Source organism: Marmota monax, unplaced genomic scaffold (assembly GCF_021218885.2).
Source record: "Marmota monax isolate L192 unplaced genomic scaffold, Marmota_monax_Labrador192_F-V1.1 WCK01_AAM20220418_F8-fsc00078, whole genome shotgun sequence".
Classification (NCBI taxonomy): Eukaryota; Metazoa; Chordata; class Mammalia; order Rodentia; family Sciuridae; genus Marmota; species Marmota monax.
Window position 1 is genome coordinate 2080221 of NW_026694865.1, and position 144179 is coordinate 2224399.

Sequence of the window (144179 nt, forward strand, 5' to 3'; positions counted from 1 at the left end):
GTCTGCTCACCCTGCGGGCACGGGTGGCGGTTCCGCTCCACCCCCACTCCAATTGGGGTCACGTGACCACCACACCGGCAGGGCCTGATCCGGGCGTGGGATAAGGATCTGCTCTGCCCCTACTCGAGTTGGGGTGACGTGTGTACCACACTGGCAGGCCACTGGGCCTGACCCGCCAGGCTGTCACAGATCTGTTTACCTTGCAAGCGCGAAGGGCGGCTCTGCCCTGCCCCTCCTACCACGGACTGGGCACTATTTTAAGACTTAAGAAAATTGACTTTAAAATATAGCCCAGCCTTTTATGGTGACCAGAGTTTTTAGAGGAATGGGCCTGTGCATTGCCAGTGGCACAGGGTGTGGCCCACAGTTCTGGGAGAAGAGGAGCCCAGGGCAGCATGGTTCAGGACATCTGAGAGGGGAGACATTGCACCAAGGGCTGAGGGACTGGGGGAGACTTCAAAAGAAAGCAGAGCCAAAACATTTTTATAGTCTGTAATGCTTTATGAACACAAAGTAGGTTTTCAACCCTCCAGGGGTCAAGCTATTCTCTCTACCTAGAAATCTCTACCTCCCTGTGCACTTACTGTCCCCTTACTCTTCTCAGTGCACCTCACTAGATTCCCTTCCTTGTTCCTGACAAAAGTGAGCAAATATGTGTATAACTGTATGTGTGTATGAAATGTGTGTGCATGTGTGTGTGTGATTATTGCCATGTGGTTTATAGTATTGAGATAGTGGAAATAGGCTCAAATGTCCAGTAGTAGAATACTAGTTAGATAAATATTATATAGTCATCAGTGAAACATCACTCAGCCATCAAAGATCGAAGACGCTAATGATGATTGGCTTAATTAGATAAAAAGACATTGATCATGTATATGATCCTATTTTTTTTTTTATAAAAATGTTTTTTACAAGAAGGATTCTGGGAAGATGGCAGAGTAGGAAGCACTAGGCATCTATCTCCCCACCTAACCAGCAATTGCACTGTGGGGGTCTGTTTCATATAAGTATTTAGGAATTCTGGAGCCTATTGAAGGTTTGCAGCTTGAAGGGGAAGACTTAAAGGTTAATGTTGGTCAGTTTCAGCTCTTAGTTTGGTAGCAATTACCCAGCTTCATGTCAGGTAGTGGTATACGTGTTCCTGGAGCAGATGGAAGGCAACTTGTGGGAATCAGTGTGAACAAAACTTACCTTGTCTTTGAAACATGGGGATCCATGCTCCTATCACTGATTACGGCTTCTGATCTTGGAGGTATAGACACAGAAGCAGGCACCAGTCATGGTGGCACATCTTCCCTCTTATTGCAAACCCCTCCAACTCAGGCCCAAGTCACTTCCAAGAAATTTAAAGGGCCTGGTACTTTTTTTCCCTTTACCCCTCCCCATCTTTGGGGAAACATACTTTAAAGATGAAGACATTCAAAAGCAACTATGTTTATGGGAGACAGTATAAAGACATTGCACATATATAGAGAAAGAAAAAGGCTCAGAAAAGACCTGAGAAGACCTTAGGTTTGTGCCCCAGGCTGTTACTTACCAAGGCAACAGCCCTTAACAATAATAAAAATTTTAAAAAATATATCAAAACCTGGGGAGAATGTGATTTCCAAAGTTAACACACTATTGGATTCAAATGTCCAGTTTTTGACCAATAAAGTCACAGGGCATAAAAGGAAATACAAAAATAAGGCTCATTCAGGGAAAAATAAACCTTAGAAACTGTTACTGGAAAGACATACTAGATAAAGACTTTAAAAAAACTGTCTTAAAAATGTCCAAAGAGCCAAAAGAGGATGTGACTAAAACAATGTATGAACAAAGCAGAAATATCAGTAAAGAGTTAGAAAACATCAAAAGAAGCCAAAAGGAAATTCCAGAACTGAAAATACAAAAATCAAAAAGAAAAATTCATTACAAGGATACAAAAGCACATTTGAGCAGGCCGAAGAAAGAACCAGTGAGTTTTAAGACAGAACCACTGAAAGTATTCAGTCTGGTGAAGAGAAGAAAAAGACTGAAGAATAGTTACCAGAGCCTAAATTGTAGGACATAACCCAGTGGAGTAACATACACAAGGAGGGAGCACCACGAAGGGAAAAGAGGGGAAGCGGATAAGGGGTTATCTGAGGAGAAAATGGCTAAAGTTTGGTGAAGTTTGGTGAAGTCATGAATGCAAACTTTCAAGAAGTTTAGCAACTACTAAAAAGATGAATTGAAAGACCCAGGCTGAGACATTTTAATCAAATTTTCAAAAGGTAAGTGTGAAAAGAAACTCTTGAAAGCATCAAGAGAGAAGTGACTTTCATACATAAGGGATCTCCAATAAGACTGTCATCAGATTTCTTATCAGAAACTAATGAGGCCAGAAGTCAGTGGGCTGACATATTCAACATGTTAAAAAAAAAAAAAAAACAAACTATTATCCAAGGGTTCTCTATCTAGCAAAACGTCCTTCAAAATGAGGGAAGCATTAAGGTATTTCCAATTAAACAAAAACTGAGGGATTTGTTACTATTAAAACTGCCCTGCTAAAGGTAGTTCTGCAGGTTGAAATGAAGACAGTAGACAGTAACTCAAAGTGTGTGAGAAATTGGGGCTGGGGATGTGGCTCAAGTGGTAGCGCTCTCGCCTGGCATGCATGCGGCCCGGGTTCGATCCTCAGCACCGCATACAAACAAAGATGTTGTGTCCAGCCAATAACTAAAAAATAAATATTAAAATTCTCTCTCTCTCTGTCTTTAAAAAAAAGAGTATATGAGAAATAAAGATCCCAATAAAGCTACATACATGGGTAATTAGATGAGCTAGTGCCATTGTAACAACAATTTGTAAATCCTTTTTTTTGTTTGTTTTGTTTTCTGTGTGATTTAAGAGACTAATACATTTCTTAAAAGTATTTACTAAGAGCAAGTATTACTGTAATATTAGTTTATTATTTCATATTTTGTCTTCCATATAACTTAAGAGACGAATGCATGAAAAGCAACTATTAGCTTGTGTTTTGGGAGAGTCAATGTGTAAAGATATAATTCTGTGATATCAATACGGAAATGGTGGAGACAAAGCTGTCCAGGAGCAGAGATTTTAAATTTTATTAAAGTCAAATTGCTATGCGTTCAAATTAGAATGTTATAAGTTTGTGAGGTTCAATATAATCCCTATTATAATCATAAAGAAAAGAGGTATAGGATACACAAAAAATATGAGAAAGAATTAAAATATTTCAATACAAAAATAAACTGAACACAAAATAAGTTCAGAATGCAAGAAATGAGGGATGAAATACAGAAAATAAAATAAACAGCCAAATGACTGAAGTTTCTTCCATCTTCAGTGATTACTTTAAATGTAAATAGATTAAACTCAACAATGAAAATGCAGAAATTAGCAGAGGAATCAAAATAAGTCCTGATCCAAAGTAACCTTAGTTCTACAGACGCAAATAGATTGAAAGTAAAGGGATGGAAAGGAAGACTCTATTCTGTAAATAGAAACCAATGCAAACTTGAGAGGCAGGAAAAGATGTTATATATTAATATAAGGTTCAATACAAAGAAGATATAACAATTATAAACATTTAAGCACCTAATAACTAAATATATAAAGCCAAAATTGACAGAATTGAAGAGTGTAATAGTTCAACAATAGTAACTGGAGATTTCAATACTCAACCCTCAATCATGGATAGAACAGTTAGAGAAAAGATAAGGAAGGAAATAGAGGACTGAAACAACACAATAAACCAATTATATGTGCCAGACATATGCAGAACTCTCTAACAATAAACTGTATATTCTTCCTAAGGGTACTAGGGATATTTTCCAGGATAGACCCTTTGTTAGGCTACAAACTAAATGTCAATAGACTTTAACAGAGGGTTCTAGTACCAAGGACCATCTCTAATCACAATGAGAAGAAGTTAGAAATCAATAACAGAAGAGAAATTGGAAAATCTACAAATCTGTGCAAAGTACATAACATTCTCTTAAACAACCAGTAGATCACAAAATAAAATAGAAAATATTTAAAGAAAAAAAACCCACAGCATATCAAAGTTTCTGAGGCACAGTGAGGGCAGTGTTAAACGAACATCCACAGCTGTTAAGTGTTTACATTAAAAAACATGAAAGACCTCAACTCAACAACCTAACTTTGCATAAAGTGCTAGATAAAGAAGGACAAAATAAACCCAAAGTGAGAAGAAGGAAGAAAATAACAAAGATCAGAGCAGAGGTAAGTGAAATAGAGAATACTAAAAAAAAAAAAAAAATCAGGGAAACCAAAAGCTAATTCTTAAAAAAGATCAACAAAATTGGCAAAACTTTATGTAGATTGACTAACAAAGGAAGACACAAATTACTAAAATCAGAAATGAAAGCAGGCACATCATTACCAATTCTACAGAAATAAAAAGGATTGTGAGAGTACCATGAACAACTATACTGAACAAATCTGATGGTCTAGATGAAACACACAAGTTCCTGGAAACACAAATGTACCGAGACCAGAACAGGAGGAAACAGAAACTCTAAATAAACCTCTTAACTTTGTAAAGATATTGAATCAGTAATGACAATTCTCAGAGAACTCAACAAAATAAAACCCTTGGCCCTGATGTCTTCACTGGTGAACTCTATTAAATGTTTAAAGAACTAACCCCAACCTTTCTCATAACTTTCCTAAAACATGGAAAGGAAGGAACACTTCCCAATTTAGTCTGTGAGGCCCAAACCAGAAAAATGCACAAGAAAATTACAGACCTATATTCCTTTTGAAAATTGATACAAAAACTCTCAACAAAATACTATCAAACCAAATTTAGCAGCATATTAAGAGGGCTACATATCCTGACCATGTAGGATTTATTCTTGTACTGCAAGAATGGCTCACATATGAATATTAATCAGCGAAATATACTACATAGACATAATGAAGGAGGGAAATCACATGATCATATTCATTGATGGGGAAAAAGCATTTCAACATTTGTGTTTTTTAATGTTAAACCCTTTGTATTAAACACCTTGTGCTAAACACTTAACAAAATATAAATAGAAGTAAGCTACCTCAACATAAAAATGCCAGCCATATATGAAAAATCCATAAGAAACATTAAACTCAATGGAGAAAGACTGAAAGCTTTTTCTCTAAGATCAGGAATAAGGCAAGGATGCCCACTTTTATCACTTCTAATCAAAATAGTACTAGAAGTCCTAGCTGGAGCAATTAGGCATAAGAAAGAAATAAAGGATACATAAATTGGAAAGGAAAATGTAAAATTATCTCTACTTGCAGATCTTATATGTAGAAATTCCTAAATATTGTGCATGCACACACACACACACACACACAACTTAAAACTAATAAATGAGTTTAGAAAAGTAGCCAGATACAAAAGCAACACACATAAGTTGCATTTCTGTATACTAATAATGAGCTATCTGAAAAGGAAATAAAGAAATTATGTAATTTTAGGGGCTGGGACTATAGCTCAGTGGCAGAGCACTTGCCTTACATATGTGAGGCAATGGGTTTGATCTTCAGCACCACATAAAAATAAACACAAAATAAAGGCATGCTGTCCATTAAAAAAAAGGAAGAAAGAAAGAAAGGAAGGAAGGAAGAAATTATGTAATTTTAATAGTATTTAAAAAAGAATAAAATACTTAGGAATCAACTTGACCAAGGAAGTCAAAGACTCGTTCAATGAAAACTACAAAGCATTACTGAAAGAAATTGAAGAAAATACAAGTAAATAGAAAGACATCCCATGTTCATGGATTAGATGATAATATTTTAAGTTGGCAATACTATCAAAGTGATTTACAGATTTCAGTGCGATCTCCATTTGCTATGGTATGAATGCTTGTAACCCCCCCCCCCCCAATTTGCTTGCTGAAACATAATTTCCAATGTGATAGTATTATCATTACTTGGAGGTGATTAGAAAAAAGAAATAATAGATAACTTGGGGTTTATGAAAATTAAAAACATTTATGCGTCAAAAGTCACACAGAATGAAAAGACAACAACTGACAGAATAAGAAAAATATTTCCAAATTATGTGTCTGATAAGAAGTTAATATCTAGAATTTATAAAGTACTGCTAAAGCTCAACCACACCAAAAAATAAAAAACGAGAGAGAGAGAAACAAAAACAACTCAATTCAAATATAAACAAAGGACTTGAATTAATATTTCTCCAAAGAAGAGGGTTTACCTGCCAAAGGCATATTCTCTTGGGAAGGAAAAACACCTTAAGACCCATGGATCACAGTCTGGGCAAGTAAGCTGCTAAGTGGCTCTGATCCTTACTCTGGAGAAACCCAGCAGGTGAGAGTCCTGGTAGCTGGGCTGATTGACAGAAAAAGTACAGGAGCAGAAGTAAAACTCCGTCAATGCCATGATTTGATCAGGCACCAGGTCTACCCAGGACACTTGCCTCTTGGAAAATCACAAAATTCCATTCTGTCAGCCCATATCGGGCAACTCCATCATTGGGCAATTGAAACAGGCTCACAGACTCCGGAGATCCCACTGCTCTCAAGTGCACAATCAAAACGACACCCTGGTGTCTGATTCCCAACCTAGGGTTTTGCTTTTTTTCCTGAATATATCTAGAATTCTAAGAGCCTTGGACAGCAGAAAAACCTACAGATAATCTAATTCAGGTTCTCATCCGATGGGTATGCACTAGATTTCAGCCAGTTCTGTTTAGTTCAGGTAACAGGCCTGGTGCTTGACCATCCATCCCTGGAGAACACACCTACTATGAGATTTGCATACAAGTGACAGAGATTAAAACCAGGGGTTTTTTTTAGGATCTACAATAGGCAAAAAAGTTAATAGAAAGAATTTTATTTTGTAAACTATTTCTTGAAGGCAATTAGTGTTACCCCACTTTATGGTGAAGACACTGAGGATCAGAAAGAGCCATTTATTCAAAGTCACAGAGATAGTAAATTAAGAACATGGGTTTGTGTTTTTTTTAATTGGTTCATTATAATTATACATAACAGTGGAATTCATAGTTACATATTTGTACATGCAAATTATATATTTGGGCATGTAAATTATATAACAATATAATTTGGTTGCTTTTGATTCCCAGCTCCACCCCCTCCCTCCCACCCTTCCCCTGCCCCCTTTCTCCACTCTAATGGCCTCCCTTCTATTTCCTTCTTCTTCTCTAGCTTTCACATATGAGAGAAAAACATATGGCCCCTGAACCTGGCTTATTTCACTTAACATTATGCTCCCAAGTTCCATTCATTTTCCTACAAATGACATAATTTCCAAGAATGTAGGATTTGAATACAGGTCTCTGAGATGCAATAAAACCATGATTATTTCGTTAGCTCATCGTGGTGTGTATGGGGAGAGAAGAGTGGGAAAAGAAAGAGAGAAAGAGAGACTGCAAGAAAAAAAAAAGGGGGGGGGAATCCTATCTTTTCTCATCCCCAGTCCAGGTGGGGCTGGCGATGGTGCAGTTGCCAGCTGTACCATCTTTTAGCATGACTCTTTGCTTTCATTGACCACTTCCCAGAGCAGGCTGGGTTCTCCTAATGCACTCCCTCAGAGTGCCCTGCATTTTCCTTCCCAGCTTTTGTCACAGTAGAAATTCAGTTACCTGTTGCCTGTGTGATTATTGGTTTCATACTTCTCTCCTTACCTTCTCTCAAGCCCCAAGAAGGTAGGGACAGGGTCTGTCTAGTCATATCTCTCTCTCTCTCTCTCTCTCTCTCTCTCTCTCTCTCTCTCTCTCTCTCTCTCACCTAGCATGGGGTCTGCCAAAGTATGAGCTTCTAGGATGTGTTGAAGAGGTAGGTGAATGGTTGGACCAGTGGGTGGGTGATAGACAAATGTGTGGGTGACGCAAGGAGGCTCGAGTAGACAGACTATTGAATCTTGGCTCATCGATGACATGAGAACCACAGTGACCCTGAGGCTCAGGTCTGGACTCTAGGCTGAAAGCAGCAGCCCGGGACTATATTTCTGTTCCCAAACCCTGCCTGTGGGGCGAGTCACTGAATCTCTAAAAACCACATGCTTCTTTCCACATCCAGGCTACCCAGATGGGCCCCCACGCCTCAGAGGGTGTCAGGAAAACTCTAGTCACATGCATAGTTACTGCCAGGCTCTTATCATTGCTATTTCTTTGATGTGCTCTTTGTGAGTCAGAGCTGCTGCCGCCTCAATGCTGTTCCTGTTTCAGCAGCATTTTGAAATTTTTAAAAGAAAAAAGTCGGAAGTGGCAGACTCTGTCTTTGGGCTAAGACTGCAGACAACTCTTTGATTCAATTACTCCTTGATTCAGTCATGAATGGACTTGTGGTTGAAGGGACAAGGATGTCAAAGAGAAAATGGTAAGACTCTCACCCACTGGAAAGTGGACAGAAACCATCCAGCCCTTTGGCAGAGACCACCCCAACTCTTCCTTTTCTGCAGCAGATCCCCTGTAGGTACCCCAAGCCCCACAGACTGGGGCTGGGCTATTTCTTAAAACTCCTTGAACTTTCCCACTTCCTTTCTTACCTATGCATTTCCTCTTGCCGGGAATGCCGCCTTTCTCCCGACGTCCACCCCTCACATATCTAAACACCTTCCAGACTTGACTCACTCCTCTCCACTAAGCCCCAGCTGAGCTGTGGTCAGCAGTCCTTGACCTGCCTGCCCTCTGAGGTCCGAAAGCACCAAGCTCCCTCGGGGCAGCCTCTCCTCACTCTCTGATGATCATGCTTGTGTGTGGCAATGTTTGTTGCAAAGAAAGTTGTGGTGACTTGGGGACAATAGCTAGGGTCCAACTTAGCTACATTTTTCTTATCTCAGAGAAGTTATTGCCCTCAATTTAGTCTTCAGCAAGATCAAATCTTTCTTTTTTAAAAAATTGGTTTAAACATCAAATAAAATAACTGCCCCAGCAGGCTTTGTAAGCCATACAATGGCATGCACGTGTGAAGAACAATCAGCACCATCTCTGGTTACTGTCACCATCACCATCCTCACCATCAGCACATGGCTACTTCACTTCCTGTGCATATGTGTGTCGTCTACCAGACTGGACCATGAGCTTCTCAGTTAGGCACCATTGACTTATTTTGAACCCCCTCTTCCTTCACATAGCACATGGCTAGGTACACAGTTGGTATCTAATGGTTGTTTCTTAAGTGATGGATAAACACAGAAGAAAAGAAATCAAAATCATTTGCCAAGAATGCCTTCCAGAGACTGTTTTCTTTCTTCCTCTGTCCTAATAGAAGACAAGAAGAACAGGGACATTATAAAAGCCAGCAGCCCCCACCTGACAAGGGTGGTCAAGGACGTTTTTGCCACGTCTCTAAACAGCACCAGGGCACTTCTCACTCTGAAGACTCTTTCAGCCTTCCAGAGAATCTTGAGAAAGGGGGCAGGGAACCCCACACACATTTTCATCCCCTTCCACAGTTAACAAAGTGAGGCCAAAGTCTCAATCAGTCCAAGAAGGGGCACTGAGTCACCGATAAAACCCGGCTCATGAAGCAGGACTCCTGGCTCTTGGCCCTCAGATGTTCTGAGGGGGATACTCATTCCACTGAAAGAAAACTTCCTAACCTTAATCATATAAATGTTACATCATTTATTCCTCATGGGGTCCTTGCAAAAGACCCACCATCGTTACCACTTATCCATGAAGAAACTGAGGCTCTGAGAGATGAAGGTCCCAGGCTGAGGTCACAGAGGGGAGGTGGGGCCAGGTTCTCACTTCCCAATACCCACTGAGCACACTCTAGGCATGCAGGCTGAGCCTGCTCCTGGGTTATGAGTCCCTCCCCCAGTTCTCTGGTTCCCCCATTCACAGGAAGTTCAGGTCAACCACATCCTGCCACGTCCTTGCAGACGAGATCACGATCCCCACCACCACCATTCTCTGTCCCACCACAGCCCAGCCAGCCCAGTGGAGGCAAAGGAGCTTCCTTTATTCTTCTGACAACCACTGCATATCAGGGATAGAAGAGCCTAATTCTGAGCTTCCTCCTTCAGAGCCATCTGGGTTGCTCGTTAACAGTTCAGAGCCCCAGGTTGTCTCTAGAGTTTAAGATAATGTAGGGGCCCAGGAAGCTGTATTCTAAACAAGCACCCTGAATGATTCAATGAGAGTTCACATTTGGGAAACCACTACCCAACCCTCCTGTTTTAATAGAGACAAACTGAAGCCCAGACAGGAAAAGCAACTTTGCCCTTCATTGTATAGACGGTTGGTCTTTGGCAAGCCTGTTGCACTTACAGGGGCCACCGAGGGCTGCCGAGCCCACGCTCTGCCATTAGGGAAGCAGGCTGGGAAGGCCGGTCAAGCCCGCTGGAGGCTAACACATCCAGCTTCACTTGAGCAAGAGGAGGGTGAGAAGGGCACCGGGAAGAACCCTGAGGAAGCACTTAAGGCAGAGTTCACAGGTGGAGAATTTGAAAGTGGCCTCCCTGCAGTGATCCAAAACTGGCCCTCGGACCAAAATTATTGGCCTTTAGCACAGAAGTAGGCAAATGACTGCTTTCAGACCAAATCCAGACTGCTACCCGTTTTGATGAAGTTTTGTTCAAACACTGCCATGTGCATTTGTCTGTGTATTGCCTATGGCTGTTTTTGCATGACAATGGCAGAATAAAGCTGGAAAATATTCACTCTCTGGCCCTTTACAGGAAAAAAAAAAATCTGTCAACCTCTGCTTTAATGCATCAGTCAACCAGCAAAGCTTCATCCCTGTGGCTGTACCAGAAGGTCCCTGGTTTTCCTAGGCATGTACCCGTAGTACCATAGCAGCGTAGTGCTTGGACACATTGTAGATATCATAAAAAAATTTTTTTAAAAAGATTGTTGAATGGAGGTAACATCACAGTGATCTATTTTAACTCCCATTATACAAATGAGCAAAATGCAGCTTTTAGAAAAGCTAATTATGTAGTCTAAGGTCTGAGGTTAAAAATGCTAGAAATAGAATTTGTCTGATCCAAGGTATGGTATTTTCTCCCATAAATCTGAAGCAAGGATCATGTAGAATCTTGCCAGGAATCTGCAGAAATGGGGCTGGTGTAGGTCTTTGGGAAGGGGCTGAACCACAGAGTTGGGACAGGTAGGAAGGCCCTGGGGATGAAGCAAGAATTGCCTGAAAGGATAAGCGGACCCTGTCCCGAGACTCCAGTAAGCTCATTCACAGCACAGGGTTGACTTCTTTCCTGCACCCGGATCTGCACTAATGGAGAATACTGGAGCTGTTCACCTGAAGGCGAAGGAAGACACTTCGAAGGGTGAAGAGTGAGGAAAGGGGAGGAGAGAGTGAGTCAAACATTTTACCAGAATACAACTCAAAATGAGCCAGGGTCTGTCCTCAGGGGTGTTGAGTCACTGGGGGCACCCAGAGACAGCCAGGCCACTGCTAGGCATGGGACTATGGGGAGGCACCCACCCCAGGGAGCCTGGGCCCAGTGGCCACAAAGCCTTCCTGGCCTTGAGGTTGTGAGCTCTCTAATAGAGGAGGGGGTTCCTGAGAAGCATTAGAGGTCCCGGACAAGCCCTCTGGAATCTGATGGGATCCAGTCTTGTCCGGGTGGTTGTTTGGAAATCTTGATTTTAAACAAAAATTATAGGAGAACATTGTTTCAGACTAAACTCCTGCAGTGGGCCTCAGCAGACCAGAGTCTTCAAAACGTTATACTAGAGTTCCTCATCGCCAAATCTAAACTAAGTTGTTATCTCTGACCTTCTGAGAAACGAGGAGAGATACCAGCCAAATTTCCTAAGCAGGCTGGTTTCCATTGGGTTGATTGTGACCATCCCTCTGCCTTACTCCTTACAACAGAAAGTACCCTGAAATGACCTGATGTTAACCACTTATTTTCCTCCATCCTTGTCCCTGCCTTACTAAGTAAGCAACTTTGAAATCATCAATTCTATTTTTGTTGGTTTTGCTTTCTTCAGTCTACCTCTACCTATAAAACCAAACTCTGCTTGACCCAGCAGAACACATATATTATTGTTTGGTATGAAATATTTCTCAATTCTAGAATTGAAAATAAAGCCAACTGAGATCTTTAAGCTAAATCTGTTTTAATTTTGCCTTTTGATAGTTCCTTTCCCAAATAAATGACACCCACAAAATATTAACAGCCTTTTTTTTTTGGGGGGGGGGGACTGGGGATTGAACCCAGGGGTGCTTTACAAAGTGAGCTACATCCCCAGCCCTTTTAATGTTTTCTTTTGAGGCAGAGTCTCATAAGTTGCTAAGGCCAACCTCGAACTTGCAAAAATCTTCCTGCCCCAGCTTCCCAAGCGGCTGGGATACAAGACACTTCTAACCTTTACACTTGTCTCACTCTTCATTCATCAGAAAGTCCTTTAGTTATCATATATATGTTTTGTCTTGAAAGCACTCAGCTTGTAAAGAGACTACTCTGTTCCGCACTCGTATTTCATTGTGTTAGGGAATGATTTATTGCTCTACTTAATCGGATTAATAGGTACAGGTGGAAAAAGCACAATTAACACTTGGTAGGCAACTGATGGTAACAGACATGCCTGGAAAAATTACAGAGTAGCTCTGATTGGAGCTACAAGCTTCAGGAGCTCAGCATATGTGGAATGGGCACAGGGCTCGCTGATGGCCATGGAGGGTTTCCACTTATCTAGCAAGTTGATTGATGGGAGACCTCCTAGAAGGACTTCTATTGAATTGCATATGTCACAGCCCTCTATCATGGAACAGAGCGTAGTCCTGTGCAATCCCTGTGACCCTCTGAGGCAGGCAGAGCAGATTTTCATACAGGAAAAATGGGGATCAGGCATTAAGTGGTGGTTTTCTCCAGGACAAATGCACAGTAATTGTCTCCTTTGTGTCTGTATTACAGGAGCCCAGCACTAAGGGGACATATGAACAAAGAAAAAGGTTCACTATTTATGAAACAAAACTTGGGGGATTCGTTTTGAGATCCTGTGATCTTTTAACTCATTTACAGAGCATCTGTGAAATGCACACGACAGGTCAGGCCCTATGGCTGGCTCAGCTTACAAAAGAGGAACCCAGCACTCCTCACCTGCTCAGGACCACATGCTTCTAATTCTTATTCCTTTCCCCACCTTTCCCCTGGGGGTCGGGGAAGCTGAGCATTTTTTCTGTCTGCTTTGACTTTCTGTTAAATTGTTCCGCAAAGGGGCCTAGGAAGAAGTGATTGAGTGCCTGAGGATGAGGCCAAAGCTCTCCAGAGAGGACTTGCTGAGTGCCCCCACCTGCCTCCTCTTTACTCCCTACCCCGCCTCCCCTTCCAACTCCAAGACTTCCCACACTTATGCAAAACATTCTGGCTGAGGCTCACTGAGAGCACAAGGGAAAACCCTAAACCTCAGAGTGAAATTAAGGGGCGGATTTGCCCCTGGGGAAACGAGACACAAACAAGCCTGGGGTGAACCACCAGGCCCGGAACTGTTTCTCCAGATTAGTCACAGGGTTGCCAGCTCAGGACCGCTCCTCCTCACCCCCCTTCAGCCCCTGTTAATCTGGAAGACTGGCCTGGTTACATGGCCAGATTAACAGGGGGCACAGAACGAGGGAGGAGGGAAGATCACTCACCAAAGAAACCACAGCAAGCTTCCGCTGGGGTGGGGCCCCTCTTTTCTTCTTTTAACCTCTTGCAAAACTGCTCATCAGCACCTCGTTTCCTGCCAGCACTTTGAGGAGATCTTTATGTATTTAGTAGCAGTGTCCCCAATCCAATCTGCTCTCTCAGGGAAGGCAGCAATTCTTATGGTTTATTTCACAACAAACAGATAATAAAGTTCACTTTCCACCAGGTATGCATTAGGCACTAGGGAAACAGTGGTGAGCAAAGAATCACACAGGATTCCTGTCCTTGTGTTGTTGATTAGCAAGAAAAGACATCAGATAACTGCTAGCATGTACCCTTGCCGAGAGCAGGGGCTTCCATTTGGTTGTATGCCCAAGTACCCTCTAAGTGTATGCTGAATGAATAATAAATAATTAACCAGGCACAGTGGTGCACACCTGTAATCCCAGGGGTTTGGGAGGCTGAGGTAGGAGGATCAAGAGTTCAAAGCCAGCCTCAGCAACTCAGCAAGACCCTGTTTCTAAATAAAATTCAAAAAGGGCTAAGGATGTGGCTCAGTGGTGCAGCACTCCTGGGTTCAATTCCCAGTACTAAATAAATGAAGGAATAAATAATGCAAAAATTGAAGATGTCTTGCTGAATGAAATACTTAACTATATTAGAATATATGTGGCTATGAGAACATATCACAAGAGTTCTAATCTCCTCCAGGTCCAGAAAAGTCTTCTGTGTAGCTAAGGGTGAGTAGGAAATAGTTAAGGAGGGAGGAGACGTGGCAATCAGAGGAACCCAGCAGAAGGATCAGCAGGGATGAATGTGCAGGGGTAGGAGGAAGCCCTGTTCACGGAGAGGCTGAAGAGGGTCTTCCGAGCTGGGGAGGGTTGGTTTGAGGTGAGTCTGGAGAGGATGCCAAAGTGCATCCTAGTGCACTGAGAAGAGAACCCTGGCTTCTTCCTCAGAGCAATGTGGGGTTGCTAGAGTGTTTGTAGCAGCACTTGGTGTGGTCAGACCTGTATTAGCATCACAAGTTGAAGTACCTCTGGAAAGCATGTCTGTGAGTGTCTAGCTAAACATGACCATCAGGAGTTGATGGATTTGCCTCAGCTGTGGCTACAAGGTAAAGTGATGTATTTCCAACCTACTATAAGTTCACCTTCGCCTCACTCTGGAAAGTGTTTTATTTAGCAAACACCAATATCGTATGTGCCAGATGCTAAGTGCTTTGCAAACATTAACTCCTTTAATCCTCCCTCTGGCCCCCATGATGTTGGTGGTATTGTTATCTCATTTAAAAGATGAAGCAACTAGGGTGAGCCACTCAAGTAGAGACAACCAAAGACAGTGATCAATTCTTCAATTCCTTTGGGGGAACTCCACTTCTGGGCACTTCAGAAGTCCCTGTGTGCCCATAGAAGGAAGAAGAAGAGGCTGGTGTGGAAGCTGCAGTGGGTGAGACAGCTGAGGAGGACAGACGGGACTAGAACAAGAGTCAGTCACTGTTGGGGAGTCTAGGGCACCAGCCATCACAAGACTGGGCATGTCTGCAAGAAGAGGCAGTGCTCTGTGCCGGGCCTGGCTGGAAATCTGGCAACTGGCCAGATGGACACTTGATCATAGGATCAGTTTCTCCTCCATGGGACCATCTGCTTTGTGGGTGTCGTGTCTTCCCCATTCTTGGTTGACTCTCTCATTTTAGTGGAGCATGTTTTCCTGAAGAATCCTGAGAATAGGAGAATGGCAGGCAGTTTGGGAGGATTTGCCTTTTTAAAATGTCTCTACTACAGGATTATTGTTGGGTGTAAATTCTGCATCACAAATCTTTTTTTTTTTCTCTCTCTCTCCTTTAGAAGTTTGAAGACGTTGCTTCTTTGTGATTCTAGTTTTCAATGTCCCTCCCAGGAAGCCCACAGTTGATTAATAGTTTGGCTGGGTATAGAATTCTACTGTCTAAATCAGCTTGCCAAACTGCTGTTGAGAAATTCAGTGCCGGCCTATATCCTGATCATTTGTACATGGTTTTGTTTTTGTTTGCTTTTCCATTTTTCCTTTCTGAAAGCTTTCAATATCTTCTCTGTACCCGTGATGTTCTGAAGTTTCCTAATAGTTTGCCTTGATGTGGGTCTTTTTGTCATTTACTGTGCTGAGCATGTGTTGGATTCAGAGAAGTAAACTCATGATTTCAGTTCTGGGAATTTTATTGTTGTATTATTTCCGTGAAGATCACCCTCCCTGTGTTTTCTCTATTTTTCTCTTTTTCAAACTCTTGCCATTTGAATGCAAGCTATCCTAGGTGGGTCTTCTTACCTTTCTCTCTTATTTCAATATGTCTATCTTTTTATTTTCTGACAATTCTATTCATGTTCCACACATTGTGTTATTTTTTTTAAAAGATTTTTTAATAGTTTTTTTTTTGGTCTATTTATTTTCATTTTCAAATCTTTTGTTGTATTCTCATGTTGTTCTCTTTCTTTTATATTCTACTTTTGTTTTGGGATGCGCTACCTTCTCATCTTTCTGATGATGTTTACTTATAATTTTTTGTTTTTATAATTTTATAAAATTTTACTTATAATTTTCTTTTTTAAAATTTTACTGATTCATAGGTCAGTAAAGTTCTGATGGGAACCTTGAAGATCTCCACGAGGCTGGAAGGATTGTCAATGGGTGGAATTCACCGCAAGGTGGTGACATAGAGAAGTAACTATTTTATTGAGTGACCCACAGCCATCAGGAACATCTCCACTTCTCAGTCACTGAGAAAATAATTGACTTGCCCACGTTCCCACAGCTGGTAATTGATGTCGCTGAGATTCAGGCCAAGAACATCTCACCCCAGAAGCAGTGTTTGAAACCATTGAGCGGTACTACCTCTCAGAGGAGCTGCAGCTGACATATAGTAAGTGCTTTCTGTGTACCAGACACTGTTCTAAGCATCAAAAACTATAACATTAGTTTAATCTTCATAATAACCCTTTGAAGGGGGTATTCACACTGGCCCCATTATTGACCAGCAATCTGAAGCAGAGAGAAGCTAAATAACTTGCCCAAGATCAGAGAACTGGTAAGTGTTCGAGCCAGGGTATAATCCTAGGCAATTTAGTCTCAAGGATTTCTCTGCTTAGTCTCTAAGAGTCTCAGTTTCCCTACCTGGGTAACAGTAATGTGATCCCTAACTCAGAGAGCTATTTTGAGAGTGAAATAAGAGAACATATGTAAGAAATCTGCACATTTTTTACTGGAAAAAAAAAATTCCCTCTTTTGCCTTCAATTTCTTTAACTTTAAGTAAGAAGAAAAAGTTTGAAGCTCCTTCAGGTCTCTTCTGGCCGTGAACTTCCATGGTTCTAAGAGCAGAGCTGCCAAGTTAGGGTGGACTGAGACCAGAGGGGCAAGGTGAGGCAGAAGTGGGGGTGAGGGTGGGTAGTGCCCAGGCCTCAAGAATAGAAGTTAGAAAAGGAGGCAGGAGGACATGTGACATGTTCTAGATGGTCCCTTTCCCAGCTTGGGCCCAGAGCATCACTTTTCTGTTCCCAAATAGCTGTGAAGTTCAAATAACAGACCCCAACTGACACATAAAAAGGAACACATGTAACCACTTACAGGCCAATTAATATCGGGGCGGGGAGAAGCCACAGGGGGAGGAGGCCACGGGGTTGAAATGAGCAAAGAATGATGGCCGTGCTTCCGGTCCTACGGCTGAAGTGGGCTATTATGTGTCATCAGGAAACTTAAGAAGGGGGGAAAAACAACCCCTGATCAAAGTCCCTTTTGTCAAGTTGTAACAGATTAATAGATGACAGATTTTGCACTTAGCGCTGTGCTGCTAGGTCAAGGGCAGTGAGGCAGGGCTTGTTGGGACTTTTTTCTTCTTCCCTTCAGCTGTTGGCTGCAGAACTCATCACTCTGACAGCCTGGCTGCCCGAAATCACCCTAAGAAGGTCTGCCTTCCCCGGGGATTTTGGGGGGCAGAGCCAGGACTCCTCCTCCACACACATAAGCCAGGCCTACCCAGCCCATAGCCGCTGCCCCAGTGGCCCTGCCAGGACTTATGGTGGCCTTGCACGGACCTCAGAAGGAGGAACCTCTAATGCTGGTTTCCGCATCCCTGGATGAGCTGGCCTCGCCCGGTCACCCAGGGCTCTCCGTCAGTCACACAGGACTACTGTGGCTCCCCAGATGCACCTTGCTCTTTTGTCTCCCTGTCATGGCCTTCTCTGCCACCTTTTTGTCTCCCTGTCCACTTTCGTTTCTCCCATCAAGCTTGTGCCCATGTCATCTCCCAGGGGAAACCCACTCTGACCACCTCCTCTTCTTGTTCTTCCAGGCCAAGGAAGAGTCACATATGCCATCTGACCCTAGCTCCTTCAGACACGCAGCCTTCTGCACCCACCTTCCTGCAGCCCACTCTCCGTCCACAGGTTCATCAGCCCCACAGGGCTCTGTGTGCACAGCCACGGGCCCCCGGCATCGTGTAGGGCCTTCCTCTACGTGGCGTGGCTGTGCGGTGGGCGAGTCTCCACAGTGTGAGGAATGGTGCAGAAAGAATAATACTAATAATATTTTATAATTATTATTATCCTAACCATTCTGGCACAACCTGCGACTTGCTTCTGGTCTATAAAAGAGAAAAAATTGAAGGGATGCCGCTCTTGTGATCAGATATGACAGGGGTGGTAGGACGTCAATCTCATGAGTCTGTGACTTTATATAAAACTCCATGTTGTGTCTGGAATGAGAGATTTTCCTTGCTCACTGGAGGAAGTAGGCAGTCAGAACACAAGCCTGATTGCAACCTAGTGAGGGCTGAGCGTTGCCTAGCCTCCCTACCGGGGGACCCAGACACTTTAAACACCTACTTTATTCAAAGTTGCTACTTTTGTGGTGATGATTTGTTACAACTAACAAACTGATAAATAAATCGTTATTAAAGATGCATTCTTGATCTGGATCGAAAGGCCCAAAGAGTCCTGGGAAATCCAGTTCTACTCTTATTCATTGATCCACTGGCAAGACATTTTTGCAGGACACCTCACAGCCAGAGTCCACAAGGTCGGGGAAGTGAAAGTGGAGCTCAGCCTGGGGAGAGCCTCCGGAAGAATAGAGGCAACAGAAGGCCTTGGGACAGGAACAGCTCCATGTCAGAGCTCCAGGTTCCAGACCCTGCAGGGGATTTGCTGTCCAGCTTGGGCAAGGCAGCAGCTCAGAGCTGCATCTTGCACTCAAGCACTGGGGGCAGGCTGGTCTCCAACATTCCTTCTGGCTCTCACATTCTGCATCAGTGATTGTTTGAGGAACCTCTCTGAACAGCAGATCTTAGAGTTGACTCAGACTTTTCCTTCTCTATTCATTCATTCAGAATAGGCTACTCCTTGCTTTAATAACTTTCAGGTTTGCTTCCTATGAAAGACACGTATATTTAATACCATACATTTTTTTCAAAAAAAAATGTATGGTATGGGGGAGGATGACAGACAGACAGACCAGAATTTCAGGCTCAGGAGGGTAATCATCTATTTGCACAGCTCCCCTTCTCCCTCCCATTTTCTATAAATATATATATATATATATTCCATGTACTTAGGGCACAGCTAACCTTGCCCTCTTCCCACCTGGGTCGTGTGGCCCAGGATTGGCTCATCAGAGCACCCCAGTCTCTGGTTTGAAGATGAGCATGGATGTCCACAAGAGCACTCAGGTCCCTCCAGGAGGACTGCACTGACAGAGCTGATGTAAAAGATCTTCCTGTTGCATTGCTGAACTGATAGGATGTGAGTTTGGGGCAGTCTGGGGAAAGAGTGACTGGCTTGTAGGGAAAGTATGTTCTGACCTCTAGAAAGGGAAGCCTCTTAATATTGAATCAAGCCATCTCTGAAGCCATCTGCACTTCCTTGACCTGATAGATCATCTTTTTTATTTAAAATAGTTTCTGTCATTTGTAACTCAAAAAAAATCTTAACAGATAATTACTTCATCTCAGCATAGAATTTGGGATCGAGTCTCCTAGAAGTCAAAGCAAAGAGGGAAAGCTGCATTGCCTCATCGTGCTCTCATTCTCCAGTATCCCAAAGCCGAAGGGCCAAAACAGAGAGAGCTTTTTCTCAAGGGCTTGGGCCCTTTTCTCATGATCTTTTGCACTGGCAGCCCAGGGCAATGTCTTCCACAGCTGTTTCAGAAATGACGCAGAAACATTCTTCATGTGGCTGGCTGCCTTTTGGACGGGACATCAACAAAAGGCAGACAGACATCAGAAACGGAGCTTCGGTCCGGGCTCCCGATGAAGACCTCCTAGCTCTTCAGCCAGAGAGGTAAACAGGCCAGGAGGCTTCGCCTGGCACTGAGCTCCCCTTGGCCCCAGTGTTCCTGGGCCTCCCAGGAGTATCTCGTCCGCACACTGCCCTGAGGTTTGACTCACATTCGTCTTTTCTTTGGTTGGAAGGTTGGTGTTTCCTTGCAAGGGACCACAAAGCCATATTACACTCAATGTTAAATAAACAAACGTTTGAATCTGTGTTTTATTGGTTCCATACCATCTGCCATCTGGTTTGGGGGAGCAAGGAAAACTGTGGTTTTGTTGGGTTTGTGTATGTGTGTGTGTGTGTGTGTGTGTGTGTTGTGTGTGTATGTGTGTCACTGTTGTTGCTGGGTTTCTTGTTGTTGTTGTTGTTTTCCTCTATGAAAATTCTCTAAGGTTGAGCGCTGGCAGCAGTCAGGGCTGGTGCACAGCCACCTAGTTTCCCACGTCTTAACACTCAGCTAAACGTTGGAGGCTGGTCTGGGTCCCCATCTGCCAAGCAGCCTGTCGTGCGAAAATTGGGTCTCTACATATGCAAGCTCCGCAGCCCAGCTTCCAAGAGCTAAGGAATTGTTATGAGGAAACCACAAGAGGTGGCTATTTAATGTTGACAAGCTGCACCCAGTGAGCGCAAAGGCGGGTGGGGGCACATGGAAAGGGAACAGAGAAAAGCCGCCTGAGCTCTGCACCAGTGGGCTGGCGCTGTCAGGGGAGGCGGGCCCTGCCTTCAAAACCCAGGGCTGCAGAGTCGGGGAGCTTGTAATGACTTGAAGGAGAAAATATGACCCAGACACTGGGTGGAAAATAAGCCCCAGCCTGCCTGGAATCTTTAATCTGGGAAAATGCCTTGCTTGTGGGGAGGGGGGCAGGCATGCATTCCCTGGTGGTGGTGGGGTGACCTCCAATAGCTCAGCCTCTCCTGTGGGCCCAGCTGTTTGGGGGCCCAGAGCTTGTTGAAAAGGAAAAAGAGGGCTCTCGGAGCTTTGTTTTTCATAACTTTTAAGCTGGTCTTCAACTTCCTTCTCTGTGATATAAAGACAGACTTGGGCATGTGTCACAAATACAAAAGCCACAGGGCCAGGCGAGCCATGCTGATGAGTGAGGCTGGCTGGGCGGGGGACCCTGGCCAACACACCCTTGGCTAAAGAGCAGTGAGCACTCTGCTGGCTCTGGGGACAGTGGCTGTGCAGGCACCCAGCCCACTGTTCCCAAGTTTTCAAGAAAGGCCAGGTTTGTGGGTTGCTTTTTTTTTTTTTTTTTAACATGTGAAAATGCCTCATGTTTCAACACGGGCAGCTACTGAAAGTATTGAAAAATATTTTGGTCAAATAAAACCTGTGTGCAGGCCACAGAAGGCTCCTGGGTCTCCAGTTAGTGTCCTCCATGGAAGAACTCAGTGAGACAGTCTTTGGGAAAAATCCAAGGGCCAAGACCACACGTCTTCCCTTGATGAAGGGTGGGAAGGCCCAGTCCAGACAGTAAGTTGGACCTGCCTCGGCCTGTGTGGGTGCCAGGTGACAAAGAGCAGTGTTCCAGGCTCTGGCACCTTTAGGCTTAGTCTACAGGGCTGGGAAGGGCCCTTCCTAAGATGCCTTCCCTCAAGATAGCTGAGTCAGCCTGCCTCCTCTCAGCCAGAGGCCCTTGAACTTAGCAGTGCTGTGCTGCTCTGGGTACAGGCGACACCAGGGCTGGGCACACACGCTACGTGCGTGCGTACCTGTGAGACATGTGCGTACGTGGTGTCGTGTGTGCACTTGACGCACACCTGTGATGTGCCCTCCAGGTCCTGGCAGTGCGCATAAGTCAGCAAATTGGTGTCACCCTTTCATAAGTCAGCAAATTGGTGACCTGTACAACGAGAACCGACAGCCCCTTCTCCAGCCACTGTCCACCCACCTTGGCATGGCGCTGAGCGGTCCTTGTATCATCCATCAGATAACTTCATCAACTATTCTCTGGGTCTTGTTTTGCTGTTTTCTTTCCAATCGAGGTGTGCAACGGTCCTCAGTGCATTCCCAGCTGCAGTGAAGAAACACCACAGAGATTTTTCTTTCCAATAATAAAACCTGCATGTTTGTAGATCAAATAATGTAGTCCAAATGATACCCATTCCTCCTTTTTTCCCTTTTATGGCTGAGTCATTTATTTGTTATGAAATCATTATACTATATGTTCCAATTAAAAATAAATGTACATAAACTCTTGGAAAGACTTTTAAAAAAAATAGGCAAGAGACCTGGGCTTGCATGGTGCCACCTTGCTATTGATCTTGGGGACAATTCAGACCACCCTCTGAGCCTCTCTGGACTCAGTTGCCTCCTGGATGGGGTGAATGGAGGCCCCTCCCATTCTCACTCCCACAGACTGAGCACGTGGGGGTGGGGCACTGGGAGGCCGGGGGAGGGAAGCCTGGGAAGAACTCCTTACTCAAAGTCACAGGGGAGCAGACTGTGCCCAGAAAACCAAGTGGGCATAGAAGGCCCACAGAATCCAAGTCTGCTTCCAGAAACAAGAACAGGCTGTGGGCTCCTGGGGGCAGAGTTAGGTACTGTTTATCTCTGAGTCACCAAGCCCAGCACAACATTGATACAGAGGCTGTCCACTGTCACTGTGGAGTTCACTCATGCAAACACCAACCAGAAGAGACTGGGCCAGCTTTCACAGAGCTCTTCCACTGCCCGATGTCCCCTCATGCCTTGAACCAACTCTGTGAGGAAGGATTGCTCCCCTGGAAGGGTGAGGGCCACAGCTTGACCCCCGGGTTCCCACCTCCTGAAGAATAGCCTGACTTGGAAGCAGGGGTTCAGTGATTCACAAAACTTCCTGTGGCAGACAGGCTGGCGGGAAGGTTGTCTTTGAGAAGACCTAGAGATACTTAAAGAAAATAACTAGTTGACGGGCTGCTCCATCAGATATGGACCTATCACAGATTCCAAAATAGAGGTAGCATCAGACATCAAAGATTTCAGAAAATCGGTGGGAGAAAAACTTTCAATGAAGAGAATCCTAATTATGTGTGTTGTTTTATTATCTGTGCTTGCATCATTATCTGGTGTTCCAGGAGCAATACCCTCTTCCCACTCCCACCCTAGGAGAGCGGTGTGCCCTTGGCACCCACTGTTTTCCGCCCAAGTGTCTTGCTATCTCTTTGGGGCATGTTGAGCAGGTCTGAGAGAGAGTTCTGAGCTCATCATAGTGGACATGAACCTCAGGGCCAGTGAAAGGCAGGTAACACATGCACACACGCGCGCGCGCACACACACACACACACACACACAGGAAACCACATCCAGTCTGGGCTGGCCCCAGGCTGAGGAAGAAACTGTGAAGGGTGACTACCCCACTCAGTAAATCAAGATGTGGGGCTCAAACCACTTCCTTCCCCAGCTTTATTTAGGAACATCATATTCCTGCTCTCAGCAAGTACTGATAACCTCTTGAGGGAGGACTCACTGTCTCCATGGCACAGATGCAGAAACCCACTCAGAGATAGTAAGCGAAGTGTCCCTGAACGCGGCTAGGAGGAGGCAGCCATGAAGGCAGATCTCTACTGGAAGAGACCGGCTGGACCCCTCTCCAAGGTTCAGGGATGCCGTTTCCTGAGGTCTGTAGCCCTTGGTCTGTGGAGATGTCCGGGCTGCTGCCCAGAATTGAGCCACTGGCCATTTCCTGTACTTTTATCTGCACCATCAATTCCAGCTGAGCGTCTGGGACAATCCCCACCCATTTCCTAGACTCAGTTCCCCAGTGAAGGTTCCGTAACAACCTCTAAGTGCAGAGGCCTTTCATCTAGTTGGACACCTCCTGGGGGTGCTCGGGGGAAAGCAAGAAACCTAGACCTGCGTTTCACAGAAACGGGGGTTGATGGCCAATAACGAGACCTTTTTGAGCAGAAGGTTTTTCCCTCATTGAAAGTCACTCCCTGCCTCCCCGCTCCCCTTTTCTCCAAGACGGGAAGCAGGAGTCTTAGCCCCTGAGGTCATGGCTCTTTGGGTTGGCACCAGTGCCATCAATCCCCTTCAATCGGATCCATGCTCTGCAGCCCTTGGGGGCTTCTGCAGCCTCTGCTGGTCATTCTCCTGCCACGGGGAGCTCACTACCACTCCAGGAAATCTTCCACGATTCTGAAAGCACCGAGCATAAGGATGTGCCTCCTCACAGGAGCTGGCATCAGCCTGCCTGTTTCATGGAGAGCTACTGTTCTCACTCTTCCACTTGCAGACACACAGGAAAAGACAAATGGCCCCTCAAACTGCAGCCACACCCCACAGCAAAGCCTGCCATTTCCAGCCTTCGATATGACTCTAATCTCAGTGCAAGTTTGGGTTTGCTGCTTGACCTCCCAGGATCTTGATTTCTCCCTCTGCTAAACGACAGACATTGGAACAATCTCTAAGCTTCAGAAGTCAGAGAATCAAGAGAAAACATGAGGTGGTGCACGCCTGTAATCCCAGTAGCTTGGGAGGCTGAGTCAGGAGGATCGTGAGTTCAAAGCCAGCCTCAGCAACTTAGTGAGGCCCTGGGCAACTCAGTGAGACCCTGTCTCTAAATAAAATTTTAAAAAGTACTGGGGATGTGGCTCAGTGGTAAAGCACCCCTGGGCTCAATCCCTGGTACCAAAAAGAAAAAAGATGACTGGACCCGTAAAGTAGCTTGGAGTTTGATCCGTTTTAGAAAAGCTGTCCGCGAGGCTGGGAGGCAGAGAGCACTGAGTAGACACGGACGGAGCACTACGAAGGGAAGACTGCAGGTGAGTCATTGCCATAACCTGGTGCCTGGTCCGAAGGAGCCCTCCTACCCCGAGGACAGGAGGGCAAAAGGCCAGTGGGGCCGGAACAAAGGCTAGACTTTTGTAAACTCCTGAGTCTGGTTGAGGCTCCACCACAGCCGCCCGAGGGCCTTAGGCACGTGGTGAGTTTCAGCAAGGCTTCCTCATCTTAAAATAAGGACTGTTCCACCAGCGACTGCAAAGAGTTGCTGTGAGGCGTTAAGGGATTAAGTGTCCGGCGCATAGTAGGGGCTCAGCTGCAGGCAGCAGAGATAAAAACTGACCACGTGTGCGTTTGTGTGGAAGAAATGAGCCTGAGTGAAAGCCCAGGTCTTCTTGAATTATTCAGCAGACTTCTAAAGATCTTGATCTTGCAACTGGCTCAGAAATACCTCTCTCTATTTACACACAGGCGCGCGCACACACACACACACACACACACACACAGACCCCAAAGGAAAGGGAAAACCCCAGTCAGCCTGGGGTGTCCTCAGGCATAGGAAAAGCACACGTGGTGTTCAGGCGGTCACTCCAACCCTGGGATCCAGGCCAGAACCCCACCCCTGCTCCAGTGGGGTCCAGCCGGGCCATGCTCCATTCCTGAAGCCAGTGATGCCCAGAAGTTCTGGCTTCTCCTTGGGTCACTCCTGAGGTGGCTGTCCCCTTTTCAGGAGCTCAAGAGTGGCCAGAGAAGAAGGGATGAGGACTGCGTGCTGCTGCCCCTTGGGATGTTCAGCTTAGCCAGGCCAGGGACATGGCTATAAAACCCGGCTGAGGCAAACGGTCAGATCTCCCAGTGTTGCTGTTGGGGGTGCAGAAAGACATGGAGAGGAGCCACAAGAGCCCCCAGATTGGGGTTGGAGCCTCAGACTCCAGATAGGCCCAGCCCCTAATAGCTGGGTGACACCAAGCAAGTAAGTTACCCTCTCTGGACCTGGGTTTTAGGATAGAAAGCAAGGGGCTTGGAATACGGGGGATGCTCTCAGAGGCTGTTCAGCATGGGATGTTGCTGAATTTCTCTGATATGGCTTAGCTGGTCTGCTTCTCCTTGGGCCTCGACTCTTCAGAATGCAGTTCCTGGAGGCTAACTTCATGCCAGGCATTGGCACCAAGTACTAGTTGCACCAAGAAGAAAAGGCACAGTCTCTGCTTCTTGGCTGCTCAGGAACCCCCGATCTCATGGGGATGTATAGATAAACAAACAGATAATACAAGACAACAAGAAGCACCATAGTATTGATTCATCTTCCAGGGGGACTGGGGAAGAGTCCACAGAGGAAGGGAAAAAGAGAAAGAGTTTGAGACATGATCAAGAACTTTCCAAAACACTGAGGGTAGAGAGTAAGCAGAAACGAAGTCAAAGGGAACCAAATATATGATCATTTGTCTATGTGATGGTACAGAGAGGTGCAGAGAACATGAACCCAGAAAGACCATATGGGGACATGGAGGAAGACCTTGAAAGACAGCCAAGTGGTTCATATTTTATCCTGGGCATAATGAGGAACCACCAAAGGCTTCCTGGCAGGGGAGTGGCAAGAGCAGATTTGCATTTAGACAGTTCATTTTGGCAGCAGTGTAGATTCCAGATCACCAAACCATGGCCCAGGGATCAAATCCAGCCTATGATGGCTTTCATACCACCTGTGAATTAAAAATAATTTTTATCTTTTTAGAAACAACTACAGCTTTATTGAGATACAATTCACATATAACTCAGCCATTAAAAAGTATACGATTCAATGGCTTTTACAGTACTCAGGGGGTTGTGCAATCACCACCATGGGTTAATTTTAGAACATCCTCATTCCTTCAAAAAGAAGCCCTATACCTTGTAGCCATCATCCACCTATGTTGTCATCCCTCCCCAGCCCTAAGCGACCACTATGGATGTATTTATTCTGAGCACTTCATATAAATGGAATTGTTAATAATTGGCCACTTGTGTCTGACTATTTTACTTGGCATAATATTTTCAAGGTCCTTTTATGTTGTACCTGTATAAGGACCTCACTGATTTTCATGACTAAGTAATATTCCATTGAATGGACATACCACAGTTTGTTTATCCATTCACCAGCTGAGGGACAATTGGGTTGTTTCCACCAAAGAATAATATGCAAAAGTTGTTTGTGCCTCAAAAATCTAAATATCTGTAGTGGGCTCTCAATGGACCCCTGTCACAGAGGCCATGAGAAGCAAGGGACTCTGACAGTTTCAAGGTGAGATAGGCTGGTGGCCTCTACTAAAAGGAAGGAAACACACTAGGTATGTGAAATCAGTGGGCCTTGGTGACTGGTTAGATGTTTGAATGGAGGAGTTACTGAGGAGAATTCACTTCCTATAAAGCAACTGGGATTCAGAGAGATGAAGTGTGGCCCACGGTGACCACAAGACTAAGGATCTCATTCTCTTGGTGCAACGTGTGGACTTGTGAGGTTTCTGGTCATTATCAAGGGGGAGGCAGGCTGAGGCCCGAGACGAGTGCCTGAGATGAGGGGCTTCCTCGTCCCCAGTCTCCTCTGAGGCAGCACCTCCTCTAGGAACTGCCTTCCAACCAGCCTCTCTGGCCTTTAAAAGAACCCAAATTCCAGCTTGCAAAGAGGGCGCCTCCCCACCCTGCCTCTGCAGCCGCACGGGTCTGTAGCAGCTTGTTCCCAGACTCACCAGGCTCATTCCTAACTCTGAGTGTTCCATGTGCCCTTTCTTCTCTTAGCATCAGCCTCCCCAGCTCTCTCCTTTACCCAGAAAACTCCTATTGATCCTCCAAAACCCCTTTGGACATTGTGCCTCTCAGAAGCCTGGGCTCCCTTAGCTGTTATCCATAATGTCCGTCACACCGCAGGGTGCCATTTCTGTCCTTGTGTCTTTCTCCTTCGCTATCCTGAGCTTTGATCTCTCTCCTAGGAGTTTGGAGGACAGCCTGGAACCTGGTCTGTGCCTCCAAAGATCTGCTGAATGAGTGAGCGAGCGAGTGAGCTGGCGAATCCGCTTTCCCCTTATCTTTCAGTTTCAAGGGACATTTCATTGCTGAAGCCCTCTGGGTCCTTCAGAGGAAGCGGGCTCCCAGCCTCGCTGCTTTCCCTCTATTGATTGTGGGATTTATGGCACTATTGTTTCCTTTTATTAGCCTGTAATGGCCTCTGTTAAAATGTGTTACATGGAAATAGGCTAATTATGGGCGTCCAATAAGTCACCCTTCCCCAGAGTGGCCAGCCCTCCCCGCACAGTGGCAGCTCTTTGCATGGGAGGCAGGAAGCAGGGACATCTTGTTACACAGACCAGCAGAGGACCCTGCAGGTGTCAAAGGCTTCACCTCATCGCTCCCAAGTGTCTCCTGCAGTCCGTGAGATGCCACCCGTCCGAGAGAGGCTCTGACAGGCACCCATCCCAGGGAATTTGCCTCCTATTCCCCAGAGAGTCCCCAGGTTCTCGGGAAAATGGGGGCACGCTCACCTCTCCATCCCAGGAGAAATTCTGTAAGTGCGTTTGAGAGGCTCAGACTTCAGTGGGAGACCTGTCGCACCCACTTCTTTTGGGGGGAGATGGGTGTACCAGGAATTGAACCCAGGGGCATTTGACCACTGAGCCACATCCCCAGCCCTTTTTTATATGTTATTTAGAGACAGGTTCTCACTAAATTGCTGAGGCTGGCTTTGAACTTGTGATCCTCCTTCCTCAGCCTCCCTGGCCTCTGGGATTGCCCGGCGCCCAGCTGCACCCACTTCTTCTTTCTGATGGGACACAGGAGCCCTTCTGTGACTGAGGGGTTCTGAAGAGACCCTGGGATCAGTGAAGACTGGACCCCAGCAGAGCCGTGTCTGCTCTTCCAGACGGCACAATTCGTTTTGAGTTCTTTGCTACAGAGGAAAGAGTGCGAAACTCATGAGAAGGAGTCCCCTCCACCCACAAGGACGCATGCAGTTGCTCTCTGGCATTGCTGACCCCGCCCCAATCTGCTTCCTCAAACTCACTCCTCAGGGCCCTTGGTTCCTCGCCCTCTCCTCCCCCAACTTCTGAGGCTGCAGTTCTCAAAACGTTCATGGCACACCATGGAGTCGGACCCTGGGCTCCAAGAAGCTTCGGGAACTGTGTTAAACAGGCAGGTTGAGGCCCTGCAGGGCTTCTCAGAGCTCCCTATGTGTTATGTGCATTACGACTCCTCCAGAAAAGTGTGACAGGTTGGTTATTGTTCCTGACTGACTTTTTACTGCCCTTCCCCCACGTTAGAAGCATATATCTCTGTCCTTTGTGATGTGACCTTGCAGGGCCTCTCGCTGGGGTAGGCTGTGTCTAAATCTAGTTCCCATTTGTGCTGGGTTGTCCTGGGACTCACCTTGGCAAATGGAAGGTAGGCAGAGGGGGGTGGCCAGCACAGGCACAGCAAGGGTCTTCTGGAGTTCCCGCAGCAGAGCACACCTCTAGCAGTTGCTGTCCTAGAATGCAACAGGAGGGGGAAACTGTACCCAACTCATAGTTGGAAGCAGATTCCTGGGCCAGAAATGAGAAAACAGCATGGAGAGTTTTATTTATCAATAACTGAATGTATGAGTTTCCCGTGGCTGCTGTAACAAACCATCACAAACTGAGTGGCTTAACACAGCACCACTTGTTTTCTTATAGTTCAGGGCAGAGGCATAAAATTAGCTCCCCCTGGGCTCAAGTTAAGCTGTTGGCAGGGCTGGGGCCTTCTGGCGTCTACAGAAAAGAGTCTGATGCCTTGCTTTCTGAGCTCCCAGTGGCCCCCTGTATTCCATCTTCAAAGCTCCTCACTCTAATCTGTCCTTCTGATACATCACCTGCTCCTTGATTTGCCCTTCTGCCTTCCTTTCAAAGTGGGCCCCCGAGTGATCCAGGATAATCTCTCCATCTCATGATGCTTCACTCAGTCACACCTGCAGAGCCATATAAAGTAACAGTTACAGGTTTCAGGCACTCAAACATGGATATATTCAAGGACCATGCTTCAAGCTACCCACTAACATGAAAAAGGATTAAAATACTAAATTATTTGGGGTTTATTTTGTTTTGTTTTTGGATTTTGTTTGTTTCACAGAGCATCTCAGAATACCCCCTTCCTCCTGTGGATAATCCTTTTGGAAGTCGGGCCCTACACCTGTTACTTGGCATTTCTATACTAGTTCTGTTGTTATTAGTAAACAGATACCCCATTGCCTGTGGCAGGATCCCACATTCCTCCAGAATCACTCCCATTTGCCAAACCTGTCAAGCAGAGAAAGCGTCTCCCTGCCAGGGTTGAGCTGATGATTGATTTACCTGTGATATCTCTGTTCCACACTGGACCAGCCTCAACTTCTTGATAAAAGGCCTTCCTTGCCTGCTGGCCTTTGCCTGAATGGGGAGAAGATAAGTCTTATGCACAGCTGGCTGCCGAGGTGGACAGGGAACACTCTTTGGCTGATGGAGGCAGGGCCTCCCTGAAACCCACCACCATGCTTCCCCTCCCCTCCCCTCCCCTCCCCTTCCTTGAGCTAAGCATGTGGCAGACACCGCCCCATACTGAGTTGCCCTGTCCTCCCTGGCTCTCTACAGGTCCCTGGGGCAGGCAGGCAGGACCAGTGTTGCATAAATAAGCAAGCCTGATTCACCACCCGAAAGCTACAAAGCTACGTGGCTGTGGGAATGCTCCCCGTTTTCTTGGGGTTTTGGTTTCCCCACACACTAACACGCTGCTACCTTGGGAGCTCCGGGCCTGCCCCTAGCAGACCCTATACCCTTGAGTGTGTGACTCTCCATTTTCTCACCATTTTACTCAAGTAGCTCAGGCTTTTGGATCCCATGATACTGAATCAACATTTGATGATTGCTGGGAGCCATTAGCCAAGTAGGTATGACAATTTCCTTGCCAGCGTACCCCATGTTGCTGACATGTTGCAGTGACATTGAATGTAGGTGACCTTGCTCAAGGACCAAGGCAGATTAGGGTGTTCCGGGTTTTAAGATAATCGTGTTTAGGGCGTTCCCAGTTTAGGTTCCAGGTTTAAGGTTTAAGATTATTCCTGCTGGGAATAGGGCGAATCCTGCTGCCCTTCAACCAAAGGCCTTTTTTTTTTAACTCCATTGAGAAGCTTTTTCTCAATCTGCCATGTACAAATACCTTTTTCTTCTTTATTCCTTTCTCAAGCTTTTAAAGTAAGTCTAGTTTCCTCAAAATCTTTTTAAATGGCATTTTACAACTTTTTACTTTACCACACAGAGATTATCTCATCTAGAAACATTTATTTTTCCTTTAACCTTTTATATTAAAATATATTTCCAAATGCCGCAGTCTGGCTGGGCACACAATCACGAGCCACCACACAGCTTGTAGATTCAAACAGCAACTCTTTATTCCCGAACTCACACCAGCCGTCTACAATCACGTTCTGGGGAAATCCACATTCTCTGCCCAAATCCACCTCCACTGGGCTTCTATCTCCAAAATATACTGTCTGAATCCCGTGAGAACTCAAGGGGAACTCAGGCAGCAGGATTCGCCCTATTCCCAGCAGGAATAATCTTAAACCTTAAACCTGGAACCTAAACTGGGAACGCCCTAAACACGATTATCTTAAAACCCGGAACACCCTAATCTGCCTTGGTCCTTGAGCAAGGTCACCTACATTCAATGTCACTGCAACATGTCAGCAACATGGGGTACGCTGGCAAGGAAATTGTCATACCTACTTGGCTAATGGCTCCCAGCATCTCCCCCCTTCTGATTAATTAAACAACAAGCAATGTGGCTTAAGGACCGTGCCTGGTAGGTTGTCCAATTCAACATATGGTTCTTACCCGTCATCGGAAAACTGACCTTTAGGCGTCAGCCTCCTGTCTTAGGTTGATACCACTGCAATTGGATCATACCCGTCACTGACTACCGGTCCAGCATAAGCCATTGGCCCCCAAATTTTAGACCATCACTAGCAGAAGGGAGGAGGATACAGAAATGCCACGACACCAAGCCAATTGACGGCTCCTTGAGAAAAATTGCATCACTGGTGACACCATCAGCAAAGATATGTCAGCACTACCACAATTAACATGGGGTGCGCTGGCAAGGAAAAATTGCATCACTAGTGACACCATCAGCAAAGATATGCCAGCATTACCACAATTCGCTGCACCAAACGATAGTTACATAGTCCAGGCAAGTTCTGCAAGCAGTTCAAAGCAGAGGAATCTATCAATATGTCCATTTCCTCCCAAAATCCGTTTCCTCCCAAAGTAAGTTAACTCTTTGATTGAGCATTACTTGTTGAGTTCTTCACCGGCACTGAGATGGAGATAGGAATTCTGGCAATGATGCTAAAGAGACATTATCCTGAAAAGAATTATTAAATATAATGAAAAGGAAAGGTGAAAGTAAACAAACAGATCTGTTAACCTACTTTAAAAACAATCCTTAACAGCCTTTTACCTAATTTAAACTAGTAAACAAACAGATCTGTTAACCACCTTTAAAAACAATCCTTAACAGCTGTTTACCTAATTTAAATTAAACCATTTAAATCACGTGAATAAAAAAAATAATAATTCGGATCCATTTTTTCATGAGCGCTCCTCATATAAGAAATATGGACATACGCACATACAGACATACAACACAAAACACAAGAGTGTACACAAACGTACAACACATAAGAAAATAGTAAAGGCCTTGTAGCTTTACCTGGGTGAAATCTCCATTGCAATGTTTAAAAACTCCACAGTCAAAAAATAAAACTGATCAGAAAAACATTAACCTAGGTTTGTATGAGCTCAAAAAATAAAAATAGAACCTTATGATGTGGAAAAATGCAATAATAAAATAGCTATTGAAAAAAGCATCCTGGTTAATCACTGTCGCAGATGTAAGAATGGCCAAGCTGGAGTTCTGGATATCAGCTGTTATGGATTTGAGTCAAATCATCTTCTTTTCGATCTGTAGAAACTGTTTTAGTTAATCTCTCTGGAATCCAAATCGGCTGTTCTCCCTGTGGAAACACACAAACAAAACCCCGACTCCAGACAATCACTGGGTCAGAACCTTTCCATTGTCCTGTTAGAATATCTTTCCAAAGTACCTTAGGCTTATGTACATTTTTTGGATACATGTGTCTTTCCGCAGCACTAAGTCCTGATGAATCCAAATTTTAAAAGTTTAGAGTAAAAAGCGTTATTTTAAGTTTATCTTTGGGGGATATATACCCCTTTCCAATTCCCTCTTTTTGCTTTAATAAGTATGTCTGTATCTAATAGTTGTCTTAGCTTTTTGCATTTTCTATCTGTGTAATACCTTACTTGACATTTTCAACCATTTTCTATCTTATTTCTATCTTCTAGTTTTTTTTTTTCCTAAGGTTTGTATTTTTACCCTTAGTTGCTTATTTTCCTCCTAGTTTTTTTTTTTTTCCTATTTTGTGGGTTTAAAATTCTTGTCTTCCTACATCTTTTTTATCTTTCTACATCTTCTTTATCTTTTTTCTTTTTAACTTTCTATACTTCTGTCTTTAAAGTTTTTCACTTTAAATTTTTAATCTTCTTTATCTAAATATCTTTTCTTATTATCTTCCCATTTTTTTAAAGTAATGCCTTTAAGATTAACTAGGCTTCGAATGATGCAATAAAGCAATCTTTTTTCCGCCATGAAGGTATCTCGACCACCTTCAATTTAACCTTTTAAAGCCTTTTAATTATCATCTATACTGTACTTTTAAATGTACTTTTTCACCACCTACAACTTCACTCTTTTAAACGAGGCTTAGATTCTGTTTAAATCGCTTTAATGTTAGTTTACATGGCTGCCCTTCAACCAAAGGCTTTTTTTTTTTAACTCCATTGAGAAGCTTTGTCTCAATCTGCCATGTACAAATACCTTTTTCTTCTTTCTTCCTTTCTCAAGCTTTTAAAGTAAGTCTAGTTTCCTCAAAATCTTTTTAAATGGCATTTTACAACTTTTTACTTTACCACACAGAGATTATCTCATCTAGAAACATTTCTTTTTCCTTTAACCTTTTATATTAAAATATATTTCCACATCTTGAATCTTTTTCTATCTCTTTTTTAACCGTTAACCCTTTTTATAAATTCACATTTTGAAACAACTCTTATAAAATTTCTGATTTAGACAAATTACTCCACTTTAATAAGATGAAAGACTTTCATGTTTTTTATGATACTATAATACTATAATTGAAACCCAACTGAAATTTTTTTACTCTTTGTATATAAATTACACATGATAGAATCTTAACACTTAGTAACCTTGTTTTAGCAAAGACACAGACACAAAGCAATATTAAACCTTTTTCCATTTACCAATTTATGAAAACACACATAATGTTTAAATATATTACCTTATGGAACTTAATAAGTAAGAGTACTTGATTTTATATTTAGTGGTTGATATTTTAACACTTTAGCTTTGTAAATTAATCAGATGTCTGTAAAAACCAAGATCTTAGACAAATGTAGTAAACAGAACTAGCCATCTCTTTCTTGTTGAAGAAAAATCCTTCTACAGGATACCATGATGGTCTCATTAATATACTTAATAACTCATCTTTAAAAAGCCATTTGCTACATTTTTGTATTTTATCAACATATGCCTTAACTGTTCTTGGTCTTACTGGGGTGCCTCCTTTCTCTAACAATTTCTCTTCCTCGGAAGCGAACAACTTCAAACCTTGAGTCAACCATTTTCCCCAGTTTGCCTGAGAAAGTTCTAGGAACAGGCAACTTGAAATAAAAATAAAATAAATCAAAACAATAACACATTGTTTTTTGAAATGTTCACCCATTCTTTCTCTCTTCCTCAAGGGTGAGAAATTTCACTTACCTCTAAGATTCAGAAGTTCCCCGCACGGGACGCCAAAATGCCGCAGTCTGGCTGGGCACACAATCACGAGCCACCACACAGCTTGTAGATTCAAACAGCAACTCTTTATTCCCGAACTCACACCAGCCGTCTACAATCACGTTCTGGGGAAATCCACATTCTCTGCCCAAATCCACCTCCACTGGGCTTCTATCTCCAAAATATACTGTCTGAATCCCGTGAGAACTCAAGGGGAACTCAGGCAGCAGGATTCGCCCTATTCCCAGCAGGAATAATCTTAAACCTTAAACCTGGAACCTAAACTGGGAACGCCCTAAACACGATTATCTTAAAACCCGGAACACCCTAATCTGCCTTGGTCCTTGAGCAAGGTCACCTACATTCAATGTCACTGCAACATGTCAGCAACATGGGGTACGCTGGCAAGGAAATTGTCATACCTACTTGGCTAATGGCTCCCAGCAGATGATGAGGACATGGACACGCTTTTTGTGTCATCATTTCAATTTTGCATTTTAATGAGCTTTTCAAACCAAAATCCCCTTTGAAAACCAAAAGAAAAATTGGTAAATTACCCGGATTCCACAACAGACATATGCATGATTATTAGGCCTTTCCAGGGATCTCAAATCCCCTAGGCAAAGTGGATGTTGTAGAAATAAAACGTCACCAGTGAGTCCTCTGTCACCAGAGCATCCCAGTGTGCAAGCACCCAGAGAGCTTCCATCCTGAAACCTACAAAGCCCAAGGACACGCATGGAGATTTTCCTGGATAAAAGAAATGCAAATTTTGCAAGAGGAGGAAGACCAAAAAAGGGTTAAGCCCTGAAAGGTTAGTTTCCTCTACTCTGCGGGCTCTAGAATCTGGGATAATTCCTGCCATTAATATTTTAAGCAACTAATTTGACATTTTTCCATTTAATTAACTCGCATACATATGAGAACAGGGTTTTGAGAGTACCATGACATTTAAACAAAGGCATTTAAGTTTTCCCTTTCCTGGTGGCGTGCTTCTTTTTTTCTTTGCCTTTTTTCTTTTTGCTCCATTTCGGTTTCGCATTCCTGACTCTGAAGCAGCCTTATTAGCTCTGAGAAATGACCAAATTTCTCAAAGCAAATGTCCCACAGCCCCAACCTAGGTGACTGTGGGTGGGCCCAGAGCTCTGGACTGTGGCTCTTTTCAACTTGAGCCTGCTCCTTTCCGTGCCTTTTCACAAATGGCGTTTCCATCAGCAGGCCCACGTCACTGTCACTGGCTAATGTTTTCCCGTTGCCACCCCAACCCGGGGTGGGAGTGGGGGAAGGGCGGCAGGAATGCAAAACATTTATCAAATGCAACCATTGCCACCGAAGAGCTGGGGTTTCGAGAGGGAAACAATAGCTCCGTGACAATTTTCTCTTCCAAATGACAAATAATTGCTGTCATATCATCAAATGATTAAGAAATAAAGGAAAATAGACAAATGGAGTGTATCCATTGAGGGATGGCTTGGGGTGGAGGCTGGGGAGAAGCTTGCTCAATGTTCCATAATTGAAAAATTGCACCCTAATTAAGCTCCCACCCCAGAGAATTCATGAGTTCTGTGTGCCATCCAATCCAAAGCCCACCAAGTCGCAGAACTTGCAGCCATTAAAGTTTACTGCTGGTTTCAGAAGGGACTGTGCCGTCTCCAAATGCATTTGCAGAGTGAGGCTCCTCATTTTGCCCAACCCTCAGAAAAGACTCATTGCTTCCTACTTTTCATCTGCCATAATTAATCACAGATTATCTCTGCCTATCAACAGCTCCGGCTGCTCTCCCCAAATGAACCTAGGCACTCCCATCTCCAACTTATCCATGGTGGCCAGACCAGCCAGGCTCACACATGAAACCGGAGCTGCATGCCCAAGATGCAAAATGGCATCCGTGAGTCCTAGGCATGAGGAGGAGAACGGGTCCTGCATTTAAAACAAAATTCCATTGCAAACCACGCTCACAGGACCCTGGAGAAATTCCATGCCTTCAATTCTCCCACAGTCAGGATAGTCTTTGGGGATTTCTAATGAGGCTGTCAGACTGCAGGAAGAATAGCACCATAAAAGAGTTGGGTCTGTATTCTCTTCCAGTCCCAGGTCCATGACCTCATTAGCTATGCGATCTTGGGAAAGGGACTTGGTTTGTCGGAATCTAAGTTTTTCCTTTTGAAAAATGGAGATATAAGACCTACCTTTCAGGAATATGATGGTGTTACTGGGTGGAGGTTTCCTTGGTTCTTTTCTGCCTGAAAGAGAGAGTTAGAAAAGGCTTAAGGGGTCAGACACGGTGGGACTCAACCATAATCATAGGAACTCGAGGGCCTGAGAAGGAAGATTGCAAGTTCAAGGCCTGCCTGGACAATTTAGCAAGATACTGTCTCATAATAAAAATAAAAAAGGCATGGGGATATAACTTAGTGATAGAGCCCCCCTGGGTTCAATTCCCAGTACCAAAAAGAGAAAAGAAAAGAAAGAAAAGTATAAAGGATTAATTTAGTGAAATGGAAGTACATCCTGACATTAAGGGGACTGTCTCCAAGAGAGGAAATGACCTGGGTTTCCAGGTCGAGGAACCTCTCTCTTCGTATAGTTGGGGCAGTTCTTGCAGCTTGGGGCAGTTACATGGCTTAGTGTGCCTGCTCAAATTTCACTGTTTTGAAAATTTCCCAGTATAGATCTTGTCCATTTTTTTCAGATTGACAGGGAGCTGTCTGACTGCAGGAAGACAGTTCCTGGGCAGAGTCTTGGCCTACTGGGTATGGCCCAAGGCAGTACTGGATTTCCTTCCCCACCTCCCTCACGTCTGTCTAAGCACACTTCTCTAACAATGGCCATCAGACGATGCCATATGGGAAGGGTCTCTGCTATGATTGCTGACCGTGCCTCTTGATTCTTGTATTTAAGTGAGAATAATAATCATACCTTCCTCGCTGGGGTCGTAACGAGAATTGAATACAAAATGCATTCGTTGTGTGCAAGTGCCCTCTGCAAAGTTGATGCCCAGTAAATGTCTGAATTGAATTAAACTGAATCATACATAATTGGTTCATTCGTTCATTGAACCCATCAGTTAATGGTGGTTGAATGACTACTTTTTGTCAGAGACTTCATTTGGCAAAGGATTCAGAAAGGTGAACTAGAAGGACTTGACTCATGCCTGTGGGAGCTTAGATTCTAGGAGGAAACACAATGGAAAACACATGTGAATCTCAACATGAACATAAATATAGGCCAATAGTTGTGTTCACCACTAACTGAGGGAAGCACCTTCAGGGGAAAATTCCTGAAATTAAGAACTTTCAGAGTTGTCTTTCCTTTTGTTTCAGCTAAGACTCTGGAAAAACTTATGGAGAACCAGCCAAGATCACAGAGCTACTCTGACTAGACTCATTCTTTTAGGCAACCTACCTAGAGTAAACTTGGCCCATACCGTGGAGCTGAGCATGCCCAGAAGTGTTTGTGTCCACCATCTTTCCTTTTTGAACACAATCTCTATGATCTCGAAACAAACATGCCCAGGATTGTGTCCACCATCTTTCTTTCTTGAACCATGACCTTAAACTGAGCATGCCCAGCCATCTTCCCACCACCTAATGTGCATTCCTATATTAATATGTGTAATCTCCCCAAATAAAATCCCACGCATAATGTGGCTTAGTGATTGAGCTCCCTGGGTTCAATTCCAGGTACAAAAAAAAAAAAAATGTCATGCTTCTTTTCTTCAGTGTGAACCCTGAAGTAACTCCAGTGCTCTCCTTACCCATAGCAGGTAATAACTCTTTCTCCACTCTTACCTCCTGGGTGTGCTTTTTGGCCTTACACTCACCAAGATGTGAAGCCATTCTGTTCTATTACATTTCCATTACATGACTGGGTGATGACCTAAGTAAAGACCTGGAGGTTAAGATGGAGACTAGCATGTGAGGACCAACAGGGAAAAGCATTCATAGGAGAAGCAGGATCAATCTTGACATATTCCAGAAATTGAGCATAGGTCATTAGTCAAGGTGGGTAATGCTGTCTGCTAGGGCACACAACCCCAAATCTCAGTGATTTAAGACAATAAATGTTTAGGTGTCTGGTGGATGGTTCTTACTTAGTGATCCAAAACCCAAGCTCTTTCTAATCAGCCACTCTGTCATCCCCTAGGACCCTCTGTGTGCAGCCAAGAGCAATGTGAAAAGGCTCTTGGGATATTAGGGGGTCAAGTCTGCAGATGACCTACGTCACTTCTACTCATAGTCAATTGGCTAGAACTCAAGTATGTGGTCCTGCCTTGCTACAGAGGGTCTGTGAAACAGAGTTTAGCTAATGCCAAAGAAGAAAATGAAACAAGTTAGAACATACAGCAATTTTTTTTTCTGCCTCACAAGGCAAGTAGGGATAGGCAACATGGCCACAAAATGAGAAGTAGATGTCCAGCTTATGAAGGTCTTTGTCACCAGAGTAAGAATTATAGGTTTCATCCTCAGAGAATGAGAAGGCATACCATGGTACTCCTTATATGGCAAGAATTTATTCTATGAGATCAGGAAGTCAGTCAAAAGCAATACATGATCTAATCTATGTCATCAAAGGACTCTCTGGCTTTTGTGAGAAGAATGTGTCCATAGGGGACAGTAATGGAAGCAAGGAGACCAGTTGGGAGGGTTCTGCAATAGTCCAGGCTGGATGAGAAATAGACAGCAGGTGTAGAGAAGGTGACAGGTGCAAGAGATTTCCGTCTGTGGTTGGGTTCCCTGGTTAACCAACTGGGATATCAAGCAAGGCCCCAAAGATTAGAGGAAACACAAAAGTATGTGGCAGAAGACCATGGGCAGAGTAGAATGATTCCAGAAAAGACCTCCTAGACCAAAACCCGAGGGTCTGTTTCCTTGCATGATTTTTGGCCCCCCTGGCCTGATACAAAGCAGACCCTCTCCAAGTCCTGCTTTCCTTGGATGAGAGACAGTAACATTCAGTTGGGCTGGCTCTCAGTGGTCCCAGTGCAGGTGGCTGGAGGGCCGTAGGGACGGGTGGGCAAAGTGCATTGAACATGCCACTCCCAGAGCACAATCTCTAAGTTGTCTACAAAATCCTCCTGACTGGGCTGGGAGTTGGGATTACTATGGTCCCTTTATATAGACAAAAAGATTCAGGGAGCTCCCATGATTGGCCCAGGGTTACCATGTTAGTAAGGAAGGTCTTCCCTTTGTTCTGGTGCAACACCGCGGAGCATTCCACTGGCAGGATACATCTGGGCTCACCTGAAGGCTGAAAGGTGAGTGAGGATGTGCCTGTGCTTCCTGCCAACATGCCAGTGGCCTCCCTGGACTAGACCTTCCCTACTTCCATGGATACCATGTCCCACTGAGCAATGCCTTTGGGCAGGTCACCAGCTTACAAACCTGGTTGACCTTCAGGATTACCTGGCAGCCTTTAAACCTAGATCATCCTGAGCTACCCCAGATGTACTGAAGCAGAATCTGTGTGGAAGTGAGGAGACCCAGCATCTGCACATTTTAAATCTCCCCACGCTTGGGAGTCTCTGCATTCAGTGAAATGATGCTCCGTTAGAAGGACTCTGATACTTGCCAGTATATATATAGGTGAGTTATGTGTCACTCGGGGAGGAATTGTAATGAATCAGTGACAGAATGTGGGAGTTGAGTCTTCTGACTTTCTTGTCTTCCCTCCCCCCCTCTTCGGACTGCTGATGCCCCACAAGAAGTTTGGGAAGGCTGGGAATGTATCCCAGTGAGAGAACACTTGCCTAGTATGTGCAAGGCCACGGGTTCAATCCCTAGTTTTACACACACGCACATGCACACAAAAGGGGGTAATCCATTCATACTGACCACCTGGACATGTCAGCTGGGCAAGAGCTCAGATGTTATCTTTCTAACCCAGTTCCCCACTGCCCATTAGACCAGCTATGCCCAAGTTATGTGAGATGCTTGCTGTAGCAAGCGTATCTGTCCTCACCCTATGACTCCTGGAGCAGCATTTAGAAGATGTGACTTTGGAGTCTATTTTAAATAGTGTTTCTGGAGATTCTGATATCAGCCAGGTGTAGAATCACAGCAGCAGCTCTCTCTCCTTTTTGTAGCCAGTAAATCCACAGCCCAGAGAGCAGTGATTTGCCTAAGATCCCCTAACCTCGTAGCCAAGTTTCCTGACAGTCTAGAGCTCTTTCCACTAACTCTAACTCCTCTCAAGGCTTAGCCGCACAGAGAGAGAGAGAGAGAGAGAGAGAGAGAGAGAGAGAGAGAGAGAGAGAGAGAGCAGGGGAGGCTGTGGTCAACCAACAGCCACAAGATGAACCATTATGTTCAAAGAGCTGGCTCAGCGAGGCGTCTGATTAGCTGACCGGAGCTCCCTCCCCTCCCCTGGTTATTGATGTCTCCTCTTCCTTCTCTTCCTGGTGCTGCCCCTTGCTCATCCTAATGTGATCAATTACTCACAGGAATAAATTATGCACACAGCCTTCAGCCTATTAGGTAATCTGTGCTGTGCTGGCTGAAGGAGCCAGCCGGCAAGACAGGCTGTCTGGAGCAGAGGCCAGCAGAAGCAATGGTGTGGGCACAGTGGGTGGAAAAGCCTCAACCCTCCAAGCCTTGGTGGAAACTTCCTGGGCCCCCAGGGCTTGGACTTTCAGGTCAAACCTGAAAACAACTTGAGGAACAATTGCTGCTGTGCTCCAACTTCAGGACCTCAGATTGGCCACCTTCCTACTTCCCCAGCCTCTACATCCCCAACCCATCCAGGAGGCCTCTCCCTGATCCAATAGGAATCAGACCTTGATCTGCATACACAACACAAGGAGATCCCGTTAAAATGAAAGTTCTGATTCAGAAGGTCTGGGAGCCTGAGACTCTGCATTTTTGATAAGTTCCCAGGGGATTGAGCAATGCCTTTGGGAGGACAAGGGTCTAGAGATCAGCATAGGCCGGGTGGGTGGGCAACCAGCTTTGTTTCCTTGTAGGTCCTTTTCTGGTGCAGCTCTTTAAATGCCTTTCCTCCTGGAATCTACTTAGGAAAATCCTGATGTCATTCGGGTTCTGGCTTGGGCAATGCCTGACCACCTACATCTTCCCTGACTCCTCTGCCCCACAGGTAGACTGGGGAAGATGGTATTTTCCCTGTGTCCTTTTCACATTCCATTATAACAATACCTTTCCTCCTTTGTAACAGTAATTTGTCCATATGTCCCTCTGTGGCCTGGAAGCTCTGGGCTCTACAAACTGCACTGATCCTTTCATCTAACACAGCCTTGGAGGCTTCTCTTATCCTCTAAGTACTACAGGGTCTGAGAACTTTTCAGAGATCTCTGGAAAAAAAAATGAGACACACACACACACACACACACACACACCAGAAAACCAAATCATTGGCTCCAAAACATGAAGGGAAAACTTTGTGATAGAATTGAATAAAATTTTAATAAAACGTCTACAAAACAAAATATTACATCAACCTCATTAATGGTTTCATTTAGTATTCATAAAAATTTCATTATGTTTGAAAACGACGGGCAGGTTAGATTTTCTCACTTTGCAAGAATTCCTGAGTACCCCTGATAATTGCAGAGAAATCAAAGCCAACCATCCATCAAATGAATTACTTGTAGCCAAAGAATTTCAAAAGCAAAGTTATAAAAATAATTCCTATAATTTTTCACAGGAAAAAAAAATAACTATATTCAATCTGTTTGATGTGCATGACGTGGAGCCTCCAAAGCAAGTGTGTCCGGATCTGAGTCTGAAAACAATCTTGATGTCTGGCCTAGGGGAAGCACGTGCTGGATTCCTCCTAAATGAAGGGGGTGAGTACATGACAATCCATAGGGATGCTGGAAAGTGTAAAGGTGGGAGGAAGGGAAGAAAAACAGGCAAGAGAAGCACATAGAAAATAAACCAAAGTTTTAAGGCAGCAACAAAGAAAGGCCTTGGAGCAAGCGATCCACCTCGGATCACTGACAGCAACGGGCGATATCGCCCCCTACTGGCTGGAGGAGTCGCGTGTCACCGCATAACTGGCCTTTATTGGTCTGTCATTGTTGCTGCTCCAACACCAAGAACGTCAAAGCTCCTTGGAATTGCCTCAAAGAGAGAAATCAGTGATCCCTGAGGATCAAGACCCTGCCTCTCCTCTAGGAAGGGGGCTAGAGGGGAGCTTCAAAACGTCTCTGTGTCAGACATGCTGACACCGATCCAACCCCATCTTGAACCTATTTCTACCTTCCTCCTGAACCACTTCTTGGCTAACATGTTCCACATGTTTCTTTCTCCGATGGAAAATAGGCTTTACTTTTATTTCAAAGGACATTGTTGAAAAGTCTGAGGAACAGGACTTTGTTCTAAGACAAGCAATTTGGGGGGAGTTCTAAGGAAGTCATCAGAGATAAACAGAAAGATTTATATACAAGATGTTCACTGTGGCATTATTTATAACAGTGAAAAATTGGAAACAGCCTCAACAAAAATTGAGTAAATGCTCAACAAGGGATTGGTTAGATAAATTATGACCTACCCACACAATAGAAATTTATACAGTCATTAATGTTCATATTTTTGAAGATTCTTTTATAGAAATTGCCAAGCTTCACTGAGCCCTTCCCAGGCAGTATTGTCAGAGCTTTGCAAGTACTGACTCATTTCACTCTCACGATAACCTTATGAAGAAAGTGCTATTTGTATTTTCTGCATTTGATAGGGAAACTGAGACAGAGAAAAGCCAGGATCCCTTAGCTCAGTGTGTGTGTGTTGAACTGGCACCCAGAACTGCATTTCCATGCTTCACATGACCTTGCCTCTCTCTCACACAGAAGTTCATTGAAACGCTGAGCCTTGGGTGTGGGGGGAGCTCCTTCTGGGGTTCAGTGCAAAGCTATGGTGAAGGAGGAGCGATCTGAGCATCACCCTAAGGGATGCTGAGGTCTTGGTCCATTGGTGCTCACAAAGAGTGTTTATAGAAGAGAAAAGAGCCCACGTGAAATCCCAGAGGGGGAGTTCAAAGAACACAGGGGAGGCAGGGTAGCTAGCACATCAGATGCATTATAATTGGCCACTGAAAACCAACAAATAAACCACAAGAAACTGGGGCGGAGGCCTTGCAGTGTGTGCCAAAGCAGAGACAGCAATAATTAAAACTATTAACATCACCAAGCCTGCCCAAGCACCAGCTAAGTGCTTTCCCCAGGCATCTCATTAAATCCTCCTTGTACTATCATTATTCCCATTTCACAGATGAGAAAACTAAGACTTGGCAAGATCAAGCAATTGGCCTGAGATCCCGATGGGGAGGTATCAGTGGCTGGCATTGCACCAGGTGGAACAGGGGCCAGAGGTCATGTGCTTGGCCGCTTCGCCACATCCTGTCTCCCGGGAGGTGGATTGCCTTACATGAGAATGGGACCTCAAGTTCACCACCAACCCCCTTCCCCCAGCAGCCCATGCCATTTTCTGTCCCACCAGCTACAGCTGGCCGCTTCTGCTGTTTGGGGATTTGTTATATATGAAAATGATTGCAGAGCTTCCTGGGTTTATGAGAATTCCTCAGAAACCCAACTTCAGCAGCATGTGAGATCCAGAAGGGGAAGACTCCCTCACATTTGGGGAAAACAACCCAACGGCTTTGGCTTCTCAGGCTGGTGCTGCATGAAGTCTGAGGGGAATTGAGAAGCAAAGGAACACACAGCCCCTGCCGTCCCCAGAAATCCTGGGCCCCCAGCCCCAGGCTGCAGTCTCAGGGCCCCTCTTTCCTAGAGCTATGCCTCTCACTGGGTCCCTGGGGCCTGAACCTGTCCCCCAGCAGGAAGCAGAAGGCCCAACCTGCCAGTGTCCCCCCTCTTTACTGCTCCCAAACACAAGTTCATGTCAGACCTTTTTTTTTTTTTTGGTTTTACCAACCACAAAAGCAAGATGGGGGGAGAATTCTGAATTTGGCTTTCAATGCCTCTGCCTCCTGTCCTGAAGAGTCCGTGGAGGCGCCTGTGGCTTCTAGCTCCTACTGTACAGGTCAAGGGCAGGTCACCCCCACGCCCTGGGACAGACTCTACCTGGCTCAGGCACAGGGTCTATATAGAACAGGTCACCTCTGGGGGCCAAATCCAGTGGCACCCTCCAACATACCACAGGAGCAGGCTAACATCGGCTTATCTTGACCTCAGGACAAGACCACCCTTGTCCTGGTCACAGGGCTGAGGGGAGCAGGGGACCCTGCCTGGAGGCAGCCAGTCTGCTTCCTGGGACCCTGGAGCCAGGACCAAGGTGCTCACCTCCTCCACAACAGGACATCTGGGGGTAGGGCAATAGCCTGGCAGCTGGGCACTTCTTACACACAGAGAGGGCTGTCAGGAAAATGGAGAGAAGAGGGGAGAAGAGAAGCGTGTGCGAGGCGGGTGTGGGGAGGGTGGGAGTGGAGTCATGTGCCTAACTTCGCAGTTCCTGATTCTAGTTCCTCAGCGGTGGGGCTGCATTTTTCACCCTGTGAAATACTGGTGTGTCCTTCCCACGAGGGCTCTGTTTTGCTTGAGCACAAGTGCTGTTCCCTGTGGTCAGGTGGGCCCCAGGCAGTACAGCCCCAGTCAGACCTCTGGGCCTGAGGGGGCCGCCCTGCAGAGGGGCTTCCCTGAAGACCTGGGCCCAGTCCTCTCTGGAGCAGGGAGTGTTGTGTCAGGAAAGAGGCCACCAGGTGCCTGGGGGCATCGGTGTCTGCATGACATCGTCACTGCTGTCATGATGAGCTTGACCTCAGACAAGTGCCTTCCAGGCCAGCATCCAGGACTTCTGCCACCTGCCTCTCCCTGGACCTCCCTCCATGGTCATCCAGATGCCAGAGCCTAATTAATTCTTCCCCTCATGCTTCTAATCCAAATGGCTCTCTGCTGCGAGTGAGAGAAAAAAATCCAATTTCCCTGACACAGCATTCAGGCCCCTGTGTACCTCCCCAGCCTCAGCACTCCCCACTGGAGATCTGGTGTCTTCGCTGGACAGAGCTGCCCTGGGCTTTCTCCTGGCTCCTTGGCTCCTACTGTTTCCTGGGCCTGGAATTCCCCTGGTTTCCTTCTCAGACTTGCTAACATCGGCTTATCTTGCAGGGAGGTGCCTAGTGCTGCTTCTGGTGCTTCTGGGGAAAACTCTAGACCTCCCAGGCTGAGAGAAGTGCTCCTCCTCTGGGCGTCCACACCTCTCCTGGACTCTCTCGCAGCCTGTCAAAACTCGGGGAAGACTAACAGCTTATTCTCAATCTCCCTGGTGCCACATACAGCGTGAAGCTGGCCTCTGCCCACCCACCCACTCCACTTTCTAACGGTCTTCCCAACTAAGGGCATGATTTCCAAAGAGAATGCCCAGGTCACCTGTCCCTATTTAGACATGATGAAACTGAGGCTCAGAGAGGTTCATAGCAACCCAAAGTCACAGAGCTAGGAAGTGCCAGGGTCTGAATTAGAAGCTCAACCATCTGCCTCAAGCCCTCTGCTCTTAGGCTCCACTCACTAACAGGCTGGCTCAGCCTGCTCCATGTGACACCTGCCTGCTCCATGTGACACTGTGATGAGTTTATGGAAACGTGCGTGTTCCATTTATGGCCATCGACTTGTCTAAGCCCCATGATACCTCCTGGTCTGTACCAGGAGACCTAGAAGTGGAATTTAGGCTCCCTCCGTGGTTCACTGATGCCCTTGTGTGCATAGAGACCTCCCTCAAAGGATTCCACCCTCCCTGCCCCTGGGTGGGCTGCTCTTTCTGCCCACCATTCCCGTAGGATTTTTTTTTCATCACTCCTGCTCCTTCATTCACCCAGGAGTCCCCTTCTGTCTGAAGCTTCCAGAAACCTCTCTGGAATCATTGCTCCTTGCCTCCTTGCTTCATGTCTTTTGAACCCGTATGTTTCTCTGTGAGAGAAATGGCTACCACACTGGGCTTCCTACCTCCTCCCTTGCTCTTGACTCTCCCTGGTGGACAGTGAGCTCTATATTATTCAGCTCCTGGCCCAGAACTTGACTTATAATAGGTGCTTAATTAAGGTGTATTGGAAGGAGGATGGAAGGAAAGGTGACAATTGCAAAGCACTTCACACCGAGAAGGTCCAAAGCCTCATGTGGTCAGGAATGAGACCTAACAGCTTCTAACATAGGTCTCTGGACCCAGTAAAGAATCAGCATTTTCTAACTAAGTTACACATACCAGGACTTTCTTCTGTACTTGTGCTGATATTTACAGAGCACTTCTGCATTCATGGGCATATTTAGTTTTCATGATAATCATGAGGCACCACAAATTTGTTTTAAAAACATGCATGGAAGAGCTTCTAGCATTGCTTGCTCATCCCGAGCTTTACCTGGTGATGGCCTACCCCACAGCGCACGTGTGCGTCTGAGGTCAGGGCCCTGCTGCCCAAACCTATCCGCATGTGTGCTTTAACCCTGCATCACTGTCTCAGTGGCAGGCATCTTGCCCACTTGCAGGTCACATAGCACGGTTCCCTGATGTTTATGAATTCAGGGAGTCATTGGTCAAGAAATGATCACTTGCTCCAAGGTCAATGGCCCCAATTAGATACCTTGGCCATCATTCACCTGGTAATTCCGACTCGGATTCCCTCCCCTCTCCAACCTCCCTCCAAAGAGAAGGTCCCCTGCCTCCGGACTTCTCGGTGGCTCCTGGCTGCCCCTTTTGGCTGTCAGCAGCAGGCGTAGCTGAGCCCCGTATGTGTTTGGTCCTATGTCTTCACTAGGCCTCCTGGGTTCTGCTCAGGCTGTCATCCCCATTCCTCCCATCCCTGTGAACATGGCCACGCAGCCGACTCACCCAGGTAAGTAACACAGGGCTTCCGACCCTAAAAGTTTGCCCTTTGAAGACCCTCCAGAGAAATGGAGATAGGATCTCAGGAGGATTCGCCTGTGCAGGGTCCATCCCTGGGCTAGAGAAGTCAGGAGTCTGGGCTGAGGCCTAGAGGGGTGCCAATGAGAGCTCCTACAGATCAAGTCTCGCCTTCCCCTGTCCCTACTGAGAGGAGAGGAGACAGCACCCACCGTCCCAAGTATCCAACCTCAGCCCAATTCAACTCCCTTTCCGTGGCTTCTCTTAGAACTTGCTGCACTGAGTTCTCTTGGCCCAGACAGCAAAGGTGTAACACGAGGAAGCTCAGAGGGGCCACACAGTGCCTGCAGCTCACCGACACAACACCACAGAGGGGGACCTCCGGTCAACCGGCTATTCCTTCGAAAGGGAAACTGCAGCAGCTGTGGGACAAGGGGACTGGGCAGTGACCGCTGAATTTGAGGCCTGGCTTTGCCACCAAATCATAGTGCTCCTTCGGCCAAAGGCCCTATATGTGTTCACTGAGGAAATGGCCCCTAGTATCCAGGTGCCTCCTTCAAAGAGAGGGCTACTGCTGCACCAACCATTGCTTCCTCTTTTCTTCCAGTTCCCACAAGAACCAGAAACCACAGTTCTGGGTTAGGGATGAAGCCCTGGATTATGGACTGAGATGCTTCCTCCTTTTTTTGTAAAAACAAAATAACAAAACCAACAATATTTCTATTTTGTGGGTTTTTTTTTTCCTGTGCCAGCACCATTGCAGGTATATTAACGTACATAATCTCATGACCTTCCCAGCAGTGCCAGGGGGTAAAGGCTCTTTTTATTCCCATTTTAAAGGCAGAATGTGAGGCTTAGAAAAATCCGGTGTTTTGTACATATGTGCACAGCTGGAAAGAGGTAGAAGCCAGGTTTGGAAAACTAAGCAGCCTATCTCCAGAGCAAGAACACTCTAGAAGTCCACTCTTCTGTGGAATTTTTTTTTTCCTAAATTTAAAGTTAAGAGTCTGTATAGGCCACACTCTCTTACTATGATCTAAAATATTTTAAATACAAAAGAATAAAGTGGTTGAAAATATTCTTAACCACTTGGAAATCAACAAACCTACGTCTAGATAACCTGTGAATCAAAGAAAACCATCGAAAAACACATGAAAAGGGGAACATTTTATTTTTAAAACCAATGGGTCCCTGAAAAAAAGTTCAACTCAGGGGAAAATGGATGGCTTACCACACCTTCATCAATAAAGAAGAAAGACTGAAAATAAAGAAGCTGAAAACACGCCATGAGACCCGAGGGAAACAGGCCAATGAGGAGTGAACAGATGAAACGGGACTTGATCGATTGCCAAAATTAATAACAGAAAATAAGAGGAAGGAAAACACAAATAAACAAACGGATCCTGGACCCAGAAGTAGCAAGAGAGGCCTGGTGATGCGGCGGGCTCCATTTTCATGGCGCAACTGACGGTGTTTTGCCAGGCACCTCCCGTCACTCTTGGGGGCTCGACCCCTGGGTCCTCCGGGCCCTGTGCTGGTGGTCCTCCTGCCCCCGGCCGCGTGGCCTCTAAACTGCAGACCCAGGATATCTGCTGCAGACTCTGGCCATTCCGAGGCCCAGCCAAGACTCCTTGGCCTGGAGGCGTTAGCATTTCCTCCCAGAAATAAAGCTCCTCCGTCTGGGCCTATTAAGCAAATGAGTCGGTTTTTGTCTTTTTCAGCAACGAAAACTGCTGTGGTTTTGTTTTCTCCCTGTTGCCAGGAGTCAAGAGGAAGTCTGTGGTTAGACATCTTCGGTGGAGACGTACACAAACACAGCAGCTATTAATGAACTTCTCGGATTCAGTGCTCCTGGCCCCAGCCAACGGGCTAATGAGACTGAAGGAATGGAGGACAGAGAGGCCACCCCGCCTCCGTCTGCCCCACCTTCCTGACCTGCGGCAGCATGCTCCCATCCTCTTGACCTCAGCCCACCTCTGTCTCCCGTTCTGACAGTGGGCTACAGTGGATCCACCCTCGCTTCAATGCAATTTGCTTTCTCTCACCTCCAGAGACTGGGTGTAAAAGATCCCTGGGAATTCAGTGCCCCTCTTGGTATGGAGCTGTGATAGGAACTGCCAGCTGCCATTCACAGTCCATCCCAGCACCTCCCATTTCTCTATGGAAACCCCAGATTTGTTTAAGGCAGTAGTATACCCAGCAAAAATGTTTGCTTCTCTCTCCTCCTCGTACCTAGAGGATGAGCCTATAATTGCAGTGCTGGCGGACATTGCACAACTCAGAGAAGTTCAGCAGTCCTAATATAAATGCCAACTTATATCCTCCTTCCTTCTTTCTCCTACCTTGGACTTGAACAGAAAGCCTGAAGGGGCAGAATCCATCTTGTGTTTATAAGGTGGGATGTGCAAGGATGGAATGGGCACAGAAGAGTGGAACAGAGCCTCCAATGGCATTATTAAATCACTTGCTCCTGGTCCCCATTACCACCCTGGACTTAACGTCAAGGGGGAAAAAAAAAAAAGCTTCGTCTTGATCAGGACCCAGAGCTGTGCTCTGTTCCTTGCAGCTGAGTGCATTCCCAACTGGAACAAGAACTGTGGCTTTCGTAGGTTTTCCAAATGTTTTCATCCCACCCTCTTATCGGATTCACACCAAACTCGCTCATGGTGAACCAGATTAATGACATTTCTCCCATGTTTAGATAAGGAAGCTAAGGTTCCATCATGGTCAGAGAATTAGTGCCAGAACTCCAAGACTCTTTGTTACCCAGTTCTTCACTTTTTCCCAAGAAAATCCTTCCTGCCTCCAAAGCTGCTCAGAACTGTCTTCTCCCTAACAGAGTCTTACACACAGAAAGCAGAAGTTCCTTGGGACCTGCAGCATATGAGCTGACTGCGGTCCCAGCTTCTAGTATCAAGAGCAGATACACTCTTTTATTTTAAAATCTGTCACTCCAAGTCAAAAGATCAGGGTTTAAGTCTTAGATCTCCCCCTTTTTTCTGTGATCTTGGGGAAACCTCCCAAAACCTGCCTATGTGTCTATAAAATGGGACTGGTAGCTTTTCTCCCCCGGGGCTATGATAAGCTCAGAGATACACGGTAATCTGTGATATATGATAATAAGCTTAGGATAACAATCTCTGTGTGCTCAGGATGTCAGGAGAACACTTTGTGCATGATAAAGCACTGGTGTCCTTATTATGGGGCTGTTATCATGATGACTTCCACGTCTCAAGACTGACTCCTCCCTGAGCTCAGCCCTCTTTGTGGTTGGTGTGTAAATTACTGACAAGCTTCACACGCTTCTGACCACTCACCACCATCCGTCAACCTCACGAGGGCTGAGAACATCAAGCTCATGAGACTGTACCTTTCAGAAAGGATAATTTCAATGTGGCAATTCTTATTTGTTCATAATATCGAGTTATTTTATTTCCTAAGTTCCTCATTTTCTTAATGACTGAATTTAAGCTATTCATACCCTTGGCAAAATTATATATTGTGTGGGGCATTATGGATTGGGAGAGACTTAAAAATCATCGGGCCATGTTGTCCCTCCCCATTCAGGGCTGGCATTCCTGCTCCCACCCCCAACCCTGATGGACATCATCCTCTCCTTGCCCACCTTAGTTAAGATAGAGCTCACTGTTTCCTAGGCAGTGCCCTGCGCCTCCAACCGTTCTCTAGAATATTCTTCCCCAAGCAGTCTCTCCTTGGCAGACACGAGGATGTGTTCTTGGCAAACCTCTACTGCTGTACACATTTGACTGTGTGGGTTGGTGACTGGCAGAGTTGGTGGGGGACCAGGGAGCCCACGTGAGGTGTTGCCAAACAGGAAGTGCCATCTGGGCTGCATGATGACAGCGAGGAGAACATCAATCAGCTGCTCCGGTGGCTCTAGCGACAGTTTTTTCCTTCATCACAGTAAAGAACAGGAGAGCAACAATTTTTCAGTTAATTCTGACATTCTGGGTGTTCTCAGGGGCTAGACCAGACTACGCCACAGCAATAGCACTGAAATCTCAGGGTTTAAAGTTGGTTTCTTGCTCTTCAAAGGTGCCATGGGGCCATGGGGGGTTGTGAGGCCCTTTCCCATTTTGCATGCCAGAAGGAGCACCGGGTCCCCAAAGCCACTACAGTAAAAACAGAGGAAGACACCTCTCTTGTCAGCCTCAGTCTCCATTTATTGAATGAGAAGCGTGGCTCTGTTGTTGCTGCAAAGGAACCTGGGAAGTGTAGGGAAGCGTGTGAAATATGTGGAGTGTGCCATCTCTCCCATGGTCCAACATTGTCCCACAGATATCAGGGTAGGCCACATAGAAACAGGAGCCGGCCAGGTGTGCTGGCGCATGCTTGTAATCCCAGCAGCTCGGGAGACTGAGAAAGGAGTATTGCAAGTTCAAAGCCAGCCTCAGCAACTTAGTGAGACCCTGTCTCTAAATAAAATACAAAATAAGGCTAAGGATGTGGTTCAGTGGTTGAGCCCCCCTGAGTTCAATTCCTGGTATCAAAAAAGAAACAAGAGCCACCTCTGAGAGAAGAGAAGCCCAGCAAGGCAACAGCAGTCCCCTTCAAGCATGCAAGATACCGGGGACTCCATGGATGAAGAAGGGTCTCTCCTGCTGTCACTCACTGCAAGTTGCTCTCATGCAGTCTGTGTTGGCATTGTCATGCGTGGTGGCCAGATTCTTCTGCCCACAGTGCCCGGGTGTTAATGCATTGAGGAGGAGGTTGTTCCCAGCCTCCCTCTGTCTCTCCTGTCACCACATTTACTATCACCACCACCAGAAATATGGTCCTTGTTTCCTCTACTTCCCCTCCCCCAGGTCTAAAGATGACCGTCTGTCTTGATCATCTCACAGTTCCCAGGGGAATCGTGATGGACAGCACTGGGGACTAGAGGGAAGAGGCCTTGGGAATAAGGATTCTTGTTGAATTCTCCCTCCCTCTCTATTTCCCCCTCTCCCTCCCTCTTTCTCTCTCCCCCACCCCGTTCTTCTCTCTCTTTCTCTCTCTCCCTCCCTCTCTGTCTACCCCCACCCTGTTCTCTCTCTCTCTCTCTCTCTCTCTCTCTCTCTCTCTTTCTTCCTCTCTCTCGGTACTGAGGATTAAAGTGCCTGGGGTACTTTACCACTGAGTCACCTGTCCAGTCTTTTAATTCATTTTTATTCGTCTTTATTTACGTCTTTATTTTGTGGTACTTGGGATCAAACCCAGGATCTCACACATGCTAGACAAGGACTCCACTGCTGAGTTCTATGCCCAGCCTGTGGGAAGGAGCCTTCTGGATTGCTAAATCAGTTCTTGACCTTCCCTTGGTAAGGAGGAATTTAGGTCAGTAGTAAAGCAGGGAAAAGAAGAACGAGGAAGAGGAAGAGAAGGAGGAGGAGGAGAATAATAATAATAATAATAATAAATAATAAAGTAGTGGATGAGAAGGAGGGACGAGAAAAAAGAAGACACAGCCGGACACAGTGGTGCATGCCTGCAATCCAATGACTCAGGAGGCTGAGGCAGGCGGACCCCAAGTTCTAGAACAGCCTCACCAGCTTAATGAGACCCTGTCTCAAAATATAAAATAAAAAGGGCTGGGGATGTGGCACAGTGGTAAAGTGATGCTGGGTTCAATTCCCGGTATGAAACAAAACAAAAACAGAAAGAAAAATGAAAAAAGAAGACCCATGGTAAGCCCACCTATATAATAGGGTCAGGAAGGACCAAAGAGAGACGGCATATAGGCTGGCTAGTTGTCAGGAGAGTTTGAGGTGTTTCTAAAGTGGGTGTTTCTGGGGAAGTTTTGAAGTACAAAATAAGGAGGTGAAGAAGTGAAGGGGTATACCTCAGTGGGTCGAGATTGAAATGGCTTTTACTTTATTTTGGTCCTGGATTGTGCTTCTTGGAATGTAACTTTATACTTTAGAGACTGGTTCACAAGGAATCCCCACATTTACTCAGAGATATTAATAAAAATTCAAAACTGAATGTATAGTGCGTTTATGCATAACAACCAAAAAGTGGCTGCAACTATTCAGAAAGATACGAACTCACCAACTCTCTTGGAAAATGACCAAGGATGAGGAGAGTGGTGCATGCATGCACCTCCCCGTTGGCCCTCCCCAGAGCCAGGTGACTGGAGCCCTCTCCCCCAAGACGTCCAGGCCTGAGCTCCATTTCCTGGCTCCTAGCTGGTCCATTACCCTCACTGGGCATCTCTCCTCCCCTGTGAAGGCAACAGGTGACACCAGCTTTGTTGGCTGCCACATCCCACCGTTGACTCATATGAAACTTCCTGTCAACTAAAACCCAGCACCGTTTCACTTGTGCTGCTGACCCAGGTCCCCCACATCCTGTCTGGGTCTGGTGGTATTCTGAACCCCAGTGTGAGCAGAGGTCTCTTGTCTCTTATCTTGGTGTGCAGTCATTTTGCCTCAGGGTTAAGTTCTAGCCTTTTGAAGTTCTGTGTTGTCTATCCCTGCCATCTTGTCACCTGCCCCTGAGTGAGGAGATCTGTGACATGCGTGGATCCTGGCCTATCCTTGGGGGTCAGACCCTCTGGTGGCTGTGAGACCTTAGGCAAGTTACTTACCCTCTCTAGGCCTTCATTTCCTGGTCTGTAGAGGAGCAACACTGGCTATCTTACCGGCAGAATGTGAGAAATAGAAGAAATCATCTAGGTAAAATAGACACCTGGAGATCTCAATAACCCTCATCCTTTTCCTCCACCTCCACCATTCTAGTTGTTAATAAGAGTGTGGAGTAAGATGTGGCCCAAGACAGGGTTCCTTGACATCCCCAAGAATGAATGCCATCTAGGCTGACGTAGCTGGATTCACCCATTCCGTTTGGATGTGGCCCTTTGACCCTTTCCTAGTTCACAAAGTCCATCCAGAATCCAGTCCCCCTCTTCATGTTGGGACTATCATGAAATGGCTTGTCAAATGCCTTGCTCAAGTCCAAACAGGACTCCATATTTCTGATCTGTCTGTCTAGTCATCCAAAAGGACACGAAGGAGAGGTCAGGTGCGAGAATCATGGTGTTTGGCAACTCTGGTAGACCCAGGTGGGTTGAGGGCAAGTTGTACCTCATAACTGATTGTGAGAATGTTCAGGTCCCAGAGGGAAGCACCATTTCCCAGGAACATGCCAGGCATGCAGAAGAGGCAACCCATCGGATGAGTATGCTCTGCTGCCCAGAGGCTTGTGCTGATGCACATGGACCAAGACTTAGGGACCAAGGCTCTAGTGTCACAGCTACTTCATGAACTGGAGCTAGTCTTGTAACTCCCTGATCTGCTTCAGTTGAGCCACACTGAGCAGGTCCTTATGACCAGCTATGCCCCTTTGTACCTTGACCATTACCTCAGTTCCTTCCCTGGCTCAGGTAATTAAGTATTGGACCTGGGTACACGTACCTCAGGGTGGGGATGATGGTACGTGGCAGGGAGTCAGAGAGCATTTGAAGCCACTGTGAAGGCCCAGAAGCTCTTCCTGTATCAGAGCTTAAAGATTGGGGTGTGTGTCTATGCATATGTGCCCATGTGTGTGCAAACACAGACCCACAGGAGGATATATTGTGGAAAGAAATGCATCTCTTTAAATTTTGCATGAATTTAAAAAATAAAGCCCAAGATTGCCAGAACATTTCCTATCTGCCATTGGCATATGACCCCAAAGCCTGTGGGTGCAATGTCACTTTCCTTGCCATTTGAAAATCACCCTACCCAGCAAAAGTGGCTCAGAGGCTCTCTTAGATGTGTGGAAACCAAATGGTTCTTAATGGCTTCCTAGTACGCCAAGGAAAAATCTTTCCACTTTGCATTTCAAGAACTGCTGTCTCCTCCCCTGGGGTAGAATACCCCCACATCCCAGGCCAACTCCCCAAGTCCAGGATTTTTCTCGATGTTCTGAAGGAATGACCTCAATAGCCTGCCCATCCCATCTCACAACCAGAGGTCACAATTGTATCTACTCTGACTTTGATCTTGGGCCCCATATCTGAGCTGGCAATGCAGAAAAAGCACTGGAACTGGAGTCAAAGAGGCCACAGTTCAAATATCACCGAGTGAGGGCTCCAGGCAGGTCCACTACCTCTCTGTGCTCAGATCTGAAATTTGCAGAATGGAATAATAGGACCTACTTCGTTGTGGCTGGGGAAATTCTGGAGAAGGGTCTGGCTCCTCATATGTCCTTGGCTGGCCTCCCACCCCACCCTTTTCCTCAAATCCCTCAAAATATTACGTTCCCTTTCCTGCTAAGTTTTACCCCCAAAGAGCATAGCATAAGGGAAAATGAAAATTGTGGCCATCAGGAGAGTTGACTTTGAGTCTACCCAAGCATACGTGTCAGGATGGTCATTGACATAAACTGTGCCTTAGGTCCCTCACCTCCAAAAGGAGAGGGTTGTAGTGCAGAGGGGCACACCTGGAATCCCAGCAACTCGGGAGCCTGAGGCAGGCAGAGAGCAAGTTCCGGAAACTTAACAAGACCTTATCTCAAAATAGAAAGTTAGAAGGGCTGGAGATACAGGTCAGTGGTAGAGCACCCCTGGGTTCAATCTCTAGTACTGAAAAAAAATTAATCAATAAAAAATTTAAAAAATAAAATGAAAAGGTTGAATGAGGCATCAACAACACCAGCCTCCACTGAGTGCATGCTTGCTATGTGCCAGTCACTTCAGACATGTCTTTTAATCTGCATGAATCCAGCAAGGAGGCCTTGAGAGATGTTATTATATGAAAGGGAAAAGGCTCAGCACTCAGGAGCCCGGTGTTTGAGCTAAGACTGCTTAACTTCATTTCTCTGCAGCTGTTTTTTGGTGGAAGACAGTATAATCTCTCTGTGCTTCAGTTTCTCCTCTGCACACTAGGGTGTTTATGAAGACCAAGTCAGAGCACCAACACAAGAGGCTATACCCGGCACTCTGCATGCAGCAAGCCCTGCATCAGTAATTTTCCCAGAGGATCTAAATGTCAAAGACCTGCTTAAGGTCACATAGTCCAGACAATTCAGCCTCAAGACCATGCTTTGGTCCCTTGCAGAACATTGTCTCTTTATGTGACTGTGGAAGACCCTTCAGGAGCAACTTGGCATTGATTATGGAGTTGATAGGCTGGTGTCCAGAAGGAAACTTCCAGAAGTCAGGGGAGAGGCATGAATTCCTAAGGAACTAAACCTTTCCCAGGGGAGACAGAAACCAATACCCCAGGAGACATACTCACGGAGAACACATACACACCCAGGCATGTACACTCAGGTACATTACACAGCCTCACGCAGGCACATAGAGACAGGTGTGTTACACACACAGGTATGAACACTCACTGAGAGAGAAGAGGTGCAGGACTGATCATACACACACCTGGGATAAGAAACAGGTTTATTTTTCAAGGCTGCTCTGCACAGAGAGGGAGATGGCAGCAGCAAGGAGGGAGAGCAGCAGCAGCCCCCCTTTGAATGTTACCTTTTATAGGCTAGAATCATGACCATGCATTAGGGGCGGGTTTAGTCTTGACTGACATAGTCAGCATCCCCTGATCTTGTGGAAGGCAAGTTTGTTTCTTGGGAACAGAGACAGGCACTTTTCCTATCTCTCAGAGGGGGAACAGGGAAACTGGCATGTCCCTTTTTCTTCTCAAAGAGAGAACAGGGAAACCAGTACGTCCCCATCTCAGGGGCCGGTGAGTTGTCTCCTATCTCTCAATGAGAAAACAGGGAGAGACCAGCACGTCTCTAGGCCAGTAGGTTTTATCTCAGGCTACTTTCTATTTCTTGGGAATAAGAACAGTATTCATAAAGTGGGGTCAAAGAAAAGGAAGATGGCTGCGATTATGCTAACACACACACACACAAACACAAACACACACACACACACATGCAAACCCAACTCGCCACAGGAGCCATTTCCCCAGCTCAGCCACTTGCATGGCTCCATCCCATAACCCACAGCTTCTGCAAAAAAACTTTGAATTAACCATTCCATCAACATACCTGCCATGGCTCCAGCCTCTGGTGGGTGCTATGATAGACACACACAGTGAGAACTCCCTTTGATGTCATGTTTACTGAGCACCTACTATGTGTCAAGTCCTATGCGAAACTGTGACATTGGAGACAAATAACATAGTGTTGCTCTATCTAGGGACAAAGATTGGCTCACTGCAAAGAGGAGAATACAGACCAAAAGAGGAACACAATAAACTTGTAACAGTACAGCAGACAAGAGTTGGGTCTCCAAAGTCATTAAATATCCTCACCAAGGACAAGGAGAGGAGTGAACCTGCCAGGCAGCAGAAGCAGCTTATGCGCTGCACGGAGGAGAGACGCTGGCATCACTGGAGCTGGCTAACGAGTGAAGAGGCTGGGTGCGCACTGACTCCAGCCCTGTCGTATGTCAACAGGCAGCGCTAGAGGACACCAAACAGGCACAGAGAGCACAGGGAAGAATTCTGAATGAGAGGTCTAGGAAGACTTTCTGGAGGAGGTGACTTCAGAGCAAGCCTTGAAGCAATAGCAGGGACTTTGGGAGGAAGAGATAGAGAGGAAGGAAGGACCTCGCAGTGGGAGGGCACAGAGTGCGTCAAAGCATGGAGCAGTAGGTACAGGACCTCCTGGTAATGGCCAGGTCCTCAGGGAATGGGAGGGATGAAGATGTCACCATAGGGCACAGGCAGGGGCTGCAGAAGGTCAGAGAAGGGAGAGAGTGCTCTGTACTGGGCTAGTCAGAGAGCATTATAAAGAGAACGAATCGCTTGATCATCGATGGCAAATTAACAGTCCTTAATTCAGGTCAAGTTCACATCAAGGGTAACAGGCGTGATCAGCACAGGTTCCGTAGCCAGGCAGGTTCCTCATGCCCCTGCTCCTACCCTTTTACCAAACATTCATCAAAACCCCCATCCTAAGTTTTAATTCTTCAGAATCTCATGAGGAATCTCAAGTTCATGGTAATTACATTTAAAGATGGAAGAAATCCTAGATTCCATACAACCTAAGCCCTAAATTTTGCATCTGAGAAAACTGAAGTCCAGAAACAGGAAGTGACTTACCCAAGGTCACATAGGAGAAGAGTGTCAGTGGTGGAACTAGCAGCAAGAATCCCAGCTCTTCATTTGGGGTTCCCTCCACTTTCTACCCTGCCTCTGAATCCACAGCCACCGCGACTCATGAGCTTCCCCAACCCGGAGGCATCTCTTTTTGTCAAAGACGTCTAAGGAAGTGAAAGTGCTTGCTTGTTAGGACTCCAAGGAATGAATCTATGATGGTGATGTTTAGAACAAGGTGTCCAGTTCTGGAGCAATGCTTGGGTATTAAGATACCACAGATAGATGAGGCGGGTCACTCACCAGAGCTGGTGCTGGCCTGAGCAGGGGAGGGGCTAGGAGCTTCCCATGCATTCCCATACATTTTCCATATATTCCCATACATTTCCATGCATTGATTCAGTTTTCATAGACACCTCATGGCAAAGGTAACATGAACACCGTTTTGCAGAAACTGAAGTTTCAGGAGGCCCAGAGACTTCCAAAACCGTGAAGGTGACAGAATCAGGATTTCTCTTGGGCCATGCCCTGTTGGCTGGAGGACACCATTATCAGCAGCCCGCTCCATCAGTGACCCTTCCCTAGGGGTCTGGCGGCCCCACAGTAGAAGATTGCTATTTGCCAGGTCAATAACAGTCCCTTAGGAAGCCTCTGGTTAATAAGCCATTAATGTTAAATTATTGAGGGGGCCAGGAAAGTGGTATGAAGATTTGGATAGACAGGAGGAGGGAGGAGAGCCACTAGAGAGGGAGAGGACAATGGAAGAATATCGATTGAACATCCAGGAGCAAAGCACCCTCTTTGGTGTGAGTGTACCGTCTTTATGACAACCACACTGTAACCTGTGTCCCCGCCTCCTATTTTATAGAGGAGGAATCTGAGACACAGAGAGGTGTACTGACTGCCCAGGAATGAAGAGTCACGGAGTGGAGCCTACCTAGGTCAGTTGGCTCTTTTACTAATATGCTGATCCCCACAGAGAGGCCAGTATGGAGAGATGGACTGGGAAGAGCCCAGAGAATGGAGGACACAGTGGTGGGAAGGGGGGCAGAGGCTGAAGGCAGACAGGTATGGGGCAGGGAGGAGCTGGAAGTTCAATGCCCCAGTTTCTCTCATGAGCTTCACTCATGACAGTTTTCCCCTAGTCTTTGTAACATGAAACTGAGCCTTAGCATCAGGGAAGCTGCTATCGAAGAGGAGAGCGAGCCACCTCTTCTGTCCCTACGTCCATCTCAGCACTGCTCCTTGCAGCTGGTCTGGCCAATCAGTGCCTGCCACTCTTAGCCCTTCCTGGCTCCTGGGCACTTTCCACGCCCCAGCTGGGAATCAAGGATAAAGGAGAGCAGAGCTAAGGGGCCAGGGTCCCTTGACCAGGAGAGCAGAGCTAAGGGGCCAGGGTCACCGGAATCCATGAATCTGAAGTTTTTAGAAAACATCAGATTTGATGCTCCACCAATCTTCAGTCTCCAGGTACGACCCCTTGGGGAGCTCCACAGGGCAGTAGCAGGAGGCAATGACAGTGTCTTCCAAAGCCCCCTCCCCTGCTCTGGGACAGGAACAATCAGCCAGGCATCTGTGTCAGCCTCCTCCTGGACCCTTTGTCCTTTAACATAAGAATGACAAACAAAGGTGCCTACTGCAGGCTTTGTTTTACCTATTCTCACACAAAAGTAGGTTCAAAAAGTCATGTGTTAATAGCTTAAGAGTCAGGCCACCGAAGGATCCCAGCTCCACGGCTGACTGCTGAGAAACTGGCAAAGGACTCAATCCCTCAATTTCTCCATCTGGATATTGGAAGGATAACAATCGCCTTCCTTGTGGGGTTTGGAGCATCACAGTGACAGATGGATGGCGTTAGGGCCCTGATGCTTCTTCCACCTCCCGGTGCCTACAGCCTTTGCCTGTGACTTTGGAACTCCTCTCACTATAAAGAAATGTAGTCTATCCCCTGATACGGTGTGATGTTTACACCTCCTTAAAACTCATATGCTGAAATCTAATCGCCAATGTGATGTTGTTCAGGGACGGGTGGGACGTGGGGATGTAACTGGCCCTGAGGGTGCAGCCCTCACGAATAGGATTTTCCCCGATTGAAGAGGCCTCAGAGGACTGACTGCCTTGCCCCTTCAACCATGTGAGGACAAAGTGAGAAAATGGCATCTATGAGCCAGGAAGTAGGCCCTCACCAGGTACCAAATCTGCCTGTACCTTGATCTTGGATTTGCAGCCTGCAGAACGATGAGAAATTTTTGCTGTTTGTAAGCCACCCAGTTTCAGTATTTTGTTACAGCATCCTGCACAGACTAAGACGCCGCTCTTTGATTCAGAGTTCTGCCATGTGGTTTGCTTTGGCTGGCAGGATGTTAACAAAAGTGATGGGAGAGAAGCTTGAGAGAGTGCTTGCGTGACCGAGTCTGCTTGTCTTTGCGCTCTGCCATCACCATGACAACAGGCCTTCGCTAGCCAGCTGGAGGATGAGAACGCGAGGACTAGAGCCGAGCAGCCCCACTTGTCCCAGATGAAGTCAGCCAAGGTCACCCAATAGCTCACCTATCCCTAGATATGACAAGAGCCCAGGCAAGGCCAGAAAGATCCCACAGCTGGCTCAATAGGTCAATGAGCTAAAAAAAAAAAAAAAAAGTAAATATTTCAAGCCTCTGAGTTTGGGATGGTTTGATATATAGTATTAGGTTGGCAGTTGATAACTAACATAATCACAAAATAGCACATAGTAGGAGCTGAAGAAGGGCTTATCTCCCCCATTGCTCAACCACACCCATGACTTCAGGGGCAAACCTAGTCCTTCCAGAGACAGTGGGGAGACATAAATTGTGGTCCTGGTACATTCTGAGCTTCAATCTCATTGTTACTCCCGCTTCAGATTGATTACAGACGCTGACTGCTCAATTTTGATTAAATACTAAATCATAAGCTGCTTACAAAATGCATGCAAAAAGCTGACATTTATGAAGTCCAATAAACTACTTGTAAGAACAGGAGTGCTAGATTGGGAGAAAAAAAATAAAATGTTCATCCAAACAAACATCGGTTGACAGCAGACAGATGGTCAGAATCCCTTACTTGTAAACTAGAAAAATTAAGATTTGGCAAGGTTTGTCTGAAAATAACTAGCAAACATCAAAGTTTCCCCTTTCTGTGCTGGTGTTTTTCTGGGCCCGACTTCAATATTTTCACAGGCTACTGCACGGAAAAGGTGTTGCCGGCCTCCGCGTTGCTGGCAAAGAAAGGCTAAGAAATACCAGCAACGATTTATAGGAAGCAAGGTTGCCAACATCCCAAAGAGTGAGTGAGCGTTTAAAAGCAGCAACTGCACATTCCCATAAATCCCCATAACTCAGCCTCAGACCTTCCCCTTAATCTGCTGAGGTGTGAGGGAAGGGAAGGCGGAATTCTCTAACTCGATTTTCCACTTGGATCAGCTTTCACAGGGTGACTGTGAGTTAATCTTTTGGGGCCAGCAGCAGTCTTAATAGAAATGGAATCCAGCCCTCAAACCCCAGGGCTGGGCTCTCCTCACCTTTGTGAAATGGAGGAATAAGGGCGTGAAGAGGGGCTTTGGCTCTTTGGCTCGGGCTCAAACCAGTCCCATGCATCCGTGGGGGGGGGAGGCTGGGGCTTCGCTCGCTCTGGTTCTCATTTCCTCCTGGCCTCTCCGTGGCCTCGGCAAGGCTTGGCGTAAGCGTGTGCGGAGGAGGAGGACTGGTGGGACTGTTTGTGTGCACAGCAATGCCAGGCATGGGCAACCGACATCACCCCAAAGATGGCCCTTGTGCCACCCCCTTGGTGGCACTGCCCCTGCTGCTTCAGTTGCTGCTGCTTTGAATGTGGTCTAAGTGTGCCCCAAGGGTCCTTTGTGACTACAGTCTTGGTCCCCAAGGCAGTGCTACTGGGTGGTGATGGAATCCCTGGAAACTGTGGGAGGTCCTTAGGTCACTGAGGGAGTGCACTCAAAAGGGATTGTGTGACACCAGAGTATCCACCGCCCACACTCACTTCCTATTTGGTGATGTGAGCTCTTCCACACACACTGGTGCCCACCATGATGTGCTAATGCCCACTGCCCTCACCAGGGGCCGAAACAATGGGGACTGCCTGATGGTGGACTTTAAATCTCCCAAACTGTGAATTAATGTGTCGTTCTTTCTTCATAAGTTAAATGGCCTTCATAAGTTAATCTTGTAGTAATGCAGTTAGTTGACTAATACAATTACACAAACCGCACACAAGTCCATGCCTCAACAAAAGGCAAAGTCTGGAGTCCTGCAGTGTCCTGTGGTAGACATAGCATGGCTTGGGGAACAAATCCAGCATCCTTTGCCTCCTCTTGGCAAGGTCCTTAGCCACTATGAGCCTCAGGATCCTCATCCTTCAACTGGGAAAAATTAAGCCTATTTTGAGGATGATGGGGGTTGAGGGGGAGAGTGTGACACGGGCAGGACAAAGTCATAAGCAGGTCATCGCAATATATGGCAAATGCAATAATAAAGATAATCTGGAGCATTATGGGAATACAGAGGTCACTTGTCCATTCTGGGGAGGAGGTGAGGGGTTTCAGGGAAGGGAGGAAATGATTCATGAGCTGATTCTCAAAGGTTGAATAGGAGTTAGGACTAGAAAAAAAGGACCAGAAAGAGCAATCCAGAAAGAAAAGACCAAATGAGAAAAAATCATTGTCAATTTAGCTTCCGTGTGTTCCCAGGCTGTTGAAAAGCCCCATTCCAGCTAAGCCAGCTCTGACTATCTGAAAATCCATTTTCACAGTTATCCTATGAATTCTGTCACTGGTCCTCGCCCACTCACAGAACATGCCTTATGGGTGGGTCCAGGCCTATCTGACATTGCTTGTGCATCTGAGGATGGAGCCCCACACCATGCTGGCTTCCTTCCTTCGTTCTAAGAGACAGGGGTCAAAGCCCTAAAAATACCAAAGAGACCCATTTGGTAAATGTTGGAATTGGAGCTTAATTTCAGGGCACGAGGCTTGCTCAGGGTGCAGAGTCTCACTCAAGGCAGAGTTTCTAGCTAAGAACAGAGGAGCCTGCTCAGAGAGAAGGGTCTCGCATAGGGCATAGCTCAGGATGCAGGGTCTAGCTCAGAGTGGAGGGTCGAGATCAAAGAAGAGGCTCTGCCCCAGCTCTGGCTCCCAGGGCCCATCAAAACTACAATCTGAAGTCCTGACCGTGAGCAGGGTTCATGGCCTTTTCAAGTCAATGGCCCAGAGTTAAGAAGATGATGTAGCTCACTCAATCCTCAGGTTTGGAACCCCAGCTGAGCTGTGGGGAAGTCCCAGGCAGCCCCCTTCCAGGGAGCAGAGGTGGAGAAGCCATGTCTCAATCAACACATGCCAAGCATCTGAAGTGTACCTGGTCACCAGCAGGGGCTTTACCAGTGATGTGATCCTTATCACCTCCTGGAAGTGGCCAGGCAAAACAACGACCACCCAAAACAGTGACCAGCCCTCATTTGTTCCCATACCCGCCTGCTATAGCCTGAAATTCACTATGGTTAGTCCCTTAGGATGACATAAATTAGCTAGCTCTGTGCCTCCTCCCCTAGACAGAGGACATAAGAGTACTTCATTCACAGCATGAGGATGTTTGGGTCAATGACAGAACACATACACAATGGTGGTTCCATTAGATTCTGTCACTAAGTGATGTCGTAGCCATCTTAGTTTACATAGGCACACCCCGTGATGTTCACACAATGACAAAATGGGCTGACATCACATTTCTCGGAAAGTGTCCCCATCACTAAGAGACGTGTGTCTTAACTTCTATGACAATTAAATGAGCAGATCAATATAAACACATGTGGAACAGTTTTTGGAATGCAGCACTCCATACATCTTTGTTAAGATTATTTTTATTCATTATTCCAGGTACTCAGTACACCTGAATAGCCAAGAAAGGGGAAGAAAGGGATATGCATGGTAGCTCAGAGGGAGCACTAAGGTTGGCTTACATACCATGTACAGAAAAAGCACACTGTGAAATATCACTCTGTTGAAAGACAAATTTTGTCCTCACCTCCCACAGTTCATGCCTCAGTTCCGACTTGCTTGTAACTGGAATCAACTGCTCCTTTTTGCCTCCCCTGAGAGATGCTGGAAGCCACATGATGAAAGGGCTCTGTGCTTGGTGCCAGGAGGCTTCCGTTTGAGTCCCTTTCCTGCCAGCTTCTCCAACTCTGCCCTTCCCAGGGTCTTGGTGGTCTCCTGTGCAAAGTGACAATGGGTGGCTGTGGCCACAATGATACTTAAACACTTACACACTGCAATTCACCTTCCGAATCTCTCAGTAATGTTTCCTAATTAATCACCTTGTGTACTGCATTCTAAATTAATTGAATTAAAAGTAATTAAATCCAGGAAATTGAAATTAGTCTAATTAGATTACAGGCACATTCAGAGACCGTGGTGAGGGGTGCCATGTAAATTGGCCAATTTCAGAGGAGAAGAGATAAACTTAGATTATAGACAGGATGTTAAGAGGGGGAGACAGCCGTACAAAGAATAAGTCAAGGTAGGAGCGGTGAGGTCATTGAGGAAATGATAATCACCACTTTTATCAGGGCTTGTTTGTGCCAACTCAACTATTTGTCCCCACAAAACCACTCAGAAGCGAGTGCTGCTGTTATCCCTGCTTGACAGATGGGAAAACAGAGACTATGACACGTGGAGAATTGTGGTAGAAATTCACACGGTTGGACCCCAGAGGCTGCCCCCAGCCCTCTCCAGCCAACCTTCCAGAGCTTTATGTAGGGTTGACTGCATGCACTGAGCAGGGGAAGAGCCAGATGGTGACTGCCCCATGCCACCCAGTTCAGGCTAGCACAACTTGAGGCTGTGGTTCTCTGTTTTTATCTTCCTGGGATGCCCACAATAGATAATGTCCACATACACAGTACATTCAGGGTGGCCCAAGCCAGACACAGCCTGGACCTGTGAGGTATTTGAGATATCATCCTATTTCAAACTAACAATGAGCTTGCTGCAGTTGCATAGAAGCTGGCGCAAGATATAAGGCTCCCGGGTCAGAGCAGAGGTGTTCATCTGGCAGAAGATACAAGGCTCCCGGGTCAGAGACAAAGGAGTTCATTGCTCATAGAAGTAGCAGGGCCAGAGTAGCAGCATTTTCTTGTATTGGTTCCCTAAGCCCCAAATTTCATAAGACAACACAATCAGGGCCAGATGACACCTGCACAGGGGGTTGCATCACAGGAGAGAGACCCCCCCCCCCCCACGTAGGGAAGGTAAATCTTTTCAAATGAACACTAAGCCTGCCTGCCCTTGGCTCTGATGAGAGACACTATCTGCCAAGGTTGTTTGTAATACAACATCCTTGAAAAGATCATCTGGAACAAAGGCTGTCCATGCCTCTGCTCCAAAAACATGCAGAAATTCAAAAGACCCATGCAGAATTGTCTCCCAACAATATCCACTCCTCGTTTTTACAGTCTTAGCTTCTGGCAAAGTCTCCCTTTGAGTAATTCTACTTGATAAGCCACTCTAATTTGACCAAAAGAGGGTGGGACCAAACCTGTTCAGTTATTCTCCTCCAGCATTTAATTAAGGCCTCGGCCAACAGGACTCCAGCCACACCCTCAGAGCGTCATAGGCCCAGTCATCTAAATGGAAGGCACATGCACTCAGGGTCTATCTTAAAGGAGCAAAGTAGAGTCCTCCTTCTGTCACTGGACTCACTTTTCCACTTGGACCCAGGCAGGGATCCAAGCAGAGAAGTAGGGATTGCACAGGCTCCACGTTGGCCTGCAAGGAAAAAGACTCGGGACATTCCATCAACTGTGACAGTACTGACCAGTGAGTCCAGGCTGACATGACTGCCTTCTAGAACCTAGGGCCAAATGGGGACAAATTCAAAGTCCCCTTTCTTGTAGGAGGACTCCCATTATAGAGAAAACGGTCCACAGAGTACACAGCAATAGTTGCCCCTGTGGGAAGCTCCCAGGGTAACTATGATCACCTTCCAGGGCTGCTTGCTTAAGCACTTGCAGGTCTCTTGGGACGACTTCTAAGGATCAGGCCAGGAGACAAGTTAATGTCTGGCTTCCACAAAAGAAGTGGAGTCCCAGAGGTACACATGGTGACCCTAAAAAGAAGGTTATTATTTAGAATTATTGGGGACCCCCAAGTGGGAGCCACATCAGTGGGGGGCATAGGTTGGCTGCCTTCAGTGGAGTCTCTCAGGGGTGGCCGGACGAGCTGTCAGAGTTTCAGCTGGCATAGCATGGAGTGCAGCCCTAGTTTCTGGAGCCTCCCCCAGGGTGTCTATCCAACCAGTTCTGACAGTCCACACCCCTCGTCAGGTGACACTCACCCACCTCAAGGAGTGATTGGGTAAAGACACTAAGAATAGGTGTGGGGCAGATGTCCAGACACCTGTTAACAGGTGCCTTGCTTGGGAAGTGCAGGACAAGGGACATGGGAAATGGGGACAAAATCACCATCAGAGCCAGCTGCAGGGGACGGATAGGCCCAGCAGCCAGTTAATGGAAGGCACTCGAAGGTCTGGGAGAACCATACTAGGGAAGTGTCTTCTGTGATGAAGTCTCCAAGAATGGTTCAGAAAGAAAAATCTCATTCATGTTCCACCATCCCAGACCTCTAAGGACAAGTGCAGGTCTGAGGTTTCCCTGCCCGGGGTGCCAGGGCTGTTGCCCATCATATCAGCCCAGCAGATACCAATGTCACCCTCTTTCCAATAACCTCTGCTCATATTCCTGCCCAGATGTAAGAGAGTCAAGAGCACTATCATAAAACATGCAGAGACACATTATATCCCCGACTTTGGCTCAAGTGGACCCCTGGAAGAGGTCCAGGTCTACTCATCCAGTGGTCACTATGCGAAGGCCAGAGATCATATAAATCCATAAACAGAATCCAGGTGGCCGAGTCTGAGCTAAGTTGACTCTGCCAGGCCTCCATTTGGAGGAGGAAAGAAAGCCACATCATTCCTAGGAAGGATCGGGTAGAATCTGAATTCTGAGTGAAGTGTAGTCAAAGGCCAGGAAGAAAGGAAGGAAGAGGTGGAAACAGAAAGGAATGACCCAGCTGTGGCATAAACATCTGTCACAAGCTAATCTCCCTCGCGCTCATCTAAAATATCTGATTCAGTTACTTCTCAGCTTCCCAAAACAGTAGGCGCCAACTTACTTCCTGAACCCAAGGGTGATCTCAACAGCATAAGGACAAGTCTGCCCTACAGATGAAATTCTGTACCTCTGTCAAGAGAGGAACCACTGGGGATTTTGAAATGACACTTTTTCCATCTTCCACCCATCACGGGATCAATCCCCTCCCTGTCCCTTCTCTGGGGCAGGGGACATCCCGGCAGCATGTTGCACATTCAAAACAGCTCTACAAAGGCTGCGAACAGCACAGGCCAGCTTCCCAAATAGCGGTTTATGTTTGATGCCGAGGTGCATATGAGATAGGTGTGCACTAACCTTCAAGGAAGCCGCCATGATGTTGATTTTTACAACTGAGTTGTTGACCAAAAGAAGGCAGCCGAAATAAGCGAGGCTTTCCTCCTGGGCCATCACCTGAGCTGCTCAAGTTGCAAATAAACAGCAGCGTCACAGGGAATCTTGCTGAATGTGTCAACATTTGCTGCTCCTGTTGCCCTACGTGGACAAAGAGAACCTATCTCCCCTGCCTCGTGTCCCCCTACATGCTGAGCACTGGTGGTTAGGGCAAGGGGCCTCAGTTTGTAACAAAGCCAGCCGAGTTGGCTCTTTGAGGATGCCAAAGAGCCATTACCGGGAGCAGGATGGAGCAGATGGGGGAAACGGCACCACCCATAGTGTGCCCCATCTCCATTAGCTCCTCACCAACAATTAGCCTGACCTTTTCCTGGGAAATTATACTGACTGCAACTTCCACTGCTGCTCAGCCTAATTTGCCTCACTGCTGGGGGGAAAACAAGTCCTGAAGAGGAATAAAAGCAGCTGCTTTCTTTCGACCATCAAAGGCAGAACTGGATGCTGCATGGTGATTTTCAAGGCAATTCAAAATTAACTTCAAATTAGCAAGTGCTGACTCTCTCCCTGCCTCACTCTCATGTTCTCTCTGTGCCTTTCACCTGACTTTGTTCACAAAGCAGAACGGTTCTCAGCCTCCCCATGCTCCACTTTGAAGCCAGCCCATGTTTTTCCACTTCACCCCGGCATCCCGCCTCCTCCAGAGGCATCAATGAGAAGGTCACACACCAACTGTGTGCTTTTTCCAAGAAGCAGTTCCAAGGTGCCAACGTGTTTCCCAGCCAAGAGACACCGGCTCTGGTGTGTGTTTTGCTGGAGATAATCACACATCAGCTAGGTAGGGCGCTGACGGGGCACAGCAAGGCATTCCTGCGTGCTCCCCAGCTGGGGAGGGAAATGGTGGGGAGACAAGAAGGACAGAGAAACAGAGGCTGCTGAAGACATGGATGAGATGGCCCATTATTCCGCTGCTGCTCGTTTAAAGCCCGCAGTTTCGCTGGGATCCATTCCAAGTCCGTCATCTGCAGGAAGACTGTTCTCACCTCCAGGGCTCCATGGAGCCCACTGCTCCCTGTCTAGGAATTCTGCCCTCAACACCCACCCAGGCCCTTGGTTCAAGGCATCCCAGGCCTGCTGTCTCTTTGTCAGGAGCTCGAATAAATAAGCCCCCCTAGCACAGAAACTGAGGCAGCATGGGATCCCCATGGCCGTGGTCCCCAGGCCCCCTTTCCTCTGCACTATCTCCCTTCTTAGATGTCAGTCCCTGACAAAAGGGACCTTACCACATCCCAGTGGCTCCAAAGCCACGCCCAAGTCCTTCTGGCCACAGCCAGAACCCAATAAGTACTTGTAAATTGGATGATGGTTTCCTTCAAACAGTGTTGGAACTTGTTTTTCTCTTTTAATGACCCAAGAAAACACACATGTTAAAAATATTTCCAACCTCATCTTTGTTTCTGCTCGCCCCAGGCCGGTAGACCCGTAACGAGATTTCCCTCATTGTTCCACCAAGGGCTGGGCAGTTTCCGGTGCAATTATAGATTCAGTGGTGGAGGGCTTTTCTTTTCCACTAGGTGACTGTTTCACTGGCAGGAGCAAAGCCGAGTTATGTCTCCTGATTCCGTCTATGCAGTGTCCACTTGGGATGTGCCATAGCCATCTCCAGACGACCCTGGAATCCTGAAAATAGACCAAAGGACATAGCCTGCTGTCAGACTGTGATGCGCAGAGGGAGGTTTGGCCCCAGGCTGAAAGAGGGAGCCTGGTCTTTGACACCAGGTTGGACCAGGGTCTCCATAACAGTTGAACTGGAATAGTCAGGGGAGGCCTGACTAGGAAAGTGATGGGAGAGCTGAGGCTTGAATGACAAGGAGGGCCCAGCAGGCTCTGTGGAAGGTCATTCCAGGCAGAGGGAAGAGCTACAGTAAGGGTTCTGGGGCGAGGATGAGCCTGACATGTTCAAGGCATCAAGAGAGAGCTGGTATGGCAAGTCAGGAAAAATATGGAGATTGAGATGGAGCCAATAAAATCATTCATGGTAAGAAGTTAGGTCTTTGTGTTAAGTACAGCAGAAGTGATTCAAGAGCTTTGCTCAGAAGAATGATATTTGAGGCCGTTCTAGCTGTGGTGTGAACAGTAATGGATGGCAGGACATCCAGGTCGGAGAGAGTCAGGGAGCCGTGACAGGTGGCCAGGGAAGACTGATGAGCTGGACGAAAGTGATAGGGGTGGAGTGAAGTTGACAGATTCAGGGTATATTTTGGTGGGAGAGCCAATAAATCCCACTGATGGATCCTAATTTAGGAAGGGGAGAAAAGGAAAGGATCAAGAATGACACCAACGATTTTGTCCAGAGCCGTGGGGTTGGATGTGGGTGCCATTCACTGTGATGGGAAGGCGTGGGAGGACCAGGGTTCCGCACAAAGCATCCAGCTCGGTGTAGGTGATCAATGGGTGGCAACCATGGCGGCCCTTCTTATTATTATCATTCCTGAAGTGGACACTGTGGTTTGCTGCCAAGGTCTCCTCCTCAGAGCCAACGCACCAACCTCCAGCTGACTGTTTGGAAGACTCTGCTTCTCTCACTAGAAACTGCCTTAGGCTGCAGCAAACTGCCCATTCCAAGGTTGCACTCCTCCTGAGGGGGCCACGGCCAATGAATGGCCGACCTTCCTACCTCATCTGGAGACGCTCTGGAGGGCCATCCTAGCTCCGGAGCTCCCAGAGCACCAGCCTGAGCCTTGGCTGTTGCCTCGTCCCTCGGGTGGACCTGCCTCCTCCCCTCCCCACAGGTGTGTCTCCCATGAGTACCCCAGCTTCTCACACCCCCACCCTGTCTAAGTCTGATTCCAGAGAGCCTAACCTAACTATCACGATGATCATCATCCTCAAGGACAGATCATGTCTAGAATCTCATCCCATCCAAAAGTTAATTCTGAAGAATTTGGAAAGTGCCTCCCTCCTGGAATTGCCTAACTCCCCAAACTCTCACCCGCTCAGCACAGATTCCTTAGAAATGGCCTCCTGGCCTGGGTTGGCTGGAAGTGGCGTCTCTGTTTTCTAGGAATCTGTCTGCAGAAGCACTTCTCTACAGCGCCTGGATTTGTGTCTAATATTTACGTCCATGTATCACAGAATGCACTGTCTGCCTGTAGCTGGGCAGATGCAGGGTCACTACACATGGGGTGGGGAATGAGCGTGTGGGCTGTGGCCTGTATGCATGCATCTGGTCAAGAGGACATTCGGGACTAAACTCCAGTCTCTATTCCCCTGCCCAGCAGGACATCCTGGTGTATGTAGCACAGTGCCTTCCTCTGATCACCAAACATTCTCCCTGACACAGGTCACTTCTGCCCAGAGGGGCACTTTTTTCTTGCTCAAAGGCTCTCAGTGAGAGGAAGCAGGCTGAGCCGGCGATTAACCCTTGCCGTGGTGCTCCGGGGGGCCCTTCACTCCTTCACTCTGCGGCATTGCAGGGGGTTCCTGCCAACCACACTGCCAGCTACTCACCTCCTGGCTCCCTCCTCATAATGCTGGGAGGACCACAGGAGGAAGGAGGAGAAGGAGGGGCTGCATCCAAACTGTTTGCTTCCTATTCCTGGCAGCATCGCCCGCCAGCCTTCTTCTCACCAGCAGCCACAGTGGATTCCAATTCATCTCTCGTGTCACACACTCAGAACCAACCATGGCACATGCCCCCTGAGAGACATCAGCAGCAGTCTGCCGGCGCCCCAGCCTACAAGTAGTAGCTCCAGCTCTGCACAGTTTTTTCTGTGAGCTTCCAACTTCTAGAAACCCCCATCTCTTTCTTTGTCCCTTGCTCTTAGGGTGAAGTTACTGTCTCTGTTCTCCATGGCCACTGCTTCTTTCCAGTCCTCAGTTCTCTATTTTAAAACCTCTTTGTTAAAATAATGGGTTCTGTTGTTCTGACTGGCCGCTGTGGATGGCATAAGGCTTCACCCCCTAACTGTCCCCAGGCAGAGATTCCTGCTGTTTTAGGTATTCATTTGTTCATTTAACAAACACATTCCCACTAAGATTCCTACAGACAGAAGGAGGTTTTGATTACACTCACACATTAATGTTTGTACATATCAGGAGGTGTAATAGGACATAACTGGGAGAACATGTGACTCTGATTGACACTGGGAATGGGGAAGCAGAGGTATTAGACAGGAAAGAGCGTTTTCCACATAGCCATCGGAAGTTTTTACAATGAGCCATTTATTAGTCTTACATTTTGAAAAGCTGAATCAAAGTCGGGTGTTACATACCAACTGTGAGCCACGCTGAGGGGCGGCCTCAGACACAGAGGCTTCACCCTCAGCAAACCCCTCGCTGCTCAGCCCAGGAGATGCTGCAAACCGGCAGTGCCCATACCTGGGTTTCTACTTCTCCTTGTCCACAGATTCAGAAGGACATTCATGAAGGACTAGAAATGGAGGGTGGAAATCTAGACAGTGGTAGGAGCCCCCAGACAATACCGCTAACCTAAACTAAAAGGGTGCTCAACAGAATATTAAGGTGGGAGGTAACCTTTGTGCTGAAGGATCTTAAATGTCCCCAAAGTCTCGTGTATTGAAGGCTTGGCCACAGCCTATGGTGCTGCTGGATGGTGGTAGAACCTTGAGGAGATGGGACCTCGTTGGAGGAAGATGGTCGCTGGGGGCATGTCCTTGAAAGGATATGGGGACACCAAGGTGCGTGTGCTCACCCTCTTTCTCCCTATCTCTTTATCTCTTCATCTCTATATATTTGTGTTTCCTGGACCCCGTGAGGTAAACAGGCCTCCTCTACCAAGTGCTCGGGCCATGATGTCCTATGTGCCACAAGCCCAACACAGCAGGGCCATAAACACGGACTGAAACCTCTAAAACCATAAGTCAAAGGAAATCTCTTCTCCTTTTGAGTTGATTCCCTCAGGTGTTTTGTTACAGTGGCGGAAAGCGAAAACACTTTGCAAGGTCGTGCATCAGAAGTGCAAATGTAGAAGTGAAGAAGAGTGAGAGAGGGAAGTGGGAAAGATAAAAAGACACATTTTAGTTGCACCCCTGGACACAACCCCCAAATTGTTGCTACCATCCATGGTGCAGTAACCACACAGTCTGAGCAGAACTCAGTTTTAGGGGAGGTCGTGAGCAGAACCCCAGTTTTAGGGGAGGTCCCAACTGTTCTAAGCCACCTGGGGCAATCCTAACTGGCCCCCGCCCTGACCATGGGGATTGGCATGGGTAACTTAGGATATGGCAGTCAGCTTAAAATCCTAGACATTTGCTTGATGATTGCTAATGATACTCTCTTTCCAGGAGTGATGGTCAAAATATTTTATAACTTATCCAGGCCAGGCTCTGATTCACAGGAGAACAAACCTATGAATCAAAATAGGCCTGGCTCTAAACAATCCCTTTGGTAATATGCTTAATGCCTGAAGTAGCTCTGCTTCTCTCTCCATGGCTGTGAAGCATATGATTGGAGATGTCACTGGCAGCCTTTTTGTAATTATGAGGCAAGCCACCCTAAAGATTAAAAGGATTCCCAGAGAAAGTCTAAATCAAGAGAACTGTAGAGCCAGAGTCCTTGGTCAGACTGGTCAAACAATAAAGCCCATACTCCTTTATTGTTGAATCTTTGAAGTTTCTGCACTTTGTGATTGATGTGTTTTTCACCCTCTCAATTATCTTCTTACTTCACACATGGTTAAGCGGAGGTCCGGAGCAGAGAAGGGCCCTGTCTAAATGCTTACAGCACCAGGACCTCGATCTTTTGTCTGTCCGACCAGTGCTCTTCTAATAAGCCATAAAACCTCTTCTACCACATTGTCTGCAGCCACAGGGACTCACTGAGTGCTTGTTGGATGAGTTAATTACTGAAGGAGAATAGGATCAGAGGGAAGTTCTGGCAGGGCCAGAGGATAAGCAAGGGTTTGGAGTGAGGGAGAGATGACACAAAAGGGGACAATGAGAAGAAATGCCCAAGAGCTTATTCTATTTCAGTCACATGAACATATTTGTACTACAAAAAGCTTCATTAAACCCCAGGCTTTCTGAGGATAAATCTCCGCTTGCCACTGGGTCCAGGAACAATAAATACCCCAAACACAGAAAGCTTTTTGAAGTTCATTACAAAAACGACTGAACGGGCTCCATGAAGATCTCAGAGTGCCAGATCTAATGGGCCTCGAGATTGGTGGGTCGAGGAGTGGATGGCAGTCTCAGGCCCGGGGCCATCACGCTCCTTAGGACAAGAGGATGGGACAGACTGTCACCGTGCAGGGAGCAAACACTGTCTCACTAAACTTGTGAATTCAAAGGCATGTAAGGAGCCCAGGGCTCATTCCTGGGTTGAGAGAGTGGGATGTGCTGGCTGAGAGCCCCGAGTTCAAATCTGCACCTGCCCTGGAAGCTTCCTGGTTCTGGGCTAGGTTTGTTCTTCAAGGAAACTCAGTTTTCCTCGTAGGTAAAAATGGAAATAATTCAGGGCCGCTGTGCTTTATCTTCGGACCAGATGTTTCAAAAGTCAGAAATGTTAGATTTTAGAAAAGTTACCTGGTGCATGACCCAACACCCAGTGGGTTCTGGGGGGGCACCCTGCAAACAAACACGTTGATCTTTCTGTAGGGAAGCATTCTGATATTTACAGTCAATGGGATGATGAAGACCAAATATAACCGCACCTCAGTTCTGTCCTCAAAAATCTTTTGGTTGTCAGAGCTTTGCAGATTTGAGGAATTGGGGGTGAGGGACTCAGCTTATTTTGAGGACCAGAAACAGGTGGGTTTGGCTGTCAGGAGAATTGAATGAGAGGAAGCATGTGCAGGAGTCACTTGATGTGTTACTAGTGTGATTTTTCTTCTGTTCCTTCAGAAGAATGTCCCAGCCAGGCTCCAGGGGGGCTTCCCTTCCCTACCCCGAGGAAGGCCATCCTTTCCTGGCCCACTCTGGGGCTGCACAGAGGCCTGTTTCCCCTCTAAGGTCAAGGTGCTACCAACCACCCACTCTTCCCAGCCAAAGCCCTCTCCACTCACCTCAGGGCTGGTGCAAGGGCCACGGTGAGGTCCATGTGGGGCGTCCTCAACTGGTGGTGGCCAACCCCTCCGTTTCTCCACCTACTTTCTTAATGGACAGCAGGGGTTTACCCTCAGCTCTAATAAACCATAAAACCTGCAGGTTTCTCCACAGGAAGTAAGGCAGGTGCACAGGGACCAGCAGTAGAGTCAGGCAGCTAGGTCAAGGGCAAGGTCACCAGGACTGGCCTTTTATGGGATTGTGCAGAAGTCAGATACAGGGCCAGACGAGGGTGAGAAGCTCAGGCAGCCAGGGCATAAAACTGAAGGAAGCCTGGGTGCCTGCCTCACCTTACCCTCATCCTGGTTGCTCAGGTGTGTGGACACAAGGCTAAGGCCAGCCAACCGAACCAAAATAAAGAAGGCCGGAAAAGAGAAAACTGGCAGAAGGGGCCTATGCTATCCTCTACTGTTGCCTAACAAACTAGTGGTCCAAAACAATGGCAGTCACTTTTGATCCCCCACAGGTCCTGACTCAGGGTCTCTCATGGGGTGGAAGCTACGTTGTTGGCCAAGATGGCAGACCCTGAGGGCTTGACCTTGGGGGTAGAGAATGGAAAGTCCATTTCCAGAGTGGCTCCTTCTCACAGCTGGCAGGTTGGTTCTGGCTGTCAGCTAGAGGCCTCAGTTCCTCTTCGTGCACTGCTTGAGTGTCCTCCTGACATGGTGGCTGATGTCTCCCTGGGCAAGTCGTCCAAGAGACTAACATGAACACAGCTGTTGAGCAATCTCAGCAGTCACAGCTGCACCATCTCCACAGAGTCTGTTGGTCACAAAGGTTGAATGCACTGTGGGAGGGAACAACAAAGGGAATGCGTACCCTGAGGCGGGCTCACTGGGGACATCTCAGACACTTGGAATCATGGTCTTCTGGCCCCCAGTAACTTACATCCCTTCAACATTACAATTACCGCACTCCTGAGGCTTCCAAAGCTCCCAAGATGGCTCCCAACCACATATGCTGCAGGTTCAGGGTCTCATCATCCAAATCACATCTGGGGGTAGCAATGGGCCTGCGGTGCCTTGAGGATAGTTTCTCTCAAACTGAGGACTCCCAGCTTAAGAGGCAAATCACCTGCACCCCACACACCCAGCTTCCATGGTGGGATAGGAATTGATGGTGGGATAGTTGTTCTGGATTCCCTCTCCTTGCTCAAAAAGGGGGGAAACAGGAGGTCTGCAGGAGTCCTGGTCCACAGCAATTCTGAAATCCAGCAGAGCTGATGTCCACAGTTCCTTGGTTAGAATCCAGTCCCACTATTTCCCAGTAATGATACTCCAACACTGCCTGAAACTCCACGCCTGGTCACCAGTTCATTAGGAGCATGCTCTGGGTTCCAGGTTACAAGTGGCAGCACTGCTGAACTTTTTATGATAGCATACTAAAGAACCTTTGTCCTCCATTTTCCAATAACATGTCCTCACTTTCTTTTCTGTTCTTACTGATGTTCAAGGAGGTCATCAGAGTCTCTTGAACTCCCTGCTATGGTTTAGATGTGGTGTCCTCCAAAAGCTCACATGTGAGACAATGCAAGAAGGTTTGAAGGAGAAATGGCTGGGTTACATCCTTAACCTAATCAGTGTATTGACCCCCCTGATGGGATTAACTGGGTGGTAACTGGAGGCAGGTGAGGTGTGGCTGGAGGAAGTGGTTCACTGGTGGCGTCGCTTTGGGGTATATACTTGTCTCTGACGATGGGAGACCTTCTCTGCTTCCTGATCAACATGTGAGCTGTTTCCCTCTGCCATGATATTCTGCCTCACCTCGAGCCCTGAGGAAGGGAGCCTGCTGTCTATGGATTTAGACCTCTGAAACCGTGGGCTCCTAAATAAACCTTTCTTCCTCTATAATTGTTCTGCTCAGGTCTTTAAGTCACAGCAGCAAAAAACAGCTGACTAAAACACTCCCTTTAAGTTTTCAAACGCCTTTCCCTCCAGCTCTGCCCATGTCCAGTCCCAAAGCCACCCCCACATTTGTCATGGTAGCACCCCACTTCCAGGCACCTGGATCTGCACTAGTTGTCTATTTGGTGTAACAAATACCCCAAACCTACTGCTGGAAGCAGCAGTCATCACATATTGGCTCTTGAGTCCCAGGGTCAGGAGGTGGAGTGGCTTGGCTGGGTGGCTCTGGCCCAATACCTCCAGCTGCAGCCATCTGAGGGCTTGACACAGCTGGAGGATACTCTTCAAGGTGGCTCAGTCACATGGCTGTGGGTGGGAACCAGCTAAGGGTTCAGTTCCTCCTGGGGAGCCTTGTGGTAGGGCTGCCTGACTGTCCTCAGGACATGCCCCCATGAGACAGGGGACGTACAAATGCATGTAAACGGCAGTGGAGGTGAGCACAGTGAGGAAGGCGTGCTTTGGCTCATGTGGCTACAAAGAAGAGTTGGCCCATTTGGAGGATCACCAAGGGCTGCCCTGAGGAGGGGTGCCTGGGCTGAGCTCTCCCGGCCAGACATACAGAGGATAGAAGGGCAGTGCAGGAACAGGGGACCAAGGAAGGAAAGAGCACAGTTCATTCTACAGTCTAAAGGAAGGCCAGTAAGGCTGGGGACAGAGTAACAAGGAGCCAGGGAAAGGATCAGACCTCAGGCTGGAGAAGCGAGAACCACGCGCTCAGGAGGAAGAGGTGCGCGGCCCAGCCCTTTGCATGTGTGTGATAACCGAAACATCTCAACCCGGCTTCCTATGTTCTCACTTCAACCTTACACTCTGGGACGAGTGCCACCACCTGACAGCCAGCACCCTGGAACTCCCATGGTTAAGCCAATAGGTTCAGGTCACACTGAGACAGCGAGGCCAAGGTCAGACTTACCTCCTCACCGCAGAGCCACCCAGGGCCTCCTCCCGGTGAGACAGCAGCCCCTTCCCACTTCCCCTTCCCCTTCCCCTCTGGCGCATGCGCAGTGGCGCTTCCCCAGCCCTCATGTGAAGAGCTCCCCTCTCCCGCCTCCTGTCGCTCTGGGCCCACCCTGGCCCCAGCACCCTGTCTCCACCCAGCACCCAGGGACCCCCTTTCCTTCGGGTGACAGCAGGTAAGGCCAGCTCCTGAGTATGTCTGCTGGCGTCCTCCACCCCACTCCACAGGAGCTCCCAGTTGTTCCCAGGGCTTTCTGGAAACCCAGATTGGGCAATCGTCAAAGCACATGCAAGCAGAATGGCGCTGTTTGAATGGCTTCTGAGGCGGTTATCTCCAAGCAGAGAAAGGCCAGCTCTCCTGCCCTGCCAGGCGCCTCAGCAACTGCTCCCTTGAGCTCCCAGGGAGCCTTCCAAGCAGATAAGAGGCAACAGTAGACAGGATGGAAGGGCAGCCACGGCTTGGCTATCTGCCCTTCACTAGGCCTGTGGGCATCGTGAGCCAGAGCAAGAAGAGCCCACTATAATTTCCTTCCTTTAAAAACTACCAGCTTGCTCTTGGCATTGCCCTCCCTGCTCCTCTCAGCCAATGGCTGCTGAGAGGAGACAGCACTGAACTCCAGGTCCCACTACTGGGAGCACCCGCGGTTCTGATTTCTGACGATCCGATAGGTGAACACAGAGCTTTCCCACTCTGCTGCTTTCATTCGCACTTCCTATTAAAGTCGGGCATCCTGTCCTTGCCTGTGTGTTGATTACCCTTTTGCCAGTTGCTCTCCTCTCAATGGCTCCAGTCCTTCAGTTTCCCTTTGGAATCCTGATCTCTCCAGACACATCTGACCAGCTAAAGTGGAGCAGAACTCTCCTCTCCGTTGTTTGGAATGCTATACTTCGGTTCATGCGACCTCATGATTGGGTACTGACATGAAGAATTTACAGGTGGATGTCCCCAGCTACACTTCCCAGGAAATGGTGTAGCTATTGTCCCCAGCACTCTGTCTGTGGGAGTGTCTAATGATGTGTCACAAAAATCTCGTGTTGGTGCGGCTAGTGGGTTAGTGGGGACCATTTTAAGTTTGGGGCCTCAGGGACTCTGTCCCAATAGTGGGACCAGGACAACACAGCAGAAGGAACACAGAGAGCTTCTCAAACTTCAACCCTCACGTGGGCACAGGAGCAGGGCAGCCTCAAAACCCCTCCAGAGAAAGTTCTTACACACTATGGGTCAAGAGAAGCTTCAGCAGAGGCTGAGAAGTCTCTGCACAGAGCACGGAGGCCAACAAGACCCACCCAGACCTGACTTCTAAGCAGAGCCAAGACCAGGCTAGTGAGGCACTCAGGGTACAAAATTTAAGGAGTCACTCACTCTTGGTGGCTGACCTTGCTCTTGCACAGCCCGAGAGTGAGGGCCTCCTTAAACTTTATACCCAGGCATTTCTGCTTCCGGACTTCAGTCCAGAAGGCAGGAACTGAGTGGCCCAGAGCAGGAGGGACAGTCCCCTCCATCATGAGAATACAGGGTCACCCTCGCTCCTTAGCGAGGAGGAAGTGCTGACCAACTGGAAGCCACTCTACCCACTTTGTGGCTCTCTGGGGTTGAGAACTTTGTAGCTCTAAGTCCAATGTGCCAGTTCAGTACTTCTCCTTGCTCTGTGGCTGCCCTTGTAAAGTCCTGTGTCAGTCAACGGAAATGGTGTAGCTATTGCCAACAGAAAATGATGCAATACAGGGATTTATTTTTGTTAACCAAACAAACAAACAAAAATTCCATAGGAAGGCCTAGGGCAACTGGGTCTTGCCTGGGCCTCCAAGACTGTCTCTCTGAATACCCACAGAGCTGACCCATCAGGAGACGCAGCAGGAAGGTGCAGAATCAGGAGGCCCATACCCTGTCCCTTAGCTGTGGGCCAGGGATCCAAATCCAGACCTCAGAGTCACAAAGCCATGTTGACTGTTCCACTCCACTCAGCAAGGCCGGAGCAGGGACCCCACTGAGACAGACGTGTCCCCCAGCTCCTGCCCACATAGCCACAGAAAGCCATGAAAAGTGACCTTCACTTCATTTCTGCATCCAAATCTCAGCCTGATGGAATCTAATAAGCAGAACTAAGTTCACTGTCAGAGCTCTGGCTGCAAGGCAGTCTGAGAAAGGTCATTTTTTATCTTCCCAAACTTATAGTGTGGCAAGGCTAGAGGGAGGTAAGAATGAGGTTAAGGGCCATCCCTGGTACCCGCCTCAGGTCCCAGCTAAAACGCCCCAGGTTGGGGAACTCAGAGTAAGGACCTGGCCTGCAGCATGGGAGAGCCTCACCGCCCCCCACCTCACAGCGCTCGCTCTGTGTTCAGCAAGAGTTCACAGATCAGCAGGGTGTGCTGCTGACAGGCCTCTCCACCCAGCCCCTGAGTACCTGCAGGAGAATTAAGCAGTCCAGGACAGGATGCCATAAGCCCCGCCTCCTCTCACCCTGGCCCAGGTTCCCAAATGGGAAAGACTAACCCTGCACATGGGTGAGAAATCTCAGGAATTTTCCTCCCTGGAAGTTTTAGTCCCACTTCTGCAGCTGTGTCTGGAATCATCCCTTGGTGACTTTGTCTGCCTAAGATCCTTGGCTCTGCTTGGCCCAAGTGCTTTTCCAGTATCTCCCACCCCAAGCTGTGGAAGTAAGTTAGCAGCTGCTCTAACCATTTGGTGGAGTATATGTGGCTCCCCAACTGTCAGCTGGAGCCCCAGCCCCTTTAGAGTCTAGATCCACATGACCAGAACCACTAACCCTTGCCTCGCAGGTGTCCCAGGCCTCCCTGAGACTTCCTGGTCACGGACTAAGGCCCCAGCATGCTCAGCCTCAGGCCCGCACCACACTGCACCTCTACACACACTGCGTGGATGGGTCACAAAGCCCAGCCTCTTCCCACCAGCGGCACAAACCAGCTACGGAAAGTATCAGAGGGACAGGAGAGTTATCCTGGGGTGGTTCTGAGCACACTGCCTGACAAGCTACCTACAGCCACCCTCTGGCTGTTCTTCTTCTTTTATAATGACAGCATAATACAGAGCCGCCCTCTTTTTTTTTTTTTTTTTTTTTTTTTGGCAGCAGGGGGGTGGCGGTACCGGGGATTGAACTCAGGGGCATCAACCGCTGAGCTACATTCCCAGCCCTGTTTTGTATTTTATTTAGAGACAGGGTCTCACTGAGTTGCTTAGGGCCTCGCCATTGCTGAGGCCAGCTTTGAACTTGTGATCCTCCTACCTCAGCCTCCCGAGCTGCTGGGGATTATAGGCCTGCATCCTCACCAGCAGGCCAGCTTGTTAAGTGGCTTCCAGCTGACCAGTTTGCCCTTAGAGTCTCTCCAGGCCAGTGAATCATCAAGGAAATTTCTCAATTACTAATTACTGTGAGGACAGTAGCTATTTAGCCTCATCACTAATGTGTATAACAAATTGGATACATGTGTAAATATTTCCTATATAGCTATAAAATCAGAATCTTCATAGAGAGACAAAAAATATGTCTAAGCAGTTCTTTTAGGGGTAATGTTTAAAACGATGAGCTGAAATTCATACCTTCCTAAGATGGGAAATGGCGCAGCTGCTCAGGCCCCCTTCTTGCCCCTCCTCACCTCTCCTGGTGCAGCTCCCAGCCCAGGTGTGCCACACAGCATGCTAGACGTCATCAGCAGTTGTCATCCTGAGGAACAAGCAGGACAGCTGCGCCTGACCCATGTGTGCTTTCAGGGAACACAGAGTACCCGAGACTGTGTCTCTCAGGGCCATGAAGGCTGGCCGCCCTCTGGCCTGCGATCCCTGGTTTCTCGTAAACAGACAAGAGGGGCATGTTAAGTGCATCAAGCAGACGCATGACAACAGCGCTTGGGAGAAAGGAGCCAGCACCCCACGTCCACACACATATGCACCCCCCCACACACATACACACCCAGAGTCTGGCTTCATGTGTGGACCCGGGACAGGATCTCTCCACCTCAGCACTATTGATATTTGGGGCCAGATAACAAGGGCTGTCTGAGCACCACAGGATGATCAGCAATATCCTAGGCCTCCCCCGGCTGGGTGACAGCAGCACCCCTGCCCCCTGCTGGGATGATCAGATACGTCTCCAGACATTGCCAACCCTCCCCTAGGAAGCAAAATCACCCCCTCCCCGCTTGAGAACCAGTACTCTGTGTCTATATAGGCACATATTGTGCTACAGAAATGTATACATACATACAAACAATTAAATATTTATATGTCCTTATTTTAAGTTGGCATCTGGTATAAACTTTTCATTCAATCAGCATATGCACAAAACAGAATTGTGACATATTTTCTTCCTTTTCTCTTAAAAATTAATGTCATCTGTGATAATAGTGACATTTGTGGTGACTGAAAAATAGAACCATCTTATCTTTCTGTAAAGTTGGCATTTACCTTAACCAGTAAGGAAAGGGGCCCCTGGGAGCGTTTCTTGGCTTCCCATGGTCCTTTCCATTCTGAATCCTAACTCTTTAAGTGCCAAGAACCCAGATGGATAAATGGGGTGTCCAATATATCTTGTACTCATCCCTCACCAACCAAGACCTCCCAGGGATTCCCATGCAAATCAACTTAAAAGGTGGAAAAGAAAGACAAGTGTTAGTTAATGTCCAATTCCACAAGATTACTTTCTCAATCAGCCCAACTATAGTATATCAGTCAGAATAGGCTAAGCTATGGTTCAAAAACAAATAATTCCCTCAAAAAATGGCAGTGGTTCATGACAGTCAAGATTTATTTCTCTCAGGCTTCATGGCAATTCCAGGCCACGCTCTGTGTTGCTGTTGCCTGGTTCTGGGTTCCAGGCTGACTAAGCAACCACACAGGGAACAAGGGGAAGTACATAGTCACTCTGAAAGTGTCTGTCCTCAACTGAATGTCACTTCTCCTCGTGTTTCACTGGCCAAACCAAGTCCCATGGCCTTGCCTGAATTCAACAGGCAGGAAGAAAATGCCTCCTACAAGAAGAAGGGCAGGAGCTGATGGACAGTCACAGAACCCAGGTCACATTTGTTAAGTTCTCCCACTGAGTAGTTCCTCCTGTCCCTCCCAGACTCCCTAGCCCCAGCCCCACCCTGCTTCGAGCCAGCCCTATTTATCTCCTTCAGCATGGGATTTTCCAAAGCCTCTCTCCTCTTCCACACCTACATAAAAACAATTTTCAGAATCTTCATTGTTTATTAAGCTATCATCTTCCCACCTGCTTTCCTTTCATCAAAGATAACCAAGAACCAATTTCAAACATTTTCCAACCCAAAATCCAGTTTTAACTGAGATTTACACTGATTACCTTCAAATTCCAGTCTCATAGGATTTCTTTCTTTGAGATATTTAAAAAGAAAGTCCACAGCAGTTTTCCTAGTTGACATGTTGACATTGGGAGCTGCACACTTCCTTGTTGTGGGGACTGTCCTGTGCATTGTAGAGTTGTGAGCAGCATCCTGACCCCAACCCACTGAATACCTGCAGCAATTCCCATGTTAAGACAACCGAGAATGTCTCCAGAGGGTCAAAAATCTGGATGAAATTGCCCCCAGTTCGGAACCACTAGTCTAAGGAAACCCCAGTCCCATTGCTACTCACTTCTCCAACAGGAAGTAAGTGCCCACTCATTCACCAACAAACTTATACCAAGTTCCTATTCCATGCCCAACCCTGGCTAAGGGCTGGAGATGCCAAGATGAAGTAGGTGTGGACCCTGCCCTCTAAGTCCTCACGTATAGTGCAAGGAAACAACAGATGCATTAAGTAAGCTCAAAACAATGCAATACTTGCAGAGCTCTATAAACAAGTGGTCCTGGGACACCAAAAGGGAAGCATTTGGCAAGAGTTCTGGAAGGCTGCACCATGAAGTGCTAATCTGAGTAAAACCTTAAAAGTAAGGCTGCCTTATGTTCCAGGATGCTTTGTAGTTTGATAGATGTCATCTCCCTTGATTCCAAAACAACCCCAAGAAGTTGTCACTCTCCCCATTTATAGGTAAGATAAGTGAGGCTCAGAAAGATTAAATGACTTCCCTAGATCGTGCAACAAGTAAACAGCAGAACTTGAGTGACCCAGCTCTATAGTTGGTTCTTCTTGGAGTTCTGCAAGAGCCTAGCAAGATCTCTGGCACCTGAGAGTATCACCAATGCCACTGCAGGATAATCATGGTTCCCCTCCGTGTCCATTTGGTCAAGGTTCCTTGACTCCAAGAAAGATCATGATTGTCATACCAAGAATGCAGAGAGAAAGCAATCAACACTTTTCATTTAAAAATAGGTTTTTGGTTCTCATAGTGAGACAAATTCCGGAAAGTTAAGCCTCTTGATTTGCAAAAACATTTTTTTTTTCACTTCTAAAAGTGTCATCAGGAGCAAAGCTAAGATGGAATCAGAGTTGCAGAGTGTAGACTGGAGAGGGATAGCTGGAGGACCAAGCTGTTGAGACGGGATAGACAACAGGGTGGGAAGGCAGAGGGGAGCACCAGGGAGAAGGGGCTGCTGATGTGCTGGGCTGGGGGAGGGAGTCACATCCCTAGTCCTCTCATGGCTCAGATCTCAGTGGGAGAGGAAGCCACAGAACCAAATGTCTCTGATGAGATTGAGAAATGAGAAAGGAGGTTACGGGGGGTTGTAGCTCAGTGTAGAGCAATTGCCTAGCACATGTGAGGCACTGGTTCAAGACTCAGCACCACATAAAAATAAATAAATAAAATAAAGGTATCGTGTCCAACTACAACTAAAAAGTTTTTTTAAAAAAGAAAGAAAGAAATGAGAAGGAGAGGCCTTGGGATGATAGCCCTCTTTGGAAAGGGTTCCCTGTCCAGTGAAGGATCCCAGACATTTGGACCCAGACAGCCCCACTCACCCAGCCTGGTACAGAGAGAACAGATGGGTTTCTCCATAAAGAAGTTACACGAGAAGCAGAGCCTCCCAGGGGACTCACAGAAACAGGAGAGGATGTCATACGGAATCGGATGAGGATACTGTCACTTCTCAGCTGATGTCAGCAAGGCTAGGGGAAAAAATGTGTAAAGACCAGACTGGATGGCAAATCTCAGACACCCCTAGGAACAGATGCTGACAAGAGGGTGCCACTGGAGCAAGGATGCAGTGATGGATGACAGTGGAGATAAAGAGCAAGTCCAGCAAAGATCCAGAGACTTGTTCCAATTGTCCAGCCCGTGTCACAGGCTCAAGGTCAGAGTGGTGCATGTTCTGACTGGGGAGGCCTCGGTCACCGGATCCACTCCAGGAGCTGAGGCTTGAGTCTCAACCAGACCTCGTGGACCCAAATAAGAACCTGGAATAAAAGCAGAGCTGTTGCTCAGAAGGGCGGTGGGGTGGGGGGGGGGGGCTAAATCCCAGGATGATGGACAAGTGTCTATGAAAGAAGGCATTTGAAAGAGTCTCAGAGGGAATGCAAATATTATGGATGCTTAGCCGGTGTCCTTTCTAGTCGTCTTCCTTGGCTCACATTATCCCTAATCAGGAGGAGAGCAGGCGCTTTCCTCCATTTTCTGTTGTAACACTGAGGGATAAAGTGGAAAAAAACTGCACCTGTCAGATTTGCCCAGATGAGAAGTGATATTCCTCCATAGGCTGACTCTCCTTTGAAGATGGGCCGACTTCAGACAGACCCATTGTGTGTCACTGTGGCCTTGGACTCTAAATTTCAGCTCCTGCCAGCTGGCAGGGTTCACACAGAGAGGCTTGGGCTGGGAGACCTGCACGGAGACCTGGCCTGTGTCTGTCCTAGAAATGCCACCGTCCAATCTTTCCACTCGCGAGGGGAAAGGAAAGGACACCAAGGCAGAGCCCACATCCCTCTCTCCAGAAGGCCCTGGGCTCGTCATGCTCATCAGTCATCCAGCCAATGTCTTCATCTCTGAGCCTTGGGGAGACAAGAATATCACCCCAGGACACACCACTGGTCCTAGAACCAGGATTCAAACTCAGTTATGACATCATCTTCCACAGTGCTTGTAGTCTGAGGCGTCATCCAGCCCCTGAATCTCACCTCTACCCAGTTGTATGGGGTGCTGTGTGGATGCCCCTCACCCAGGGCAGACCCACAGAGGAAGGCAAGAAAGTCATCAAAGCTGCTCAGTGTCACCCATGAGCAGTGGAGCCAGGTGGTACCAGGAGAACCCAGTGCTTCTCCTGACTCATGGTCCAATACATGTCCTCTGGCCACGCTTGCCCAGCAAGCCCAGCCTTGTGTATCCAAGACAGGGTCAAGAAGACATGAAGCCAGGTGCCCACCATCACCGCACCTGAACCCAGGGTACATACGCAAAAGTCTGGCCCCAACTCTTCTTGGAAGAATGAACCTAGTCTACACCCAAACTACCCAAAGTGGGGGTCCATGGACCAGCAGCATCAGCCTTGCTTGGACACTTCTAGAAATGCAACATCTCAGGCCGCTCCAAAACCAGGGCTTTATCTTAACAAGGTCCTGGGGGGACTTTTGAACATAGTGAAGTTTGAGAAGTGCTGCTCTGCCTCTGAGCCTGTGGACTAATCCAGCCCACTGGCTTCAAATCACAGGTTGTCCCCACACTTTACTGCCGCATAAATAATCACATTAGCAACACACTGGGTGTACACTCAGGAGTTCCCAAAACACATCTGGCCCCTGTATACATGAAGATAAAAGCTACCTTCTCTCCAGGATCCTAGGAAGTGAGTTAGGAGGTCCTCATCAGTGACCAGAAAAGGAGCTCAGAGATACCTCTTAGGCATTCCTGCCCTGGAATCAACTCTCCTTTTGGTACATGAGGCCCACTTGCCTCTTCCTTAAATACCGTTTGTAAACAGACACACACCCCACCCCCGTGTACACCCATAAAGGGAAGTCCAAGTGACACCCCAACTTCACGGGCACCCAGCATCTGCTAAGTGACACAGCCATTCTCTGAGTCCCAAAGGAGCCATCTGGGACCGTCGGACCTCCCACCTGAGGGTATTTTGTATGAAACACTGCTTGCCCGTTTTTACTATGGTTCTTCTCTCTCTGTGCAATTTAACTTTTTAAAATAAAACGTCAGGTGCTATTTTAGGGTAACCGGTAAAATATGTGTTCTCTCCTCCTCCCCCTTTCTCAGCTGAGTCGCTGAACGTGGTACGATCACGTTATAGAGACTAGCAGATAATGGGCCATACAAAATCGTAGCGAAGAATAAAAAAGAAGATAGAAAGCTTTCATCTTCTCTCTGTTTAGCATGAAACTATAATGGTAGGAGAGCTTTCCAATTCCACAGCCAGGGAACGTCTCTGCACACCATCTGAGTCCATGACGGTATGTGTTGACTTTTCTGGGAGTGGGGGAGGGAGAGACAGGCCCATTTGACCATTTGTGCTATCACCAAAAAGTTAAAATTAAAAACAAAGCCAAACAAAGTGTTGTGCCCCCTCCTCATTTCTTGTTGATGGGACGTGACATAAAATAGTGCTGACCCAGCTGAAATCTTCAGAATTTGAAGTCGACATCAGATCTCCATACACCATATTTTTGACTTGCAAATGCCTTCCAAGAATAGCTGGAGTGTCCTTATTAAGCCCGGCTTGTGAAGCATCCCTCTTAGCGCCGTCTGCTCCGGCACTGTATAATTCATGGACTTGCCTTATGAAGTTAGGGAGGGATCGAAACCGTGACCAGCCCATGAACCCAAGCTGACACTTCAATTATTTCAAAAGGAACACAGAGGAAGCTGAAATCTGACCAGCCTCTCAGCTCCATCCTCCAGGTGCCAAGTCAGCCTTCTTCAGCCGAGTTCCGGGTCCGGCTGTCCACATCCACACTGAGGGCCTCGGGTTCAAGGGCAAGGGAACCGTCATCTTGGTCAACAAGTTTATGCTTAGCTGTGACCTAGCATCTCCCTTAACAATGGGCCATCTAGAAAATAGGCTTGAGGATCCTGATATTTAGAGTTGAGGTTTACTGATGTCAGCAAGAAAGGGTGAGGCTGATCACAGTGATAATCACCATGGTTACCATGCAGGAGCTAGTCCAGCCTGTGAGCCCTACTCCGGACCCCTGGCACATATCACCTCACTCAAGCCGCAACAAAGTAGGAATCATTATCTGGCTTTCAGAGGAGGAAACTGTGTCCCAGCAGCTGGCCTCCAGCCACACGGTAATGGAAGAAGGTCCTGGGTTTGCAAGCAGGTCTGCCGTCTCCAAAGCCCTGTTCCCTCTGGACACTCTCCCCAGGGGTTGTGCAGACCCCCCCCACCCTAGGGCAGGGCGCAGTGGTCTATGGGAAAAGAGTAACAGAAAGGCTATTTACATTTTAACATCTCATTTCAAAATTTCTGTATCTACATTTTCACAGTATAATAGAATGTACACAACGAATAAACAAATATGTGTACGTGTATGGCTGACTGTGACCTGAGGGTTTGTTTTCCTTTTTTTTTTTTTTTTCTTGATAGTGAGAAGAAATAGAAAAGCTTCGAGACCATGGCTCTCAACATTTTCCCTGTACTGACCCATGTCCAGGGATGTTTTCCAAAGGGGCTCAGGACAGCCCTCTCTCCCTGGGACCTTTTCTGAGACCCTTGTCTAGACCGTATTAGCACCACGCTGACAGTGACATCTCCACCACCTCCACCGCCCAGCCTGGACTTGAAGCTCCGTGGAGTATGGAGGGACTCTGGCCACTGCACCTGCCCGGGCTTCTGCCTCTTTGGAAGCAGTAGGGGCTTTCCCAAGGAGGCCTCACACCTTCTGAATTGGGAGCCTGAGGCTCCAGGTCCCAGGCGGGACCTTGCCCTCCTTATGTCCTGTCTCATAAGCCAGTTCTGAAGAACTTTCTCTTTTATTTGTTTGTTTGTTTGTTTGTTTGGGTACTAGGGATTAAACCCGGGTGCTTAACCACTAATCTACATCCCCAGACCTTCATACTTTTTATTTTGAGACAAGGTCTTGCTAAATTGCTTAGGGCTCCCTAAGTTGCTGAGGCTGACTTTGAATTTGTGATCCGCCCCTCTCAGCCTCCCAAACCACTGTGATTCTAGGCATGCGCCACCACCACTCCTAGCTCAGAAGACCGTTTTAAACTAACCTCATAGTCCCTGCTTCTGTCCTCATGCGTCCAGCTTAGCTGGAGGGCAGGAGCTCATATTCATTTGGGAGGTGTTTACTGAGCACTTAGGGCTAGCACCAGAGTCTGGGCAGAGAGTGAACATCCAAAGTCAGCTCCAGTGTGACAGTGAGGGAATGAAAAGAGGAGCAAGAAACAATGTCATCAGGGTAATAATCCCCATGAGAGATACGGGCTGCGAAGATCATAAAAAAAAAGGAGAGGAGTTCCCAGTATGAGGAAGAAGGAAGAGCATTCCAAGCAGAGGGAACAGCCAAGGCAAAGACTCAGTAAAAGGAGCACATTTGTTTTTTTTCCAATGGGACAGAAAAAAAACCACATTGGTGAAGCAGAGGTCACAAAGGCAGCACAGTTATCTGCATTTTTCATTGTAAAGAGGCATCTTGACCCCCTCCCCCAGCTCTTTACCCCCAGATGATAACTGAGTACAAAGATGCAAAAACCACCCAGGGTCCTCCCTTTTGAAAGGTCTGCTTGGCTGCTGCAGAAACCCAGAGACTGGGGGAACTAGCTAGAAGCTCATATTGTGCAGATGAGCCCACCCATCCCACATGTCTCCTATCCCCAGCTCCTTCTTCTAGCATAATCAGGTCCTGGCAGCGGACTGAGATGTGGCCGGCAGCCTGTTGAGCCCCAGTGACTCTCTGCCCTCTGGGCTGTGAAGCTGGGAGCTTGTCACAAAGAGGTCCTCCCCAGCTCTGGGCAGGCCCCAACCCTGGGGATGCTAGCTTCCTTGCTGAGATCCTCACCTCCCTCTGGGTATCCAGAGGCCAAAGAAAGCCAGCCTCAGCTCTCAGGACTAAGGAAGTCTGGGGGCAGAGAAGGGCATTTTCTATAGCTGCCACCCACGGTGAGTGACACAGACACAGGCCCTGTGTGTCAAAGAGCCCCGACACACAGGGCCCTGGGGAGCAGCAGGCTTCCTCCAGGATGGGAAGGCTAGGTTACAGTTTCTGGGGGAGGAGACACCCCAGAGATGCCCAGGAAGTGAGGGAGCTGACAAGAGCAATCACCACTTCCTAGCAATCACCACTCCTAGCTCAGAAGACCGTTTTAAATGAACCTTATAGTCCCTGCTTCTGTCCTCATGCGTCCAGCTTAGCTGGAGGGCAGGAGCTCATATTCATTTGGGAGATGTTTACTGAGCACTTAGGGCTAGCACCAGAGTCTGGGCAGAGAGTGAACATCCAAAGTCAGCTCCAGTGTGACAGTGAGGGAATGAAAAGAGGAACAAGAAACAATGTCATCAGGGTAATAATCCCCATGAGAGATACGGGCTGTGAAGATCATAAAAGATCATATAGAGTGTACACCTATATGCCAGGCTCTGTGCTGGGCCCCTGACACCCATAACCCATCACCTAACCCCACCTTCATCGAGAAAGCCTGCAACTCCGTGATTAATAGCAAGCCTCTCTGCCCCTCTCTGCTTCTTAAGGGCTGGAGTCTTTGCTGACCCTCCTCCTAGGCCAACCCCAGGTCAGCTTCAAAGGTGCTTTCCAGGACAGAGCTTTTATAGTGAATGAACTTGGAGCTGAGCTGCAGAGACAAGGGACTACCCAGAAAACAATGCAAAAATAGTGGCAGGTGAAGTTGAAGAAGGAAGCAAAGCACATTGAAATTGGAATCAGAGTCCTAGGCTGGGATCTGAGCCCTCATCTTTGTTTCCTCATCTGCAAAATGAGCATAACCATGAGTCCCTACAAAGTGACATTTAGGATCCATGGGCATCTGCAAAATGTCCAGTCCAGAGTGGGTGCTCACGAATGTTTCCTGGCATCTTCTGATCCTCATTTTCCTCTCCCTCAAAATAAGCACAGTTGGCCTTTGGAGCAGAAAGGATTCCTGTGACCTGGGGATGTCCCAAAGACCTCCTGGAGGAGAGGCACCTGCACCCCCACTGGACCCAATAGGGCTGGTCTCTGCAGAGCTGCAGGAGTAATCATCGCACGTGTAGATCACTGTCAGAGCTTCTGATTCCCCGTCTGCATCGTGGAGACAAGCATGACAACTTAGATTGTGCACAGCAGGATGTCTGCCAAAGGTTCTAGGAGCCCGGAGATTTGGGTCCAAGCAGAGTTTTGTCACCATGGTGCTCTCTTGGGTAGGTCACATATTGTCTCTAGACTCCATGTCATCTGTAAAATAGGACTGTTAAGTCACAGGGCAGGTCACCTAACAGCCCTCTAAGTCTCTGATTCCAGTTAAATGGCCTGGTTGTTGTTCCCAAAGATTTTCCTCTTGACCTGAAAGTCCCTTGAGGGTTGAGTTCCAAGCTAGGGCCCACCCTGTCCCCATGTCTTCCCCACCCCATGTGCCAACTGAGATCCCACACCCCTGGGAAATAGCATGCATGTTTAGTGGGGGAAGGAAATGGTCCTGAGCCACATCCTCTTCCCAGGTGCATTCAAGAGAAATACAAAGAGGCACAGGGAGCAGCAAGGAAGAAATCTGCCATTAAAAACCACAGGAGCTGGGCGGGGTGGTACACACCTGTAATCACAGCGCCTCAGGAGGCTGAGACAGGAGGATCATGAGTTCAAAGCCAGCCTCAGCAACAGGGAGGCACTAAGAAACTCAGTGAGACCCTGCCTCTAAATAAAATATTAAAAAGGGCTGGGGATGTGACTCAGTGGTCAAGTGTCCCTGAGTTCAATCCCCAGTATCTGCCCTTCTTCCCCCCATAAAAACCCACAGGACACACAGACTCTCCCAGCGTACTTCCTGCCTGAGAAAGCGACGAACTGGCCAGGATGTTGATGGAGACCAGACCCAGCTAGGGCAAGGGTGCTCTGACCACACACTCGGTCACAAATAAGGGCAAGCAGAGAACAACATGATACCAATGGTTAGGAGCTGGTGGCAGGTGACAAAACCTGGTAAGCAGCCACACATGGGCCTCTGGCTCCTGGCGTGAAACTCTCCCACCCCTGGTCTCCCACTTCCTAGTGTTATTCCACCCCACACCAGAGGTGAGCTAACCAACACCATCTTCTTAGACAGGGCTCTACAACAGGGATGCTCACCAGGGCTTTAGAGTTGGTAGTTTCCGCAGGTTCGGAAGTTGAATGCCTGGCTTTCAGCACCTCCTGCTCCCCAGAGGATTCCTCAGAGAAGAGGGTCTGCAGAATTCTGGCCAAACTTTTCTATTTTGTAGGGAGATTTCACTAGTGCTCACATCCCTTGCAGGAAAACCTCCATTCCAGGATAAGGAAGAAGGACATGGAGAGACACAGGAGCTGGGCAGGAGCCAGCCGCTGGAGCTATATCACAGCCTCCTGCCTATTTTCCTTCTCCTTCCTTCCTTCTTTCTTCCTTGCCCTCCCTCCTGTCCTCCCCCATCCAGACATTCATTGAGCATCTCTCTGTGCCAGCCCTGGCCGAGTCACCGAGCGCAGGGTGGTGAAGGAGCACTCAGGAGCACAGCGGTCTCCTGTTCCAGCTCCGCATGACAGTCCCTTCTCCTGCAGAAGCAGAGGGCCCCGTGAGGATCAGTGCAGAAGGGCTCCTCGGCCAAGGAGTCTGGCCAACACTCTGTCTCATGTATGTGGTCACCAACAGCCCAAAAAGAGCCTAGCCCAAAGGCTGCCCCCTTGGGACCAGGCCTCCTACTGCTGGGGCTGCGAAGGCTGCGGTCAGGGTGCCTGGGCTCCAGCGGATGTCCAGTGGGACCTGTTATGCACCTAGAGCTCTGTTGGGCTGCAGGTACAGGGGGTGGGGGCAGGGGTGAGTAGGCCCTGATCTGGGCACAAACACAGAGCTGATACACTGGCCAGTGCCAGCCTGGGCGTGTGGGTGGAAATACCAGCCACCCTGCCTGAGAGGGCTGCTGCAGCCCAGCTCTGACGATGCCTACTTCTCCTCATACTGTGTGGGGCACAAGAAGCCCAGGGGACCATTGCTGGTTTGGCCCCACACCCACATGTGGACATGGAGCCAGGAGCTGATCTGTTTCTGAATCTTTGGCTCCTGAGCTGAGATAACAGGAAGTGGAGTTTGGTCCAGCTGCTGGGCCTCCCCCTCTGCCTAGCCATCGACCTTCCCTGGCATCAGCCTAGACTGCAGTTTATCAGGACCCCCAAGAATGGAACACTAACAATGCAATTCCAGAACATCAGGGCAGAATAGGAGCTGCAGGGCAGGGACACTCTTGCAAGGTCCTCCCATGTGGGAGCCCAAGGGCATTGACAGATCTGAAGGTGAGAGTCCTAGTGCTAACACCCAGAGAGGTGAAGTGCCTTGCCAAAAAGCCACCCAGCAAGAAGGGGCAGCACCAGGCCCAGAGACCTGTCTCTGGTCTCGCATCTCAGCCTCCGGCCCCCACGGCAAGGCACATTCCAGTCCCCACGCCATGTCCAGGCCTGGTGTTCCTCCAGCTCAGAGAGCTCGTGGTGGGGGTGTGCAGTGCAGAGGGGGAGCAAGAGAAAACAGAAAGTGCCAGTGATTCATGTTTCTAAATGTCATGTTATTCCAGGCGCGTTCTCGCCTTGCCCCCACCTTCATCCACCCCCCACTGCCATCTTGAGGACCGGCTGCAGAGTGGGGGAGGAGGCTGAGACACCATCCTCCCAGGAGGCTGTGTTTGTGCGCTGTCCACAGACAAGCCCGGGGGTGAATGAGCACTGTGTTGGGTGCCGAGAGACCTGGGTGTCAGGGTTCCAGCCCTGGCATTGAAACTGGTGACAGAGAGACCCCTAGCAAGTCCCTTAGGCTCTCCACGCTTCCGTTTCACACTTCCCCTGTGCTGTGGGGGCAGGGGAAAGGTTTGTGGCTCCCAAGACGGGCTACATGTTCTGCCTTAAGACCAAACAAAACAGACTCTTGGGCTGCACTACTAGAAATTCTGATTCAGTAAGTTAGAGATGAGGCCTGGGGACCTGGATTTTTAATCACTTCCCTACCCTGCTACCCAACCTGGTGACTCTGGTATGCCAATTAACCAAGGGGTAGTTGAAAATCTCTGCACTCCATGTTCTATTCACATTCTAACTGTCTTCAGAACTCATTAGCCTCCTCCACAAAGCCCTCACGGATTACTCACCCCGTCTGCCAGCTCTAGACCTGTCAACCTTGGCCTTGCCTCCCTGCCCATACTTATCTCCTGTCCTTAATTCATTTCATCATCTGTGCCTGTGTGTGCGCAAAGGTGTGTGTGTGTGTGCACATATGTGTGCATATTTGAGCTCACAGATGAGCTCCACACATTGCATAGAGGAAGTTGCTCAGCACTGGAGACAACTGGCCCCAAATTCAGAACTGAGATCTGCTGTACAAGGTTGGGTGACCCTAGGTAGGTGACTTAGCTTCCCCAAGCCTCCATTTCCACAATTCTTAGGTGGGCCTAAGCAGACATGGCCTCCTAGGGTGGCATATGAGGCTTTCCTGAGGTGAGACATTCAAAACTCTCATCATGGGACCTGGGGGTAGAATGGGGGTGGGTATCAAGGCTAGGAAAGGGCAGCTGGATGAATGGCAGGCTGCACCCAGAGGGATGCCATATTGTTGTGGGAGATTTGGATACGTACCCTATGTGTGTCTTCAGGCAAAGAACTGGACCAGCTGTCATTTAGGATGCCCATAAGAAAGAGAAGTCCCTTAGACCGACCAATGGAAGAGACCAAGATGGAGCATGGAGTGGCTGTTGACAGAGGCTGGCCAGGCTAAGGGAAGCTGAAAGGGACAGAAAGGCTCCTAGGGACCAGCAGCAGCAGGCATCTGTTCCCACCCAGAGTTAAGGGAGCACAGGGAGCTGGAGCCATGCAGAAAGGCTGTCCCATAAGAGCAGCAGCCACTGAGGGAGGCAGCTCTTCCTGGAGACCTGGCATCTCACAGGGAGAAGCAGGGAAGAAGTACCAGATCTCCTCTTCCCCGACTCAGGCTGATAGCACCCACTGGCTAAGCCCAGGTAGTAGCCAGAGATCCCCTCTGGAAGCACAAACAGGGAGGGCTGTGAAGGCCAAGTTTTGTGTGGCAGATTGCAGGGACCCAGGAGTCAACAGAGTGTAACTCCTCCACCTCCCACTCTGTGCGAGTCCAGTGGGTCAGACGCGTCTATCAGAAGACTTGAGTTTAAGCCCCATCTCTGTGGCAAACACACAGGGTGACAGCAGGCATTCACTTCTCTCTGGCTTCAGATGCCTCTTCTGGAAACCGCAGGGGTTAAATCAGCTCTCCGGAGCTGCACGCTCCTGTCCTCACCTGAGATTTTCCTGCCTTGCCTTTGGAAGAGGGGAGCCTGCCAGGAAAATGAGCTTGGAGAAGAGGGAAGCAGAGCAAATGGGAAATTAATTCCGGGCGGTGAAGGGCAGAGGCTGTTGTTTGTGATGTATAACTTACTCTTTGTGTCAAACTGTGTACTGTGTATATCAGTGGGATGGCAAGAAAACCGAGATCTATTACTTAGAGTTTAATCTGTTCTCTGTGCTGGAGAAGGGAGAGGGAGGGGAAGAAGACTACAACTTTAATCACAGGCCCAACTCGAGATGTCAAGCTGCTCTGGGGTGTGTTAGTAAAATGATGTCGTATTACAGGTTTCCCAGACAGCTCCCCACACTGCGGCTTTATCTGCCGAGCCGTAAATTAGCACACCTACTTTACGCTCTTCAGGTAAAACCAGTAATTTAGCTGAAAAATACACACACATGCACATAGAGCATGTGTGTGGGGGGGTGCTGAAGAGAGGGGGACTGCCCCCCCTTGAGCAATGAATAGCTAAAATGAGCAAACGGGGATGGAAATGACACCTCAGCTGCACCTCCTGTCATTAGTGCATGGGCTCCTGGTGCCAGCCCCACCGCCAGCCCACCTTCCTCTCTACCTGCCTCAGTGCCTCCCCCACACCCACCACCCCTTTTCCCCATGAACCGTAAATTACATGCTGACACCTTTAATTTGTGCAAAGTATGCCTGGCTGCGCCTGGCACCAGCAGCCGGCTGCTATAATAAGGTCAATCTATATTCATTGTCGCAGCGCTTGATGTGCCAGATAACACAGGGAGGCAGCACGGTGGTGGCTTCTCTGGGCCGGGGGGTGAGGTGGGGGTGCCCACTGCCGCTCATCGCAGCCTGGCACCAGTCCCTCATCACTTATGCATGCCATGAGTGGCGTTATGATTTAGCTGATCACCATCAGTTATTCATCCTATAGCTGCCTGGAGATGGTCACAGCACACTCCTGCTCGCCCTAGGTAGAGGGGTAGCCCCCATCCGCCTGACATCACCATCAAGGGACCACCCAATGTGAAAGATTATCCTTTCCAGAGATTGGCCCCAAGAGGGTGTGTGGCTGGGGGGTGTAGACACCCCAATCTTCAGGAAAAGAAGCTGTTGGGAGAGCCCCTGGGGAAGGGTCACTAATATGGTGTCTCTGCGTCCTGGGCCATAGCCAGAGAGAAATCTCAGTGACATGTCACGTGGCATGAGCCAGGCTTTGAAGCCATAGAGTTCTGGGTTCAAATCCCAGATCCACCACTCTCAAACTGAAAGTTTAGTGAAATCACTTAACCTCTCTGGGTAGCTGGGTCTCTTTCTTTCTTTCTTTCTTTCTTTTTGTACATTATAATTATACATAATAATGGGATTCATTGTGCTGTTTTTTTAATCTGTAAAGTAGGAAATTCCATTTCTGGCAGGGAGAGTGGAAGGATGCAAGCTAATATATGAATATAGCTCCCAGTGTGCACCTGCGCATAGTAGGCACTTGGTTGATGGGGCCTTAGTGGGCCCATCACATGTGTGGATGGGTGAATGTCTGTCTTCAAGGGGGAGTTCAGATACAAGAGGCTCTTCAGGGGTGGGCTGGGGCCAGCATTGAGCCCATTTTGAGACAAACTGCACTGGCCCAAGGCTATGTTGAGACAGATCTCAGGTCCCGAAATGTCTAAGCAGGAGAAGCTCCAGGAAGCATGTAATCCACCTCTGGAGAGGGTCAGAAAGTCAGGGATGAACCAAGTTTCCAGCCTTGTACAAGCTGATGGCAAAAAAAAAAAAAAAAAAGCACCGTGATCCCATCTTGTAGAGGAACTTGGAAATTGTCCAGCCCAGCCCTTCATGCTAAACTGGAAGGCGGAGAGGGAAATGACTCTTCTCCCAGCCAGGGAGGCCAGGGAGGGGGTCCTGGCTCAGGTCCCTGACTCCATAGCTCCTCCCCCTGCCCACACGACAGTCCCCCAAAGTGGGCGATTTGCCATCAGACTCCCAGGAGGGCTGCTTAAGTCTCATGGAGAATGCTTCCCCTCTTCATGATGCCAGGAGGGCACAACAAAGGTCCCTACCTTCATCCATAGCCCTGTGGGTGGTGGGAAAGATAGGGCTGAGTCCCAAGGCCTTCAGCTAATCCTTAGTTTCCTAATCCAATGGCATCTGCTCTTCCAGCAAATGAGAAAATTTAGTGAGACCAACTTACAGAAAGCACAGGGCACCTGGCAGGCCAGACAGGGGCTCTTTCCCTTCCAGTCAACAAGTTCAAGTTGAGAGGGTGGCTGGACTGACACCAGTCTAAGAGATCACCCCAACCCAGCTACACAAAAGCATCCAAGTCAAGTAGTGAACTCTGTGACTGGTGACACCTCAGTGGCCCGGCAACATGCTAGTTCATCCTACTGCCACATCTTTATCCACCCCATTCCCTCTCCCAGGAGCATCCTTCCCATTTTCTCAGCTTTCTAAATGAGTGGACCTGCCCAGACCCACTCCCTCAAGGAAGCCTCTGCTCCCTCCCTGGCTATACCAGGGATGCCCCTCCATGCCACAGCCCCACCACCTTCCAGACCACAAGTGGGGCTTCTCATCCCTCCACAAGTGACTTGGCCCCTCATGGGGAGCAGTGGCAGGTGAGCCATTACTGTGGACCTAAGCAGCCCTGACATTTCTGCGTCTCTACCAGCTCATCTGCAAAATAGGTGGGCAAGTGGGTCATGGGGAATTCTTGGCAGCCCCAGGCATCACATTCCTGGGGAAAGTTTCCCAGTCAAGTGTTGACTCTGAACAAGACCTCAAGGGCCAGGCCAATGGGCATTTCCATGGAAACCAGCACCCAAAGGCTGTTTTCCCCATCTCACTGGTATAGGACTCAGAACCAGAAATCATTAAATTGAGGAAATGCAAATGTCCTTGCTCACCTAAGCTTGTGCCCTGAGCTTTCTTCCATTGAAAGAAGATGAAATCATCTGCCCACCTCCTCCCAGCCCCTCGGCGCTCCTGCCTGCAGAACCAGCCCAGGGCTGACAGCTCCGTGCGTCTCCCTGTGTATCACAATCACCCACACACCTGTGCTGCAGGCGCCTGCCAAGCCTCTGTGCAGCTTCCGGTGCTCAATTGCCCTCGAAATGCATTTCATTTCTTACCTGCAAAACTTGGACAGCGTGGAGGGCGGGGCCTCGCATGGTGAGAGGGGCCATCAACCTCCCACGCCAACTGGTGGGTTTCCCTGGCTGGACACTCCACACCCATCAGCCCTGAGCTTGACTGGACAGCTCCTGCCCAAGCAGGCCTGAGGCTGCTCATCACTCATCACTCATCACTCACTCACAGGTGACTTCAATGCCATTTTGCTGCAGAGGCACCAGAAGCTACAGGGTCTTGGGGCTGGTGGAGTCTGGGTGTCCCACAGAAACTGAAGCCTCCATCCCTCATGGGCAGCCCCTCTTAGCATTCAGACACCCAAGTTCTCAGCATCTTTTCTGAACTCTTGTCCTGGCTCTGCCTGCCTCCTCTCATGGCCCCCAGGGGTGAGGCAGATGTTCTAACTCTCCATTGCACCTTCCAAAACCTCCTCCTTCCTTCCTCTCCAAAAGCTCCAGCTCCCCTGAATTCCATGTCCTAGCCCCTACCTTTCACCACAATCCTTGTTTCAGGATCATCCATTGTACCCTGTGTCCCACCCATCATTCACGCAGACTTTACTGACACCGTCCCCCTCTGTCTTCACCTCCATCTGGAGCCATTTTTGGTGACTTCCACATCTACTTTAAGAACCCATTCAACACTGGGGCCTCTGTGTTGCTCTAACTGGTGGGCTCCAGCTATCGGTTGCCCACCCATGCCCATGGGCATCACACCCTTGACCTTACCCTTGCAGAAACTGCTCCAGCTATACAATCTCTATTTCAAGCACCCTGTCAGAAAACCACCTGCCACCTGTCATCTGTCCAGATGACCAGTAATCCCTGCACCTCACTGAGTCCTCCACCCACTGCCTCACAGTCATTGGCTGTCTGCTGTCTCATACCCATCTTTCATTTTCTTCTTTCTCTCTCCTTTCTTCATGCTTTGAAGCCATGCCCAACCTTGGTTAAATCCAACTACCCACCTACTCCATGATGGCTCCCACGCAGCAAAATATAGCTGGAGAAAAAGCCAACGAGCCTCCCTCTGCACCCATTGCCTTGGATCTCAGTGGTGCTGTGTTGCTTCACAGCACTGCTACTGTTGTATTTGTGGCCTGGCTGCGCACTTTTTCACTTCCCCAGCACAACCATTACATCCCTCTCCTGTCCTCTACCTCCCAGCCTCGCTGGCTCATGCTTTGTTCAGAAAATAGTATCAACCAGAAGGACCATCTTCCCAGTATGGAGCCTGGGACTATCCCTAGACCTACACCTGCACCACCCTCCTCCTCCAAAAGATGAAGGGGACTTCCCTATCCAATGCCACTCCCTCTGTGTGGGTCTTGGATCCCACCTCTGTCACTAGAACCATTGGTATCTCCTCTCTCTGCATGGTAACTTTCTCCCTCTCTACTGTATCATCCATAACAGGACACTCTGGGACCTCCTGAAAAGTTTCCTTGTGTCTGCACACCTCCTGCCTCCAACCTGCACTGCATGCGTTTGAAGAATTGGTACAGCTCCCAACTGTCCTTTCTCAGTGGCACTTTGTCCCCAGGGCACCACTGACTCAGCATCCATCAGGTCACTTCTGATCCCTCAGTCACAGGTCCAACAGTCCCTTCTCCCTCTTCCTTGGCCTCAGGCAGTGCTGAAGACAGGCTCTCTCCCTCTTTCTGTGACATTTGTCATCTCTACTTCCACCCCTTTGTCTGCTCCTTCCAGATCTGTTTTGCCAACTCTGCTGCCATTTCCCAGCCTCTCTGTGGAAGACTGTCTCCAGCCTGGGTCCTGGGTCACTTCTCTTCTTTTCTCCTAAATGTCCCAACCTAACCTCATCCCAAATGATTAAAAATCAGATATCAGCCCTCTGCCATCAACTCCCTCACATCCACGTCCGGTGGTCGTCTCTCCTAGGAACTCCTGGCTCACATATTTATTCAACCACACACTTGCCATCTACAGAAAATGGCCAGAAGCCTTCTCAACACTAATACAACTAAAACCAAACTCAGGTTTCCTGTAAGTCTGCTCCTCCTCCCCCATCCCGTTTTCCCACTTTTGACGATGGCATCCCCAACATCCATCCACTCAGGTGCTTAAGCAAAAGAACCTGGAGTTAGCCCTAAGTCCTCCTCATGCCCACACAAACCATAAGGGAATCCCTGATCAGCCCACCCACTGTCCACATCTCAGTCCATCCATGTTCCTCCATGTCTTCTGCTGCCACGCCCCCTCAGCCCACACCACCTTGAAGCTGCACTAAAGGACCTCCTAACTGTCCCCTGCCTTCACCCTTGCCCCTCCCAATGCTCTCCACGCAGCAGCCAGAGTCAGTTATTTATAAGGGAAGTCGGGGATGGTGTTGCTGCCCTAAAGAAAGCCCTCCAATGGCTTCCACCACATGTAGAGCAGAACAGAAGCTCCTCAGCCCCTGGGGACCCAGGCTCTTTCTCACCCACTGCACTGTCCTCTTCCCTGATCACAGGATGGCTGCTGCAGCTGTCCCCTCAGCTGGCCAGGAAGGAAGAATGGAAAGGGCCAAGAGCAAAATGGGGTCTTGCCACCAGTTTATCCCTTTTCACCCCAAAAGTAATAGCTTTTGGGGATCCCCATCCAGGAGACTTCTGCTTACAGTTCATCGGCCAGACAGTATCACATGCCAAACAGCATCAGGGGAACCTGGGAAACAGACTGAGTGTTTGCATATTTGTTAAGATGGATCTGTTACTGCCCTCAGTGAAAATGAGGTTATTCAGGAAGGGAGAAATGGAGGAAGGGACAGTTGGTGGCAAAGGATTCCAAAATCTGAGCTTGACCAGGAAAGCAGGCACCGTCCCCTCTGCTGAAGCTTCCAGGCTGTCTAGGCATCATTGGTGCCAACTGTTCCATCCTCCACGCCTCCCTTACTATGCCATAAGAAAGGAACTGGGATCACGTGGGTGTTTTAGAAAGAATATTCTGCAACAGTGGGTAGAGGGGGCTGGACATCAAGAGATGGAATCAGAAAGACCAATTAGGGGAACGTCCAAGGGATGCAGGTGAGAAATCAGGGAGGCCTTGATGAGGCCAGACCGGCGAAGGGGACAGGATGGATCCACAAGACATGGCCAGAGAGTATCACCAGGACCAATGGCTAATTGGCAATTCTAGCATCAGGAAAGTCCCAGTGCGGACCTTTCCCTCTGCCTGGGACTCTGCCTCCACCCGCTTTCCCACTCCATCACGCTCACTGATCACAGGTCCTTTGCCATGATGCAACTGGCCCTACTGGGGGACTGTACATTTGAGTGGTGACTGACTCCCTTACCACCTGGGAGGGCAGAGCATGTCTGATTCCTCATGGCTGCACCCAGTCAGCCTCGCACACCCCATCACTGGCGCATGGTAGGCAAGCGGTACACTTTCACAAAAGAAAGGACCATCGGTGGGGAAGATGGAGGAGGGAAGGAGCCAGGGCCAGGCTGTGGGGCGAGTGCCATTCTCAGAGCTCCTGTTTTATCTACAGGTAGTAGACAGACACTGGAGTGCTGTAAGCCCAGAAGCACAGGATTAGCTCTGTGTTTGAGCTCAGTCCATCTGGCAGCAGGAGAACATAAACTTGAATAGGGCAAGACTAGAGAGGAAAGGGGACAGTCCAGAGTCAGAGAGATGCTCGTCCTCCCCATGCTCACAGGAACATTATTACAATAACCAAGAGCCAGGGGAAACTCAAGGTCCATTGATGTATAAATAGACAAATAAAAGGAGGTCCACACGTACAACGGAGTATTTTTTAGCCTTTAAAAGGAAAGCCATTCTGATATATGCTGCAATATGGATGCACCTTGAAGACGTTATGCCAAGTGAAATAAGCCAGTCACCAAAGGACACATACTGTAGGAGTCCAATTATCAGGGTACCTAGAATAGTCAAGTTCACAAATACAGAGCCGAATGGTGATTTCCAGAGGTGGAGTGGAGAGGGCAACAGGGAATTATTGTTTAATGGGTATGAGGTTTCACTTTTACAAGAGGAAAAGACTTCTGGAGATAGGTGGTGGCGATGGTCACACAAGTTAAGTGTATTTAAGGCCACTGAACCGTACACTTAACAATTGTTAAAATGGTAAGTTTAACATCATATATATTTTATCTCAATAAAAAATAGACATGCACAAAAAGAATGAAGTATGTGTGTGTGTGTGTATATATATATATATATATATATATATATATATATATATATTACAATGTGGGCTAATACTAGGATTGAACACTTCATTATGCTTGAGTTTTCTGGTAACCAAGATATGAAGAGAAATTTTTGAGTCCTGCTGTTTAATAAAGGGAAAAATACTACTATTTCCAGAGATCCCAGTGTCCGCCCACCCCTGCCCGGCCAGGACTGAATCCTAACAGGCACTTGCCTTAGCCATTCTCAAACAAGAGGACTTGAATGGCACGGAGGGCAATGCAGAGACCAATTCTTAACCTAAAGAATGCACAGATTCATTCTGTAACCATTTGTGATGGAAGAAATAGGAGAGAACGTTTTGTGGCTGGAGTGAAGCTAATGAGGACTAGACATGAAGATTTTCCGGATGTGACCTGGAATTCCCAAGAAAACACATCCACTGAAGGTACTTGTAGGGCTTCCAGGAGGCAGTTGGTGATTTGCTCCCAAGTGCAGTGGAAAGATCTGGTTAGAGGTGGGGACCCAGTGCTACAGCCCAGGAGAGTATGGCACCCCTGGGGAGGCCACTCCATAAACCCCCACTCCCAGAAACCACCCCAGACCTGGAGAAGCAGGCTTGGCCATGCAGATGCAGGACTCATCCAGCCTGCTGGATTGGCTGCTGCCCTGGGGCACTTCTTAAAGAGCACAGTGCTGGACATCAGAAGACCCAGTGAGAAGCTCATGGTCATCACTTCCAGCCTGGTGACCTTGGACAAGCTACATGGTCTCTCAAACACTGGCTCTTCATCTGTAAATGATAATAAAAATGTCACAGCCCCTTTCCTGTCCTCCTCACAAGGTTGTTGGGAGCAAAGGGCTGGCTTGAGAGGGCTTTGGCTCCTGCCTCCCTCACCCTTTCAAATGCACATCAGCCCTAATAGAACAGTGCGCTCGCTGAGCAAAAGCTTCTCAGGCAGTCTTCCAGACTCCTTTCCAGCTCGCTGACCTCAGGCCAACTACATGGGTCTTCAGAACCTGCCCCCATTGGAAGATCCATATGATGAGCCACAGGACAGAGAAGTGTGAGCTGTGACCCCTAATACACACGGGTCACTGTGACTGTGCTTGGGAGCCCATTCCAACCGCAGAGACAACAAGGGTGGCCTTGCCAAGCCTGAGAGCTCGGGAGGATGAGCACTGGGAGGGGAGATGGAGTCCAAAACACACACTGCTGCATTGGAGGAGCCTAGAGCATTTGAGGTGCAGAGACCTGGAAGCCAGTTCCAGGAAGAGACTGAGAGTCCCTGTAGGTCTGGGAGAGAGAGAAAAAAACTTGCAGTCTAGAGGTGGAGGTGGAAGCCCTTCCAAAGGGAAGCTTGGAACTGAAAGTATGGCAGACTTCTTAAAGTGGCAGAGGTATTATGCATCAACTCCAGGAGGGTTTTATGCATGCCGGAATTGGCACCATACCATGGGAAGCCTGGCCTGGTTTGGACCCTCACTGTGTGTGGCTCAGTGCGCTTGACAGAGCAGAGTCTGCGGACAGCAGTCTTGCATTAGTTTGGAGGGACTTGTTGGTCGGACCCTTGCAGACACATCATCTCTTAAAACCGCAGCCTGGATGGCTGTGCTCAGCAATCATGTGTTTAAAAAGCAATAAGACTAAATGCTTTTCCGTTTCCCCTTTGAGAGACCATGTATGATAAATGATAGGCAATTTCATGGTTGGAGTTTCAATTTCCGAAAATATTAGTGCTATTCCCCAAGCTCCACTTCCGAGATAAATTCTTTTTGGCAGTCTCCTCCGTGGTCTCCTAATTCCCTGATTCTGAATATATTTGGAGGTCTGGTGCAAATTTCATCAACCCAGCCCCAGCATCCACCTGTCCTGTTGGCTCTGGAAAGGATGATACCTACATCCCCACTCTTTCAAATTCTGTTTACATGTGTCAAGCCCATTAGTATTTATTAGGCACCTTCTACATGCCCAGCCCTGCACTGAGTGTTATTACGGTGGGCATATGGGAGCTACAATCTGTCAATCAACAAATATTGATTGCACAATTAGTCCCTTTGATCTGAAAATAACAACAATTCTGCAGTGATTCTGTAATGCCTCATGCTTGTTTCACATTATCCTCATTTTATAGTTGGAAAACTGAGCTCAGAGCTAACCTAGTAAACTCAGAGTCAACTGGAGAAAATGGGGCAAGGTTCCGGAGAGTATGTGAGTCTTAGCAGCTCTGATGGTCAGGCATGGGGCTGAGACCATGTTCAGCCCCCTACGCAGGACTGTAAGGTATTCATCCTCATAAAATCCAGGGAGGTGTTGTTGGCCCCATTTTACAGATGTGGGAACTGAGGCCCAGAAAGGCTTGCTCAAGGATTCTCCCTCCATGGGAAGTACTGTCTCTCCTGATGTCCTGAAGCCAAGCAGGCCAGGTGGTGTCTCAGCAGCCATTTCTAAGCCACGAGAAAACATCAAAGCACAAGCCAACCTGTAGAAAGAGACTATCCACCATGTGCTTTGGTCTCCCATTACTCAGCCCACTCTGCTGACCAGCCCTCGTAGTCTCCCAGGCTGAAGTCTTCAGTGTCATGGACACTCAGGGCTATTCACTGCTTCCTCTCCTGTCGCCATCCTTCCTTCCAAACCAGACTCTCCCCAGCACAGGTCAAGTAAGAGCAGACATCAATCCCCCTCCTCTCTACCTTTCACCCCCCCCCCGCCTTTAGAAGACAATGGAAAAGAAGCAAAAGAAGTGAGATGGTAAAACCAGGATAGAACGGAATAGATGACGATGGCATAGACACGACAACCCGACCCAGCCTAGAATAGGCTGGAACAGAGTGGAACAGGGTGGAGCAGAACAGACTTGGTCCGAAGAGAACGGAACAGGAGAGAATGAGGTGAGACTCAATGGAGCAGATTGGGGTTCGACAGACTAGGTCTTGACGAGTCTGAACAGGACACAGTGCCATAGGCTCACAGGACTGTAGCAAAGGGAGCATAACTGGGTGAAATAAAAGTCCCTCCATTCAACACGCTGGTCAGGTCCTATTCTGTGCTAGGTAAGGGGGAAATAGATACAGTCCCTGTGCTCACAGAATATACCATCTTGTGACCGGGACAAAGAAGACATTAGTAAGCATTGATACATACCTAATTGCAAATTATGAGCTTCTGTGTAATACCATAAGACAATAATCAGGTTGCCATGACTAAGAGTGATGGGATGGAAGTAATAATATTAATAATAAAAAGGTCAAGAAGGCCGAGATCTGAAGGATAAGGACAAGAAGGAGAAGCTTGGAGAACTCAGGAAGAGCATTCTGGGCAGAGGGAACAGCATGTACAGAAGCCCAGTGTCAGGAAAGAGTTTGTCCCGTTCAGGAACTGAAAGAAGTTTTGTGTGAACAGAGCTCAGAGAGCAAGGCCCAGAGTGTCAAGGGAAGAAGGGGAGAGGTGGGCAGGGGCCAGATGTCACTGGGCCTAGGAAGCTTGGATTTCATTCTAAGTGTAATGAGAAGCCACTAAAGAGAGCTGCAGACATAACTTATGTTTTCTCCTTACTCTTAGCTGGTGTGAAAGAATGAGCAGGGGCAGGAAGACCATTCAGGCATGTGCTGTGGTCATCCGGCTAGTGAAGGTGCTTGGAGCCAAGTGGCAGTAGCCCTTGAGCAGGAGGAATGCAGCCACATGGAGAAATTCTCTGCAGGTTGACACCACTGAAGGGACCTGCCCCTGGCGGAAGGGAAGGAACTGCTGGGGGCTGGAGTTTCTGTTTCCTGAGGTGGGACTAAGGGAGACAGTTGGAGGAGTAAAATTGAGAGTTTAGTTCTGAGGATTCTAAGTTCAGGTGCTTGAAAGGTGTCCAAATTAGAGAGGTCAAGTTGATTTGGGGACCCAAGCCTGGAGCTCTGAGGAGGGTCTGAGATGGAGACAGATATAAACTGGAGATTGCATACAAACATTCTGCAGTGACTTGGAATCGGAGACGACTTGTGCAGAAGAACACTGCGTGGGAAACTTGCCAATCATGCCCAAAATCAGGCCCACTAAACAGATCTCTAGGGGTGGGGTTCAGGGGTCTGTATGTTTGGCAATCATCCCAGAATGTCTGGATGCTTCTAACTTGCATGGACCACTGGTCTAAGGAGGGACTAGTGGGTGGAGGAGGCCCCTCCACTGCAGATGTGTGTATTTGCTGATGGGCAACATCAAAGGAGACACAGAAGTAGCTGAAGAAATCTAGAGACAATCAGGACAGGAGGAGTCTCATAGGCCAAGAGAGCAGGGACAGCCGGGACCAGGTGATCAGTCATGTCTGGCTGCTGAGTGACATGTGACGACATGCAAACCTCAGGCAGGACTGAGAGGGACAGAGGAAGACACAGACAACAAAGCCAGGGAGTGGCCACAGAAGCCAGAATGGATGACAAGTGAGGATGACATTCCCAATCAATGGGAAATCTGTGGACAGACCCTCAAACATATTTCACATGTGATTTTTTTAAGACTATTTTTTTAGTTGTTGATAGACCTTTATTTTATTTATTTATACGCGGTGCTGGGAATCGAACCCAGTGCCTCACACATGCCAGGCAGGTGCGCTAACGCTGAGCCACAGCCACAGCCTCTCATGTGTGATTTTATCTTTTGTGGCACCAGCTTCTGTGGGGCCAAGGAAAGTGAGCAGGCTGGAGGGTGGGGTGTTCCTTCGCATACGCCATGATGGCTCTGTTTTCCTGCCTCCCCACCATCCAGATCAGCATCCTCAGACACCCCTCTGTCCCAGAAAGACAGTGCTGTGAGGCCTTCCAAAGCCTCCTCCTCCCTCCCCAGGGACGTTCTCTCCTTCCCTCCTCCCCAGAGCAGTTTCCTGGCTGTGGCCATCATGCCACCTGTGCCTCCTGGCCTCACCCCCAGGAAGCACCTTGCTAAGGGTGCAGTGTCTTACGCCCAGCAGCCTGGAAGGCAGGTGGCCCTTCCTGACATGGCACAGAGCATCACGCCCACCCACTAAGGCAGTAGCCTGGGCCACCAGGAGTCCTGGTTCTTAAGGGGCTAAGGAGATGAAATGAGCCCATTTTAAAAGACATGTTCAACTTCACAGGAGTCTTTCATATTCATGAAACAGAAACCGAAAACCCCAGGCTTTCATAACCCAAACCTCAGAAAGCGAGGCCGGCAACATCTTGGTGGGGGTACTGGAAACCAAAAGGGGTTTTCAATCAGGGACAAACCTCCGGGGATATTTCAGAATCAAAGTCGGTGAGATGCTGATGTGTTTCCAAAGGTCGAATACTACTGATAGGATTCACCCAGGTCAAAATTCGATTCTGTTCTACGTGCGCTTCCCTTCCCCGGTCCCTTAAGGGGTCACAAGCACCTCAGAGAACTGAGGAGCCCCTGCCCTCCATCTGGAGCCAAATTCCTGGCAAGAAGCTGCCAGCAGAGACTTCCCAGACATCCCCGACCTCTCAAGAAGACTCGGCGGCAGTGAAGGGATTTTCCTCCAGAGAGCAAATGACAACACAGCGCCTGTTTGTTTTCCATGCAGGAAGGAACAGGGAACATCTGCTCCAAGAAACCACTTGAAAGATAATCAGGCAGCGATGTTGGCAAAACAGCTGTGTGGCAGGCGGAGAAGGGGGCGGCCTGGAGCGGGAGACAGGGGATGGGGGTGGAACTGAGCTGGGAGCTGGGAGCAGGCCTGCAGCCCCGGCCCGGCCCACGCCTGCCAGAACTCAGGGCCTTTCTACCCACTGAGGGCAGCTCCCGGGGAAACCCACCATCCTCGTCCAGCTAGGGTACAGGTCCCAGGACCAGCCGGGCCACATTGCATTTCACTTGAGTCCGTGATGCTGGAAGACGATGACAGTTAAAGACCTCTCCCCTCCTCTCAGGCTTCTCACCCTTCTCGCCCTCTTCCTTCTCCATATGACTTAGGACCACAGATGCCCCCTGGTTTACTTCTGCCAAGAACAGACTCAGGCCCTCCAAATTCCTGTGGCCTCAGACATGATTAGTTACTGCTTGTCCCTACTCATCAATGCAGGGGGGATGCTCATTAATCAATCATTTTCCCACCACCTCACCCAGGCCTCTAGCTTCCCCACAGCCTGTTCTTTCTGCTTTGTTTACTCCTTGAAAAAGAAGAGCCCTTTTCTGCCTGACCTCCAAGATGCTTGCAGAACTTACGGTCAGGACATTTTCCTGATTACCACAGTGCCTTGAAATAATCCTCTCAAATAAAGTCTGTCCCTGCTGGAGTCTGCATTTGTTTTTTTTGTTTTGTTTTGTTTTGTTTTTGACAGGGCTTGAAGGTCCTCTGACATCTCCTCTTGCAGGACAGCTTGCCCCAGAGCCTGAGATTCTAGCCTAACAGACACAGTTTGGAATTAAGAGCTGAGATGAAACCTCAGAAGACTCAGGATTCTGTCTGCTACCCACCTACAGGACCAATGATGACTCGACCAGCTCACACTGGGAACTGAGCTCTGCAGAGTGTGCTTTACAATTTCCAGGACCACACGAGGGTGGGAGTCCCTCAGCCCCGGCACCTACTCACTTTCCCTTCTCCGGCAGAGCAGGGCGGTGGGGATTCCTGATTGCAAGCTGTCCCTGGGAGCCTGCAAGTTCCTCTGACAGGAGAAAAAGAAAAAGAAAACTCCAGTAGGTTGTCAGAGATTGAGGCCCAAGAGAGGGAAGCAGCCCACAGCACTGGGAAACTTTTCTGCAGTTACAGCTTTAAGAAAAGGCACCTTCAGAGTAAACCAAAACAAACCAACCACAAAATCCCATTGACAAATATCCCTGAACTCGATTTTATTGTCTACTCCTAACCAGCGTGATCTCAGAGGCAGGCTAGGGGGTGGGAGGGGCGGGCCTAGGTCAGAGGACACTGCTGCTGGGAGCAGCCACTCGGTGGAGTCAGAAATGATGACAGGACATGCACTCAGAGGACGGTGCCATGGAGACAGATTGCTTGTATTTGTCATTTCCAAGTCAGCTCACCACTGTGGCTCTCCCACACTGTGCTGATTACATTGATTAAATCTGTGCGCATCTTAGTCTGGTTCCCTCCAGACAGAGACCCTGAGATAAGGTTTTGGGTAAAAGCATTTGAGACGTATTTGCAGGAAGCCCCGGTCAGGGAGAGTGGAAGTGAGAAAGGGAAGAGAAAGAGGCCAGTGAGAGGCGCAGTGGAGCAGGTGGTGCCCGTGGGCGACAGGGGCTCATTGGAGGCAGCCAGACAGGGCCACCCCCCAGGCCACCAAGGCTCACCTCCCCCTAGATTCTTTCCCCGTGGATGTGTCCCAGAAGATAAGGAGAAGGGGTCTTTTGTGCTGAGGTTTTCAAACCACATTCTTTGGAATCCCAGGACTCTGGGAGACAGGAGGCCAGTGGACATGGCTGCAGGTCTCAGCCCCACTTCAATTGGAACACATTTTTCTGCTTAAATGTTGAGTTTCCACTTATAATATTTTTGAAGGGTTCAACGGCTTAAAAGTAAAGGCCAGATCTACTTCTGACTCCAGGAAGACGGAGTAGACACCCTTTCCTTATTGTTCTTGCCAAGCCCAAACAAAATCTCTGGACATGATATATCAAGCCAACATAAGAAGGCTCTGAAAAGTGGACAGAAGGCAAATAAGCCAGAGACCTCAGGACCCAAGGAACTGCACGATGATGAGCCCTTTGGATTTTCTTTGTATTCTGTGCAACTCAGACTTGAAGCTCCAGAAGTCAACAACCTAGAAACTCCAACTGGTACAGATAAAGAATGGCCCGACCAAAGCCTGCTCTCTCTAGCCAAAGGACAAGTCAAGGGGCAACCTAGCAAGACAGAAAATTTTTTAAGCTGCTTTATTCCAGCCAAACACCACAGAAAAATACTGTGGCCCCATCCCCACCCATGCCAGCCAAGGTCCAATGGGGAGCTTCAACCCTCGGCCCACCAGGTAGCAATGAGGTACTCCCCCCCTACTCAGTGGTATTTAGAGGAGACCTGATAGGGAGTCAAGACTTTTATCATTATTCATCAGTAACAAGCTATCAGTGGAGACTGCTGGAACTCCATCCTCACCCAGCAGTAAAGAGAAATTACAGACCAATGTCATGGGTACTATCACAGCAACTGACATTCCATACCAATGGGGCTGAATGGCGAACCTGGGCGCGAACTTCCACCTGGCATTCACAGGCAGTACTCCCCCAGCCACCCCCAGCTGGGGCAGAGTCCAGGAAAAGCCAGCTACACCAGAAGGCTTGAAATAAGATCCAGAATCTCATATATAATGTAAAAATACCCAGGTTTTATTTTTAAAGGTAACTCATCACTCCAAGAAGAAAGACCTCAAACTGAATGAAAAAAAGACAATTAAGAGACGCCAGTGCTGAAATAACAGATGTAAAAATTATCTGACAAAGATTGTGAAGCAGCCACGATAAAAATACTTCAATAGCAATTATGAAAATGCTTGGGGAAAAAATGAGAACATAGAAAGCTGGGCAAAGAAAGAGAATATATAAACAAGAAACAAGTGGGAATTTTAGAACTGAAAAATACAATGACCAAAATAAAAAGCTCAGTGAGTAGGAACTTGAACATATAAAAATAGCAATTACCCACTCTGAAAAGCTAGGAGGAAAATAGTCTAAAAAAATGAACACATCCTCAGAGATCTATGGCACTATGCCAAAAGATCTAATTTCTTGTCATTGGGGTCCCAGAAGAAGAGAAAAGAGGGAGGATTTAAAAAATAGTAGAATTAATGACTGAAAACTTTCCAAATCTTAATGTACCCTAAACAGGATAAAGCCACTGAAACTCACACCAGGAACTCTGGAAACTAAAGCCAAATAAATAAATAAACAAATAAATCTTAAAAGCATCCAGAGAAAAATGATGCCTTCCCTGTAGAGGGAAAACTATTCAAATGACAGTGGGTTTTTTTTTTTCATCAGAAACCCAGACAGCCAGAAGTGGTCCAATATTTCTCAAGAGCTGGAGGAAAGAAGGGTCAACTCAAAATTCTATACCTATACATGCTGGGAGCCATTAGCCAAGTAAGTATGACAATTTCCTTGCCAGCGTACCCCATGTTGCAGTGACATTGAATGTACTTGACCTTGCTCAAGGACCAAGGCAGATTAGGGTGTTCCCGGTTTTAAGATAGTCGTGTTTAGGGCGTTCCCGGTTTAGGTTCCAGGTTTAAGGTTTAAGATTATTCCTGCTGGGAATAGGGCGTATCCTGCTGCCTGAGTTCCCCTTGAGTTCTCACGGGATTCAGACAATATATTTTGGAGATAGAAGCCCAGTGGTGGTGGATTTGGGCAGAGAACGTGGATTTGGGCAGAGAACGTGGATTTCCCCAGAACGTGATTGTAGACGGCTGGTGTGAGTTCGGGAATAAAGAGTTGCTGTTTGAATCTACAAGCTGTGTGGTGGCTCGTGATTGTGTGCCCAGCCAGACTGCGGCATTTGTGCCCAGCCAGACTGTGGCATATACAGAGAAGGAAAAGTAAGAGAATTAGTTTACAACACCCCCTACCCTAAGTGAATACTTAAGAAATTACTCTAAATAAAAAAGAAGGAAACTTGGAATAACAGAGAGAAATAACAAACATTTTAAGCAAAAACATGGGTAAAAACAATATATCTCTCTTCTATTATTGGGTTATATTATTTATATTTGATGATTGAAACAATAGTCTTATAGCTATGCTTCAAGCAAACTGAATTCATATTTCTTTAATTCCCAAAAAGAATGCTCCAAGCCCAAATGGTTTCACAGGTGAATTCCAGCAAATGTTTAAACAAGAATTGACACCAATGCCATATACACCCTCCAAAAAATAAAGAGAGAACTTCCCAATTCTTTATTAAGCTTATATTGGCTTCATACCAAAACCATACAAAGATACCATTATTCCTGATGAATAGAGATGCAAAAATCCTCAACAAAATATTAGCAAACAGAATTCAGCAATATATACAAAGAGTTTTAACCATCAACAAGTGGGGTTTATCTCAGAGATGCACATAGTTAAGTATTTAAACATTAATCAATGTAATTAACCAGTGAGTTTTTTTTAAAAAAATCACAAGATCATATCGACTGATGCAAAAATTTGACCGAATTCAGTAACACTCTATGATGAAAATTCTCACAAAGAAAAAGAATAAAGGAACAACTTTGTCCACTTGATAAAAAAGCTTCCACAAAATATCTCTAGCTAACATTCCACTTAATGGGGAAAGATTAAATGTTTTCCCTCTAAGACCAAGAACAGGCACAGTAGTCCACTCTCACATCTCTTATTCAACATAGTGCTGTAAGTTTTTAGCCAATACAATATGGCAAGAAAAGGCAGTAAAAGCCATACATATTAGAAAGAAAAAACTGTCTCTATGACAGAAAAACATGGCTGTGTACATATAAAATCCTAAAACAGCTACAAAAACAAAACAAAAACCAAAACAAACAAAAACGTCTTAGAGCTAATCACAGGATACAAGAAAAATATACAAAATCCAATTGCATTTCTATATACTAACAATGAACACATGAATACCAAATTTGAAAATATAGTACCAAATAATACCATTGCTCAAAAAAAAAAAGACACTTAGGGTACAAAGCTGTACTAGTCAACTTTCTGTTTCTGTAACAAAAATCTGAGATAATTGCATTTATAAGAAAGAAAATTTTATTTTGACTCATGGTCTCAGATTCCAATCCATACTCACTTGGCCCCTTCCTTTGCAGCTGTGGAGCGGCCGTGCACGACCGTGGAGAGCATGTGGTAGAGGAAGCTTCTCACCTCGGGGCAGCAGGGAAGCAAAGAGAGAAAGGAAGGGGCCAAGGTGCAAATATCCCCTCCAAGTGCACACACCAATAACCTAACTTCCCTCCACTAGGCCTCACCTACTGGGGTTTCCATCTTCTCCCAACAGCACCATGGACAGGAAACCAAACCTTCCACACATGGATGTCTGGGGGCATTTGAGATTCAAACTATATCAAAGTCAATAACACATATATAGGAGTTGTATGCTGAGAACTACAATGCCAATCAGAGACATCAAGACCTAAATAAACGGAGAGACTTACTGTGGATAGGAAGGTTCAACCCAGCAGAAGTGCCAACTCTTCCAAATTGAGATCCAGGCTTAACACAGTACTATTGTAACACTTATATGAAAAAGCAAAGAACTAATGAAGCTAAAACAATTTTTTAAAAAAAAAAGAAGAAGAAGAAGTAGGGGAAATCAACTTAGCAGATCACAAGACTTATGTGCCCACTGTGATCCAAATTGTGTGACAGGGGCTGGGACTGTAGCTCATGATAGAACACTTGCCTAGCACATGTGAGGCCCTGATCCTCAGCACCACATAAAGATAAATAAATAAAATAAAGGTATTGTATCCATCTACAACTACAAAAAAATATATTTTTTAAAAAAAATTAACAATGGCTGATGGACAGGCAATAGAACAGAACAGAGGACCCCAAAAGAGACCAAAGTGCCAATTGATATTTGACATAGGTGCAGAGATAACTGGATGAAATAAAAATAACCTTTTCCACAAATAGTGATAGAACAATTGGGTATCCATCCAGGGACACTCCCCTCCAAATGAGCCTTAGTATCTATGAATTCAAAATGGAAAATGCAAAATTCTAAAACTTCTAGAAAAGAAATAAGAGAGCATCCTTGGGATCTAAGGCTAAGCAAAGAGTTCTTAGATTTGATTCCTAAAGCATGATCCACAAAAGGAAAATTGATAAATTGAACTTCGTCAAAATTTAAAATTTTGAGTTCTGTGGAAAAACCCTGTTAGAAGAATGAAAAAAAAAAACAGGTATAGAATGGCAGAAAATGTCAGCAGAGGACACTAGTTGACAACTGTGCAGGACTAGTAGTATCAATACAGGACTAGTAATATAAAGAATGTATAAAGAACTTTCAGAACTCAACTGTAATAAAAAGAAAAGAGCAAACCAATTTAAAAATAGACAAGACATGAAGAGATAGTTCATCAAATAAGATATACAGATGGCAAATAAGCACAGGCAAAGATGTTCAACATCATTAGGCATTAGGGACATGCAAATTTCCCTAATGCACAAAGATGCTACTTATGGACCCATCATAAAACACAGTGAAAAAATATCGACAGCACCAGACACTGGGAAGCGTGCAGAGAAACTGCTTTGCTCATCCATTGCTTTGGGAATGTAAAATGGCACAGCCACTATGGAAAACAAGTTGGCAGTTTCCTTCAACATTAAACATGCATCCACCATAGGATTCAGCAATCTCACTCCTGGGCATTTATCCCAGAAACATGAAAACTTATTTTCACACAAAAAAACTGTGCAGGAATGTTTATAATCGCTTTATTTATGTTAACCCAAAACTGGAAACAACCCAGATGTCCTTCAGCAGTGAACGGTTACACACTGTTCAGTATGTTGGAACCATGGAACACTACACAGCAATAAAAAAGAACATATTCTTGATATATATGACATCCTACATGCATCTCAAGAGAATTATGGTGAGTAGGGGGAAAGGCACCACAAAAGTCTAACCCATATGATTCTATTTACATAACATTCTCACAGTGACAAAATTATGCAAATAGAGAAAGGATTGATTAGTGGTCAGCAGGGGTCAAAGATGGGCTGTTGTGATGTGTATGAAAGGGAGGGATGAATGGTTCTTGTGGTTCTGGAAATGTTCTGTCACGGTGTAGTGCTGAGATCCCAGTTGTGACAGTGAGCTATAATTTTGCAAGTTTCTATAACTGGGGAAAACTAGGTAGATTGTTTATAAGATCTCTTTATATCGTTTCCTAAAATTACATGGGAATTTACAAAAATATTAATTTAAACTAAAATATTAATTTAAGAAAAAGCATAGTACAGGTCATAGATCTCATCTAATTCCTTAAGTTTCCATATGGGGGAACTATATCAGCAATGAAGATTTGTCCAGGGTTGTCCCATTGGTCGGTAGCCTGCCAGGGCCACTGTACCTCACCCTTCCCATCTCCACTTCCCAGTTTATCCCAGTCTCTTTCCTTTTAACTCTTACAACTATAGTTGTCCCTTGGTATCTATGAAAGATTTGTCTCAGGACACTCCTAGCCCCCTTGGATACCAAAATCTGCGGATGCTCAAGTATTGTACATAAAATGTCAGATATTTCTATTAAATTTATGCATATCCTCCTGAATGCTTTAAATCATCTCCAGATGACTTAAAATCCCTAATACAATGTAATTGCTACTAAATAGTTATTATACTGCACCATTTAGGGAATATGGACAAGGAACAAGTCTGTACATGTGCAGTAGTGATGCAATTTCTTCTGAATACTTTCAATCTGCAGTTGGTGGACCCTTGGATGCAGAACCCCGTACATGTGGGAACTGTGAATGTACTTCTTTACTTTTTGTTCATTAAGAAGGGCTCTATTCTATCCCCACTGTTTGGGTTACAGAGAAGTAGAAGACATGGTTCCTACCCTCAAAGAGCTTGGAGTCCAGCTAATGAGATCAGACTCACAGGCACACACACAAGTTGGCCCAGGACAGGTGTGTGGTCAAATCAATGAGGGACATATTCAGCAATAACAAGAGGACAGAGAAGGCTCACAGAGGAGATGGAAAAAAGACAGACTTGAGGTAGGGAGAAACAGGGAACAGCACCACAGAAAATGCCCTAACACCAGGAGTAGCAGGCAGGGGGATCTGGCTGCTATAAATGGGGTCAGTGTAGGGACCAATTAGAATGAGGACAAGAACAGAGTGTTGAGGCCAGGGCCCTGAAGGCCAACTACAGGGGTTCAGCCTTGACCCTCTGAGCCAAGCAGGGCCCTTCAGCAGCAGTGACCAGTTCAGAGCACGTGCCAGGCACCACATGAAAGTGGTGCCACGGTTCACACCCTCCATTTCTAGGCTCATTCTTGCACCAATTGTCTGACTTCCATTTTTCCTCTGAAATAGTCTCTTTGGAACCTTCCTGGCTACTCATGTTGCTATTTTCCTGTTATACTTTTTCCTTAAACCCCATTTAGAGCATGCATGGACCAAGGGCCAAAGTCATGAACAGCAACCAAAACAACTCAGGTGTGCTCCAGCCCCAGCTTCCAAGAGGAACCCACCTGCTTGCTGGGCCAGCCTCCAGGCTCCCCTGTGCTTTCTAGGGGACCTAGATCAGGACTGCAGCCAAGAGGATGAGCTGCTCCTCATAACAGAGGGACCTGTATATGGCCCCTGGAGAGAATGACGAGACAAGATGACTGTGTAGCTGGGGACAGTGGAGACCATGAGGTTCTTCAACGCATGGAGAAGGCTAAAGGGTGGCAGGTGAGTGCTGTGGAGCTGTCGGAGTAAAAATGTCCCATGAGCAGCAGGACAGAGGAGTGCTGGGGGTTGGTGAGGCAGCGTGGAGGATCCTTCCCGCCCCAGCGGCCTCTGTCACCAGGAACGCAGAAGGAGAGGGGACTCAGTTGACCACAGAGCCCACTGCCTCTGTGGAGAGACAGAGGGGTTTGTACCCCTGGCCCACACCCTTCCAGCAACCCCACCTTCCACCATATCCCTGAAGCCCCTGGGGAACAAGGCCTCCATGATCTGCACTGGCCCCAGAGCTGGGCTGCCCAGGTTGCCTGCCCACTCCCCCGTGTTGTTCTCGGTCTCTTGCCTGAGCCTCCATTCTTTCTCCTTCTTCCTGCCTCCCGGATCCTTCCCTCTCTCCTCTCTTCCCTGTCTACCATCTTTTTACTCCTCCTTCCACCCCACCTCTTCCCTCTCCTCTCTTTTCCCCACTGTTTTCTTATCTCTTTCCTTTTTCCCAATCTCTTCCTTTTCGTCTCTCTTCCTGCCTCTCTCTTCTTCCCTACCCTCCGCTCCCCCGTCTCTCTGTCTCTGCCTTCCTCTCTCAGGGTCTCTCTCCAGGCACTCACCAACTTCCAGGCGTGAATTTTTAAGAGACAGAGAACTCAGGGAGACTCCCAGAAAGTGCTCTTAGCTCCCTGGCTACCGGCAGTGGGTGATGAATTACAGAAATACATTAAGGGGCCGTCCCCCTGACAGCAAGCTAAGGTAATCTGTCAAGGTACCAGCCCTGGGATGATGAACACCCCTCATAGATCAGAACACCATCACTCTGATTACACTCCAGCACTGCGTGTCAGGGTGCGGCAGGGACATGATGGACGGTGGGGATCCGTCACCATGCCAATGGCCCATTCCCAGCACAACATTCATATCCCAGCTATGATTTAGGGGCAAAGCCTGACTCCTCCCAAGATGCACACACAGCAAAAGTGGATTCTTTATACTACAGAGAGAAGTTTAGGGAGAGAAACACTGTGAGAATATAGCTTCAAGGTCAAGGGCTTAGGAATCAAACGCTGTTTCAAATCCTGGCTCCTCTACTTAAAAGATGTGTCATCTTGGGGCAAATTCTTCCCCTCACCTGAAGTCATTGCTTTTAGAATGAGGATGATCTTAGCTTCCCAGGATTTTGATTTTTGTTTTGTTTTGTTTTTTTGTTTTGTGGTGCCACGAATGGAACCCAGGGCCATGTGCTTGCTTAGGCAAGCTCTCTACCACTAAGCCACAACCCCAGCCACAGCTTCCCATGATAAAAGTGAGGTTCGAATAAAAGAATGCAGGTAAAACAGGCAGCATGGATCCAGGCTCAGCCTCCTGGACTCACCACCCCGGCTTGTCCAGAGCAAGAGTTCCAAGCCCCAGCTTGGGGATACCATCTCAAGTTGGCCAACCAGCCTGTTTTGCAGGCAGCCTGTCCGTCAACCTGTGTCACCATTCCATTCTTCATTCAGTCAACAGGTACTGAGTACCCACTAGATGTCAGACCCTACTCTGCAAACTGGGGATTCAGAAGTGGAAAAAAAATGCATGAGTACCCCTGCTGTCAAATGCCAACATAGTTACTCAGCCTTCCATTGGTCCATTCATCTGTCCATGATCAGTAGCCGGGCCCAAGGGCCTTCTGAGCCCAGCCCTAACTCAGACACACTATGAGATGACTGTGACTTTTAACTATGAGGTTAAAATAGAATTGAATCCTACAGCTCTTAACAGACCATCATCACCACCATCATCATCAATCTTAAGGATTGGAAAAGTGAAATGGGATCTTGTCACTGTTTTATTTTGCATTCCTTTGGGCTAACAGAAAAATCAGACATTTTCTCATGTGATATTCATTTATATGTCTTATTTTAATGTTTTTGCCAACTTTTTAGCTGGGATATCAATCTTTTTCTTTAAGCTTTGCAAGAGCTCTTTATATATTAAGGGTATTAACCTTTTGCCATATCTGCTGCAAATATTTTTCCCAATTTGTCATTTACCTTTTTAATTTTGTATTTTCTTTTTTCAAGTACATGTTTAGAAGTTTTGTGTAAGCAATTCTACTGACATTTCCTTTGTGATTTCTTCGATTGCTTTTAAGCTTAGGTAGGTATGACTCACTCTGAGATCATTTAGCTATCCACCTGTTTTTGTCTATCATGATGGGATTTTTTTTCCTGTTCAATGCTCTAATTTATCTGGAATTTACTCAAGAAAGAGGCAAAGCTCTAAAACGACTATCTCCCAAGGAGTCAATGTGCTCAATAGCATTTATTAATCCAACCGTTCCCCAGATATTTGTGGTGCTTCTTTTTGTTTCTTATTGCTTTTGTACCTGGTGAGACTGGCTTCAGAGTCCTCAGTACTACATGTCATTGCTGCTGGCTGGGTCTTGAGCCACTGCCACGCTGTACGGTTGCTGTGGCTTTAAAATACATTTGAGCATATATGTTAAAGGAAATCCTGTCTTCTTGTTCTTGCAGAAATTTCTTAGTTATTTTTAACTTGTTATTCTTCCAGATAATGATGTAAAGCTGTTTTGGTCAAATTACCAAAAGTTTCCATTGAGAGCTTAATTACCTTTTTTTCCCTAGATCGATAGATTAATTCAGGAAAAACTAGCATCTTTCATTGTTCCTTTTTCCAAACCCAGAACACATTCTATCCGTCCATTTATTCAAATCTTCTCTTACACAAAACTAACAACTTTGTGGTTTTCTTTGTGAAAGTCCCACACGATTCTCACTGAGAATTATCCAGAGGCAGATTATTTTTTCACTTGCACTGATCTTCAAACTGGTTGGTGTGGGTACATAAGAACATTCTCAGCTTTTTATATTTGTCTTGTGCATCAGGACAGAGAAAATATTGGCTACCAATGTGCCCAGTAAGTGATTATTCACAAGAAAAGGCCATCAGGGGTAAAGATGATCCCTGCTCTTCAGGACCTCAGTCCTTCTCTCTGGGTGGGTGTGGGCACAGCCAGGAATCACTGGGGTTCCTCCTCAGACTCAGGGCAGTGGGATCCACAAGGTGAAGGACAATGGGTAGGTAGGAGCACAGATGGCAGGCACAAAGGAACCCCCTGAACAGAGATGCAGCAGCGGATTAGCCACAGCCATGAGTATGGAGCTTTAGAGAGAGGAGAAAGTGTCAAGAGAGAATTTCTGGAGAATTTGGTACATAAAACCTGTGGGACTTGACAACCCCTTTAAGAAAGCTTACGATAAACATCTGCATTACTCTTCAAGTTTTCTGGAGTCAAACTTAGGTTTCTTTTTAGTACCACCCTGTACTGAATCAGAACCATACAGCACCCTGTGACTTTTAGGACCACTTTACAAGCCCCATTACAGATCCCAAAAGTTTTTCTGTTGATTCTTCTCCTTTTCTATATTTGTGATTCCATTACCTAAAACCAAGAACAGTTCTCTCTTACTTTCAACAGTTAAGGTGCTTTTTTTTTCCCCCCTCGACTTCACAAAATTTTGCATTGGCCAGAAGTTCCAGGAAAGTGTATAAAAAGATATTATTGACAGAGAATCTCTTTGTCTGATTCCTATATTAAGATAGGTCTTCAAAATCAGGTTAGGGCAATATCTTTTCTCTCAAGTTTTTTGAGATGCTGGGGGAGGGTGTTGTTTTTTCTCAACATTGTTGTCTTCGTTGTCACTTCAGTGAGAAGATAGAGGCATTTCCATGACAACTGCTGCCTTGCCCACCTGGACTCTGCTGGTGCCGGAGTAAGCACAGGAGAGGTTGTGACCCACGCAAGGCCGTGCTCATGGCAGCGCACCCCTACGGGAGCCAAGGGAAGGAGAGGACCCCAGACGGCTGCTGTCTGCCTCCCTGCAAGGCAGGTGCAGTGGACAGGAAAGGTCACCGATGCATTAGTGAACCCCTGAACCTCAGTCCTCCGTGGCATTCAGTTCTGAGGAATACGGATATTTATCCTGAGTAGTTTTGTCAAGAAATAGTCAAAACTCTAGGGAGGATTAGGAAGGTGACATTGAAGAAGGCCTGACCTGGCCCCCAGAGCCAGGAGGGGGCCCGGCCTTCCCACCTCTCTGGGCTGGAGGTGTCGTGGGTGCCCACAGGGGTGCCTACCACGGCTGGGACCTGCTCCTGCCCCAGGTGCATGCCCTGGATGCCGAAGGCCTGGCCGAGAACTTTGGTCTCCACCACATGGCCCACCAGATGGAAGAGGTACAGAATGTCAATAACCAACACCTGCTTGTGCCTGATCAGACTGTAATCCGCAAAGGTCCCATTTCCATGACTAAGAGCCCCCTGAGGCTCCCCTGTCAGAAGGAGCTGGTGGGAGCCATGATGAATCTCAGCAAGGTCTTCGGCTGGGTTCCCAGAAGACTGTCCCTCTTCAGCTCCACGTCCAAATATAAAGTGACAGTGGCTGAAGTGCAGAGGCGATTGTCACCACCTGAATGCTTAAATGCCTCATTGCTGGGAAGTGTTGTCAGAAGAGCCAGGTCCAAAAATGGAAGCTGATCACTGTGGGAGAAGTTGGACAAGATTGGGCTGAATCTTCTGTCTGGGAGACTGGGAGACGGGAAGCCACTCCTGTGACCCTCCTGACATTCTTAGTGGAAAGCGAAGCTGCTCCCTAGGCAAGGGTGCCAAGAATTCACAGACCTCCTCAGTCAAGACCAAACACCCGACCGGAGCAACAGGCCCTCCCAGTCTTGGAAATGAACATACAGAACTGCTTGTCTCATTTCAGCCTGATTACCCACGGGTTTGGCAGCCAGGCCATCTGCGACACTGTGTCTGTGGTGCAGAACTCTATCAAAGAAGCCCTGATTGTCATAGACAAATCCAACATGAACCTGGAGACCAGAGTCCAGCAGATTCTAATAAGACACTGGAGAAAATGAGAAGCACGGGAAGTAAGATGGGGTGAACAGAGGGCAGGAAGGGAAAGGACCAGGAATCCTTCGTCCCCGGGACAGACTGGAAGGGCTCCTGCTGGGGGAAGAGCTTCCAACCTCCCTTAGCCACCTATCCACAAAGACCTCTGACTCCCCAGGCTTGAACGACCTTGACCTCCCTCCTGGATCCCTGGGCTTCTCCAGCCTTGGATGTCTGAGTTTGGGCACGATTCCAAGGTGACAAGTACTGGCTTTTGTTTCTTATTGAGCATTTATTTTTGGATTCCCATCCCTCCTTCCTCTGAAAGTGGTACTAGGAGTTTTAGAACCTTTTCATTAAGTTCCCCCGGCTGACACAAATCCATGTGCCCAGCTGCTGAAATGTTGGATTGATGTGATTCAGATCAGCAATCACTTATTTTATTCAGTGTTAAAATATAGCTGGGTTTTATGACCACTAAATATTTTTTTTTCAAAAATCAGTCTTTATCAGCCAGGTGCAGGAGTGCACGCCTGTGATCCCAGCAGCTTGGGAGGCTGACGCAGGAAGATCACGAGTTCAAAGCCAGCCTCAGCAACAGGGAGATATTAAGCAGCTCAGTGAGACCCTGCCTCTAAATAAAATACAAGATAGGGCTGGGGGTGTGACTTATGGTCAAGGGCCTCTGAGTTCAATCCCCAGTATTCAAAAAAATAAAATAAAAAAGAGAGAGAGAGAGAGAGAGAGAGATCAGTCTTTATCTACCTTCCTCAGCGATTGTGCCCTCCAAGAGGAGGCGAAAGTACCACATGCACAGCAGCTAGTTAGCAGGTGGTGGGTGGGTGCAAACCCCGTGCTCAGAGGGGCCTTCTGGTTGTAGGAAACTTATAGAAACAATGCCTGCTGACAATTTCATTTGTCTTTTCTTGTCTCTGTCTCTTTTTTTACCTTATGAAAATTAACTCTTCACATGGGCGACTCTTTGAAATGACAGGTAAGGTACTGAAGCTTTATTTGCACATTCATTTCAGATCTTGATTTTTTTGAGTAAACTTGAAAAGGGTGGACATGAAGCATTTGCTGCCACCTGCCACTCCCAAGTCCCCCTGGAGGCTTTGTATTTTGAGAAACAGTGTGTTGAGTGTACAGATTTTATTTATGCATAATTTAATGGGGTCTGAAAATACTGATGCACTTGGCGACTTTTTGAGAAAGGGGTTTTGACTTTATTATCAACTTTTAATGGTGGTGGGGTGATCTATAAGATGTCTTTAGATTTTATTCATCTGTACACAGGATATGAAGAATTAAGAGAATTCAGGGCTTTGTTCTTGGTTGGGAAAACACTATTTAATTGGAGCTCTCTGTTCAGAAACCAATAACTTGGCATCTCATTCGTGTGGGGCTGAACTCTATAGTGAACGTGCATTATAGTTAGTGTGGGTGAAATGGAGATTTGGAATTGAACTCTGTGCCTGTAAATGTTCCCCAAATGATTGTGTGAATATGTTACCTATATATTAAAAGTATTCTCAATAGGAAAAAAAGAAGAAGATGATGACATTGACTTAGTGGGGTAATGATAATCCTAACAATTTATTGTATTCTTCATAACAAACTAGAAAACAAGAATTCAAAAGTTCCCAACTCAAAAAAGTTTCCATGTTCGAGGAGATGAAATGCTCATTACCCCAACGTGACCCTTCCACATTGGGTATGGCATCGTGCCATCACGTGGGACCCCATAAATATGTGCAGTGAAGGTGGTCTGGGGGACTTTCTGAGTATTGATAAGTGTGAATCAGGCCTCAAGGTTTCCAGCAAAAGTTCAAAAAGAAGATGCCATTGGCCTTTCTCATTCTTATTCCTCTCTGTTCCCGTCTTCATCCTCTCTCTTCCTCCTCTTCTGTTTTCTCTCCTCTCCCTGCAGACTAGCTCTCACCCACACTTCTCCCCCATTTCCTTTTCTGGCCCCTTTCACTGCTCCTTACCATCCAGTTTCCACTCCCTTCTGTTCTCCTTGTTTCCACCCATGGTTCATATTTTCTCTCTCTCTCTCCCTCCCTCCCTCCCTCCTTCTCTCCCTCCCTCCCTCTCTGGTGCTCTCTCCCCTGAGAGAGGAGGAAAAGAATGTAGTGATGCTGTCCTGCCAAAGGCTGAACCAGGCAGAGGCCATCTTGTGCACCCAAAGAGCAGAGGCCACATCCTCATCAAAGCTGGAGGACAAGTAGCCCAGAGCTGCTGTCCCCTACCACTATAGGTTCAACAGAAGCAGATTCAAGCAATCAAGAGCTGAGGAGCTGGAGGCGGGTCTTCCACAGCCCGGGAGGTCATCAGGGGCAGGGCCACACTGGGAAACTGCAGAGCCAGGAGCTGGTGCCGCCTGCATTGTGCCCGGCTGCTCTAGAAACTTCAGACCCAGGAGCCAGGGAGGGCTAGGGCTGACCAGGGAACTGACCCTCCAAAGGGCAGCAGGGGGTAAAGCTTCCACCCTTGGCACGCCGCCCATAGGGGAAATAGCGAGTGCCACCTGGGTCCCGCCTCCGCGCCCTTCCACACCTGCTTTGGATCTGTGGGACTTTTAGCACCTGCATTTTGCCAAAACTTATGCTTACACACACTTCTGAAAGAGAGTGTTGGGCAGAGGAAATGGAAACCTTGCGGCCTGATTCACACTTACCAATGCTCAGAAAGTCCCCAAAACAGACTCCATCATGGCAACCCACCTACTCACCCAGCTGTCCCCAGGTGCCTCTTGATGGCTGTCCCCATTTGCTAATAGTGGCCACGTGGAAGCCACAGCTGTTTGTCTGGAGCCCTGCTGAGCAGCCCGCCTCACCACAGCCATGAAGGTTCATGAGTTACTAGAGCACAGACCTCAAATGTCAACCAGACCAGAGGCTTTCAAGTGCTTTTTAGGCAATGGTGGAAATCTTTCCTTGACTAGAAGCTCTTATAAAACACACATAAGTAGAGCTGCCCCAGTAAAAGTGGGGTAAAGAGCCCTGAGTCGCCTCCTCCAGCTCCAGCCACATATGAAGTCATGTGTGCCCCACCTGAGACATTTCTATAAATTTCTAGAAAGACCTAAAAACAGACCTCTTTATACAAGCAGGTAAACTAAGACCCATGAGAAACAAACTCATGGCCAAGATCAAGTAGAATACTAATGGTAGAAGTGGGACTGGAACCCTGGCTCTGCCTGCCAGCCAAGGCCCATGTGGACAGAGAAGAGTCGTGCCCTTGAGCATCAACCTCTGAGTCCGAGAGGTGATGGGGAAGCACCAGGAGGAGTGAGCAGGTAGTCTGGGTGGACAATGTGGCCCCACCCCAAAGACTTGCACCCCACCAATGCCCATGTTAAGAGGGCTCTGGCATCCTGCTGGACTCACAGAATCAGCTGGCCACAGGAGCACTAGCCTAAGAGCCAGGGGCCTCTGTCTTAGCTTCCATACCATCTCTCACCTGCCAGTGACCTTGGACCAATGACTGACTTCAGCTTGACTCCCGATCTTGGTATCCCTCCCAGCTTCAGTGCTCCTCCCCCAGGTGGAGAGGTGACAGCTGTACTACCCACAGCTAAAGCAAGGACTCCTCCAAGGAGGAAATGCTCTCTATTTGGAGAGATTCCTTTAAGAGTAGCCCAGAAGGTCTGAAGGTGTGGAACAGCCAAGCCCTGGGGCAAGGGCCAACCTGTGCTGTAGGGAGTGAGGAAAGGAAGATTGTTTCAAGTGGGAAAGGGGAGACCGAAGCAGAGAAGGAGGAAATTGGGGAGTGACAAGTTGGTACAAAGCTGTGGTTGCCTGGAGCTACATCTTTGCCTTAGGATCTGAGCTCTGACAGCCAACACCACTGTCATGGGCACGATCGTTCTCTGTCAATGCCAGCCATTGGGTCAGGCTGGCTAACTTGAGATCTTAAGCCCAGGGTGCATGCCTGAGCTCACATTCCTCACAGTGCCAGCATGTTTCTAGGGCCTGAGTCTTTTGTTCCCTGGACTTGATTCTCCCTCTGTGTATTTACCTCATCTGGCCCTCTGGACATGACTTGGACCAGCTTCCCATGAAGCTTGTCTGTTTTCTGCAACTATGATAGAATACCACAGATTGAGTAATTTATATATAAAGAAATTTATTTATCATAATTCTGGAGGCTGAGAAGTCCAAAATCAAGGTGCCAGAGTCTGCAGAGGGTCTTCTTGCTGAGTTATAACATGGCCAAACCTCTGGCCTTCCTTTTGTTACAAAGCCACTAATCCCATGATGGGAGTCCCATCCTCATGACCTCGTCTCGCCATAATTACCTCCAAATACCATCAACATATGAATGAGGGGATGAAGTTTCCAAAACTTGAACTTGGAAAGGACACATTCAAACCACAGCACAGCTTTTCTTTCTTCTTCTTCTTCCTTTTTAAATATATGATAGCAGAATGCATTATAATTCTTGTAATACATATAGAGCACAATTTTTCATATCTTTGGTTGTACACACAGTATATTCACACCAATTCGTGTCTTCATACCTGTACTTTGGATAATGACCATCACATTCCACCATCATTAATTACCCCATACCCCCTCCCTTCCTCTCCAACCCCTCTGCCCTATCTAGAGTTCGTCTGTTCCTCCCATGCTCCCACTCCCTATCCCACTATGAATCAGCCTCCTTATATCAAAGAAGACATTCAGCATTTGGTTTTTTGGTATTGGCTAACTTCGCTTAGCATTATCTTCTCTAACTCCGTCCATTTACCTGAAAATGCCATGATTTTATTCTCTTTTATTGCTGAGTAATAGTCCATTGACAGCACAGCTTTTCTTCTAGGACATTCCTTGGACACAGTTTGTTTGGGAGAAAATAAGACAGTGTTAGAAGACAAAGAAAAGGATTCCTCCAAAATACCCAATGATAGCCCAGGATGCCGAAGCCAGATGGAGGCCAAAGAGTGAGGAGCACACGCTGGAGTCAGCCCAGGGTGAGCCTGAGAGTAACCTGAGAATCTCCTAAAATAATATCGAAATAGGAAGGAAAAAAGAAATTGGAATTTTCTTCATTCATTTATGCCACAGACAGGAGTTGAGCCCTCTGGCCAGGGACTCAAGTTCAGCTTACTTCACCCTTTCCCCAAAAGAAGCATCTCATCTGGAAGCAGACTGGTCCTCGAGGGCTGACAAGATTCTGAGCAGTAGGAAAGAGCTGGAAGGGCATTCCAGGCAGAGGGGGAAGATTGACCAGAAGTGCAGGAGTAAGGCCAGGCGCGGCAGCACATGCCTGTAATCCCAGTGGCTTGGGAGGCTGAGGCAGGAGGATTGCCAGTTCAAAGCCAGCCTCAGCAACTTAGCGGGGTTTGAAGGAACTCAACAAGATCCTGTGTCTAAGTAAAATATTTTTAAAAGGCTGGGGATGTGGCTTAGTGATTAAGTGCCCTGGGGCTCAATCTCTGGTAGAAGAAGGAGGAGGAGGAGGAGAGGAGCAAAAGACTCCACAGTGAGTTGACAACCCTGAATGGAGCAGAAGTCCATGGGGACAAATTCTAACCTGACAGGACTTTCCTGTGCTCTGAGCTGGACCAAAGGTTGAGGCCAGGAACATAAAGGAGAATAAGGCAGACTCCGCCCTCAATTGCTAGAGGCTCTTTGCCATGTTATAATTCTGGAAGGGATGCGAGTGCCACATGGAGGATGACACCTCTCACAAGTCATTGCTGTCCAGCAAAGGAACAAAAGGACCTGAGGGAGTCTCTTAAGATCTGCTGAGAGCCATAGCCGAGTCCGAATGACGCATGGCATTTTTGCCAGAATGGAGTGGTTGAGCGGTGAAGCCAGCAAGCCATTGAGATGATAATGATTACATTAAGCTGTGTATATTAGACCCCTGCTGTCCGCCTCAGCCTGCTACTTTGGAGTTCTCGCGGGAATTCCCGGAGAGTTCCCATTGGTTGGGGAAGTGCCGGAGGAGGGATTTCTGGTTGGTGTTTCTTGGAGGAGCCCCGTGGCTTTCGGGAGGATTTCCGGGGAGCGTGTGTGGAGTGTGCTGGTGGAGTTCAGAAATAAAGTTTGTTCCTGCTTCAGTGGCTCCTGATTTGTGCCCAGACTGTGGCAAAGATCACCAGCAGGTTAGATCCAGTGAGGAGTGAAGTGCAGGCACAGTAATTCAGTGATTCCTGGGCAGAGCCTTCATGAAAACAGCCTGAGAAAAATAACTATCAGGGTTGGCCCACTGGACATTCTGACCCCCACACGTGAACATACAGCAAACAGGTGGGCACAATCCCACACAGGCTGCTTTCCCTTGCAGGATGGCCCTTATCAGAGCAGGCTGTAGGGAGAGAAAGGAAAGGAGTCGGGGGGGGGGGCACTTCACTTCTTGAAGACTCAGTTTTTCATCTGGAAAATGGGAATACCGCCCTCCTCCATCAGGCTTGCTGTGTGATTTGAAGGCATAGCTTCTGGGGAACCCCAGAACAAAGCTGGCACCCCAACAGTGCCGAAGAGGTGAAGTAGCTGCCCAGGGACACACAGCTCACCACTGGTTGAGCCGGCTGGAACCCAGGGGAGGCTGACTCAGAAATAATACTCTGCACCCCAACCTGTTGCCCCTCAACCTGGACCAAGAGAAGGTCATGGACTCTAACACTTAGTCACATTTTGTCTTCAGACAATGTAGTGGCTGTCACCCAGGGGTACTCAGAATTCCCCTCAGACCCTAAATAACAACCCAAGGAAAGACCAGCCCATGCTGGGATTCACAGAATGATATAGATGTCTCTCTGAAAAACTGGACGGCAGCCAGGTGCAGTGGCACACACCTGTGATCCCAGCAGCTCGAGAGGCCGAGGCAGGAGGATCGAGAGTTCAAAGCCAGCCTCAGGAAAAGCGAGGCTCTAAGCAACTCAGTGAGACCCTGTGTCTAAATAAAATACAAAATAGGGCTGGGGATGTGGCTCAGTGGTTGAGTGCCCCTGAGTTCAATCCCTGGTCCCATTACCCCCCAAAATGGACAGCGGCCTTTGAAGAGATCAGGAGGGGCTGGAAAAGCCTGGTGAAGTGAGCCCCAGTGTTCTCTTCAGGCTGATGCCACCTGACTTCAGGGCCATGGAAGTACCTCCAGCCTCCATCTCCAGTGCCTCCAGCCTTCATCACTTCTCTGGACCCCAAGCACTACCTCTGTTCTCACATGGTTTTCTTTTTCTTTTAAACCATCTCAGTGCCAGCCCAGGAATCCCCTAGGCTCCCTGGTGTCATTAGCCAGGACTTGACAAGCAGACCCTCTGGTCACTCACGGCCACCTATGACAGGCAGAGAGTAGAGAGCTCAGAGCCCAGCTCTGGAGGAGGCCAGAAGGAAGGCCTGGGTTTGGCATCTTCTCTTTCCTCTGAAGCTCTAATTTATATTAATATATGCACCAGGAGATGAGAGACTTTATAATCAAGGTAAAAATTAACATGATTAGCATAATTTCCTGGACATGGCTTTCATTTCTTTAAAACAGCGTGATTAGGACAATATGAGCTCATCTCTTTTGACTATCAAAGAGATCGGTGTGACCCGGAAGCTTCGTTGGGTAGGGGATGACAGTGTTTGCTGAGGGCACCCATCCAGGCACTGGGTGGGTGTCTTAGAATAGATCCACTCAGTCCCCCAAACCACCCCCAGGCTGTTTTCTCTTTCGGTAAAAGACACTGAAATTCCAAGAGTATCAATGACTTGCCCAAGTACACACTCGTGATGGCCACCTGCACCCAAAGTCAGGCAGAATCCGGTTACTTTCTGATTATAGAGTTTCCCCAAACAAGAACCAACCTCTTTTTACTCCACCTAAGAGCCTGGTGGTTCTAAAATTTCCTGAAAGCAAAGCCCTCTGCAAGCAATGCACTGAATTAAAGACAGAGATGGAGCGGTAGGACTGGTTTTCAAGACTCCCATTGAGGAGCAAAGGTTAAAGTCAAAAATCTGCTGCTGAACACATTTTAAAATTTTGTTGAAGTTTATCAAAATCTATGTGCCCATTAGCAATCATCAGATCAGACCTATGCCAGGAAGATTGCATGATTCAAATGAAGACTAATATGATATTCTTAATGGCCTAGGTGGGGAGATAAGACAGAGGAAACAGCAGAGAAGAATGTGTGAGGGGTTTTAATCACAGTTAGACACTGGGCTCAACCACTGTCTGACATTGAGCAACTGTTTCAATCTTGTTGTGGCTCTGTTTTCTCATCTGCAAAATGGAAGCAATGATACCATCTTCTTGCAGAGTGAGAGCTGCAGGAGGCAGTTGCAGCGAATCTTTTGGCCAACAAGAACCAGAGCCAGCAAGAACAAGTGTCCACCCAGGCTAGTTCACATCACTACTGTGGTAAGGGAGGTCAGGGACCCAAGCTTAGTACAGAGCACCTGTCATGTCTCTATGGCCATGAAGACACCCTCGCCTCCTCAGTCTAGTTATCTTCTCTTATCATTCTCATTTTCTAGATGAGAAAATTGACGGTTAGAGATTTGTCACACAATTATTCATTAGCAAAGTAAGTATTTAGACCTGGGGATGTAGGATCCCAGAACAAGTAAGTGCAGATCAAATCACACAAACAGGTTTTCTGTTTAGGGGTTTTTGTTTTTGTTTGCACTGTTGGGACTCAAGAATCTCTAGAATGTTCTGGACTAAGCTGTACAGAGGAAGGTTCTGTGATGATGGTAAGGCCTTCATCTGCCCTGGCCAACACCAGAAATGGGCCTGGTGTGGCTAAGAAACTGAATCCTTAGTTTCACTTAATTTTAGTTAATTTAAATCTGAATAGCCACAGAGGGGTGGTGGCTCCCCTACTGGTCAGTATCTATCTGGACTAGAGTTGGCATCCTCTTTAAGCTTGAACCCAAGTCCCTTCCCTTGACTCCCTGATGTGACTCACTTGTTCAGGTCCCCTAGTCCTGCCCTCCCAACTCATACTCCATTTCTATCGATTGCTGTCGTTGCCCCAGTGGTTCTAGGGAGGCTCCCCTCCCTCAACAACTGCTCCATAGGGTGACCTTCTTCTCCCCTCGCCTCCTCCTGTGCTTTTTCTTCCTCTTGCATCTCGTGAAAATTCCCCCAAACAGGCCCAGAAGCCTCAGCATCCTTGCCCTCAACTCTCTATGCAACACCACCACCCAAAAAAACCACCAGCACCCCAGATCCTGACACCCTGGAGGTGTTAGGGAAGGGAGTGGGGTTGGCAACTAAGAAACAGAATGTTCAAAACCGACACAACCGAGACATTCCAGGATATTTTGTTTCCATATGAGAAATACAGAGAATAAGCGCAGGTCTTCCTTTCAGAGAACTTACACAGTAGGCCGGATCCGTGTGCAAACTGAAAACGTGGGAGAACAACCACCTTGCGTCACAACACTGAAAAGCATCAGAGCCACTCAGGCCAAGTGTGTGTTGAGGCCAGAAGTGCTCCCACAGTTCAGAGATGAGAGGTAGGCTGGGAGCTGGGCTCACTGCTGAGGCCAGGCCATGGGGGCTTTGGTCACCAGGCAAGGAAGATGAGCTACCCAGGGGCCCATGTCAACCTAGGGCGGTGCACTGTTTCAGGGCCTTAAGGTGCTAGGGACCCTGGATGATTGGAAAGTTTCTATGTTACTACAAGTGGCTATCCCATAGGCAGAGGGGTTTTAATGCACATGACACCATTGGAGAATAAGCAAAACTGCCCTTCAGTTATCCAATGAAGGCCACCCAGGAGATTACACTGGATGAAAGGGTAAGCACTCAGACTTGGTTTATTTCAAATTAAAGTATTTCTCTTTTTTCCCATTTGCAAACACATGCATATCCAAGAATTCAGTAGACATTCTTTCTAAATTTGAGGACTTTTAGTTTCTAATGCTGTCTTTTTGGCCAAATATTAAATATATGCTTGCCCAAATGGCTCCTGCATCATGAGAGGAGTGTTTCTACAAATTTCCTCTTGATGTTTCATTATTGAAAGGTTAAGCACACAGAGCTGTTTTTGTTGGATGGCTTGAATTATACGAATATATGATTTTAAATGAAATCTGTTAAATTTTTCAGTTAACATATTTTTGTGGTAGTTGTTTGGAATAAAGTTTGTCTTAATAAATAAATAAAATGGCCCTTGAATGGAATTACACTCAGGCTTTCATGACAATCATATGAGTAAAACACCATTAATATGCAAGGGTACCTATAGAGTGACCTATAGAGTACTAAATACCTCCACCTGTTAGAGAGGAATGTTCAAATGAGAGGACTTATTATATAGTACACGAGTGTAGACATATCACAGTGTAACTGTTCTTGTCAATTTTCTCCCTGCATAATTCAGATTTTCTCTATTTTGGAAAAAAAATATGTTTCTAATACATGTTTTACACCAGATGCCATTTGAACAGAGCATGGCATGCCTGAAATGCTCTATGCGCTGAGATTGGGGCTATTCTTTGGCAGTTCCTAGGATAGCATATTGACCTCTGCTGCCTTTACAGCCAAGAGAATGTGGGCGCCTTGGCTGGCATTTGCAAAGACGGAGCTGTTGGAGCGGCTGTTGCTCCCTTAGCTGAAGGGATACAGAATTCTTAATAATAGAATCATGCATTTATGCATATAGAACTATGCTAATACTGTAAAATATAGTTGAAAATTTCTACATTTCTCAATTTTTTAAAAAAAGGACCACTTTGGCTAAAATTTTGCCAGTATACCATGAAAACAAAAATATCGTCACATAATTTGCTTCCACCTGTCAATTTCCTGATTGTCAGGATGACATTACTTTGACCTTCAACAGATTTTTGAAAAGATGGATTTGATATTGCTTCTTCCTTTCACAGATCATTGATGACATTAATTACTTAAATAGACCTAAGATTTCAGGGTTAAGCGCAATGGCTGACTTGTTTGCGTTTTTCCTGCCATCCTAATTAATTCATGTAGATGAAAAGTCCTCTGTGAAGAACACACAGAATGTGGAAAAGAAATATCCCAGAGATCCATCGGCAGCATAGCCGGTTAATTAAATTACTGCTCCGTGAAGATCATTAACAAGTGAAATTGACAAAATTGAAAGTATCTATTCGAGGCAGAATAGAATGATACAGCAGATCTACACGTTTTTCTCGTAGAATATGATCTGTTCGTTTTATTTTTGACAACTCCTGCCCCTGTATCTTAAGCAGAACATTTTTTCTCCAAATTAAAACCAATTAAAAACTATTTAAGGAACACTCTGTGACAACAGCGTTTAACAGAATTAACACCCCTCGCTGCAGACACAAGGCGGCAGAAGTTGCGAAACTTATCGATGATTTCACTAATGCCAAGTCACAACGGAGACATTTGAAGTTTGCTTCAAATTTTAAGTTTATCTGTGTTGCCTGAATAGCTCTTGGTGCTGACGTGTTTTTGAGAAAAAGTTTTGAAGTTTGTTTTAATGGTTATTTTTTGTGGTATCAGGAAAGCATGCCACTTAATAATGAGTACAATTTCCAATTTTATCCGATGCAAGGAAGGCATCACTTTAAATATCAAATCCATTTTTATGGATTATGCCATTGCATCAAGGAGCATCTAAAATGGTTACATTTGTGCAGTGGATAGCAAAAACCAGCCCATTACAGTTCTTCAGAAGAGCAAAGGAGGAAATTGAAAACTCCCACTTTACTACACACCGTACCAAGCATTTTACCCCTATGTTTATTTTTAGTTTACCAACCATTCTGAAAGGCAAGAATATTTATCATCACTTTTTCACAGGTGTAAGGACTTTGACTCAGGTAGGTTAGGGAGCTTGCTCAAGGTCAAGTAATATGACTGGATTCCAACCTGAATCTGTGCCATTCTAACCCTCGTAAGAACAAGGAAGGCTCTTTCCCTGCTTTAATGATCATCTGAAATGGTGGCACTGGGGTCCCCAAGGCAGAGAGCTGGACCTTCTGTTCTGCTTGGAGGGTATATGTGGCATCAGTCCAACCCTGTGGCCCAGCTTGAGGCTGCCCCATGGAGTTAAGAACTCACATGTGCATTGAGGACCCTTGTGCGGGCACCGCAGTGAAGGGACCCTAGTCCAGAGTCAAGTGTTACCTTAAGTCCTTGCCATTCAGAGCATGGCCCTTCATGAATTTCCCTGTCAGAAATTCTGGGTGTTGGGTGTACCCTGGACCTGGTTCCAAATCTGCACGTTGACAGATTCAGGTGTGCACCTTCAGGGAGGGGCATATTCCCTGGGTCTCGGGCTCTGGCTTTCCAGGTCTTAACCATCAGTGTGTTTAACTCAGATGGAGGTTAGCTTGATTCACTTCTCAATCACTCTTTACTACAAAAATAGAATTAAAAGAAACCTGGAAGGTCATCCAATCCAGGTGTTTTGGCATAAGTACAGCCATCCATTCCCAGTGACCAGGGCAGACATCCTTAATCAATCAGGGAACTCTTCCCCACTGTGTTTGGAAAGTAGCTGCCCTTCTCTCTGCCCTTCCCTCCCTCACAAGAGTCCAGGAAGCCTTTTTTTTTTTTTTTTTGGCATTCATAGGGCTATGAACCCTACTCACCACCCTCCGACCCCACCCTTTATTCATAGGTCCACCCTATCTCCAGTTTAATTAAGTCTGCTTTCCCAACACTCCATACAGTTTAACACTTATTTCCTACAAGTGTTCAATAAATCATTAATTAAACAGAAGCTGAGGGCCACCAAGGTCCAGTGATATTCCCCACCTCTGGGTTAACTCTTCCCTTCATGTCATGGTCCCTCTCTGTTCCACTATCCACATCATTTTAGACCTGGGGAGGGGAGGCATGAAACCTCCCAAAGAACCTCGGCCATTACTCTGACACATTCAGACGCTCCAGTAGAAGACACCAGAAGGTTTTTTAAATGTTCTGAGACCTTGAGCCACACTCCCATGTTCCCTGGCAACCCAGCTCTTTCCCCCGCTTAGCACTGGAGCCAGTGTCTTTGCCACCAAGGAAGGATGGCCTGTGTGTTTGTCAGCTTTTCACCACTGTGACCAAAATACCTGATAAACACAACTTGGAGGAGCCAAAGTTTATTTTGGCTCATGGTTTCAGAGGTTCAGTTCATGGTCAGCTGACTCCATGGCTCTGGGGCCAAGGTGAGGCAGAGCCTCGTGGTGAACGAGCATGGTGAATAAGCACTGCTCCATTCGAGGCAGCCAGGAAGCAGAGAAAGAGGGGAAGGGTCCGCCGGGAGCATGCACCCTCCTAGGGCACACCCCCAGTGACCCACCTCCTCCAGCCATGCCCCAGGTGCCTACAGTTACCACCCAGGGGGACTGATTGGATCACAGCTCTCACAGTGCAATCACTTCACCACGGAACCTTTCTGCATTAAAGGAGCTTCTGGGCATACCCAGACCTTAACAGCAGCCAGGCTTGCCTCGCTCCTACTGCCCTCGCCCAGCCTTCCAGCCCCAACTGCCAAGTGCAAGGAGTTCCAAAATAGGAGTGGTATTCTGAACTTAATTTTCATTCACATGTAATAAGAGACCAATGCCCCCACTAAGTTGTGCCAGTCAGCCAGCAGGAAACGGCCCATGTTTTTGGAAGGCAGATCATTAAGAACTAGAATACAGTGTAGGCATAGATACCAGCTGGATCCAATTTCAAGTGAAAATTAATGGCAAATTCTTGTAACCACATTAAGGGCCATTGTCGTTCATCCGAAATCAGTTAAACATGAAAAAAAAAGTATGAAAACCATCTTGAGTTCATGGAATATAAATATTTGTCTATATTTTTTTTTTGCCATTGTCCCAGAGAGACTAGGAGATGTTGGCAGATTGTGTTCTATAAACATTGTTCACGAAGGGTTGGGGAGGGGGGCGGGTAGAATAAGGAACCTGACTCTTGTTGGGTTAAACTATTTGTCAACTTTTCCATTTCCTCAGTCAGAAGATAATTAAACAGTAAGCAGATGTCAGAGTGTAATTGGTTCAAGGAAAAGACTGCTCAATGACTTATGGTGCTTGTGATTTCCATGTACTGTCTGCAAACTGCTCCTTAGTTGGTGGACGAAGCAAAAACCGACTTCCTCCCAGGGGCTATCCCAACAAATCTACCTCCAGACAGTCACTCTCAATGTCAAGAAGCAAGCAATGGTGCCTTAGGCATCATGGAGACTGGCTTTTCCAAAGAGCAAGGAGAAGAGAAAGAGAGGGGAGAAGATGGAGCTAAAGAAGGGGAAAGATGGAGATGGGGAAAGAGTAGAACTAAAAGAAGGAGAGAGAGAGAGAGATAGGAAGAGATTCAGAGAAAGGAAGTATTCATGGAAGGAGAGTCCAGACATGGCCCTCTCAAAGGTCAGGGTCTTCAGAGTCAGTTCTACTGCTTGGCTCCATTGCTTTCTCCCTGGGGGATCTTGGGCCATGTACGGGACCTCTCTGACTTATTCCTTCTTCTGTAATCTTGTCTCTGCCTCTTTCACAGGCTTACTGGGAGATATAAATAAAAATAAATAGGATTGTTTAAAAATTGGAAAACACTACACAACTGTCTTAATTTCCCCTAAAAGCTCGAGGGATATTGGGTGAGGGAAGACAAAGTAAGGTCTGTGGTGGGGTGGGGGGCTTTCCTTCCTGTGTCGGGTTATGCTCCACTAGAGGATCCCAGGACTGCTTGGATTCCGGGTGTTTCTGCTTTTAGTGAAACAGCTCTCTCAGAGTCTACTATAGATCTCTGTCCTTAATATACATCACACACACACACACACACACACACACACACACACTGCCCCTAGAATTCATTTCTGGGTCCAGGGAGCCAGGTGAGTATCCAACCTGAAAAACCACCCACCACGCTGTGTTCGTCACTTCAGTTCACTTACAGCTGGGAAGCACTCCCTTGCGGTCACCCACCGACATGGGCAAACAGACTCGCATTAGGGCATCTCACCGGTTGCCATACAGCCAGCATGGCCAGTAGGGCTTAACTCAGATCCACAGTGCGTGATTTATTCTGTTCCAAAGAACCAATTGACCCACGAACAGAGGGGCTGACACTGCCTTACTGCGTGGTCTCCGTCCAGCATGAAGCTACTCTGAGCCTCTATTTTCCTACCCGGGAAACAAAGCTGATCACCTTGAGCCAAGGAACCTTCCTACTTGGGACAGTCTTCACAGCTTGTTGAGACCTTCAGCTGAGCTGGAATCCCTTTCCCCCCTCCCCACTCTCCTGCCTGCCCTGTGGGGACTGACCTGCAGGGACTACACAATGGGCTCCCTGACCCCTCAGCTTCTAAGTGTCCCAGCCAATGAGAGGCCAAGTGAGAGATGGGCGGGAGGACAGTGAGGCAGGTGCACTTCCCGACTCCCTCCTAGAAAGCTACCCGCAAGCTGACCACAATGCTCCATCGAAGGCCATCACCTGGACCTTCTTCAGTCTCTCCTGCCAGTTCCTTGGGAATTTCCTCCCCTTGTTCCTTAGGTCTGGATGATGATGGCGCCCCTGACCCCAGCCAGAGTCACTGTACTACACTTGGGGTTCCCCACCCCCTGACTGCACCCTAGTAGGTAGTCCCCTTGTCACTAACCCTCTCCCACAGGAAAGGACACAAGGGGACCAGTGTCATATGGTCATATGGGGCCAGGGGTAAATGAAGAGAGGAACCAAAGAAGACTTTCAAGGAGAAGAGGCAGGACTTCAGAAGACTGGACTGTCTGGAAGAACAGGAAGTAGTTAAGATAGGAGGGTGGACCTGTCAGTCTGGAGGGGACACCTTGGGTGGAGAAAGACTGAGGGGAATGGTTGGAAAAGCCAGCGAAGGCCAGATTGTAGGGACCTTGCATATGAAACCGAAGCCTGGACTTCATCCCACAGCCGAGGAAGACTTCGGATGGTTCTTGAGCAAGGGAATGGCCCCCTTGCACTGAGCTATTTTAGGAATGCTAATCGGGCAGTGGGGAGCAGATGGTAGTATTACCATTTGGATAGCCCTATGCAAAGGGCACAAAGGACGATGCCAAAAGTGACTCACCCACCCCCCACTTCTCCTGAGCCACGGGGACAGAGACAGTACAGACGTTACCCCCAAAGCAACTCTCATCCTTATGCCAGCCTCAAAAGAGCAGAGAGGGAAGTGCCTCGCTTCCTGAACGTGGAAGGGAAGCGTTCTTGGAAACGCTCTCTCAAACCCATCCACCCACGGCCCCCAGAATAAGGGCAGGCAATCTGTTCTTCCTGGCATCTGATTCAAATGCTCCTGGGGCCAAGAGGACCTCAACAAATTCCTCTGCTCGTGTGTGTGAGAACAGCCCAACAGGGACCATCTGTCACAGAACGAGCCCCCAGTGTGGGGGTTAGAAGCCGTAACCCCCAAAGGGGCACTATTTCAGAGTTTTCTGGAAAGTGTCCTGCAAATGTCCCCAGTCCCTCACTGGAGTTCTCTCTCCAGGACTCTACTTGGTTCTTTGCTAAACAGAAACCCAAGTAGTGGGGGACACTTTTTTTTTTGGTACCAGGGATTGAACTCAGGGGCACTCGACCACTGAGCCACATCCCCAGCCCTATTTTGTATTTTATTTGGAGACAGGATCTCGCTGAGTTGCTTAGCACCTCGCTTTTGCTAAAGCTGGCTTTGAAATTGCAATCCTCCTGCCTCAGTCTCCATAGCTGCTGGGATTACAGGTGTGCACCACCACACCAGGCATGGGGGCCACTCTTTAAGAGAGTCCCTGTCACTGACATCTTGGTGTAGATGTGTCTGGGGTTGGGAGGTGTCTGAGGGCTCTGGCCACTTGAGTCAATCCAGACCCAGAAAGCAACAGAAAGATTAAAGGGCTGCAGATTGACTTCCTGCAGAAACACTGACCGGGACTGGCCCCATAACTCCTCTTTGAAAAGATTGCTTTCAGTCCCATATGATCCTGGGAAGGAGTCTCCTTCCTGGGGGTGGGGGTGTCGGTCCCCACAGTTTTCTCTGTGGTTATTTCCCTGACCGTACCCTGCTGGTGTGAGATTGGTATGGTATTCCAAGGAAGTGGTGCTTAGATGGGATGGAAGAAGCAGTTAGAGAACTTGAGTAAAGAAAAGAGAGGCTACCTCCAAGCTCTGAAAGATGCAAAGGTTTAGAAGTCTTGTGGAAGAGAGAGCCAGCAAAGGAGGGCAGATCAGAGAACTAGAAGGAAAACCAGAAAGAGAGGGTCACAGAGGTAAGAGGAGGAAGTGGCCAGATGCATCAAATGTTCCTGGAGGGCCAGAAATACGACGACAGTTATGAAGGTCACTGATGATCTTGACATGAGCAGTTTAGAGATCGCTGATTTCAACACTTCTCCCACCCTCTGGGGTAGATGTGTTGACACCCATTTATAGATAAGGACACTGAGAGAGATGCTCTGACTTGCTCAAAACCATCTAAGTGGTGAGGTTGGGACTCCACCCTGTTGCCCTGCTGCCTGCAAACATGGGGCCATTTACGATGAGGCTGATGGTGCTGTTGATGATGCTGACGGTGATAGGGATGTTGGTGATTGTTCAGATGGGATGGTTGGTCACGATCGTGAAGTAATAAATGACTAGTCTGTGGAATCAGACAGATCCAAACCTGTCCCAGCCAGTGAGGAACACATGAGTTTTTCACTCATGTGAGCCTCCACTCTGAGCCTCTACTTCCCTAGCTGTAAAATGGAGATACTCTTACCTGCCTCAGAGGACTGCTACGAGAACAACCTGAATTGGGGAGTACCCAGAAGCACCTGATTCCTAATAGGCCCTCAATAGAGGTTTGTTTGACTCATTTGTCTCCAGAGCAAATTCAGGGAACACAGTGTCAATATATGATCCTCAGTTTCCCCAGCCACCCCCACCACCAACGCCATCCCCCACCAGCTTTCAATCCAAACTCAAGGTCAATCATGGCCATCTTGGTGACAACCTGCTCTTGAAACTCCCTACCTTATGTCCGCCTTGCTCTGGCAACGGCCCTGCTGGGATCCCCAACACCATCCTCTTGTCTGTCTTCCACTCAGACTAATATCTAAGACTCTATAAGGAAGGAGGACAGGAGAAGAACTACCACTTAGGGAACACTATGGCCCAGTTTCCTGGTCTTGCCCAACTGGGAGACAATTGGTACAGGCACAAGAGTTTGGGGTTGGACTCAGTCCTAGAATTAAGTACTCTCCCTCCAAGTCAATATCACCTTCTTCACGACCCTATCTACACTGCACCCCACCACACCCATAACACCCTTCCAAACACCCTCATCCTATTCTATTGTTCTCAGTCCCTTCTAACTTGCTAAATGGTTTTCTTATGTCTGCCTCCTTCTACTGGATCTCAAGCTCCAAAGGGAAGAGATTATCGTGTATATCGTTCACTGAAGCATCCTAACACCTCAGCTAGTGATGGCTCATAGGAAGGGCTCTCTGCATGTTGCAGAATGAAGGAAGTAACCCTCAACCCTGAGCAACCCGAACATAAATAGCTGATCCATCACTGAATTTGAGCCAGCTCTATGTGGCTCCCAAACCAGGGCCCTTTGCACCCCAATAAATTTAGTTTTCTTCTTGGTCATAGGCTCCTATCTAATCCCACCCTCTCATCTCTGGAAACTTTCATTCTGAAGTCTCACTCCTAGATCTATCCATTTAAATGTTTCGGGGCCACAGTGCTATTTGAGGAAGACAATGTTCCCTGGACTCAAGGGCTGCTCAGTTCAAGTCCAGGTGGCTGGTGTGATGGAGGAGCTCACGCTCTGTGGAAGCCAGACAGCAGCCTGGCCCACTCCGCTGGCACCAGCGTTAGCAAAGCCCTCTCAGGTTGAAACGTTCCACAGTCAACTCCAGGTCCAAGGGCAGGAAGCAGGTCTGCTCGGTGTTTGCTCCAAGGGGTCCACCTACTGGGAAAACACAGGTAAATCAAACAAGCCTGTTTGTTCTCCCAGTACAGCAAACAAAACGCAGAGCCAATTCTCTTCCAAGGCCTCCCCGCTGGACCCAAGAGGCATGATTAAAGTAATGGGAACACAAATATTTTCCTGGAGAAAATGATAAAACTTGAAGCAGGAAAAGCAAACAGCACCTTCAAAAGGGCAGCTGGTATGGAGCTGCCCCAGGAGCAGTCAGGGAAGATTCCGGAAGGGAGAAAAGCACGTGGCCTGTGAGCTCCTGGCTTGGAGGGATGCAGGAGGCTGAGCTAAGGTTCATGTGAGCCTTGCAGACAGTGTCACCTGGGCAAGCAGGAAGGAGGACCTGTAGAGGCCTCCCAGGTTCCTGAGAGGGAAGTGCCTTGGAGGAAATGCACAGGAGGACCAGGTTTGGGGGCACATGGCCGCTCAGAGCCACTAGCACATCAGGCTCGGGGGAAGTGGTGTACTTCATCCTCCCTACCACTGGGACTATCGTTGTTGAGGTGGAGAGAATTCCTACAACATGGTACAGGACAGGACAGAGCCCAAGCCTAAGGCCAGATGTGCTTGGGCTTGCATGCTGCTATGCATCTATCTGTGCTGTGTATGGGGCACCTACTGTGTGCCAGGCCCTGGTTCAAGTCCTTTATCCCGTCTGATCTTCAAAATGCTCGCCGGTAAGGTGGAGCTTGGGCAGGATTGTTAGGAAGACAGAAGGTGATGTTCAAGAGACCACTTAGGACAGGACTGCCCATGACTGACTCTCAGGATTGGTCACCTCAGGAACCTTCTCCAACCTACCTGTCCCTCCCTTCTCCTCCCCATGTCCCAGCCAGATGTCCCCTTTGTCCCATCTGCCTATGCCCCACTCACTCTGGTCTCGTGGCCTTTATCTGTGCTGTTCTCCCCACTTTGGGTGGCCTCCCACTGAGTAATTTTCACTCAAATCCCACAGGCTCTTAGCCAACCTCTCCACCTCAGGGCACCCCCACCTGGTCCTCCCGCACTTCCACAAAGCACTTCCTCCCACCAGCACCCTTCCAGGAAGCTGGGAGGTCTCCATGCGTCCTCCTTCCCACTCACCAGCATAGCAGCTGTCTGCAAGGCCCAGGAGGCTGGGCTCAGCCTCCTGCAGTTCCCAGCCTGCCTTGCCCATTCAGGTCTCTGGCTGAGCATGCTCTCCTTCCCTTTTTGGTTTCCTACCTCCCGCTGAGACTTTAAAACTCAACACTTCTTTTTCCACGAAGGCCCCCCTTGACTTGCTCAGGCCAGGTTTGTTGTCTTTCTTGGCTCTTTCCTCTCTTGGCTGACACATTGCCTTGTGCTGACCTGGCCTGCCTCCATCCACATGGGGAGCTCTTTCAGGCCGGGCACCCAGATCATGAACCCCTGGGCTCAGGGTTAGCCAAGGCTGGGAGGACACAAGAAAGGCTTGTGGTGCACAGCTTAGGGACACGCCCTAGAGACGAGACAAGAAGTGAGCTCTGATGGCATGGGACAGGCCCACGCAGCCCATCAACTGGGGTGGAGATGGAGGAAAGGGGGTAATCAAGGTCAGCTTGAAATGCATAGGCCGAGATTAAAAGGAGGAGAAAAAGTCCGCCAGAGAGAGAGAGAGAGAAAGTGGGAGTGGATTGGGGCAGAGGGGAACACACAAAGTCCTACCTACTCCTGCTCTGAGGTCCTGGGAGGGCTTGTCTCTTATGACCTGTTCCTACCATGATGGAAGGGCCTTGTAGGTCCTGAGCTGGGGTTCCTGAGCAAGGGATATAGGCATGTGGGGTGAGTCAACACAGCTGGTGATGGATGGTGTGGAGACATAGGAGGGGGGATGACCCCTGAATGAACAAACTCTTTCCTCAAAGGTCCGAAGTCTCCTGGCCAACTTTTCCCTGGTCACTATGATTCCTCCAACCTGGGACAGGAGTCCCACCACCAGGAGCTGGCCAGAAGGCTGTCTTCCTCTTCCAAAAACTGAGGTCTCTCCCAGACAACTCAAATTGTCAGAAAGTTCTTCACAGAAAGTTCTTTTTTTGACTGTATTGAAAATAAACCCCTTGCTATTTCCACCCCTTGCTTCTAGAACTGCCTTAAGGCAAGGGAGCAAGCAAGGGCTGAGAGGTGGTCAGGGAGAGGACTACTGAACGCCAGCTGTGTGTCAGGCAGGGCAGTGGTCACTCTTCCTGGAAGTTCCATTGACCTGTTCCAATAGGTGCAATATTCTAGTAGGTGATGGGTTGATTACGTCTAAGGCTAAAGGCAGATCAGACTTCTGGGGACCAAATGCCAGTTCTGTCCCTCTCTTTTTTGTAACCTGGAGCAAATAAATTAACTAATCTGAATTTCAGATTCTTTGTCTAAAAAGTACAGATGTTTATTATTCTGAATTCACTGGGTTGAGATTACAGGGATAAAGGATGCATCACATTTGCTAGTATGGGTCAAATACATGTTACCTATTTTTACTGTCCCCACTTACAGGTGAGGGAACAGCACATGGCCACGTGCTGGAGCTGGCTTCAGACAAATTCTCTGGGCTCCAGGGTGGGGGCTGTCTCACCCCACCCTCCGGCCATCCTGCCAGAAGCAGCTACTCTGCAGGGGGTCCAAACAGGGCACCAGAGCAGCTGGATCCTGGGGGGTACCATCAAGGGTGCTGGCAGTATCGGGGAACTGCAAGTGGAGCCTTTGTTCCTCAGTCAGGCAATAGCAATGCCTATAGAGCAACTACTATTTACAAACCTTTGTGCCAGGCCCTGTGGACAATGCAGGAGAGATGCAGCATGTCTTCTGTCCCCAAGGAATTAGTGATCTGCTTGGGAACATGAGACACATGGATATGAATCTGTGAATCACCAATAAATGGCCACAGAGAGGCATCAACACCTATTGCATGAAAACCACAGTCCCAATAAATGTCCAGACCTGCATTTGGGATGAAAATTATTAGTTCCTCATCTACACTGTCCCCTGCACCCAGCATCTTGAGTTGGCAGCAATCCATGTGAAAAAGACCCAGGGGTTTTAGGTAACCCCAGAGCTTCACATGAGCCCACACAGGGATAGGGCTGTCTCAAAAGTGAATGTGATCCTGGGGTCAGACAGAGGTATAATGTTCAGGTCAACAGAGGTGATAGACACAGGACTCAGACTTCATTTGAAAGGGTACCAGGCCTGGGTGCTACATTTCACTGGGGATGCAGACCAAGAATGTCACCCAAGAGCTGAGAGTTCAGGGAGCCATGGCCCTTGAAGTACCATCTAAACAAAATGTGATCCAGAGGCTGGTCAGGGGAGGGAAAGGATGCTGGGGTGTGGGTGCCATCTTCCAATACCTGTCCTGTGTCTGCTGGAAGCCGACTGACGTCCAAAGGCCAGCTCCACCACCAGCTGAGCCGGGCGACCTTAGCAGGCTGCTTATCTTCCCCAAGCTCCAGGGTCTTCATGTGAAAGACAGCCATAATCATTCCCTGCGTTTCTGTGAACATGGATGAGACAGCAGAGCCCGGTAGCAGGAGTGTTCAGTGAGCTTCGCCTCCTTCCTTCTCTGAGATGTGGAAGTGCCATGTGAAATGAAAGAACATTAGCTGCTCTGTGACTCCTGGGGAACAGCCATCTCTGAGGTCTTGGTTTGAGTCCCCCCAAGAAGCAGCC

The 144179-nt window shown here is 47.5% G+C and overlaps 2 long non-coding RNA genes and 1 pseudogene across 3 annotated transcripts; 1 reads left to right on the forward strand and 2 right to left on the reverse strand.

Annotated features, from left to right (window-relative positions):
• Positions 1-26115: 26115 nt before the first annotated feature.
• LOC124080654 (uncharacterized) lies at positions 26116-36734 on the reverse strand. The gene is made up of 4 exons (XR_009225139.1): positions 36679-36734; positions 29929-30003; positions 28988-29546; positions 26116-28511 (listed from the first exon to the last, which is right to left on the reverse strand). It is a non-coding gene; the product is annotated as an uncharacterized LOC124080654 (long non-coding RNA).
• Positions 36735-64261: 27527 nt separating this feature from the next.
• On the reverse strand, positions 64262-77786 carry LOC124080653 (uncharacterized). Of its 2 annotated transcripts, none has more exons than XR_009225138.1 (3): positions 74878-77722; positions 69298-69533; positions 64262-64569 (listed from the first exon to the last, which is right to left on the reverse strand). It is a non-coding gene; the product is annotated as an uncharacterized LOC124080653 (long non-coding RNA). The 2 variants fall into 2 exon arrangements; XR_006847753.1 differs by lacking the exon at positions 64262-64569 and adding an exon at positions 77735-77786 and having other exon boundaries at positions 69220-69533; positions 74878-75704.
• A 38900-nt stretch (positions 77787-116686) lies between these two features.
• LOC124080574 (transcription factor AP-2 gamma-like) lies at positions 116687-121706 on the forward strand (annotated as a pseudogene).
• Positions 121707-144179: the final 22473 nt, after the last annotated feature.